The 142,317-nt window shown below is 46.7% G+C and overlaps 3 protein-coding genes and 1 pseudogene across 6 annotated transcripts; 2 read left to right on the forward strand and 2 right to left on the reverse strand.

Annotated features, from left to right (window-relative positions):
• The first annotated feature begins 28,767 nt into the window (after positions 1-28,767).
• DET1 (DET1 partner of COP1 E3 ubiquitin ligase) lies at positions 28,768-88,228 on the forward strand. Of its 4 annotated transcripts, none has more exons than XM_030317422.1 (5): positions 28,768-28,860; positions 35,030-36,122; positions 38,922-39,109; positions 47,983-48,174; positions 51,150-51,832. In XM_030317422.1, exons 2-5 carry the CDS (start codon positions 35,040-35,042, stop codon positions 51,337-51,339), a joined length of 1,653 nt encoding a protein of 550 aa, XP_030173282.1. In that variant the 5' UTR covers positions 28,768-28,860; positions 35,030-35,039; the 3' UTR covers positions 51,340-51,832. The 4 variants fall into 4 exon arrangements, with proteins under 4 accessions (XP_030173282.1, XP_030173280.1, XP_030173281.1 ...); XM_030317420.1 differs by lacking the exon at positions 51,150-51,832 and adding an exon at positions 87,403-88,228 and having other exon boundaries at positions 28,780-28,860; XM_030317421.1 differs by lacking the exon at positions 51,150-51,832 and adding an exon at positions 61,735-62,516 and having other exon boundaries at positions 28,780-28,860.
• MRPS11 (mitochondrial ribosomal protein S11) lies at positions 86,836-98,305 on the reverse strand. The gene is made up of 6 exons (XM_030317424.2): positions 98,005-98,305; positions 97,756-97,878; positions 91,905-92,003; positions 88,993-89,122; positions 87,913-87,978; positions 86,836-87,224 (listed from the first exon to the last, which is right to left on the reverse strand). The coding sequence occupies exons 1-6, from the start codon at positions 98,067-98,069 to the stop codon at positions 87,117-87,119; spliced, it is 591 nt and encodes a 196-aa protein (XP_030173284.1). The 5' UTR covers positions 98,070-98,305; the 3' UTR covers positions 86,836-87,116.
• Positions 98,306-98,402: 97 nt separating this feature from the next.
• MRPL46 (mitochondrial ribosomal protein L46) lies at positions 98,403-107,973 on the forward strand. Its single transcript, XM_030317423.1, has 4 exons — positions 98,403-98,687; positions 99,981-100,170; positions 100,943-101,116; positions 107,591-107,973. Exons 1-4 carry the CDS (start codon positions 98,460-98,462, stop codon positions 107,842-107,844), a joined length of 846 nt encoding a protein of 281 aa, XP_030173283.1. The 5' UTR covers positions 98,403-98,459; the 3' UTR covers positions 107,845-107,973.
• On the reverse strand, positions 101,512-103,199 carry LOC115515961 (annotated as a pseudogene).
• Positions 107,974-142,317: the final 34,344 nt, after the last annotated feature.

Genomic DNA, 142,317 nt, shown 5'->3' on the forward strand with positions numbered 1-142,317 from the left:
ATTAATTTATAAATTTATTGCAATTCTAATAAAAAGCCAGGAGATTTTCTTGTGTGAACTTAACAAACTGATCTTAAATTTTATATGAAGATGGCCAAGAATATGACGATTAAGGAGGGAGACTTCTCTATCAAATATCAAGGTTTATAATGAAGCTATAGTAATGAGTACTGTGCAGAACAGGCACAGAAATGTTAAAATAGGCTAACTGAATAGAATAGAGAGCTCAGAAACAGACCTACGGGTATATGGAAAACTGGTCTATGGGTATTTGGCAGTTGGAACATTTGTATGAAAACATTTATAAGGAAAATAAAATAAAAGTAGTTTCTAACCTCATACCATACCCTAAAATAATTTACATTTGGAAGTAAAAATAAAAATGTGGTAAAATTTTGGAAAAAATAGGAAAATATATAGAAACATATCTTTATGATTTCATGACAGTGAATGATTTCTTTTTCTTTTTTTAAAAAATTTTTTAATGTTTATTTTTGAGAGAGAGGGAGACAGAGCATGAGCAGGGGAGGGGCAGAGACAGAGGGAGATAGAATATGAGGCAGGCTCCAGGCTCCAAACTGTCCCCACAGAGCCGATGCAGAACTCGAATTCATGAGGTGTGAGATCGTGACCTGAGCTGAAGTCGGACGCTTAACCGACTGAGCCACCCAGGCACACAGACAATGAATGATTTCTTAAACAAGACCCAAAAAGCACAAATAAAAAAGAAAAAAATTCAATTATATTTACCTTTGAAATTTTTGTAGAGGCAAAAGATATCAACTAACTTAAAATCAATTTAAAAATTGGGAGAACATATTTGCAAAGTGTATCATCAGTAAGGAATTAATATCTAGAATCCCTCAAGAACTTGTATAAATAAGTAAGAAAGAGATAAAAAAATATTGAAAACTGAGCAAAGTACATAACCAGGCAATTCATAGAAAAGGGCACTCCACAAGCCCCTGGGTGGCTCAGTTGGTTAAGCATCCAACTCTTGATTTCAGTTCAGGTCAAGATCTCACAGTTGTGAGATCAAGCCCCACGTTGGAGCATGGAGCCTGCTTGGGATTCTCTTTCTCCCTCGCTCCCTGCTCCTCTCCCTCATTTTCTCTCTCAAAATAAATAAATAAATAAATAAATAATAAATAAATAAATAAATAAATAAATAAATAAACTTTTTTTTTTTTTTTTGAGGAAAAGGGCACTCCAATGGCCAATAAACTTCTGAAAGATGCCCAAACTGACTAGTCATGAGGGTAATGCAATGAAAACAATTAAAACAACCAATCACACCCATCAAATTGGAAAATTAACCAGAGTAATAATTCCAGGTGTTGGTGAAGATATGGGGAGACAGGAATTTTTAGACACTTGTTGGAGGTATAAATTGCCATAGTCACTTTGGAGAGTAATTTAGCAACATCTAATAAATTTGAAGGTGTGTCTATCCTTCAACCCAACAACTCTCCTTCTAGGTACATACTCTAGAGAAATTCTCATACTTGGTCACAAGGAAGCATGAGAAAAATGGTCACTGCAACACTGTTTGAAGAGTAAGACATAGGGGCGTCTGGCTGGCTCAGTTGGGAGACCATGGAACTCTTGATCTTGGAAACAACTTAAAAATCCATCAGTAGGAGAATGGATAAGTAAGCTGTGGCCTATTTGTGCAATGAAATACTAGTTCAGTTAAAAAAAAAAACAAACATAGATCAATTAATTTATAACTCCATATTTATCATCTCGGATGTCTAGAAAACGTGTTCAGGGAGAAAAGCAAGTTACAAAAAGATTCAGAAGCTATAAAGTGAATATCAGAAGTAAAGCATGCGTAATGCCATAGATTATCATGAGAAAATATAGATGCAGTAAATGTTTAATAACAGACAGAAGGATGGGTTTATTTATTTATTTATTTATTTATTTATTTATATGAAATTTATTGTCAAATTGGTTTCCATACAACACCCAGTGCTCATCCCAACAGGTGCCCTCCTCAGTACCCATCACCCACCCTCCCTGCCTCCCACCCCCCAGGATGGGTTTAATAACACAACTTTAGGATGGCAATCACCTCTAGCAAGGAAGAGAGGAAGTGTATCTGTATCATTTTTTAAAAGATTTTATTTTTTTAAAGTGATCTCTACACCCAATGTGGGGCTTCAACTCATAACCCTGAGGTTAAGAGTGGCATGGTCCACTGCTTGGGCCAGCCAGACGCCCCTGTATCATTTTCTTTCTGATTTAAAAGCATCTGAGGCAAGCAGGTTAAAAGTTGTTAAAACCAGGAAATAGATAAGTGGCTATCTTCTGTATTTTCTGTATTATACATATCTTTGAACTATTTAACAATTTGCTTTTAAAGTAGACACAATCCCTGCACAAGGTTGTTTGATGGTAGAAATTGATGTTTGATTTTGGGGAACCGTTCAATTCCTGGGTCAGAAATTTTCTTTCCTCAGATGAGAATGGTGACCCTTCTTTTGCTACCTGATAGGGTTTTGGTGAGCATCAGATCCACCCACACTCGAGAGAGCACTTGGAAAACTATAAATTCTGCTTAATGCTGATACTATTGTTATCACATAAAATGAAATGGCAAAAACATAATTAGCTAAGAACGGCTCAGTCTGAGATTTACAGTTAGAGCACACACTAATTTTGAATTAGGTTATAGATAAAGAGAAGGTACTCAATTTCCCCTTCATGTTTCCCCAGGGTGTTCTAAGCAGTGCAGATAAAGGCTGCTTTCCCAGGGAGGCAGGTGAGAAGGTCCTGGGCTTAACTGTAAGCATAAATCACTCCTTTGGCAATCTACCAGACCATCTATCAGAGGGGCCTTTTAGTGGAAAATGCCAGAGGCAGCAATCGAAGGCAGCTCTTAGAAGTGATTAGTCACAGAGGGGAGTCATTGGAGAGAGGATACAGGTGCATTCTTGGCATTCTTGGGACAGGAAGGCCATCAACACTTGCCTGTGAGCAGCTCAGTCTCTCCCACCTTTGGGCAAGAAACCAACTGCTTCTGATTCGCATTATTATTGCTAAAATGATCTCAGCCTTTTAGATAGATTGGGAGAAACCAGTTTCCTGGACAAATCTCAGTAAAATCATTGTTTTCCCATCATCAGGTGGAAATCTTGTTAAGCGTTCCACAGCCCCTGGCACCTTAGCTAGGATTTCATTCTAAAATAACATTTCCTCTACAAAGTCTTCTAGCTCCACGCACTTGGGCTCAATGGCCTTCACGAGCTTTTGACTCAAGGAGGCCCAGGGGTGAACTGCAGGACGTTTACATATAATCTCTTAGTTGACCTACAAGATGAAGTGGGGACTCCTTCTGTAACTACCAAGAGCCCCATCCAACCGTTCGGAATTTGTATTAAATGTAAAATTTTTTGAAAATAGATTTTACATTTGAGGGCACTTTTAGGTTCATAGCAAACTTGAGCAGAAGGTACACGGTGTTCACTGATCTCCCCTGCGTCCACGTGCACAGCCTCCTCTCTAGCCACATTCCCCACCCGAGGGGCCGTTTGTTACAACTGATGAACCTACACTGACACGACACGTTACTAACACCCAAAGTTCATAGTTTACATTAGGGTTTATTCTTGGTGTTGTATACTCTGTGTTGTACGTTTTGACAAATGTATAATGACCTGCATTATAGTATCCCAAAGAATAGTTTCACTGCCCCAAAAATCCTCTGTGCTCTGCGTGTTCATTCCTCCCTCCCCGCCAACCGCTAGTCTTTCTACTGTTTCCACAATTCTGCCTTTTCCAGAATGTCAGGTATATGTAGACCTTTCAGGTTGGCTTCTTTATATATGCAATATGCATTTCCGTTTCCTCTGTGTCTTTTTTAAAATATTTATTTATCTATTTTGAGAGAGAGAGAGAGAGAGAAAGAGAGAGAGAGCCAGGGAGGGGAAGGGGGGGAGAGAGAATCCCAAGCAGGCTCCAAGCTGTCAGCACAGAGCCCGATGTGGGGCTGGAACTTATGAACCATGAGATCATGACCTGAGCTGAAATCAAGAGTCTGTTGCTGGGGTGCCTGGGTGGCTCAGTCGGTTGAGCGTCTGACTTGGGCTCAGGTCGTGATCTCACAGCTCTGTGAGTTCGAGCCCCGCATCGGGCTCTGTGCTGATGGCTCAGAGCCTGGAGCCTGCTTCGGATTCTGTGTCTCCCTCTCTTTCTGCCTCTAACCCACTCGCATTCTGTCTCTGTCTCTCTCAAAAATAAATAAACATTACAAAAAAAAATTTAAAAAAAAAGAGTCTGTTGCTTAACCGACTGAGCCACCCAGGTACCCCTCCTCTATGTCTTTTTATGGCTCGATAGCTTGTTTCTTTCTAGGGCTGAATAATACTATTCCACTGTCTGGATGTGCCATAGTTTATCCATTCACCACTGAAGGACATCCTGATTGCTTCCAAGTTTTGGCAACTAGAATAAAACTGCTTTAAATACCTGTATGCAGGTTTGTGTGGATATAAGTTTTCAACTCATGTGGGTAAATAATCAAGGAGCGTGATTGCTAGATCTTATGGTGAGTGTATGTTTCATTTTGTAAAAAACCACCAAACTATTTTCAAACAGTGGCTCCGTCATTTTGCATTCCCACCAGCCACGAATGAGAGTTCCCGTTGCTCCCATATCTTCACCAGCCTTTAGTGTTGTCAGTGTTCCAGATTTTAGCCATTCAAAGAGATGTGTAGTAGTATCTTATTTTTGTTTAAAAAAATTTTTTTTAATGTTTATTTATTTTTGAGACAGAGAGAGAGCATGAACGGGGGAGGGTCAGAGAGAGAGGGAGACACAGAATCTGAAACAGGCTCCAGTCTCTGAGTCCCGACGCGGGACTCAAACTCACGGACCACGAGATCATGACCTGAGCCGAAGTCGGACGCTTAACCGACTGAGCCACCCAGGCATCCCTTATTTTTGTTTTAATTTGCATTTCCCTAATGGCATACGATGGGGACATATTTCCATATGCTTATTGGTCATCTGTGTATCTTCTTTGATAAGGTGTCTGCTCAGGTTTTCCCTTTTCTTATTAAAAAAAGTTTTTTTTTGAAAGAGAGAGTGCAAGCAGGAGAGGGGCAGAGGGAGAGAGAGGGAATGAATCTTAAGCAGCCTCCATGCCCAGCACGGAGCCTGACGCAGGGCTCAATCTCACCACCGTGTGATCATGACCTGAGCCAAAATCAAGAGTCAGGCGGTCCATTGACTGAGTCACTCAGGCGCCCCTCCTTTTCTTATTTTTGAGTCCCAATAGTTCACTTATATTTTGAATATACAGATATTTATCAGACCTTTAGAAAATATTTGTCAGATGTTTCTTTTACAAATATTTTCTTTCAGTCTGTGATTTGTCTTCCCATTCTCTTGACAGTATTTTTGGCACAGGAGAACATTTTAATTTTAATGAAGTCCAGCTGATCAATTATTTCTCCTAGGGATCATGCCTTTGGTGTTGTGAGAAAGTTTTCACCCTGCCCAAGGCCATCTAGGTTTCCCCTGTGTGATCTTCCAGCAGCTTTATAGCTTTGTGTTTTACACTTAGGTCTAGCATTAATTTTTGTGAAGCTTATAAGGTCTGTGTCTAGATTCACTCATGTGAACGTCCAGTTGTTACAGCACCATTTGCTGGGAAAACAAAACAAAACAACAACAACAAAAAAAAACCCTACTTCTATCTTTACAATCAAATGAAACTCCCAGTAGGCTGAGTCATTTTCTGAAATTATAACATTGCTCATCAAACAGAGATACCAAAAGAGCATTTTCAGCTCTTTTCCTTTTCTGTTTATTATGTTTTATCAACCTCCCTTCTGCTCCTTCCCTCCTTCCTTCCTTCCTTCCTTCCTTCCTTCCTTCCTTCCTTCCTTCCTTCCTTCCTATTTTTAAATAATTTTAGACTTACAGAAAAGTTGCAAAAATAAAAGGGAGAATTAATGTATATCTCTTAGCTTCCCCTGATGTCAACTACTTATATAACCACAAGGCAGTTACCAAGGCCAGAAAATTAACATCTTTACAATACTACTAATAAAACTACAGACTTTATTTGAATTTTGCAAGTTTTCCTACAAATGCCCCTTTTTCTTATTCTAGAATCTCACATTGTGTTTGGTTGTCTATCTCCCCAGTCTTCTTGGATCTGTGGTGGTTCCTCATTCTTTCCTTGACTCTCACATCCTTGATACTTTGGAAGAGCATTGGTCAATAACTTTGTGGAATATCTCTCCATCTGACTTTGTGTGGTGTTTTCTCATTGACTGGACTGAGACCATGCATTACTGGGAAGAATACTCCAGAAGAGGTCGTGTGTCCTTCTCAGTGGATTCTATCTGAAGGTACATGACGTTTTCTTATTACTGATGATGTTAACAAAGCAGTGTCTGCCAGATTTCTCCACTATAAATTTATTTTTCCCTTTGTAATTGATAAATATCTTGGGAGAGCTACTTTGAAATGATGCTAATATCTCTTTCTTCTCAAACTTTTGTCCCCTGATTTTAGCCTCTATCTTGTCTGCAACAAGTATTATTACAGACACATTATTTCTTAAAACATTTTAAAAATTATTTATTTATTTTGAGAGAGAAAGAGCAGGGGAGGGGCAGAGAGAGAGAGAGAGAGAGAGAGGGAGAGAGAGAGAGTCCCTAGCAGTCTCTGTGCTGTCAGCACAAAACCTGACACAGGACTTGAACCCACGAACTGTGAGTTCATGACCTGAGCCCAAGTCAGATGCTCAACCAACTGAGCCCCCCAGGTGCCCCCCAGTGAGTCTTCTTTGTATAATTCAGTGTAGTCTCGTTTTGCAATTAAATTTATTTTGTGTGCAATGGAATATCACATCATATGTTTTAACAGCCATTTCTTAAATTCCTTTTCCTGTGAATTCATGGTTCATATCCCTTGGACATTTTTCTCTTGGGCTAATAGTCTTTATTCTTTTTGGTTTATGAAAGATGTTTATATATTAGGAAATTAGCCCTTGGTGATATAAGTTGCAAATATCCTTTCCTAGTTCATAATTTGATTTTGCTGATTGTAGTTTTTGTCATATAGACAAATTTTTAAAAATTTTTTTTAACTTTTAGTAGTTGAATGTATTAGTCTTTGGGGTTTCTGAAGGTTGTGTTATATTTAGAAGACCCTTTCCTATGCCAAGATTATATTTTAATTACTCATAATTTGTCTAGTGTTTGTTTACATTTAAATCTTTAAACCAATTGGTTGTCTTTCATTTCTAAATACATTGTAATTTGATTTTTTCCTTTTTTTTCTTCGTCTGCGTATTTAGGAGAATATTTTAATTATGTTTTTTAAAATTTTTAATGTTTATTTATTTTTGAGAGAGAGACAGAGACAGAGACAGAGACAGAGACAGAGACAGAATCTGAAGCAGGCTCCAGGCTCCGAGCCATCAGCACAGAGCCTGAGATGGGGCTTGAACCCACGAACTGTGAGATCATGACCTGAGCCGAAGTTGGATGGTTAACTGACTGAGCCACCCAGGTGCCCCTATATTTTAATTATTTTTCTAGGCAGATAATGTTTTAATTGTCCTTTTAATATTATTAATCTTGAATATTATTTTACTGTGTTCACAGACTGTGACCTCTTTATGATTTTTCTATTTTTAGAGTTTGTTGAGTTTTCCTTTGTAGCTTAAATAAGGGTCCATTTTTTGAGACTGTTCCCTGCATGATGTGTGTGTGTGTGTGTGTGTGTGTGTGCATACTTTCATTGGATTTTGTGTGTATTTGTGTTTATGTGTATGTATTCACATATGTAATAGAAATTTATATATGATCAAGTTTAATTACATTATCAAATATTTCACTTTTACCTAATATCTGAGAGATGTGGCCAAAATCTTCCACCATGTAGATTTATTAATTTCACCTTGATTTTCTTTATTTTACGTGTTTACTTATTTATTTTGAGAGAGAGAGAGAGTGTGTGAGTGGGGCGGGCAGGGAGCAGAGAAAGAAGGAGAGAGAATCCCAAGCAGGCTCCACTCTGTGAGTACAGAGCCCAAAGTGGGGCTCGATCTCACCAACTGTGAGATCATGACCTGAGCCAAAATCAAGAGTCAGATGCTTAACCAACTGAGCCACCCACGAGCCCCAATTTCACCTTGTTTTTCTATCCATTGTTGCTCTCTGTATTCCAAAGCCATGTTCTTAAGAGCATAAAGGATCATGATTTTTATTTACCGTAATTTTACCACCCGTTGATACATAAATATGTCTCATGGTTAAAAAGCAAACAAACAGAAGCAGAAGTGAAAAATCACTACTCAGCTTTATAACATTAAAGCAACAACAAGATGCCATTTTCCCAATAACAGATCAACATTTTTGAAAGTTTGGTAACATTTCATGATAGCAAGCATGTATGAAAGGTCCTAGAACGTTGTGTTACTTCTTGTTACAAGTGAAATTACTGGGTATGACGTTTATTTATTATATTTTTAAAGTTTTTATTTTTTTTATTTTTATTTTTTTCAATATATGAAATTTATTGTCAAATTGGTTTCCATATAACACCCAGTGCTCATCCCAAAAGGTGCCCTCCTCAATACCCATCGCCCACCCTCCCCTCCCTCCCACCCCCCATCAACCCTCAGTTTGTTCTCAGTTTTTAAGAGTCTCTTATGCTTTGGCTCTCTCCCACTCTAACCTCTTTTTTTTTTCTTCCCCTCCCCCATGGGTTTCTGTTAAGTTTCTCAGGATCCACATAAGAGTGAAACCATATGGTATCTGTCTTTCTCTGTATGGCTTATTTCACTTAGTGAAATAAGTTTTTAAAGGTTATTTATTTTTGAGAGAGACAGAGAGAGTGTGAGTGGGGGAGGAGCAGAGAGAGGGGGAGACAGAGGATCCCAAGCATGCTCTGTGCAGAGCCCCATTCGAGGCTGGAACTCATGGAACCATGAGATCATGACCTGAGCCAAAACCGAGTTGGACGCCTAACCGACTGAGCCACCCAGGTGCCCCACTGGGTGTGACATTTAAAACTTTGGTAGATGTTACCAAGTTGGTCAGCCAAAAAGCTTTTGTTTTTCAAGTTTATTTATTTAAGGAATCACCACACCCGATGTAGTGACCCAGGGATCCCTCATGATCCAGGGATTAAGAGTCGCATGTTCTCCTGACTCTTTAGTAGCCCAGACACCCAATTTTCTGAAAAACCTTTAATGGCTCTCTATCCAACCCACTGGGCTCTGAGTCCCCATGTGTCCTCAGAGACAGGGAAAGGCAGTCTGAGCCATTGTTTCCTTTCCCTCCATCAGGGTCGTGCAAAGGTTCTGGGCTATCGGAGATGCTAAGGCATTGGCTTCTGGCTCCCGTGGGTTTGCCTGGAGCCGTGTGCTGTGCCAGTGGCCCCCCACCCCCCACCCCCCCACCGCACCTGTGTACTTCCTTCCTGCAGGGAGCCCTGTGCCAGGCATAGGTTAAAGAGCCCTTTGACGAGGTTGGGAGTGCAGGTGCTCAGACCCACTGAAATCTTACCATCACCCTAGGTCAGGTCCTTAGGATCATGGACCTCTGTCTCCTTCCCCGACTCCTGGAAACCCCCCTTTCCCAGCACCACACGTCTTCCCTAGCCCCCTCCAAGACTCCTCATCTTATCCCTTGTTCTGTGGTTTAATACTTTATAAAAGGGGAAAGCCTACAGTCTGTGTCTGCTTTCTGTCCTACTCTGAGGTAAGGAATTCCAAGTCCTGCTTGTCTCCCAGAGTTGGGGAGACAGAAAGGAAAATTTAAGGGTAAACAGATAAAGGGTGATATCTCATAAATTATTTTGCCATGGCATCTGTCATTATGATTCCACCTTAAAGACTAAGGCTACTTTATTCTTTCCCAGCTCACTTTGTGTGTGCACCCCCAACACACACACACACACACACACACACACACACACACTCTTGTGCATTCCATTTAAAAAGACAGCTGAACTAATGGGTGCCAGGCCTTTCTTATGCCTCTCCGTGGAGCAGAGAGCCCGGTGCTGAATAGCTGCTAACTAGGCCCTCTGGCTCAGTGTCTCCCGAGTTTGTCTTTCCTGTAGGACCATCAAGGTTGCCTGGCAACCACCAGCAGGTCGGCCTCTCTCACGGTTTCCTTGAAGAAAATGGCAACGCTCTCTTTCCCTCACAGTGCAAGCAAGGCCTAATTAGTGTGAACCAGGGAATCAATCATGGAGGGGTTGGGAGCGGTGGTACAGGATGGTAAAAGGGTGTGAAGAGCACAGGGGAGGGCCCAGTGTGAAAATAGCCATCATTTCTTCATTTTATCTCTTCCTGCCTCCATGACGAACCGAAGGCAGGGCTTATAACAAGCGGGAACTTCTTGGGCTTGAGTCTGAGCTACGGTTGAAGGAATAGGGCACCTTGAATCTGGAGAAGACTCCTTTGAAGAACTGGAGATTGGGAGGCACCTGGGTGGCTCAGTCGGTTGAGTGTCTGACTTCGGCTCAGGGCATGATCTTGTGGTTCATGATTTCGAGCCCCGCGTCGGGCTCTGTGCTGACAGCTCAGAGCCTGGAGCCTGTTCGGATTCTGTGTCTCTCTCTACCTGTACCTCTGCCCCTCCCTGCTCATGCTCTGTCTCTCTCTCTCTCTCAAAAAATAAACATTAAAAAAATTTTAAAGGAACGCACACATCCAGAAAATGATGCCAAATTTATATCACGTGAAGCAAAATTAACAAGAATGTAAAATAACAGGGCACCTGGGTGACTCAGTCAGTTGAGCATCTGACTTCGGCTCAGGGCATGATCTTGTGGTTCGTGAGTTCGAGCCCCGCGTCCTCTGTCTCCCTCTCCCTGCCCCTCCCCGACCTGTGCTCTCCCAAAAATACCTAAATATTAAAAAAAAAGAAGGATTGGAGATATGGAAGTCTTTACATATTTGGAAGCCAAGAGTGCAGAAAAGGGATTAGTCTGGTTCTAGTTGGCATGAGAGGGAAGCACACGTGTGCCCATGAGGATGGAGTGGTTTTGTAAAGCTGTAAGTCATTGATAGAGGAAAGGGTTTGACTTGGGGAGGCAGTGAGCTCCCTGCAGCACAGGGATGCACACTGAGGAGAGGTGGTGCACAGGTGAGCACTGAAGCCTGTGATGTGTCAGTCTCCAGCTATGGCACCCCATTTTCAGTGGGTCTGTGCTCCCGAGTGGACACAGGTGGTTCAGTGTGGGCACTGAGTCTGCCCCACCTGTACCCCGAGTTCCGAGAACCGGCCGTCCTCTGGTCTCCGTTGCCAGGTGTTGGGTATGCTGTTGACATCCTCCTCATACGCCATGGGAATTTCAGCCCAAAATCTCCTGAATCCACAGCTCCGGTTGGGGCCACAGCTTCTGCGGCCGAGGCTGCTGCTGGGGGCACTGAACACAGAGTGAGTTGGGTCAGTCTTGTGGGACGGACGGTGGAAAGGCTTGGCCCACTCTTGCCGAAGCGGGCAGCAGCTGTGTGAGCGGGGGACGGGGCAGGGGTTACGAGTGGGACTTCCACAGTGGGAGTAAGGATGGGAAAATCACGGAGCTCATGACGGGGCAAGGAAGAGGGGGAAGTTGATGCCAAGTGACGTGGAAGCTCATTTCAGATACCGAGCGTGAAGCTGACACAGGGACAAGGAAGCAGGAAAAGGCTCTTGAGGGACCAGCTGTTCCCCGGGGACCAGCACTGCCATTTGGTGTGTGCCTGTGATGCGCCATGTGCTTTCCACTTAATTATCTTTAATCATCAACAATTGCTAAGGCAGGAAATACTATCCCCACTGTACAGGGGAGGAAACTGAGGCACAGAGCGGCCAAGTGACTTGCCCTCAGTGACTTAGGAAAGGGCAGAGATTCAAATACAGCTGTGTCTCCTTCGAATTCTACCTCTTTCCACTTTGCTGCCATCCCCCACCCCCCACCCCTGCCCCACAGTGGGCGGGGATCCAGGCACTAAATCTACAGTTGTGCACACACAGCCTGGGTCCCTTGGTTGTAGGGGTGTTAAACCTGAGAGTTTAGCAACACTCAGTTGTGCATTCCATGAAAAAAATAGATTTTTCTTTTATTTTTTTAAGTTTATTTTAAAAATTTATTTTGAGAGAGAGAGATAGAGAGCAAGTGGGGGGAGGGCAGAGAGAGAGGGAGGCAGAATTCCAAGAAGGTTCCGTACCATCAGCACAGAGTCCCACTCAGGGGTCAAACCCACAAACCGTGAGATCATGACCTGAGCCCAAATCAAGCGTTGGATGCCCAACCGACTCTGCCACCCAGACGCCCCATAGATCTTTTTCTTTTAAATGTATAAGCAGATGAGGTGCCTGGGTGGCTCAGTCGGTTAAGCGTCTGACTCTTGATTTTGGCTCAGGTCATGATCCCAGGGTCATGGGGTCGAGCCCCGTGTCAGGCTCCACGATGAGTGTGGACCTGCTTAAGATTCTCTCTCTCTCTCCTTCTGCCCCTCTCCTCTGCTCACACACTCTCTCTCTAAAAATCAAATATAAATAAATACAGTAAATGTGTAAGTAGAGGGATAATAGAGAGAGAGAGCATGTGCATCAAGGGCACTTAGGCAAAGAGCTGGATGACGTTTTACAAATGCATACACCTGTCCGATCATCACCCAGGCCAGGATACAGAACACTTCCATCAGCCCCTGTGTGTTTTTCTTAACACAACTCAGAACTCTATCGGAACAGCTAAATATATACATTAGTGGGTCATGTGCCACTAGATAGACCCTAACAAGATTTGCTAACATAGGTGCTGTGTTTTCTCTGCAAATGCTATGGTTTCCAGAGCTCAGAAGAGGAGGGGACGAGACAATTGTACAGCAGATAAGATCCTGAAGCCTAGCATTTGAGATGATTAATGGTCCCTGGGCTGCGCTCTTTTTTAGTCTGATATGGAAAGAGGGCAGCCTTGTTTAAATTCTCCCTGTTCCAGCCACTCCCCCGCCCCCCACTAACCAGGCCACTCTGTTATCTCAGCGAAGTCAGAATTAACTCGTGTTTAAACTACCAGGAGCCTTAGAGAAGGTGAGTGATTGATAGAAACCCATCTCTTAACAAAGTCAAATGAGCATTTCCGAAGTGTCACCTGGGAACTGAGAACACTGCCTTATAGCCCTTGAAGCTTGGGGGGTGGAGTTCATTCTCCCTGGCAGGTGTGTGGGGCCCCTGCCGCCCCCTGGCTTTGAAGAGGTGAGCAAGGAGGCCTGGGTGGCCATGTCTGGAGAAGGAAAGTGCCAGATGGCTGGCCAGGTGCTCCAGCTGACTTAACAACCTTATCAGATGTCCCGAGGGGCCCAGCCCTCAGCAGACAGTGATGTTTTGTGAAGGCAGCAAGAGAAGGTGTCCCCACTCCTCCCTTCCCTCTTCCCATCTCTTGAACCTGTCCCACATTGGTCGCAAGGCCATCCGTTGGTTCTTAGCAGCTGACTGTCAGTCTGTCCCCAGAGGCTGCTGGCCAGGTCCCCACGAGGACCTTGGCTGTCTCCCAAACTCACCAGTTATGGACTGGCACGTGTGACAAATCACTCCGTGGCTGGCTGTGAGGTAGGGTTCCTGTTTGAGTGGAAGGGGACGTATCTTACCACGGCCTGACTGCTCTGCCCTCCTGCACTGAGCCCCGAGCCTCCAGCCTTCAGTTTTTATCAGTGGGATGGAGGGGAGAAGAGAGTAACCCTGGGTGGCCTCACCCGTGGAAGAAGTGGCCAAGCTTCACCTCCCAACTACTCTGATTATTGGTTACATATCACGAGTGTCAATCTCCAGTTGCAAATGCCCACCCCAGCCATCTTGGGAAAGAGCCCAGTTCTTTCTGAATATACCTAAAATGATGTCCTTTGCCTATATTCAGCCTTTGGAGACTAGGGAGGCTAGCTGTCCCCAGGATCACAATCCTTCCTGGCACCCCTGCTCCCATAAAAGATAGAAAGGAGCCTCCAGGTCAGGGTGGCCCCCTGCACACATGTGTTTCCCTCCTGCCCACTCCAAATCCTAGGAATATAGAGAAGAACCCATGTACAGAGGGTGCCCATGATGACGAGGGAAACAGGAAGAGGGTCAACCGTGCATTAAGTGACTAACAGTTTCCAGAAGGAAGAAAGTCATGGGTAATACTGAGCAGGAGTAGCTGAACACTCTTCCTGTCCTGCTGCAAGAGGACAGGAAAAGCTCCAAATGCAGAGTCCAAGGAAAGGAGTGGCCAGCTGCTTGACATCTATTCTAGGAGGAGCTGGAAGAGCTCCTCTGGGGACAGACCCCTGGGGCTCCTGTTGTGTCTGATGGTGCTCTGCATCAGCGACCCTCAAATTCCACGACACTCTAGAATCCCCAGAAATACCCCACGCCCAGGCTGTACCCCTGGGCGATGAAATCAGAATACTTGGGGAGGGGACCTGGGACCCAGCTGTCGTAAAGCTCCCTAACTGCATTCATTGGGGGGTCATGGTTGAGAACCGCTGATCAAGGGGACACACTCTGTTCCGACATTGGGGAAGGGGTGATCAGCCCATTTACTGCTTGTTCCCACAGAGAGAAGGCTGCTGGTCAATAAGGGGGCTCTTTGTTTTTTTTTTTTTTTCCCTATTTATTTATTTATTTATTTATTTATTTTAATATATGAAATTTATTGTCAAATTGGATTCCATACAACACCAAGTGCTCATCCTAAAAGATGCCCTCTTCAATACCCATCACCTCCCCTCCCCTCCCTCCCACCCCCCATCAACCCTCAGTTCTGTTTTTTTTTAACGTTTATTTATTTATTTATTTATTTTAATATATGAAATTTATTGTCAAATTGGATTCCACACAACACCCAGTGCTCATCCTAAAAGATGCCCTCTTCAATACCCATCACCTACCCTCCCCTCCCTCCCACCCCCCATCAACCCTCAGTTTGTTCTCAGTTGTTTTTTTTTTTTAATGTTTATTTATTTTTGAGACAGAGAGAGACAGCATGAACAGGGGAGGGGCAGAGAGAGAGGGAGACACAGAATCTGAAACAGGCTCCAGACTCTGAGCTGTCAGCACAGAGCCCGACGCGGGGCTCGAACTCATGGACCGTGAGATCATAACCTGAGCTGAAGTCGGCCGCTTAATCGACTGAGCCACCCAGGCGCCCCTGTTCTCAGTTTTTAAGAGTCTCTTATGCTTTGGCTCTCTCCCACTCTAACCTCTCTCTCTTTTTTTTTTCCTTCCCCTCAATAAGGGGGCTCTTTGGATACACCCCCTGGCCTGGGCCCTCATCACCTGGAAAGGTGGGCCAGTGTCTCCCTCCCTCATGGCCCTGTCTCCACCCTCCCTGCCTGTCCTCCACAGCCCTGAGCTGATCTTCCTAGGGATTGCCTCCAATCCTGTCAGTCCAATCCCTGCCCTCCACTGCAGACCAAGAGCAGCTGTGGAGACTCTCCAACAGATCCCCATGCTTTTCTGTCTAGACGAATTTCCTCTCCTGGCCCTAATACTCTGGTCAAACTGAGGGCAGGAGTTCATCTTATTCTTCCTGCGCCCCCTCTCCACCCCCAGTGCCTGGCCAGGGGACCCGTGCATAGATGCTCACATAAAGGGCTCGTTTTGCTGAACTGAGCGGTGTCTCTGGGCTGTAGAATGAAGGAAACATGATTTGTCTTTGCTGAGCTGTTCTGGCCACAGATGGCCTGTTCTGAGGGGAAAAGGCGGATTATAAGTAGCTTGAAAGCTCAAGCATTTTTCTCAACCTACCCTTTTTGGCTGTTATTTGTGTTTTTTTTTTTTTTTTAAATTTTTTTTTTCAGCGTTTTTTTAAATTTATTTTTGGGACAGACAGAGACAGAGCATGAACGGGGGAGGGGCAGAGAGAGAGGGAGACACAGAATCGGAAACAGGCTCCAGGCCCTGAGCCATCAGCCCAGAGCCTGACGCGGGGCTCGAACTCCCGGACCGCGAGATCGTGACCTGGCTGAAGTCGGACGCTTAACCGACTGCGCCACTCAGGCGCCCCTGTTATTTGTGTTTTATTTTGAATACGTTCAGCGTAAATATCTGTACTGATTTTGCTGATCATTAAAATAAAACATGTTCGTTATAAGTCTTAAAAACCAGAAATATAGGGGCGCCTGGGTAGCTCAGTCAGTTAGGCGTCTGACATCAGCTCAGGTCATGATCTCGTGGTTCGTGCGTTCGAGCCCCGCGTCAGGCTCTGTGCTGTCAGCTCAGAGCCCAGAACCTGCTTCGGATTCTGTGTCTCCCTCTCTCTCTGTCCCTCCCCCGCTTGCGCTCTGTGTCTCTCAAAAATGAATAAACATTAAACAAATTTTTTTAATAAAGTAAACAAACAAACAAACAAACAAACCCAGAGATACATATGAAGTAGAAAGTACATCTCTCTCTGTTACCCTGCCCAGGAATAACCATTGTCAACAGATCCATGTCTAAACTTGCTGACTTTTTGTTATCTGTGTAAACTCTTTTCTCCCTCAAGTGGGTCCACGCTCTGCATACCGCTTGTCATCAGCGAACCATAGTCATGAATGTGCTTTCCAGTTCACACAAAACTCATCTCATGTAACCACTGACAGTCCACCTCCCTTTGTTAAACCAGAGTCCCCTCTTGGTCGACTGTTACGTTGTTCCCAACTCTAGCTGCAAGTATCACTTTTAGTTTGTGAAAAAGTACACTCTAGAAATAATCATGAAAAAAAAATGGGAACGAAAAGCAACAGCACTCACTCACTGTGTCTCACCCAACTATTTGGCCATAGTTACTTCTGGGCATCTCTCTTCCCGTATGTTTTTGCTAAAACATTTTAGACTCAGGGTGTAGGCAATTTGGATCCTCCTTTGACACTCATTTCACCATGAACTTATACCATATTAGGAGTCAGTGGTCCTGACTGTTGGCTTTGGAAGCTGCTTTAGACTCCTTGAGGGGGCTGTACAGAGTTTTCCCAGTCCTTGCCCTGCTGCAGGGCATCTTGGTTGTAATGAACAGTCTGGCGAGGATGGTTCCATTCTCCTAAGAACTGTAATTATAATTCCTGGTCAGGGGCACCTGGGTGGCTCAGTCGGTTAAGCATCCGACTTCCACTCGGGTCACGATCTCACAGTTCATGAGTTTAAGCCCAGTGGTGGTCTCTGTGCTGACAGCTCAGAGCCTGGAGCCTGCTTGGGATTCTGTGTCTCCCTCTCTCTCTGCGCCACTCACGCTCTGTCTCTCTCCCTGCCAAAAATAAATAAGCATTAAAAAAAATAATAATTCCTGGTCAGAGTGATGGTGCTCTCCTCCAAGATGCTTATCACCGGTTCTATGTTTCAGTAATTTCCTTCAATACCTGCCTCCCAAAGGGAAATACGTGCTCCAGAAGGTGTCTCTCACCGTGTTCTTTCTCACCTACTCTCCCTTCTGTTGCTTCCTCCCCCGACAGCTGCTCACCAGACCCAGTTAGAGATTACTTCTTGAAGACCTTCCCTGACAAAGGGGCGCCTGGGCTCGCTGTCATCTGCTGTGTGTAGCCACATGGCCCCGTGCTTCCACACCCCTTCTCTGTTTGACAGTGGGAGTTACTCACCAATGGATCCTCAGTGGCTGAAAGGGAGGGCAATGTGGGGGATGGGAGGAGGTTGGGGGCGAGGGCAAAAAGGAATGCCCGGTCCACCTCCCACAGATTGCCCTCTGGCTCCCTCCAGGCCCTCTGGTGCCTGGTGGAGGTAGACAGGAGGTCCATTCTAGCTCGCCCACCCCATCACACCTGCCCTCAGAACAGGCCCTCCCCCCACTCCACAGTGCTTGGGCTGCCAGACCCCAGGAGTTAGGTGGTGGACGGGGAGGAGGCTTGTGCTTGTGGGTGGCCAGCCCACCCCCCCCTCTTCCAGCCATCCCAGCTGCCCCCATATACAGGGGCCAGGAAGGACTGTTTGTTCAGTCTTCATAACAGAGGGGTGATTACCGGCGCTGGAGGGGAAGACCAGCCAGCCTTGGTCCCCTCACCTGATAGCCTCCCTAGGTTTTATCGAATCTCTGTGTCTCACAATTACCTGTAATTTCATTGCCTTCGTGGGAAGAAGAGTGCTTTTCCCTGCAGCTAAGATTTTTCACCTTCCCTGGACTTTGCCTCCTCGGCCCCCAGCTTCTTCTCCTCATTTCCAGCAAGCATCATGAACAATCCTTCCCCCCACCCCAGCTCTGCCCGCACCCCTACCCTGGCCACTCACTCCTCAGCCATTCTCCCACAGTTGTCCTGCCCCGAGAGAGAGAGGAGGGTGGGACAGGAAGGCCCTCAGGCTTGAGGGACCCCCAGCTTGAGGGACACACTCCATGGGGCTCTGTTCTGTGGCTGAAACAGATACTGAAATAGGAGAGAAGGTGCTGATGGTTTCTTACCTCTCTTTCCTCCCCAGAGACCTTCTTCTGACCCTGGATCTCAAGCACATCTAGAAGGAGGAGAGCAGTGGAGCTCAGGTTTGCCTTTACTCATTCATTCATTCATTCATTCGTTCATTCACCATTTTAACAAATACTCGTTAGGACTCTAATATGTAGTAGGCAGTTGACAATCAAGGACTACTTACTTAACACAGGCTTATTCAGCACAGTTCCCAGGTGAGGCGTGGCCATAGACATAATTTTAGGACATGGTAGCTGCCTTTGAGAAATTTCAAATCTGCCTGGACATAGAGACGGTTGTAGATTGAATAGCTGATCGGATCCAGCACTGTTGGAGGTAATACTGTTATCCTTGTTTCAGAGAGGAGACAAGTGAACCTCGGAGCCTGTAGCCCTCCCTCCTCTCACTGCCTACTTAACCCTTTGTGATTCAGTACTGCCGAACTGCACTGTGTTCTCCGTAGACACCGGGTTCTTTTGCATTTCAGACCTTGGCCCCTGTTGTCCCCACAGCCTGGAACACCATCCCTGCCTCTCCTTCGCCATCTTCTGTAGCATTCGTTTTCAGAGTGCTGAGCTGAGTGCCCATCTAGCCACCTTGCACAGACCTCTACCTGAGTGCTCACCGCATCATACAGAAATTAGCTATGAGCGTGAGTGTCTTTCCAACTAGACGGCAGGCTTCTCCGAGGCAGGACTTGTGGCTCATTCGCCCCAGTCCTGCCACGTGCCACCCAGAGCCTGGTACAGAGCCAGCATTTTAGAAAGATCGGCTGAAAATAACAGATGGGTGAAGTCACTTGTCTAAAGTTGCGCTGCTAGCATGGGGTCAAAATGAGATTGGAACCACGGTTGTTGTTACCGTTAGGCGCCTTTAAGTGAGTTAGGACAAAGCTCCCTCTCTGAGTGGATGGACTGCAAAAAGAGGCAAGCCTTCTGCATGGACCAGTGAGAAAAAGACACTCCATCCCTGGCTGCTGCAGCTCTGTGCCAGGGTCCCAGCTTGGCTGAGCCAGAGCAAGGACAAGATTTCAGCCCCCTTCTTGCTGCCCAGGAGTCCCAGCTCAGACACAGCAAGGGATGGCCTGTTTAAACCCACGGCAGTCCTCCTCCTTTTTTTTATTTTTTAATTTTTTTTTTAACGTTTATTTATTTTTGAGACAGAGAGAGACAGAGCATGAATGGGGGAGGGTCAGAGAGAGAGGGAGACCCAGAATCTGAAACAGGCTCCAGGCTCTGAGCTGTCAGCACAGAGCCCGACACGGGGCTCGAACTCTCATGGACCGTGAGATCATGACCTGAGCCAAAGTCGAACACTTAACCGACTGAGCCACCCAGGTGCCCCAGGGCAGTCCTCCTTCTGAAGCCCATACTCTTCTTCTCTGCCAGTGAACAGGAGCAATTCTCCCTAAACATTTCTAAGTTAAAAGAAAACTCTAGTGTGTGTGTGTGTGTGTGTGTGTGTGTGTGTGTGAGAGAGAGAGAGAGAGAGAGAGATTTTTGGCCAGAGCAACCCTCATCCTGTTGCCTGAGCATAGATACCCAAGACAGTGGGAAGATTGTCCAAGAAACACAGGGCTGCAGGATCACCGAAGATAAAGAAAAACCACTGCTGGGACAGGAAGCATTTTGCCGAGAGCATGGAGGGAAGGTACATCTTCCAACAGTTGATAAGAATTTGGATTTGGAATCTGAAGGCTGAGGAACTATAAGCAGAAACTGAGCATTTCCTGGAATTAGCAATAAAGGACTTAACTATAAAGATGTGAGCCTTGTAGGGCGAGAATAGAGTGGCGGATCTCAACGAGGGGCAAGTGAAACTGAGCCTCAGTTTCTGCATCTGTAAAGTGGGGACGACAATCTCTAAGTCACAGGGGATCAATGACATAATGTAGGTGAAATGATTGGCATAGTAAGTATGTGCTAAATGGCAATGGTGAGATGATCTTCATGAAAAGATTGATGATGATAATGATGGTGATAATAACACGGCGGCCGTGGTATAACACTTAGGGTAAGAAATGTGTGCCACTGAATATAGAGGTGAAAAGAGCGCAGCCAGCCTCTTCTAGAATAGGAGAAAGAACAAGAGCCTCTCATCCTGCTTTTGTTCCCATCTCCTCCTCTCGTGGCTAATGCACATACCGAGCAGAGTTGCTAAAAACCCTGAAAGAAGAGCCACAGGAGGACTGAAGTGACCGGAGAGGAAGCTCTCAGGTCCTCCAGGCCCCCCTCCCTAGCACTCCATCATCCCACTCACTTGGGGACCTTGTGTGCACTAGGACTCCCAAGAGGGACAAAGGAGTACGGGCTGCTGTGGGGGCTCAGGACTCAATGTTCTTCCTCGGCTGGGAGCACAGTGGGAGGGAGCGGTGGGCAATTAGAAGTTCGAACATCTGGGAGAGGCAGGCAGAAGGCTGCGGAAGTATCGCATGTGTCATCCGAGGCACTGCCCTGCATGCACAGAAGGCTGGTATCAGCACTGGACAAATCTTTATTGCATGCCCATATGCCTGCCACTGTGTTAGGCCTCTGGGATCAGTAGGCGCAAAACAAATGGTTCCTGTTTTCACGGTGATGACTTCAAATGTAGCCCAATCCAAATACTCTGTTATTTTCTTTTCTGTTTTTTAATTTTTTCAACACTTATTTATTTTTGAGAGACAGAGAGAGACAGAACGTGAGCGGGGGAGGGGCAGAGAGAGAAGGAGACACAGAATCGGAAGCAGGCTCCAGGCTCTGAAGTGACAGCAGACAGCCTGACGCAGGGCTCAAACCCACGAACTGTGAGGTCATGACCGGAGCCAAAGTTGGACCCTCAACCGACTGAGCCACCCAGGCGCCCCTCTATTACCTTCTGAGTAAAAGCATTCACAACTACTTAGGCCAAATACTTTGGAATATACTTGCCTCTTTTCTGTCTCTCTCTCACACTGCTTATCGAAGCCATTGGCAATGTATCTTCAATATATAGTTCACATTTGACCACTTCATATCTCCTTTCTCACTCAAATCCAGGCGACCATCATCTCTTGCCTGGTCTATTGCCGTAGCCTCCTGGCTGGTCTTTCAATAGTCTCCTCTCCCTGTGACAGCCAGAGTGAATCTTCTTCTTCTTCTTCTTCTTCTTCTTCTTCTTCTTCTTCTTCTTCTTCTTCTTCTTCTTCTTCTTCTTCTTCCTCCTCCTCCTCCTCCCCTTCTTCCTCCCCTTCTTCCTCCCTTCTTCCTCCCCTTCTTCTTCCCTTTTAGTGTTTTATTTATTTTTAAGACAGAGAGAGACCGAGCATGAGTGGGGATGGGGCAGAGAGAGAGGGAGACACGGAATCTGAAGCAGGCTCCAGGCTCCGAGCCGTCAGCACAGAGTCTGACGCAGGGCTCGAACTCACGAACCGTGAGATCATGACCTGAGCCGAATTCGGATGCTCAACCGACTGAGCCACCCAGGCGCCCTCAGAGTGAATCTTCTGAGACACAAATCTGCTTAAGCTGTTCCTCTGCTCAGAGCCCTCCTGTTGCTCTTTATTTCATTCTGCATTGAAGGCAAGTCCTTGCAAAGACTCAGAAGGCAGTCCTAGTCTTGCCCCTGGTTGCCTCTTTAACATCAGACTCTGAGAGCAACAAAACGAAATCCACTTCCTGGAAAAGGTAGGGAGGAAACACAACCTTGGGCCTCCTTTACCCCTGGCAGATTTTCCTGGAAGCACAGTGTGACAGCCTCCCCACGTGGGACTCTGCATTAACTTGACAAAGAGCAAGAATCAGTCATGGGAAGGCAGAGCCTTTTAAAGACATCCCTATAAATAGATATTAAATACAAGTTAAAAATTAAGGACCAGCCAGCCTCACACAGGGAGAAGGTGTTTGCAGTCTTACTAAAGGATCCATCTCCAGAATATATAAATAGTTCCTACAAATCAATAAGGAAAAGTATCCCAGGAGAAAAATGAGCCGAGGGTATGCAAAGGCAGGTCAGCGTAAAAGCATGAATGGCCAATAAACATCTGAAAAAACAAATTAGTCAACCTCATCAGTAATCAAGAAAATCTAAATTAAAACAATAAAATGTCATCTGCTGCTAATGTCATGGGCAAAAATAAGAAAGATTGATGACACATAGTACAGGTGAGGGTGCAGAGTAATGAGAATACAAACCGATAGAACCTTTTTGTAATTAGCACTCTGACTTTTGAAATGCTAACTTTTCAGGGCGCCTGGGTGGCTCAGTCAGTTGAACATCTGACTTCGGCCCATGTCACGATCTCACCGTTCTTGAGTTCCTGGGGCTCTGTACTGACAGCTCAGAGCCTGGAGCCTGCTTCGGATTCTGTGTCTCCCTCTCTCTCTCTGCCCCTCCCTGGCTCATGCTCTGTCTCTCTGTTTTTCTCAAAAAAAAAAAAAAAAAAAAAAAGATATGCTAACTTTTGACCTAGTAATTCTACTGTTTAATATATGTCTTGTATGTTTATGCTTGTGCTCTAAGGTATAGATAAAAGATTATTCATTGAGGCAGCTTATACAGGTGAAAATTGAAAGAACCCTAAACGCCCATAAATAGGAATATAGTTAAATGAAGGGCGTTCATAGTGTGGAAAGAGTTAGATCTCTAGGTGCTGACCTAGAACAATCTCAAAAATATTACTGACAAATGCAAAAGGCAAGTTGCAAAACGATACGCAAGGCAATATCCATTCGTGTTTAAAGAAAAGAGTGAAGCGAAATCCTATTTATAGATCTCTGATTGTTCATACATTTGTACCAATAATGCATAGAAAGGCCTGGAAGGATAGGTGTGTAATTACGAGGTGGAAGGGGTGGGACTGAGGATGTGAAGGCGACCAGTTTTTACTCTCTTTTGACATCATTTGCCAGACTTTTACCAGAGAATTGTGTTTGTGTATTATTTTTGTAATTACAAGTAATTGTGTTTGTGTATTATTTTGTGTATTTTGTTTTGTAATTATTTTGTAATTACAAATGCATTTGTATATTATTGGTTGAATTTACAAATTCATGTAAACATTAAGTCTCTTTTACAAACACAATGGCTTTCCCACATCCAAACCCCCCAGTATACCCATTTCACGGATGGGAAAGCAGGCAGAGAGAAATGACTTGCCAAAACCACACAACAAGCCAGTGGCGGGATTGCAGGATGAAGCTGATACTCGCAGAGAAGTTAGAGCGGTCAGCCTGGGGTAGGCACACGGAAGTAGGAAACAATCTTTATCTTCAAGGGCCTTACAGCCTCACTGATGGTGAAAATTTGCAAGGTTCCAAGAGAAGGTGGCCCAGCATGGTGAGAGCCAAATTACCGCGTTAACATTGATGGAGACTAAATGCAAATGGTCCCGACTTACTATGGTTGGGCTCAAGATTTTTCAGCTTTACGACAGCGGGAAGGCAATATGCATTCGGTGGAAAGCACACGTCCGATTCTACCTTCTTGTTTTTTCCCAGGTCAGCGCCATGCCATACGATGCTCTCTGGTGGTGCTTAGCCATGTGACCACGAGGGTGAACAACCGATATTCTGACAACCATTCTGTGCCCAAATGGCCATTATTCTGTTTTCGACTTTTAGCACAGTGTTCAACAAATGACATGAGGTAGTCAACACTTTATTATAAAGTAGGCTTTGTGTTAGATGATCTTACCCAGCTGTAGGCTAATGTAAGTGTTCTGAGCACGTAAAGTAGGCAAGGCTAAGCTATGCTGTCCAGCGCATTTTTGACTTATCATATTATCTTTTTTTTAAATTTATTTTGAGAGAGAGAGAGAGAGAGATTGGGAGAGAGAGAGTCCCAAGCAGGCTCCATACCCCCAGCCCAGAGGCTGATGCGGGGCTCGATCTCACGAACCATGAGATCACGACCCAAGCCAAAATCAAGAGTCAGATGCTTAACTGACCAAGACACCCAGGTTACCCTCAACTTATATTTTCAACTCATGATGGGTTTATCTGGATGTAACACCACTAAAAGTCGTGGAAGATGTGCCAGGCAGAGTGTTGAGAGCTTTAAATGCAATACTTAATTTTATTTCCTGCTGACCTTATAGTACGGGTACTACAATTACTATCCCCATTTTACAGATGGGAAAACTGAGGTGCAGATAGGTTAAGCCAGGAAGTAGGAAGTACTGGAGGTCAAATGAAACCAGTTTCACTGCAACCTAACACCCCCTTTTTCTCTTGGGGAAAACTTATATGCCAGAGGTCAGCAGAGAAAAGAAGGCAAGGCCCTATTGTCCTGTTGTCCCTATGCAGTGTTATGCTAGGGACAGGGCACTAGGAGTCCACATTCCAGGGGAAGGGAATTTCTTCCATTGCTCTGCCTTCACGTAGGCGAAGCCTGAGAGTAAGCTTATCAGTGAAGAGAGACACAGGCTGCCTGGATGCCCGACAGGGTGGAGGGGACTTTTACTCTCTGCTGTCGTCGCTGTTGTTATGGGAAATTTCCAACATATACAAAAGTGGAGGGAAAACTGTGATGAACTCAATGTCCAAGAATGCTTTTGGTCTAAACTCTGTCCCACAGGGAAGGCTTTCCTGGAAGAAATAAGAGGAGCTCCAGAAAGTCCTGCCTTCTCCATGGTGGGCGGGAATGGATAGGGAGGGCTGGGGGGGGGGGGAGGTTGGGCTGACCCCTGAAGAGGGGCTGAATAGAGAAGGGGAAGGCCTGCAGCCCACTCACAGCTGTCTCTACAGACTACCCCAGCCACGGAGCTGGGGACGACCTGAAGGTTAGAGCTCCTCCCACTTGTTTTTTAACTTGAGATATAATGTGCATGCCATAGAATTCACCATTTAAAAATGTACAGTTCAAGGGCGACTGGGTGGCTCAGTCGGTTAAACGTCTGACTTCAGCCCAGGTGATGATCTCACGGTTTGTGGGTTTGAGCCCTGCGTTCAGCTCTGTGCTGACAGCTCAGACCCCAGAGCCTGTTTTGGATTCTGTGTCTGCCTCTCTCTCTGCCCCTCCCCTACTCATGCTCTGTCTCTCCCTCTCTCAAATATAAATGAACACAAAAAAATAAGAATGTACAGTTCAGTGGTTTTGAGTATATTCACAGAGATGTGCAACCAACACCCCCATCTAATTCCAGTACATTTTCATCACCCTGTAAAGCAACCCTGTATTTATCAGCAAAATTCCCATATTCCCCTCTTTCTTCAGCCCCCAGCAACCACTAATTTACTTTCTATTTTCAGGGATTCTGGATTTTTCATATACGTGGAGTCAGGCAATATGTGGCCTTTTATGTCTGGCTTCTTTCACTTAGTATAATATTTTCAAGGTCCATTGATGTCATAGCACATATCAGCACTCCAATCCTTTCATGACTAATCTTCCATCATATAGATATACCACCTTTGGTTTACCCACCCATCCATTCATGGACCTTTGAGATGTTTCCACTTTGTAGCTATCATGAATAACATTGCTATGAACATTTGTATACAAGTTTTTATGAGGACATGTTTTTATCTCTCTTGATCATATATCTAAAGGAAGTATTTCTAGGTCATACAGGAACTCCGTGTTTAAGTTCTTAAGAAACTGCTGAACTATTTTCCACAATGGCTGTAGCATTTATTTCCACCAGCAGTATAAGAGAATTCCCATTCTCTGCATCTTCATTAATATTTATTTTCCTTTTTGAAAATTATAGCTGTCCTAATGGCTGAGGAATGGTATCTCACTATGGTTTTGATTTGTATTTCCCTGATGACTAATGACGTTGAGCAGCTTTTCATGTGTTTGTTGGCCATTTGTATATTTTCTTTGAAGAAATATCTGTTTGGATCCTTTGCCTGCTTTTCAACTGGTTTGTCTTTTTGTTGTTGAGCGGCAAGGGTTTTTTTTAAGAAATATTTTTGATGCTGTACCCTGATCAGATATATGATTTGCAAATATTTTCTCCCATTCAGCGGATTGTCTTTTCACTTTCTCGTAAGTGTCTTTTGAAGCACAAACATTTTAAAATTTTAATGAAGCTCAATTTATCTATGTTTTTCCTTTGGTTGCTTGTGCTTTTGGTGTTATACTTAAGAAACTGTTGCCTAATCCAAGGTCATAAAGAATTATGCGTATGTTTCCTTGTAAGAGTTTCATAGATTGGCCTTTATATTTAAGTCTTGGTCTATTTGGAATTGGTTTTTGTAGATGGTGTGAGGTGTGAAGCTTCTTTTGAGTTATTCTTCAACACCTGCTGCCAGGGAAGCTCCTAATTTTAATTACCAGGCTCAGCACAGAGGCAGCAGGCCCCAAACATTTCCATCTGGGTAGCACTTGATAGTGTAAACTACATTCTCTTATGTGATCTCTCTAATAATCAAGCCAGATAATTACCCAATTTTATTTTGTTTTTTTTTTTAATGTTTATTTTATTTTTGAGAGAGAGGGAGAGTGAGAGCAAGTAGGGGAGGGATAGAGGCAGAGAATCCCAAGCAGGCTCTGTGCTGTCAGCACAGAGCCCGATGCAGGGCTCGAACCCACAAACCGTGAGATCATGACTGGAGCCAAAGTTGGATGCTTAACTGAGTGGGCTGCCCAGGCGCCCCTCCCCAATTTTAGGTGTAAGAATACAGACTTGGAGAAGGTGAGTGAGTTGCTTAAAATCATGTAGGAACCCGAAAGGCAGAGTCAGAATTTGGTACTAGAGGAGATAACCCTGGAAGAGGGGAGAGGGGCGATGGAAATCCTGGGTCATGGTCTCAGTTCTTCCGTTTGTGTTTGTATGAATTTGTACAAGTCAGGTACCTGTTGGGGTCTCAACTGCATCATGGGTGGGCAAGGGAGTTGATCTTGGGTAATTACAATAATACTTTAATGAGCACCTACCGCATTCCAGGCTCTGTGCAGGCCGCTTTAAGTATACCACCTCTAATCTTTCCAATAACCTTACTAGGCAGGCAACTCTTCCTTTCCCAGAAGAGAAAAAGAAAACTGTGCAGTCAGTACCTGAGAACACAGTCTGGAAATGTCAAGGCTGGACAGAGAACCCAGCCTGTTTCCTCTGTGCTACCTACCCTTCCTGAGTCTGTGTGCTTATCTGTAAAGGTTAATTAACGTTCCTTCCTCCTACGATTGCTGCGAGCAATGTGGGCAGAGCCCTTCATTCGTGGGCTGAATCCTTACTGGGCACTTACAAGACGCTAAACCCAGCTGTAGGTGAGGATAGAACAGAAAACAAGACAAAATCCCTGCTCTCATGGAGTTGACATTCTAGAAGGGGGAAGGGAAACAGAACAGGGAAAGAAATTTACACACACACATCAGGTAATATCAGACAGTGATGAGTGCTAACAGAAAACAGCGGGTGGCAGTGGAGTGAAAGCAGCCAGGAAGCCATCAGGTGACTCATGCACAGAGGACTGAATGATCCAAAGGAGGCAGAGAGGGAAATCTGGGGGCAGACTGTCCAAGTAGAGGTTATGGGACTAGGTTAGTGCAAGAAGCTTCTCTGTACTTCCACTACGTGCCAGCAACTGCTTTGGGCAGAGTGTTCAGAAATGAATACAGTCCAGTGGTCCAAGTGCTCGCTGTGAGGGAGGAGACAACACAGAGCAGATCATTTCCTGGCCGATGAATGGGTGCATCTAATTACGAGGCGAAACATTAATTAAAAAATTTTTTTTTAAGTTTTATTTATTTTTTTAGAAAATTTTAAATGTTTATTTATTTTTGAGAGAGAGAGAGAGAAAGAGTGCAAGCAAGTGGGGGAGGGGCAGCAAGAGAGGGAGACAGAGAATCCCAAGCAGGCTCCAGGCTCTGAGCTGTCAACATAGAGCCCTTTGTGGGGCTCCAACCAAGAGATCATGACCTGAGCCGAAGTTGGACGCTTAAACGACTGAGCCATCCAGGTGCCCCTTAAGTTTTATTTATTTATTTATTGAGAGAGAGAGAGAGAGAGAGAGAGAGAGAGAGAGAGAGAGAGAGAGAAAGAAAGCAGGGAAGGGGCAGAGAGAGGGAGAGGGAGAGATAGAGAATCCCAAGCAGGCAGGCTCCAAGCCCGATGCAGGGCTCAAACTCATGAACCCTGGGATCGTGACCCAAGCCGAAATCAAGAGTAGGACGTCTAACCGACTGAGTCACCCAGGTGCCTCTGAAACATTAATTTTACCCATGTGTTTGCAAACGTGTCCTGCAGGCGCGGAGACCTCACCGTAAGAGATCACCAACGTGACCAGGTTAGGGCTCCCTGTTAATTTTTCCTTCACAGCCACTGGGCCCCTGTGGTTTCGATCCCCCCTCCAGGCACCAGGGTGCGCTGTAACTTCTCTTGGTGCCGGCTGACGACGACGCCGCGCTCTCCCCACTTCTTGCTGAGCCGCACTTCCGGCGGCAAGCGGAAGCGGGGACTCACAGCCGCCGGAGCCGGAGGCATGGCGGGGGCGGGGCTGGGGGAGGCGCGTGCCGAGCAGGCCGGGGGGTCCGTCTCCCCGGCCCTTTGAACCCGGAGCGTACAGGTGAGGACCTCTCCTTTCTTGGCTCAGCCCCCAAGCCCGTCAGACCCTTCCCGAGGCCTCCCCGGCTTCCCCCCGCGGGGCGGCCCCCCTCCCTGCCGGACGCCGAGGCTCCGCGGCCCCCGCCCTCCCTGAGCGGTCTCTTCCCATTGAGGCCCCGCCCCGGGCTTCTCTTTCCGGGGGCGCCCCCTTGGGTGTGTGTGCCCGCCCATCGGTATCCCCTTACCGTTTTTGGAAGCTGTCACGAGGAATTGAGGGGGGGGGGGTGCACCGGCCCCCGTGGGGAAGCCGAGACGCAGCAGAGGAAAAGGACAGGTCTAGTGCCACTCGACGAGCTAGTGGCCCGATCCAGCCAGGCTTTCTTCTCGTTCCATAAAAAACGTGCCGAACGCACACGAGGGGCCAGCCCCATCGCTAGGCTCTGAGAAAACTTCGGTGACTGGTGTGGACGTGGTTGCTTCCTATCCGGGGGGTACCGTTTAGTGGGGGGAGTAAATTATTAAACGCACAACCCTGCAAGTACAAGTGCGTATTCAAGTCGTGGCTGTTACTGTGGAGAAGACAAAAAATAAACGGGGAGCCCTGTGTTGGAGAGAATGGTCAGGGAAGACTTCCTGGAGGAGATGGCAGTTAGGCTGCAACTTGAGAAGTTATGGCAAGGGCCTGGGGAAAGACGTTCTGGGCAGAGGGAACAGCACCTGTGGATACCTGAGTTGGCAAAGAGCTTGGCGTGAGGCAGGTCCAACGTGCAGGAGATGAAGCTTGAGAGGTGTCATGTAGTGTGATGGGCGTGCAGAACACCCACCACCTAGTGCCACAGATAGGAGTAAAATGCAGGGACAGAGTTGCAAGCGTGGTAAGTGCCGTGAAGGAGAGGTGTGGCCAGTAAGTTAGTATTTTAGCTAATGGGGAGTCGAAGGAAGACTCTGAGGAAGTGATTATGAGGCTGATGGCTGAATTGGGAGTTAACTCAGCAAAGGGAGGAGGAGAGCATTTTTAGATTTGGTTAACAGCAGGTGCCAAGCTTCCGAGACAGGAGGTAGGGTCCCTCTTGAAGAAAATAAATGGTTAGAGTTAACGGGAAAAGATGAGGCCAGAGAGGCAGAGCTGAAACCTTTGAGCACCTGGTCGGCATGTTGAGGGCTTGATTCTTCTCTTTAAGAGCAGTGGGGAGATACTGACCTGTATTAGTCCACAGGGGAAAGGACGCGGTCACCAAAGCATTTTGGAAAGGTCACTCTGGCTGTTGAAAGGAGTGGATTTAGGTAGGAAGCTGGTGCAGTAACGCAGACTTGAAGTGTAAAAGTTCGGAGAAGGGTGCCGGCAGCTTGTGATAGGAGTAAGTGGAAGATTAGAGAGGACTGTTTAGAGGGTAAAGTCTCCAGAGTTTGGTGACTGATCAGGGGGCCAAGGGAAAGAGGGATCAAGGAAGACTGTCAGGTTTCTGGTTCCTGCTAGCTGGAGAGTTGCTAGGCCATTCACTGGCCTAAGGGAGCTGGGAGAGGGCCAGATTTTAGGACACTCGTAAGTTCCTCTCTTTTTTCGTCTCACCCTGACTAGAGGGGACTTTCATTACATACTTTTTCTATAGTGTTTGAATTTTTATGAGCGTGTACTTTTATAATCAGAACAGTGAGAGAACAAATTGAAAAAGCCTTGAAAAACTCCATGTCTCTCAAAATCACAATTGTGTGATATAAAATTGTGTGTGTGTGTGTGTGTGTGTGTGTGTGTGTGTGTACGTACAGAGAGGGAGAGAGAGCACGCACGCTGAGGGAAGGAAATTCAGTGACGATTTCCTGTACGATTTGGAGCTGAAGCCAACAGGTCGTCAGCTCCACTCACCCCACCCCTTCACACCCATCACCCCAGTTACTGGTGTCTTTCTGTTAAAAAGACAAATCAGAGAGGGGCGCCTGGGTCGCTCAGTCAAGCATCTGACTTGGGCTGAGGTCATGATCTCGTGGTTTGTGAGTTCAAGCCCCACATCGGGCTGTCTGCTGTCAGCATGGAGCCTGCTTCGGATCATCTGTCCCCCTCTCTCTCTGCCTGTACCCCACTCGTTCTGTCTCTCTCTCAAAAAAAAAATGTATGTATATATATATATATATATATATATATATATATATAAAAGACAAATCAGAGAATTTCAGATGGGACTATGCAAAGTGTATCCCAATTTTCTTAGAATTAAGCATCTGTTTTGCTTAATATGATCAGTGGCTCTTTCTTAGCTGAGCAACTCTAGTATGCACTTTATCCGACTCAGCAGTTCGTCTGTTAGATGGTGTCTGGTCCCTATTCCTCCTGTTCCTGGGCCTCGTCTGCCTTTCTCATCCCGGTCTGGTCTCCCTCTGACTCCAACCCAGTCTTAGGTTGGCAGGATTGCCCTCGGCAGGGATTGAGTGAGGCAGTTTTGTATGCTGTTTGGTATTTTAAAATGCTTCAACCTTAATACTGTGTTTTTAAGGCTGAATCAGAGTAGCCACATCAATAATGTCACTGTTACAAGGAGTAGCTGTGTGTGACTTAATACCGTGTTGTTGTCAGCTGTGGAGGATTTTGCTCACTTGATCATGCCAAGGGTCTTTGAGAAAACTTAGGAGATTGCTTTTAACCTCCCACCGCTTCTTCCAAGCATCTGTTATTAAGTTTGTATCTGATTGGCCGTGCACATTCTGTAACTCATTGTGTTTTCCTTTTTGCTCTGGCTCCTGAGAAAATCAGGGCCAAATGAGACGGTTGGCAGTGCTGCAGGTCCGTGTGGTGTGCCTTTCTGCGTACGTCTGGCTTCGTCTTATTGTCCTACCTTAGTTTTCTCTTCACAATTATTTTCTGATTAAAAATTCTGAGTACAAGTAATACTTTGAATATATGTAATCTTTAAAGAATGACAGTACAGTGAGTGCTGATTTAGGAAAAAAATGTAACCTTGGAGTTGCCAGTGTGTCCCAACCCGTATCCAGTTTCTTACTTTTCTCAGGTAACCACTGTTCTAATTTTATAATACCTTTGCTTTTGATATTTGTGTTCCATATCTATTGATGGCTTTTATTTATTTATTTATTTATTTTTAATTTTTTTTATATCAGACAAAATAGAGTTTATTTTTATTTTTTTTCAATATGTGAAGTTTATTGTCAAATTGGTTTCCATACAACACCCAGTGCTCATCCCAAAAGGTGCCCTCCTCAATACCCATCTTTAAATTTTTTTTAATGTTTATTTTATTTTATTTATTTATTATTTTTTTTAAATTTTTTTTTCAACGTTTATTTATTTTTGGGACAGAGAGAGACAGAGCATGAACGGGGGAGGGGCAGAGAGAGGGAGACACAGAATGGGAAACAGGCTCCAGGCTCTGTGCCATCAGCCCAGAGCCTGACGCGGGGCTCGAACTCACGGACCGCGAGATCGTGACCTGGCTGAAGTCGGACGCTTAACCGACTGCGCCACCCAGGCGCCCCTATTTTTGAGACAGAGAGAGAACATGAATGGGGGAGGGCAGAGAGAGAGGGAGACACAGAATCGGAAGCAGGCTCCAGGCTCTGAGCCATCAGTCCAGAGCCCGACGCGGGGCTTGAACTCACGGACCGTGAGATCGTGACCTGAGCTGAAGTTGGGCGCTTAACCGACTGAGCCACCCAGGCGCCCCTATTGATGGCTTTTAAACTAGAAATTGTTTGAAGCTTATGTGAAGAGAAACAAAATACTCTGCTGCTTGCTGTTTTCATTCATCATTGTGTTCTGAGATTCATTTAGGTTGTTATGTGTAGCTAACATTAATTAGCTAAGCATTAATTTATTGCTTCATGAGATTCCACTGCATGAATATGCCTGGAAGAATTTATCTAGTCTTCTGTTGCTGGGCATTTGGAGTGTCGTCAGTTCGTGCTATTTCTAACGGTCCTGCCGCAGACATTCTTGTTATTTACGTGCAGATATTTCTGTAGATCAGGGTTTCTCATCCTTAGCACTATTGACCTCTTGGTCCAAATGTGGGGGGCCGGCCTGTTTACTTGGTAGCATCCCTGGCTTCTGTTTGGTGGACACTCATAACACCCCTCCTTCCCAAGTTAGGACAACCAACCATTGTCTCCAGATGCTCCAGTTGCTCCAGTTAGGAACCAGTGCCCAAGATCAGTGGTTGGCAGACTTTTTCTGCAAGGGGTCGGATAGTAAGTATTTCAGTCTTGTGGGCCCAGTGGTCTTTGGTCTCAGCCAATCATCTATGCCTGTGTAGGACAAAAGCAGCCATAGGTAACCTGTAAATAAATGGGTATGGCTGTGTCCCAATAAAATTTCACTTACAAAAACAGGCAGGCAGACTAGATTTGGCCTGAGGGCATTATGCGCTCTCTTGCTGTAATCTAGATCAGTAGGGAATATATTTTATATCCTCACCCAGTGCGTGTAACTCATATGTATAATTGAAACAAAAGTTTCATGAAATAGTACTTACCCTTACTGTATGTGATACAGTTCGGTGTTTTCTGTTTTTGTTCCACTTTTTAAAATGTCTGGTATATCCACTGAATTTATTTCAAAGCCTCATCAATGAGTTGTGACTAACAGTTTGAGAAATTTAGTTTGCTCAGTCATAGAGATATGCACATCTTTCACTGGACCAGATAGTATCTATACTTATGTACAGCATTTCAGATCCCTTTTAGAAGGAGGCAGAGTATAAATAAATACCACACTGTGTATATGTTTTTATTTCTAAAATATAGATTAGGTCAGTCACTCCTGGTTAAAACCCACAATAGCTGGTGTGGCATTGGTGTGGCCTGGCGTGACGTGTGAAGTGTTTTCTAGTCTGCCTCCAGTCTGCTTTTCTAAGCTTCTCTTTTATTACTCACTCTGTGCTTCCTGGGCTCTAATCACTTGGAATCTCTATTCCCAAATGTATCACGCCTCTCTCCTTCCAAGTGTATTTCCTCCAAGTGAACGCTCCTCTTTTACTTTGCCTTGTGAATTCTTTACCCTGCAGGGCCCATTTTGAGTGTTGTTCCATGCATTCATTTAACCTACTTGTGAGCACTTGCTGTGCCTCGGGTTCTGCCCCAGGTGGTGGTGGGGATTCAGCAAGGAATTGGGCAGGGTACCTGGGGTCTTGTGTGTGGTGACAGATACTAAAAAGGTAAACAAGATAATTTAAAAAGTGAGAAGGGCTGAAGAAAACAAAATAGGGTGGAATGACAGTTGGTGTGGATGGGAAGGTAGGGAGAATCTGAGAAGTTGCTGTTTTAGCTGAGATTTGAATGGTGACACAGAGGCAGCTTAGCGCTTCAGAAACTTTCTGCTTCCTTCCGGCTTCCACAGTTTCCCAAGGAATCCACAGATGATTGCATTGTTCCCCTCCAGACAATATATCATTTATCTGGTTGCTTGCAAGATTTCTACTTTGTGTTTCCGTTTTTAAGTTTGACTGTGATGGGTCTGGGCATAGATGTCTTTGTGTTTATCACGCTTGGGGTTCTCTGAACTTCTGAATCTTGAGTTTACATCTGTGAGGGTTTGCTTTCGGATTCTCTATTGTATTCCATTGGTGTATTTGTCTGTCTTTATGCTGGTACCACACCTTAAAAAAAAATTACTTTGGCCTTGTAATATGTTTTGAAATCAGGAAGTCTGAGTCTTCCAACTTTGTTCTTTCACAAAATTGTTTTGGCTGTTTGGGGTGCCTTGAGATCACTTGTGCATTTTAGGATGAACTTTTCTATTTTTGCAAAAAACGCCATTGGGATTTTGATAGGGATGCATTGTGTTTATACATTGCTTTGGGTAGTATGGACATCTTAACAGCCCAGTAAATAGATTTCTTTAATGAATGTGCACTGAATGTTGCTGTTAACACTGAACAACTCTGATGTAGTTCTAGGTTTATTCTCTTGAATATTCCCAACATCTAAGCGTGCTTTGCAGGTGTTCCTAGTGAATCGGGTCCTTCCCTCAAACCTGTTTTTAGACTCAGAAATGTCGGGACCACTTTCTGACTCTAATCTGAGAAGGAGAACTGCTGATCACTGTCATCTTGGGAGTTCCTGGGTCCAGGGTATAAGGAGGAAAAGCTTTGACTTTCTATACTTCTATACTTTCTATACCTTTCTATATTTGTACTTCGGCCAATTTTGTTTTGTTTTCGTGACTTCTTCACTTTTCCGTGCAGAGATGTGATAATGGATCATCATGTTTCCACCATCAAACCTCGAAGGATCCAGAACCAAAATGTCATTCACCGCCTGGAACGCCGACGGATCAGCTCGGGCAAGGCAGGCACCCACTGGCATCAGGTCCGAGTATTCCACCAGAATGTCTTCCCCAACTTCACGGTCGTCAATGTTGAAAAGCCTCCTTGTTTCTTGCGTAAATTCTCACCTGATGGACGCTACTTTATTGCTTTCTCTTCAGACCAGACGTCTCTCGAGATCTATGAGTACCAGGGCTGCCAGGCAGCCGAGGACCTACTGCAGGGCTATGAGGGGGAGATCCTGTCCAACGGCAATGACCAGCGGTCGGTCAGCATCCGCGGCCGGCTCTTTGAACGCTTCTTCGTCCTGCTGCACATCACCAACGTGGCCGCCAACGGTGAGCACCTGAACCGGGAGTGCAGCCTCTTCACTGACGACTGTCGCTGCGTCATCGTGGGCTCAGCTGCTTACCTCCCGGATGAGCCGCATCCTCCTTTTTACGAGGTGTATCGCAACAGTGAGTCCGTGACCCCCAACCCCCGGTCCCCTCTGGAGGACTATTCCCTCCACATCATTGACCTTCACACCGGCCGCCTATGTGATACGCGCACCTTCAAGTGTGATAAAGTGGTCCTGTCGCACAACCAAGGGCTGTACCTGTACAAAAACATCCTGGCCATCTTGTCAGTGCAGCAGCAGACCATCCACGTCTTCCAGGTGACCCCTGAAGGCACTTTCATTGACGTGAGGACCATCGGCCGCTTCTGCTACGAGGATGACCTCCTCACCGTGTCAGCTGTCTTCCCTGAGGTGCAGCGGGACAGTCAGACGGGCATGGCCAGTCCTTTCCGAGATCCCTTCATCAACTCCCTCAAACACCGGCTGCTGGTGTACTTGTGGCGCCGGGCGGAGCAGGACGGGAGTGCGATGGCCAAGAGGCGCTTCTTCCAGTACTTTGACCAGCTGCGGCAGCTGCGCATGTGGAAAATGCAGCTTCTGGACGAAAACCATCTGTTTATCAAGTACACTAGTGAGGACGTGGTCACCCTGCGGGTCACGGATCCATCACAGGTATGCGGTGCTCTCCTGCTCTTTGCTCCTCCCATCCCCTTGGGAAGATGGGAACATTTCTGTCTTTGCCTATAGCCAGCCTCTCTGAAATTCGCATTTCATGTAGTCTTGAATTTTTGTTTTCCTAGGCCTCAAACTCAAAACGACTCCATTTTTCTCTGGCCACGTGTATTCATTTGGACAAATGGAAGCTAAATCTCAAGCCATTGGCATGTGGATAGTCAACTCTGTGATTATTACCCTGATTCTTCTGCAGAGCATTTTCAGTACCCCTGAGATAGAAGCCCAAATGCTACAGGGTCGAAGTTTGGACTGCCTGTGGATAATCCTGCCTTGATTTTGTGAGGCTGTGATTAGTGGTCTGACTGCTTTAGTTCTAGGAATGAGAATGAGCCCACCATACCAGAAACATTTTCTAAAAATTTAGCCTCTCTTTCCTGCCCAGATGGTTAATGTCAGTATACTTCTTCATAAAGCCTTCAGAAGGTAACTAATAGGTAAGCTCATCTGGCAGTTAAGTTTTATGACTTTACTCTGACCTTGCCCATGCATAGATTGTAGGGCAGTGAAAAGATTAAAAGGAAGCCAGAGTTTCTTATCCCCCAAGTGAATCATCAGGACTTCAAGTATTAGGGTTTTTCACTTTGGATAAAAGATCTCTTTAGGGGAGATAGCTATTTCTCAGATGGCAATAAAATGGTGTTAAGGGCACAGAAACCTGTAAGACTCTTGGGTTGAAACACCATGTTGAAATTCAGGGTATTTTGGGCATTTCTCTTTGAGAGGCTGTCCACTTTAGTGTTGATCAAGTAAGATACCTACCTTTCTATACCTTTGCCCCCCTGTTCTATTTCCAGAATCTCTCCTTAGATAGGAGTTTGGGAATTGAGAATAGAGAGCAAACCAGTAAACCACAAAGGGGGCTGAGTCTGGTATCTCCCACTGACTTGCAGTTGCTTCTATCGTAGGAGAGACTGTACAGGGCATTGTTTCCTGAGACCTTACCAGGCATCCATGGTAAAATGTTTTCCAGTATTTTTCTTCTGAATCATAGCCTGTGTATTCTTCAAGGTGGCGGGGAGGGGGAGCGGTGAGTAATAACGGTTGGATGTTACTTTTTCTGGATTCTTCTTCTTCCCTATTAATGATGAAGTCACCCGTTGAGCCATCACGAAGGAGCATCTAGTGTATCTTATGTGTCATGGGGGGTTGGCAGTGAAGCCCTTGACTTCTGTACCCTTCTGTCTTGTATTTCCCAGTCTGCCCTGGAGACAAGCCTAGTAAAGGTTTGTGTAATTTTATATTCATATAATTGTGATGGATCCTGGTGAAGTCCTGAAATGATCCAAATGTTGTCCACGTATATAGAAAGGACATGACTCAATCTTTTATTTAGGTTTGAGCTATAATTACCTTTTTCTTTTGGAAGGACTAAGTCATCTGTGGTAGCTGCATTTGAGATTATCCTTCTTCCCTTTGCTAAAAAACATGACCTACTTATTTCCGGTAGCTGTAATAAATTGTAGCTAGAATCAGTACTGGAGCTCGGTGTTTTGCTGACAGAGGTTGTAACTTTAAACCCAGTTTGCCCTAGTTGTCCTCCCACCTCCTTCCCCAGTTTAATTTGATAGGTTTCAATAAAGTTAATGAGTAAAAGGCACATGTACACACAAAGCCTTGCTAATATTATGGGTATTATTCTCAGGTTACCCTCCAACCTCTTTAATTTACAGCCGTATTTAATTTCCAGGTGACCGAAAAAGTCATGTAATGAAAGCTCTGGAAGGACTAATGACTAGTAAAACAGGTGGGCCACGTGGCTCCAGGAATTGGTGATGGAGACTTAAAGTCAGTCATAGGAGGGGGAGTACTAATCCTAACGTTCTGAAAACTTCTAGAGTCCTGTTGGAAGCCTGCAGATTGATTCACACTGCCACATTCATTGTGACAAAACGCAGGGGTTCCTGGAACTTCCTTGTTAGGCAGAGCAGAGAGCGCTGGTTGTTTAAAGGAAGAGGGCCTGTCCCCCAGAGGCCCATTCAGAGAAAGCAGTAACCCTGCCACCTGTGGCATTTGAATGCTTTTCAGATGTCCCCTTCTGATCTTAATTGCTACAGATCTCAAATGTGTCTTACAAATGCTCTTGGCTGAAAGAACACTTGTGAAGGAAGAAATGGAAAACGCGACTCTGATTTTCCATTTGTTCAGTGGCAGTTCCCTGCTTGGTGACAACTTGCCTGGGCAGTTTTAGGACACAGTGTACTTAAGGTGTCTCCCTGCATGTTAGAAATCTTAAGAGGGAAAATAAATGCCCCTGAATTGAACTTTCAACTGTACGTATACAAGAGAAAATAATTTGCCAACAGGCAGCTACAGGCTACCAATTACTTTCTCAGCAGGAGGGAGAATTAAATCTGGCATTTTAAAAAAGTGCTTTTTATTTCAGGGTGGGTTGGAGAGCAAGTCAGGAATAATTACTAGGAAGGAAAAATGTTGAATTTGCAGTCCTAAATGAAAGATTGAAAACCTTTCTACACACATACGTGGGCCAGCTCAGTAATTCTAGCAGCAGATCCAGTGGTAAATCCGGCGACACTGGCCATGACTGATGGCCCTGGACTGATCAAGTCCACCGAGGCCTCCTCCTTTCCCAGAACCACGTGCAGCCACGTTGTGCTAGTGCAGGAGTGGAAGGGTTCGCTTGTTTTCCTTGGGTAGTTTGAATTTTCAGCCAAGTGAGAAGTTTCCAAGGCATGGCCTCATACCCGCTGTCTCAAAGCTCTCTCTGTTCTTCTGCAGGCATCTTTCTTTGTGGTGTACAATATGGTGACAACAGAAGTGATTGCTGTGTTTGAGAATACATCCGATGAGCTTTTAGAGCTCTTTGAGAACTTCTGTGACCTCTTCCGTAACGCCACCCTGCACAGTGAAGTCCAGTTTCCCTGCTCAGCTTCTAGCAACAATTTTGCAAGGCAGATCCAGCGCCGGTAAGCTCTTTCAGGCTTAACAGGCTTAATCTCTCTAGACAATTCACTGGTGTTAGGCCAGTAGTTGCTTCCTCCAAAAAACTCTTCCTGTATTCTCTCCGCCCACCTTGGTTTGGTTAGGTCTGCCTGTGGTAAACCCTTGGGTCACCCTGACCTTTTCCTTTCTATCTCCCAGCACCTGTGGAATTACTAGTACACTGTCCGTGATTCCTCCCAGACTGTACGTGAGCTACGGAAAGATAGAGACTGTGTCTTTACTATTTATTGCTGTGTTCTCATGAATACGTTTATTATATGTATTGCATTTAAGTATTTGTGGAGTGATACGACTTAAGGAAATAATTTTAGAACTTCTGGTTAAACAGGGTACGATGTGTTGAACACATGAATTTATCTCTGCTTCATCCCCAAATCTATTAAAGTGACAAAAAGAAGTAAAAGGTGTAACTTTAACAAAAACAAAGAGAATGGGAAGGAGAGACATTAGAGGCAGGAGATGATTGGCGACGGGATAGGAATCAGTGTTGGGAGCTGAGAAGCTAACTGATGAGTGGTAACTGACTTGACACACTTCAGAGAACAGAAACAAGACTGCAGAGCTTAGCCATCAAGAAACAAGTTGCCTTGCACCAGAGAACTCTGGAAAGGGTCAGAGAATTGGAGGCCCTAGGTACCTCTGAAGATACCTGTAATGTGGGCTTAAACTCAGAGGATTGGGTGAAGTTCTTGCAAGGAGCAATCAGAGGGCTCCTGGTGGCTCAGTCGGGTAAGCGTCCTACTCTTGGCTTAGGCTCAGGTCATGATCTCATGGTGCATGAGATTGAGCCCCACGTTGGGCTCTGTGCTGACAGTGTGGAGCCTGCTTGGGATTCTCTTTCCTTGTTTCTCTGCCCCTCACCTGCTTGTGTGTGCTGTCTCTCCCTCAAAATAAATAAGTAAACTTAAAAAAAATAAAAAAAAAGGAGCAATCAGGCCCTTTAGCCCCTTTCTCTAAGCCTACTTAGCCAATTGACTGTGTCTTCTCCACCTCTGCAGAAGGCTGGAGGTTCAGTCTCCTGAGAAACTGAACCATGTAGGCCCTGGTTTCATGTTCGTGAGGCATAGCTGAGAGTAGGGATGAGATTGTCATGCTAAAAACAAGAATTGAATGAAAGCCAACAAACTGAAAGGTAAGATATGACAGCCAGGCTTATACTCCTTATGCAGGAGAATAGAGATTTTTCACTAGGGAAACTGACCAACCCAAAGAAGAGACCTTCAGATACTGACACAAACACCTAGGTCACCCTAAATTAATACCCCCCCCCCCCCCCATCATCAGACAGGGTTTTCTCTGAACCAGAGCTTCTGATATAATTATCTGAGTACAACATTATTGTGAAATGAATGGTTACTCTGGGCCAAGGGCCCAAGCTGAATCCCACTCTAGTCAGTGCCTCATTGGATGCCACTTTAAATTGCTCCCCCAACCTTGGCCAGTTAGGGAAAAGATCTGCTTTAGGTTTCAAGATAGATCACACTGGAGTGAACAGAAGAATCAGAATAAGCATTACTGCCACTAGGAAAAATGAGCAGAGTAGGTACATTAATGCAGTGGCATCATCTTTATATAAAAGGATAGTAATCAACTAGAAATGGGTATTGGTTTTCAGACAGCTAACTTGCCTTTTCCTTTTTCTCTGGTTCACACAAATTTTCTGCCTTCTAAGCATTTCTGTTCAGTTATGGAAGGATATTTGGAGACAGAATGTGGCTCAGATTGTGGTTTTTTCTTTTTGGAACAAATTTCCTTCTTTTAAAATTAACTTTAAAATTAGGCAGATCATTATCAACTAATTACAAAGCTGGGTACAGCTGGCTGAGTGAAAACATCAAAAGAAGTCACTGGAAAGAAAGTAAACTCCCATGAGGGCAGGGATTTTTGTCTGTTTCATTCACTGCCATATCCATAGTACCTAGGCCAGTGTCTTTCATGTGGGAGAAGCTTATTAGGTATTTGTTGAGTGAATGAAGTCACCCAGTGATTATAGGAAGCTATGTTTTGTTTTGTTTTTTTTTTTAATTATTTCAGAATGCATCTGGAATTAAGTGAAATTTTAAGAAGTCCCAGGAGAAATAAAGTTTGAAGAGAAAGGTGGTGTTCTAGCTTTGTGATTCTCAAAATGTTGGATCATACCACCAAAAGATTTTGAACAACTGTAGTTGTCCTTACATATTAATTTTTAAGTTGATCTTAACATTTTTTTGCTATTAAATTTGAATAATTGCGGAAGATGCAATTTTCAGTGTATATTAAATATTCGTTTTTAAAACTATTATAAGCTTTTTTCCCCCAGCTTTATTGAGATACAATTAGCAAATAACATCGTATACGTTTATGGTGTGTAACGTAACACTTTTGAACATAGCCAGGGAAACCTAGTTGCAATAGTAATTTGGTGTTAGTATTTGATATAAAAAGTAGAGAGCAAATTATTCCCATACTGTTTGAAATTTCACATTGTTTCTTCTTGTCTTCAAATTCGTATTTGTATCCTAATATAACATTTTATATGAATTGTATCCTAATATATCCTAATATATATTCCTAATAGATCCTAATATATTTTGTTAGCCATCTTATCATGCTTTGCTGCATTGAAAGTACAATGTGTATATAAATTGGAATCATTTTTCATTTCGTGTGAACACATGAATCTAAATGCTCAATTTTACAGTCTCCAGTAATCTTTTGGTAAAAAATAAGTGAAAGTGGATCCATTATAGGTTAGAGCAAATGTTCAAGAAAAAAAGGAGGTGGGGCGCCTGGGTGGCTTAGTAGGTTAAACGCTGGACTTCGGCTCAGGTCATGATCTCACAGTTCGTGAGTTTGAGCCCCATGTCGGGCTCTGTGCTGACAGCTCAGAGCCTGGAGTCTGCTTCGGATTCTGCGTCTCCTTCTCTTGCTGTGCCCCTCTCTCATTTATGCTCTGTCTCTCTCTCAATAAAAAAACATTAAAAAAAAAAAAAAAAAAGAAAAAAAGGAGGGGAACACTGAGGGTCATGAGTTACTTAAGGAAAATCTTTAGACCAAAATAAAACAGTAAAGAATAAAGGAGCAGTATTGCAATCACTGAAATCATTGAAGCTATAAAAAAGGAAACATTCCTAAAACAGAAATTTAAACTTTGTTAGGTATAGTTGAGAGAGGAGAATAAACAGATAAAAGTAGGAAAATGGGAGAGAAACGATGAAAAGGAATTACAGAATTTGCCCAGGAGGCCCAACATCTGGTTATTTGCAGAGGGTGGGTGGAGAAAATGAAGAGAGGAAATAGTGTAAGACAGTTTCCCAGTAGTGAAGACAGTTTCCCAACTTCCAGGTTGGCAGGACCTTTCAGTGATGTGCTGGGGCTGGCTTGTACTGGCTCACGAGGGCCAGTTGTTAAACATGGCAGGGAGTTTTTGCAAGCTATTGCTAAAAGTGGTGATTATTAAAAATTAGTTATTTCCTAACTATTTTACTATTATTTATGGTCTTGAGTGTATTTGTGTCTATCTCCTCTGTGTGGTGAAAATACTGTATATTCTCTCTTTCTCTCTCTCTCTCTCTCTCTCTCTCTCTCTCTATATATATATATATATATACACTCTCTACTGAAAATCTGCTGCTGCTCATCTTTCGACAATGCCACATTCAGTGATGTCACGTTGGCACCTTGAAACTGACCACAGCAGTAGGATTTACAGCACAGAAATTGGCAAGCGCTGCAAATCATGGCTTCTTTCCCCAGATAAATACTTCTTAAGTCTTTATTAGTGTATCACCAGCTCCATCAAGTACCCAATGGAAAAAAGACCTGTATGGAGGCATACCATCATGAAAATTTGGAACATTGAGGCCAAAGAGAAAATTGTAAAAACTTTCAGAAAGAACATACGTTTCACATGTTAAAAAATAAGTTAGCAGAGGGGCGCCTGGGTGGCGCAGTCGGTTAAGCGTCCGACTTCAGCCAGGTCACGATCTCGCGGTCCGTGAGTTCGAGCCCCACGTCAGGCTCTGGGCTGATGGCTCGGAGCCTGGAGCCTGGTTCCGATTCTGTGTCTCCCTCTCTCTCTGCCCCTCCCCCGTTCATGCTCTGTCTCTCTCTGTCCCAAAAATAAAAAAAAAAAAAAAAATAGCAGAATGGTATTGTGTTTATCAATAATAACACCAAAAGCTTGAAGCCATTAAAATCATGCCTTCAGAAGTCTGTGGAAAAAAATGATACCGAGTCTAGAATTTTCTATCCAGTAGGGTGGAACAAAGATTTTTTCAGACATGTAAGTTCTTGAAAAATCACTTCTCCTGTACCTTTTCTAAGGAAGCCTCTGGAAGACGTGTTTTCCACATAAAACACAAAAGTATGGTACAGGAAATAGTCTGAAACCAGAGAGAAGCAAAGAGCACTCTGAAGACGATGGTAAAAGGGAAGTTCTGGGGTGGCAGAACACCAGGTGGGCCAGCTGGAGGCAGGAGGGTGGAGGTTTCCAAGAGGCAAGTGTCCAGCGCAAGATTGTAATTGTTAGGAGGTCTGGTGGGTTTGAGTGGATCAAGAAGAGATTGTTAGCTCTGTTCCAGTAGACTTGTCAATGTTGGCCTCACGAGGGTGATAGCTGAGCAGAGCTTTTGAAGGAGGTCAGGGAGCAGGCCATGTGGATACTGGGGGGCACATTTTCCCAAAAAAAGGTAGTGCAGTTCTGAAGGTCCTGAGGTGGGTCTCATGCATTTGAGGAACACCGGGGAGGCCAGAGTGGCTGGGCTGGGGTGAGAAGAAGCCCAGTAGTTGGAGATGTGGTCAGAGGTGGGGCCAGACACCTGAGGCTGTTCTGAGGCTTTGGCTGTAACTGCAGATGAGATTGTGTAGCATTTGAGCAGAGGAGTGACACATTCTCACGTGTTATTTTACCAGGGTCACTGGCTGCTGTGTTGGAATAGACTGTAGGAGGGTGGGGTAGAAGCAGGGACACCAGTTAGGAGACTGGTGCAAGGATTCGCTAAATATGTTTCCTGCCACAGGGAATATATATTTATATATTTACGCACCTAGAAGCATGCCTGGCGTATACTAGGCTGTTGGTAATTATCTGTTGATTGAATAACATTGGCTTGGATCAGGGTGGGAACAGTTAACCCTTGAACAACATGGGTTTGAACTGCATGGGTCCACTTACATGTGGACTGTTTACAGTAAATACAGAACTGTAAATGTATTTTCCTCATGATTTATTTTCTTAACAACATTTTCTTTTCTCTAGCTTATTTTATTGTAAGAATACAGTTTATAACACGTGTAACATACAAAATATGTGTTAATCTCCTGTTTGTTTTCTGCTGGTAAGGCTTCTAGTCAGCGGTAGGCTCTTAAGTTTTTGAGGAGTCAAAGTTGCATGCAGAGTTCTGACTGTGGGAGAGGTTGGTACTCCTGACTCTGTGATGTTCATGGGTCAGCTGTAATTGTGTGCTCAACGTATTTTGAAAATAGAACCCTAAAGATTAGTGGAGGATGGGGTTTGGGCCGTGGAAAGAGCAAAGTCAAAGACGATTGTTAAGTTAACGTTTTTGTCTTGCAAAAGAGAGTTACTCTCAAACTGTGATGGTGAAGCTGTGGGTGAGGTTCAGGGGAGAAGGTTGGAGGTTCTGTAAGTGGAGAGGTCTGGTAGTTTCTCAGGAAGAAGTGTCAGATGCTTCTGCCAGGGCAGGTCTGTATCTCCTGAGAGATAAATCAGCTACTGGAGTTAGCAGCATGGAGGTCGTCGGTGAGCTCCATGAGAGTGGCTTCAGTGGGATGGTGGGGAAAGCCTCTCTGGGGTGGGTTTAAGGAAGAGTGGGAAGAGAAGGCTTGGAGACAGTACCGTAAGAAGTGTTCTGAGAGTTTTGTTGTCAGGGAGGGCTGGAAGATGATGCCTGCACTGGAGGGGGTGAGTGGTGGTGCTTTTATTATTTTGTGACTGAGGGGGGGGGAAGTGGCGTGTTTGTGTGCAGATGAGACTGTGTAGCTGGGGGGAGCTCACGGTTTAGGAAAAGGTGGGGAAGAGTTGATGTCGCATATGAGAGGTGATGGGACCTAGTGCCCAAGCGGGGAGATTGGTCTCACACCGCAGCACAGACAGTAGTATAGTGCAGATCGCCGATGGGGGCCTCACAAGGTTCTCTTCTCCTTGCTTCTATTTGTTGGAACAAAGCAGGAGATGCCATTCGGTGAGGGTGGGCCTGGTGGAGATATGAAATAGGCATCAGAGGGAGTGGGAGGGCTGGCTGGACCAGGGACTGTAGCCTGAGTGCCTGCAGCAGGAGGGCCCCACGACGTTCATGGTTATACATTTAAGTGAGCGTTGTGTGTTTCCCTCCAGCCGTGGAGAACACCGAGCAGATACAGGCATGGAACGGGCAGAGTTGAGCTTAACTAGGGCTGTAGGTTTTCCAGGGAAGTGCCACCAACCAAGAGAAGGCAGCATTGTGGAGGATGAGTGCAGTGGATTAAGTGTGGAATTGAAGCATGGCCTGAGGAAAGAGACAGGACACAGGATATGGTCAAGGTGTAGGGTGACAAAAACTGGTAGAATCAGTGGACTGTAGATCCAGGGAGTAGAGGGAATGGGCTGGAAAGATAGGCGAGGAGGAGGCTGGAGAGAGCGGTGCCTCACCCTGATGTTACAGAGAGGTCGCAGTCATGGGTAATGGTGAGACTGAGGACATAGTACCTCGGAATGAGGGCTGAGGCAGAGAGGAGGTTCAGGAACCAGGGGGCCATGGTGCTGGAAGGATCATCTCTACGAATTTGGAAATCCCCACGAACTGAGAGAGGCATAACTGGACAGAATGACGGTGAGCCAGGATTTAAACGCTGCAAGTTGTCACAGGGATGACGGCTTCATCTTTCTGTCCGTGGGGAGCATGGCGAGTGGAGGTGGTGGTGCCGCTGGAAAAGCACTGCTTTCACCGTGGGCCAGCCCCCGTCACTGGGAGCCAGTGAGCCAGGCAAGGCCGTGGTGCGGGTTGTGAGAGGTCGTACTGGATCTTGGCTGACAAGGAGCTGAAAACGATGATTCCTGCTCCTTCAGAGGGAAAGAAATAAGTTCTCTTTGGCCCAAGATTTAATTTTATGACTTACACTGAGGTGGTGAAAATTACTGTCAAGAAGAGTAACGGAAAAGCAGTATTGATAGCTAGGCTCATAAACGAGGTGTTAATGTCCATCTAGAATCACAGGTTAATGGTGAAGACAAAACACAGAACCCATCTCATCAATCTTTCTGGTCTCCTCAAAGTCAGGAACGTTTAAGTTTTTAAATTTATTTTATTTGGTTTTCATGCCATTAATTTCAGGGATGAGATGTCATATTTCGTCCCTGGACTAAATTATTTTCCCTTTGTATTTTAAACCATATGATATACTTTGATGTAGAGGTTAAAGAAATACATACTGATGGTTGACATTCTTTCTAAGAAACTGTAGGAAAGTGAAAAAGAATAAAAACAAAATGTGATTACACAGGCACAATTATTTTGACGTATTTCTACCAGTCTGATTTTTTTTTTTTAATGTTTATTTTTGATAGAGAGGCAGAAGGTGAGTGGGAGAGGGGCAGAGAGAGAGGGAGACAAAATCCGAAGCAGGCTCCAGGCTCTGAGCTGTCAGCACAGAGCCCGACACGGGGCTCGACCCACGAGATCATGACCTGAGCCGAAGTCGGATACTTAACCGACTGAGCCATCCAGACACCCCCACCACCAGTCTGATTTTTAGGACTAATTTTTTTCTCTGTTTTTTTTTTTTTTTTTTTTTTTTTTTTTTAATCATACTGTGTAGACAGAGTGTAGCCTGTTTCTTTTACTTACCATTATGATAAATGTTTCCACTGTTACTATGCAGTCTTTGAAAATTATGGTTTTCCATTAGGTTCTTAATTTTCTGTCAATTTATTGCTATCATCAGCAGTGCTTTATTAAAGGGGCAGAGAGATTTTTCTAAGTATGGGATTGCTTCCTTAGGGTAAATTTCCACAAGAAGAGAAATGCTTGGTCAAAGGGTATTAAATTTGGTATTCATTACAAGTGTGAGAAATTGCCCCATGGTTGTTGTTATTAAAAATAAGTGAGATGTGTGACTCTGTGTCCGCGTGACAGTTCTTCAGACGCTGGCGTTTGTGCAGGAGCACAGGTAGCTAGCTCGTAAACTTTGAACACAGAATGAGTAGTTCGTCCAAAGTTTTTTTTGTTTTGTTTTAATGTTTATTATTTTTGAGAGAGAGAGAGAGAGAGACAGAGAGCAAGCAGGGCAGGGGCAGAGAGAGAGGGAGACACAGAATGGGAAGCAGGCTCCAGGCTCTGAGCCATCAGCCCAGAGCCTGACGCGGGGCTCGAACTCACGGACCGCGAGATCGTGACCTGAGCTGAAGTCGGCTGCTTAACTGACTGAGCCACCTGGCGCCCCTAGAGTTTTGATGGAAGTTGGCTTATAACTGATCCCAAGGAGAGTCAGAGAGAGGCCACTCTGTTCTACAGGGTTCTTTGCTCTCTAGAACTCTTGATGCAAACCTAGGCTATTATTTGGGGGAAGTAGAATTGAATGGAAGTGCTGTCACAGAGTAGTCACACTCCTTTTAAACTTGTTTGGAAAGTCTTTGTTAACTCTTCTAATGTAATTTAATGTTCCTATTGCGAATTTTTTTCTGTTTCTGAGAATATTTGTAGCCGGGCCGACTTGGGATGTGTGAGAGCTCTGACTTCCTGCATTACCTAGATTTCTGTTTACAGAATGAGTTGTTTTTAGACATGTTTTATCAGCTTAAAATCCAAGACAGCTTGGTGTGTCCACTAACACAGCCTTCCCCGCTGGTGCTTTATTTTAGGTTTAAAGACACTATCGTAAACGCCAAGTATGGAGGGCACACGGAGGCAGTACGCCGGCTGCTGGGGCAGCTCCCCATCAGTGCCCAGTCTTACAGCGGTAGCCCCTACCTTGATTTGTCTCTCTTCAGCTATGACGACAAGTGGGTGTCCGTCATGGAGCGACCCAAGACTTGTGGAGATCACCCTATCAGGTACACCATCACTGTAGCCTCAGGGCTACGGGCGGCCCGCCCTCTCTCTCTTCTTGGACATCATTTCACTGTGACTATGTCCGCTTGTACTCATGGCTTCAGTTGGAGGGACAGGCTGTTTCTGTAATGTGGTGAGTGCTTTTGATCATGTAGGTACTAGTCTCAGTAGTTCTGTCCTTTGCTTCTCCTGAAAACATCCAATTCAGATGAGTTTGTTCCCTTTTAAAGGTATCCAGGGTATAAAACCACATGCCATTTCATAATAGCAGTAGGTTGAGACTTTCTAAATTTATTTCACTCAAATCATTTTATCTCCCGTGTTATCTGGTAGAAAAGCTAGCAGAGATAGTTTGGGGAACAGGCAGGTTTTGGAGAAACTCCCGCTTCCTCACTTGAAGAAATTCTGGAATGTTGATACTGTATTATTGCTAGAAACTTGAGACTGACCTCTTACAGGCAGTCCCTCCCTCACAAATGTCCTCTTCACAGAACCCCCCCCTCCCCCGTTGGGAGCTTGTGTTGTTCTGTGTGATGTATTGGGTACTAGGGAGAGGATTGGGCACCACCGCCACCCGTGAGGTTATTTCGGGGGAGGTATGTTCTGGAACCCTGGGCTGGAGAGTGGAAGCTCTTTTTCACGTAGAAACATAGAAACAGTGGTAGCTGGTATTTCACTGTCCGGCTTCATTGTGTATGAAAGAGGCCTGTGTAACATATTCTGTACGATTAATCACCATTCATGGTGTTTCCTTTGGGAAATTTCAGTCAGTTTCCAAAAAACAGTTAACCTTTTTTTTAATTGCAGAAAGTTTTAAACATATAAAAGCGGAAGAGTGTAATGAACCTGCATGTGCCCACCACCCAGTCTTTTTTTTTTTTTTTTTTCCCACCCCCCAGTCTTAACAGTTGCCATCCCATCCCATGGTCAGTGTTGTTTTGTCTTTCCACCACCACCACTCCCCCTCGCCCCAAATGCCACCCTTGATATGATGAAGCAAATCCCAGATTTCATAGCATTTTGCTCATATATATTTTAGTAATGTCTAAAAGAGAAAGACTTACAAAAATACAACCTCAGTACCATTCTATCTTAAGAAAATTATCAAAAATTTATTAAGACCACCCAATACCTAGTTTTCACATTTCCCTGTTGTCTTGTAAATATTCTTTTGTGGTTCCACGTGTTCCCATCAGGATCTAAACAGGGTTCATACATTGTATTTGGTCGCTTCTCCCTTAAGTCCGTTTTATTCTATACGTTCCGCTTCCTTCCTCTTTTCCTTGCAGTGAAATTGTTGAAGAAACCATGTTGCTTGTCCTGTAGTGTTTTCCACATTCTGAAGTTTGCTCACCGCATCCCTGGAGTAGTATTTACTATTTTTCTCAGTCTCTCATATTTCCTGTAAACTGGTAGTTAGATTTAGAAGCTCAGACAACTCGCTTTGCTTACAGGCCCTTTGTGTGTTGGGGATTATGTGGGTGAGGTGAATGTGGTTTTCACACGTAAAAGCATATCGTGGGCCTCATTTGATATTGTCAAGTAGTGTGAGATACACTCCCCTCCTTTCTGACCTGCCTCTGATTTGAAAAGATTAACCTAAGTGACAAATTTGGAAATGGCTATTGCCCCTGTTTTTCACTTATTTTTAATTTAAAATGAGAAATGTAAGGATATTAGAGGCACTGGAAGAGGAAATGCTGTGACTTGAACACCTGTATTGTGTATTCCAGTCTCGTCTTTGTCGTTCTGCAGGTTTGCACATGCCAAGTTGTCATCCTGGTTAGAGTAATACTTTGTAGTCGGCTTGTATTTTATAAATGTTTTTCTGTGTTGTTACATAGTCCTCCGAATAGCAGTCCTGATGACAGCATATTGTTCCCTCGTTAGACGCACCACAGTTGATTTAACTCTTCCCCTGTTGCTGAGCCTTTATTCTCGGTCTGCATTTTTACATTAGAGCTTTGATAGAGTAGCCGTCTTTATTTACATCACTATTAACTTCATTTGGATTAAATTCTGAGGATAGAAATTCTTGGAAATGGGATTATGAGTATCTTTATGGGTACATATGTTTGTTGTCCAAAAGGGAAATTACAGAGCTCTCTATTTCAGAGCTCTCATTTTTCTGGAACTTACCCTAATTCAGCCCCAACCCCCCTGAACATCTCTAGTTCCTGATTCCAGAGGACACTTACTTTGCATATGGGAAAATGTATTTAAGTATGGGGATGAATGGAATTATTCGATGAAAAATGTCAGACTAGTTAGTATTTTGTTTTTGGGTGTGAAAAAGAAGAACCTTTCAAAAGAATTTGTTCTTAACAACTCAAATATGGGTCTAGATCTACACTGTCCTATATCGGAGCCACTAGCTGCATGTGGCTGTTAAGCATTTAAGATGTGAATAGTCCAAGTTGACATGTGCTCAAGTGTCACACATCAGATTTTAAAGACTTAATACAAAAAAAAGAATGTGAAATATCTCATTAATATTTTTTACATGGATTATAGGTTGAAATGATAGTATTTTGGATGCCAATATTGGGTTAAACAGAATATTTTATTAAAATTAATTTCACCTTTCTCTTTTTACCTTTTTTAAATGTGACTACTTGGAAATTTAAAAGTGTACATGTGGCTTGCATTTCATTTCTAGCTCTGGTCTAGATACTCTTGGGGCAGCGTGTCTGGAAAAGAGGAGGCTGTAGTTAAGGCTGTAACTAAGGGTTATCTTGGGAAAGAGAAAGGAGCCAGTGACTCAGGACAGCACAGTACAATTCACAGTGACCCTGTGCATACCACGAGCAGCTCAGACAAAGGTGGTTTCGCAGTTCTGATACCCTGAGGCTGATGTAAGAGGAGATCCCGTGAGTAAGATTGAATTACGAGTTGCCGCGTTCCCGTGCTGAGCGGATTGCAAAGTGGTGGTGAATATCTCTGTACCATCCTCTCTTTCTCTCCTTGTTCTGTTTAGGTTCTATGCCCGGGACTCTGGTCTGCTCAAGTTTGAGATCCAGGCAGGCTTACTGGGCCGCCCCATCAACCACACAGTGCGGCGCCTTGTTGCATTCACCTTCCACCCTTTTGAGCCTTTTGCTATTTCCGTGCAGAGGACTAATGCCGAGTACGTTGTCAACTTCCACATGCGACACTGCTGCACGTAGGTGCCTCACCAGAGCCCCGTTACCTGGTCTTCCGAAACGTTGCCCCCTTGTTGTCTCAGTGGACTCTGAAGCAAAAGCTCCTGCCTACCGGCTTTGTTGGTTCCAGATGGTTATACCTCAGTTGGGGAGAGCCGGAGAGAGGAGCGAGGGTGGCCCAGCCAAATGGAATTTTTATCGTATCCAACTACTGATTGATTGCAAGTCCTCTGGTCCTTTCCCTGTGGGAATGCCCAGCATTAATTAAGTCCAGTTAGTTTTTGTTCTGTTTTGCATTTTATTGCTATATGAAGATGACAGCATTACACCTTCCCCCCCCCCCCCCCCTTCATGTCCATTCTTTGGCATTATGGTATGCGGTCTGAAGTGGGTACATCTTTGCTCACGGGAACTGTGTCCATCTTTCCACGTAGCCGACAGCAGGGCTATCTTTATATAAAGAGAACACAAATAAAGCCTTGGTATTTTCTTACTTAAATATATCCTGTTTGCTGACCGCCTTCTGTCCCGATCTCACCGAATACTTTTCACATTTGTGGTTCCAGGAGGGACTGTGAAAGGGACTGGAGGCCATGGCTCCAGCAGCTGCCCTGGGGAGAGCGGAGTGGTGTGTGCCAGCACGGAAGACCGTTATCTGTCAGGATTGCCGTCTTCCCTGGGGTTTCGTCCTGGTAGTCGTTACAGCTGGAGGGGCCGGGCATAACTGCACGTTGTCATGTGCAAGCACGCTCCCATCTGCACGGTCTGTGTCATGCAGGTGGGAGGGTGATCCGTTCTCTGGGGCCGTAGCGGATACAGACACCGTGTAGCACGCACAGCAGTTGGGTCGTGAGAGCTGGCAGGCTCCACGTGTCCCTAAAGAGATCAGACTGACTGCTCCTGGATGGCCCGGCCGTCACTGCTCCTCCGAACACCTGCTGGCCCCCAGCCAGCCTCCTTCTGTGCGGTCTCAGCCAGTGTCCTCCGGCGGGCTCGTGAGGCTGCTTCTGTCTCATCCGCATAACGTATCCCCCGCTTACGGAGTCAGCTTGTTTAGTAGCACCTGACTTTGAAAGCAGCTTGAAATGTTGGATTTCAGAGCAGGTTGTGGAAAGAGTCACGGATGCGAACAGATGGATCCCGTATCCCTCTGCCATCCAGATCGACCTCCCTTGGGAGCATAACAAATGTGATAGGAGATACAGAGCCCCACCAAAAACAGTTCAGCTAATTTCATCATCCTCAATATCGAACGGCTGCATTCATTCTCATTCAGCATGCAGTGCAGGATTTGAGCGCCAGCTATGGGTCGGGTAGATGCTGTGCTGAGATCTGGCGGATGAGACAAACAGGCCAATAAAGAGAATTATAATGCAGAATGGCAGAAGCCCCAGTAGTGGTTCTCTGGGAACAGTGGAGAAGGATGAAGGAGAGGTGGAGGAGGAGAGCCATACTGAGGAAGGGACACTGGAGCCGGACAAACGGGAGTCTGTTGTGTGGACCAGGGCAGGGGACGTTTCGAGGAGAGAGCCAGCATGCACAAAGGCGCGGAAGCATGAACAGGGCTGTCAGGGCCATGGAATGGTAACGAATACGGCTGCGGCACAGGCTGTGGGGAGGTGGGGGGAGTGTGGCCGAATCATGGAGAGAAGTCTTGTGTGTGGTGTTAGGGTTTGTGCGGTGGAAGACGTGATCCGAATTTCACAAAGACTGTCTTTAGCAGTCTGGAAGGTGGTTTGGAGGCGGGCCGACAAGCCATTGGTGGTAGTCCAGAGGAGAAGAGGAGGGTTTGAATGACCTCACTGGGCTTCTGGAAGGATGAAATACTGAGGCATTCTCCTAGATTCTTGGCAGGTCATGACAAAATCAGGATCCCAAAGCAGTCACACGTTTGTGGGGACTCAACCAATCTTTCGTGGTTGAAGCCCTTCACCTGCAGCTTTCTTCTGTGCCAGGTTGCTTGACTGTACCTGAGGGACTGGGGAGTGGAGTCACTCGGGCTGCAGTGGGAATCCCCGCCCTTCTGCCCCGTAGGTCTGTGACCCTGGGCGGTGTCCTAGCCCTTCTGAAGCTTAAGGTGTACTTCCTGTCGCCTTACTCCTCCATTCTCCTGGTCGTATCTCCTGTCTTCCATCTCGTCTAACTCCCCAAGCGATTCTCATACACTTTCCTGCTCTGTTTACTCTCCCACTCGCTGAAGTTGCCGTTTGACACCTTCATTCCTCTTCCAAAGCCCACCTTCCTTTTCTCCCTGATCACCTTGCCACCCACTTCCAGACGGGAGTGGAAACAATCACATGGGGAAATTGCCTTATCTTTCTTTTCACCATGTCAACCCCATGATTTGTGTCTATGTTCCTCGCCTGCTTTTCCTCCGGAGTCCAGTAGCCTTGCGTCCCTAAAAGGCCAACCCCTCCCCGTGCTCACTGAATCCTGTCTCTTCTAGACTTCTCAATTTCTTCACTCCTGCAATTATTCTTTACTGTATCTTCCTCTTGATAGGTCATTTCTACTAGCACATTAGATACACTCTAGGATGTTCTTTTTTTCTTTTTTCTTTTTTTAAAGATTTTATTTTTAAGTAATCTCTCCACCCGACAAGGGGCTTGAACGCACAGCCCTGAGATCAAGAGTTGCACGATCTACTGACTGAGCCAGCCAGGCACCCTTACGATCTTCTTTATCTTTTTTTTTTTTTTTAAATATTTATTTATTTTTGAGAGAGAGAGAGAGACAGAGTGCAAGAAAGGGAGGGGCAGAGAGAGGGAGAGAGAGGGAGACACAGGATCTGAAGCAGGTTTCAGGCTCCGAGCTGTCAGCACAGAGTCCAATGTGGGACTCGAACTCACGGACCGTGAGATCATGACCTGAGCCGAAGTCAGACTATCAACCGACTGAGCCACCCAGGTGCCCCAGATCTTTTTTCTTTAAAACCTCCTGCTTTGGCCTCTTCTCCCCCTTCAGTTACTGCCCACCTCTGTTACCCTTCACAGAAAAACTTCTCAAAGGAGTTGTTTAAATTAAATGTTTTCACCCCACCACGTCCTGTTTTTCCTCAGCCCACTCCAGATGGGTTTTAGTCCCCCCTCCACTGACACGGCACTTGTCCCAGTCCCAGGGACTCCATGTTGTCAGTTCAGCACGCACCTCTCATCCCTTTTGTGCTCAGCCGCCTGACATCGGGCATAATTCATTTCTCTCTCTGTCAGGAAGCACTTGCTTTTCTTGGTTTCCGGGACAGTACGAGTTTCTGGTTTTCTTCCTGCCTTGCTGATGGTTGCTCATTGGTCCCCTTTGCTGGCTTCTCGGCTCTACCTTTAGATGCTAGAGTGCCCCAGCCCTTGGCCTTGGATTCTCTCCTCATTTCCTCTGTATACCATTTCTTTAATTGATTTGTCCATTTCCCTGGTTTTATATTCTAGCTATATGCTGATGATTCTCAAAATTATAACCCCAGCCCTGATGCCTTCCTGGACCTCCAGATTCATATATCCCATGGCTTACCTGGCATCTTCATTTGAATATCTAATAGGCATTTCAAAACCAGCATCTCCAAAACTGGGCTCTTGAGTCTCACTCCCCACTTCTAACCCATTGTTTTCCTCCCAGAGTTTCCAGATGGCTTCAGCGTTTACCCATTTACTGCAGGCAATAACTTAGGAACTATTTCCAGTTTTCCTTTTTTCCAGCCCCCACCTCTCCCCCTGGCGCCCACATATCTGCCTTTGCCTTACCAACCGTGGTGATCCCTTACTCCGTGTTAGTGACTAGAACTAGGTCAAGACCAGCTGGCAGAAGGGGTTAGTTTACGAATGTCGTGTGACTTCTGTCAAGTCAATTATACTGTAAGGTAGAGGTTTCTGGAACCGTGGGGGAAACATTTCTCTTTTGAAAATGTCTGTGAGGAACCATGTGGCCCACAGTTCCACAACCCACCACCCAATGATCCTATTCAAAAAGAATCAGCCAGGGGTGCCTGGGAAGTTCAGTCGGTTAAGTGTCCCACTTCGGCTGAGGTCATGATCTTGTGGCCTGTGAGTTCAAGCCCCACATGGGGCTCTGTGCTGACGGCTCGGAGCCTGGAGCCTGCTTTGGATTCTGTATCTCCCTTTGTCTCTGCCCCTCCCCTGCTCATGCTCGCTCGCTCTCTCTCTTTCTCTCTCAAAAATAAACAAATGGTAAAAAAAAAAAAAAAAAAAAAAAAAAAAAAAAAAAAAAAAAAAAAAAAAAAAAAAAAATTGTTTTTAAAAATTCCCTGAGGAGGGAGCTGAACTGGATGGCAGAGTAGAGAGGAAAGAACCCGGATCATAGATAACGTAGTTGGTTGGCTGGATCACTCAACCCTATAACCCATCCTACATCTGGGTTTCTGGTTCTGGGAGACAGTAAGCTTCCATACTGTTTAAGCCACTTTGAATTGATTTGTTGTTGTTGTTTCTTATAATTGAAAGCAAATTAATAGATGCAAAGAGAAAGGCAGGTCCTCCGTGGAAAGAGTCAGGAAGTTCCTGCTGGCTGGGTATCTTATTACGTTGGGTTTGAAAAGGCCCAATTATGACTCCTGTTCTCTGATTTCAGTAAGATTCCTGGCTCTCTGATAGCCCCCTTCAGCCATACCTGTACTGGCCTGGGTGTTTCTTATAGCTAAAAGGATGTAACTAAAATGAGTGATAAAGCACTGAGCTCATTGAGCACTTGAGCCATATGAAGTTCACAACCCCTGTGTGTTTATATTAACTTTGTTTCTAAAGGATTTTAGGCTCCTCTCAGTAAATTCTAGTGCCTTCTTTCTACAGATATCCAGTGAACTTCAAGAATCTTTGGAGAATCAAGCTCTTTGGAACCAAAAATGTTTAAGAAAAGCAGAGACGTCAGGGGATTTATCTTTCAGATCTAAACTCTTGCCTGGAACTCTCTTCTCCTCCCTATTCTGCAGGGGCTGATGTGTCAATGATCAGGGCCAAGCCGTTCTGGGCCTTTGAGAGAAAGGCTCCATTTAAATTTAGTCTCTTTCATTCAGAGTCCTTGTAGAGAAGCACAGTATTAAATCAGTGAAAAGCCTAAATTAGATAATTTTTAAAAGAACGGTAGCTTCATTATTTTTCAAGTACACAGAGTAACTGCATCTCAGCCATGAAGTGTTCCTTTGTAGAAACCCTTGGAGACTTTTCTTAATGAATGGATTATAATTATTGGTAATCAGCATAACGGTTCTCTGCAATACGTGCTTCGAAAGGAATTGAGCATATTAAATGATTTTGATGTTCCAGAGGGCAATTTTGTTTACAACATCAATCTGCTCAGTGTATACCCTTTATAGCTATAACCTCTGTTGTTTAAAAAAGAAAAAAAAGAAAGCAAAGAAAGGAAAAATTCTGAAGACTCTCTCCATCATACAACATTTGATTACCAGAGGCAGAAATAACATGGGAGGATAGAGAGATGCATAGTAGGACTCATTCTTTACCCACGTTGTCCTGACAGAACTATGGGAACAGGTCAGGCTTATGAGTGGGGCCTGTCCCTGTCACCTGCTAGCTCTGTATCCTTGGGCTGGCTTGATAATAAGAATTTTACCGAGTTTCAATTTCTCTGTAAAATGGGGTAACGTCTGCCCGGCAGGGCTGATGTGAGCAGTAAATGAGTATTAGTTGAAGCTCTTCATACAGGAAGTAGCCAATAAATCCTAGCTTCCATTCTCTCCCTAGATTTCCTGGCCTGTGGGGGAGGCTCCCCCCGCCCCCTTAATGTCACAGAGACCGCACCCAGCCCTGGTGGTGCCTCTCTGTTCCTTGCTGATCCAGAAGCACAAGCTTGCCCCTTCTCTAGGCCCAGCCCCTACACAGGACTCCGGTGGCTTTTGAGGGGGTGCCATTCTGCCACCACAGTCTCTGTTCTGAGAAGACCAGAACATCCCTAACCCTCTTTGCGGCCAAATACATTGGATTCAAAGGAGCCTTGTTGCTGACAGTTTGTTGTCGTTGATCGTGAACGTTTACTAAGTGCTCACTCTGGGGTCAGGAGCTAGGTAAGCACCTTATATTGGAAGGTATTTCTTCATTTCCTCGATTCTGAGATGCATTTTTCAAAATTGGAGTGTATCCAATATGGGGATCTCGTCAGTGTCAGTCGGCAACCACAACGTCACCGCTGTCGTCACCTGTGCAGGTTCACACTGAGCATGCTCTTCACGTTGTCCTCCTTGCTGTTGAGTAATGTGCGCTGGGGATACCACATGTGTTAAGTGTCCACGCTCTTTGAAGTGTCTTCAAAAAGATTATCCTAGGATTTGGTGTTGAAAGGTTATTTTATATACAGAAAGGTACGGAAGCCGAGCAGTGTGGTTAATTTTGGTATCAGCGAAGCAAAGGTTTGCCACTGAAGGAATGAACGTGAGGCCACATTTTTTTGCAGAGCAGCCACCGAGTGCTTTTTGGAACTAAGAAAGATAACCACTGGCAAACGAAGTTTTACTGGCATACTGAGTCTCGTGGAAAAGGACCGCCTGTCACACAACCAACAAGGCAAATGAAGGAAGGGGAGACTGTCACAGGCCTCGGAATAAATGGAAGAAGTTGTAATGCAACAAGAGGCCTTGTGTGACCAATTCATGCAAAGCGCAGGACTAATCATTAAGGTGTGAACTGGTCAGAAACTTCCTGCTGACTCTGAACAGAAGCCGATTCACTTCCAGGGGCATGTGATTCAAAATAGGAAGAAAATGAAAACTAGAACCTAAGTCAAATGAGAAATACTAATGACACTGGGTGTTCTTCAGTGTGCCCCTAATACCTCTAAATCCAAAAAAAAAAAAAAAAAAAAAAGGCCGAAAATGCTCTTTGAATATGTATATGTTTTAAGGGTACTAGTAGGGTTTGTTTTAACTCGATACGTAAGACACACAGAGATGGAAATGACTGTCATGAAGGAAGAAGTCTGTTTTACCTACACGTCTCTAGAAACGGGGCAGGCATATCAGGCCCCATGGGGAGGCAGCTGGGTCAATCGGGAGGTCGAGGAGCCAGGGGAAAATGTGGGTGAGAGCCTTTATTGTGGTCTCTACAACAGGCAAGGCAGGCTGAGAAGGCTTGGGGTTGGCTAATCTGAATAATTTCGGTGAGCTCTGCGACATAGGGGCTGGCCCTAGTTGTCTGATACCTGGCTCTGAGGTGATTAGGGCAGCTGGATAGTGGCCCAGAGTATGAGAGCTCCATACAGGAGGTGGTTGGGGCATTGGCTCCGGATTGGTTGGTGTGTGTGTAAGGCACACTCCAGGGAGTTGTTTGCTGTCTCTAGGAGTTAGCTGACCCTGGGAGGAGCAGTCCCTATAAGGTCAGTGAGGTCCTAATAGGTCAAAGCATCGGAAAATAAAAGGTACGGTTAATACGGTACAAAATGTCCTAAGTACTAAGCGTCGTCATGGTACGATCATCTAGGTTTCTTTGTTAGTGCCGCATGGTTGGTAGCCCGCTTCCAGGATGTCCTGCAGTGATCCCACCTCCTCGATTCATGCTCTTGGGTAGTTCCCTCCCACATTGTATCTGGGTTGGTCTGTGTGACCAAAACGACACAAGCAGAAGTGTGAGTGTGTCACTTTCAAGCCTCGGTTTATAAACGGCATCTTGGGGCCAGGCTTCTGCATCCACTCTACCCCCTGCTTCAACCGCTCACTCTGGGGGAGACCAGCTGTCCTGTCGCGAGGACATTCGGACAGCCTTCCGGAGAGACCCGCTTGGCTTCTTGCTAATAGCCATGGGAGAGAGATACCTTGGAAGCGGGTCCTCCGGCCTCAGTCAAGCCTGCGGATGACTGCAGCCTCATGAGAAACCCTGAGCAAGAACCACCCAGCCAAGCCACTTCCAGATTCTTGACTCTCAGAAAGCCTGTGAGATAAATGTGGTTTTAAGCTGCTGAGTTTGGGGGGCAATTTGCTATGTAACAGTATCTGATGAACACACATAAATAATGGCGTGTTTTGCAATATGGCACCTTATATTTGAAAAAGTCCATATTACACTCGTTTTATAAATAAGGAAACTAATCTCTGAGACGCTAAGTGATTTGCCCATCATTACTAGTTAATAGCAGGTAAAACTAATCCAGCCTGTGTCAGAATTCACTTAAATCCTGGATTTATAGAGATCTAGACTGGGGTTTCACTGATTACCAATAACATTCACAGGGAATTCTTACGTTTCAGTGCCTCTGTATCCACTCCCTCCCTTAGAGGGGGATGACCAATAAGGATATTTTTGATTAAGGTTGAAAATCCACATATTTCTCCCTCTTCACATGAGTATGTTGGTTGGCTTATTTGTTCATTTATGTATTAAAAATGTTTTGAGGACCTACTAAGTGCCAGGAACTAGGAATATAAGAATTCGTGTCATAGCCCCAACCGTTTCTGGTCTGAAAATGTTTCTGGATACAGCCGTACCTCAGAGATAGTGCCAGTTTGGTTCCCCAGCACTGCCGTAAAATGGATATCACAATAAAGTGAGTCAAATGAATGCTTTTGTTTCCCTGTGTGTATAAAAGCTGTATTTACACCATGCAATAGTCTGTTAAGTGTGCAGCAGCAGCATTATGTCTAAAAAAACAATTCACATACCTTAATTTTAGAAATGTCGCTAAAAAAATGCTGCCACCTGAGCTTTCAGTGAGCTGTAATCTTTTTGCTGGTGGAGGGTCTTGCCTTCAGTGTCGGACGGTGCTGACTGGTGGCCGCTGAAGGTTGGGGTGGCTGTGGCAATTTCTCAAATAAGACAACGGAGAAGTTTGCTACATCAATGGACTCTTCTGTCACAAACGATTTCTCTGTAGCTGGTTGATGCCACTTGATGACTTTTTCCCACAGCAGAGCTTCTTTCAAAATTGGAGTCTTCTCAAAACCCGCCTCTGTGCCGTTCAGCTGAGTGTAGGTAATATTCCAAATCCTTTGTTGTCATTTCAACAATCTCCTCCGCCAGGAGGAGGCGCTGTCTCAGGGAACCGCTTTCTGTGCTCTTCCCAAGAAGCAACTCTTCATCTGTTACAGTTTGATCATGAGATTTCATCAATTCAATCCCATTTTCAGGCTCCGCTTCCTGTTCTCTTGCTGTTTCCACCACATCTGCAGTGACTTCCTCTCCTGAAGTCTTGAACCCCTCAAAGTCATCCAGGAGGGTTGGGATCAATTTCTTCCAAACTCCTGTTCATGTTGGTATTCTGACCTCTTCTCATGAATCATGAATGTTCTTATTGGCATCCAGAATGGTGAAGCCTTTCCAGAAGGTTTTCAATTTACTTGCCCAGATCCGTCAGAGGAATCCCTATCTGTGGCAGCTATAGCCTTACAAAATGTATTTCTTAAATAATAAGACCTGAAAGTTGAAATTATGTCTGGATCATGGGCTGCAGAATGGATGTTGTGTCAGTAGGTGTGTAAACAACATCAGTCTCGTACATCTCCATCAGAATTCTTGGGTGACCAGATGCATTGTCAACGAGCAGCAATATTTTGAAAGGAATCATTTTTTTTTCTGAGCAGTCGGTCTCAACAGTGTTTGGGTTTGCAGTATTTCGTGTACCATGTTGTAAACAGAAGTACTGTCCGGACTTTGTTACATCACTGACAGAGCACAGGCAGAGTAGGTTGAACATAATTCTTAAAGGCCCTAGGATTTTCAGAGTGGCACATGAGCACAGGCTTCCACTTGAAGCCAGCAGCTGCATTAGCCCCTACCAACAGAGTCAACCTGTCCTTTGAAGCCAGACGTTGACTTCTCTCCAGCTAAGAAAGTCCTAGATGGCATCTTCTTCTGATATAAGGCCGTTGCATCCACACTGAAAATCTGTTGTTTGGTGGAGCCACCTTCATTAACGATCACAGCTGGAGCTTCTGGAGAACTTGCTGGAGCTTCTACATCAGCACTCGCTGCTTCGCCTTGTAGTTTCATGTTATGGAGAAGGTGTCTTGTCTTCCCTTAAACCTTGCGAACCAACCTCTGCTAGCTTCCAACCTGTCTTCTGTGGCTTCCCTACCTCTCTCAGCCTTCACGGAAGTGAAGAGAGTGAGGGCCTTGCTCTGGATTAGGCTTTGCCCCCAGGGAAGGTTGTGGCCGGTTGGATCTCTCTGCAGGCCACGAAGACTTTCTCCTTGTCAGCAGTGAGGCTGTTTCTCTTATGTGTGTGTTCACTGGAGTAGCACTTCTAATGTCCTTCAAGAATTTTTCCTTTATATTCACAACTTGCCTAACTGTTTGGGGCAAGAGGCCTAGCTTTTGGCTTCTCTCAGCTTTCAATATGCCTTCCTCACTGAGGTAATCATTTCCAGCTTCTGATTTCAAGTGAGAGATGTGTGACTCTCCTTTCACACAGACACTTAGAGGCCACTGTAGGGTTACTAATTGGCCTCATTTCAATATTGTTGTGTTTCAGGAATCAGGGAGAGTGAGAAAGAGGGGGACAACTGGTTTGACGGAGCAGTCAGAACACACGACAAAACAATTATGTAACGTCAAAGACACTCATCACAGATTGCCACAACAAATATAATAACAATGGAAAAGTTGGAATATTGCAAGAATTACCAAAACGTGACACGGTGGCTCAAGTGAGCAAAATGTTACTGGAACAATGGAGCCGACAAGCTTGTAGACATGAGGTTGCCGTGTAAAATCTGCGGTGTCCGAGAGATCCCGTAAAATGAGGGGTGTTGTCATGCCATCGGGGAAGCTTCCAGATAACCAGTGTCTGAATGCGGAGGTGGGAGGAAGGAGCCGAGGGGGGGTTGTGCAGTGGGAGCCCAGGCTTCTCTGTGTCCTGTTTTATTAACTCTGATGATGGAGTTCTGTCCCCCCCCAGGGAGCACTTACAGTTCCGTCCCCCCCCAGGGAGCACTTACAGATCCACAGGACAGCTGCCTGAAACTGCTGCCTGGCCCTGCCAACAGAAGCCGAGTTCCCAGGCCCCATGCTGTGCGTCCCATTCATCGTCCTGAGACCAGAGAGAGATCTCCTGGTCTTCAACTACCGTGTGTCTTCCAAACTTAGTATAATTAACCAGGATTAGGAGAGGAGACTGTCACTTCGCTTTAATTAATTGTTGAAAGAACAGAGAGGGGTCTATATTTCTACTAAAAGGAAAATTTAAAAACGGAGGGAATGGAAATATTCTGAATGGGGGAACCCAGAAGTAAATAAAGGTGGTTTTCAAACTCAGTTTCTTCTCCCTCATCTTTAAAGGGTTTTTTGGGGGGCGGGGGGGACATGTGTTATGAGGTTTGAAGTCTGTCCTTAAGGAGGGATATGTTATTGAAATAAATTACCTTTAGATTGTTTTCACAGTCAGTTTATTTGTTTTATTTTATTTTATTTTAGAGAAGAGAGCGTGAATGGGGGAGGGGGCAAAGGGAGAGAGAGAATCTTAAGCAGGTTCCACACTTAGTGCGGAGCCCAATGTGGAACCTGGTCTCACAAACCATGAGATTGTGACCTGAGCCAAAATCAAGAGTCAGACACCCAACCGATTGACTACCCAGGCACCCCTTCCACAGTCAATTATTTTTAAAGAAATGTTTTAATGTCATTTTGGTTAAAATTTTTTAAGAATATAGCTTATCTGAAAAGTGATTATCAACTCAGGGTAGGTTACAGATAAAATTGAGGTCATGGGCATGTTAGAATCTTTTTTTTTTTTTTAATTTTTTTTTTTAAACATTTATTTATTTTTTAGACAGAGAGAGACAGAGCGTGAACGGGGGAGGGTCAGAGAGAGAGGGAGACACAGAATCCGAAACAGGCTCCAGGCTCTGAGCAGTCAGCACAGAGCCCGACGTGGGGCTCAAACCCACGGACAGTGAGATCATGACCTGAGCCGAAGTCGGACGCCCAACCGACTGAGCCACCCAGGTGTCCCTGGGCATGTTAGAATCTTGACAGAAATTTTGAAAAAATTAGTTGACATTTTTATTGGGAGAATGAAAAAGTGTGTAAGTTTTCACATTACAAATTGCAGAAAGTTAAAAAAATCTTATCTGATGAGGTTATGCGGAGATGGATTCATAACTGAGACACATCTCCCCCAAATCTTGGAGGGACATGAGATTTTCCTGCTTATCAAATAGGGGGGATTAGCTTTGAAGGCTGAAAAGCATTGCATTAGATAAATACTGGTTTTCACGGCTTCTGGGTGACTCAGTTAAGCGTCCAACTCTTGATTTCAGCTCAGGTCATGATCTCACAGTTGGTGAGATCGAGCCCTACACTGGGCTCCACACTGAGCATGGAGCCTGCTTGGGATACTTTCTCTCCATCTCGGTCTCTGCCCCTCCCCTGCTCATGCTCGCTCTCTCTCTCTCTCTCTCTCTCTCTCTCTCAAAAATAAATAAACATTAAAACAAATTGAACAGATACAAGTGGAAACTTTTGCATAACAATTATCAAAACAAAGTGACATGACAAATGACAACACATTTACCAAAGGATTGATTTTCTTAGTGTAAAACATTTTTAAAATATAAAAAGATGAATAATCCCCAGTTAAAAATGGGCAAAGAATCTTATTAGCAGAGTGTTCACAGAAAAAATACATACACGTGGTCAACAGCTATATGAAAATGTGACATTTATGGCACAAAAACAAACACTCAGATCAACAGAACAGAATAGAGAACCCAGAAATGGACCCACAAACGTACGGCCAACTAATCTTTGACAAAGCAGGAAAGAATATCCAGTGGGATAAAGACAGTCTCTTCAGCAAGTGGTGCTGGGAAAACTGGACAACGGCATGCAGAAAAATGAACCTGGGCCACTTTGTTACACCATACACGAAAATAAATGCAAAATGGATGAAAGATCTCAATGTGAGACAGGAAGCCATCAAAATCCTCAAGGAGAAAGCAGGCAAAAACCTCTTTGATCTTGGCCGTAGCAAATTCTTACTCAACACGTCTCCGGAGGCAAGGGAAACAAAAGCAAAAATGAACTACTGGGACCTGGGACCTCATCGAAATAAAAAGCTTCTGCACAGCGAAGGAAACAATCAGCAAAACTAAAAGGCAACTGACAGAATGGGAGAAGATATTTGCAAATGACATATCAGATAAAGGGTTAGTATCCAAAATCAATAAAGAACTTATCAAACTCAACACACAATAAATAAATAATCCAGTGAAGACATGGGCAAAAGACATGAATAGACACTTCTCCAAAGAAGACATCCAGATGGCCAACCGACACATGAAAAGATGCTCCACATCACTCATCATCAGGGAAATACAAATCAAAACCACAATGAGATACCACCTTACACCTGTAAGAATGGCTAACATTAACAACTCAGGCAACAACAGATGTTGGCGAGGATGTGGAGAAAGAGGATCTCTTTTGCATTGCTGGTGGGAATGCAAGCTGGTGCAGCCACTCTGGGAAACAGTATGGAGGTTTATCAAAGAACTAAAAATAGAACTACCCTACGACCCAGCAATTGCACTACTAGGCATTTATCCAAGGGATACGGGTGTGCTGTTTTGAAGGGGTACATCACCCCCGCCAATGTTTATAGCAGCAGTATCAACAATAGCCAAAGTATGGAAAGAGCCCAAATGTCCATCGAGGGATGAATGGATAAAGAAGATGTGGTATATATATGTATACAATGGAGTATTACTCAGCAACCAAAAAGAATGAACTATGCATTTCATTTGCATTTGCAACTATGTGGATGGACCTAGAGGGCATTATGCTAAGCAAAATTAGTCCGTGAGAGAAAGACAAATATCATAGGGCTTCACTCATATGAGGACCTTTAAGACACAGAACAGACTGAACATAAGGAAAGGGAAGCAAAAATAATATAAAACAGGGAGGAGGACAAACATAAGAGACTTAAATATGGAGAACAAACAGAGGGTTACTGGAGAGGTTGGGGGGGGGATGGGCCTAAAAGGGTAAGGGCATTAAGGATATCTACTCCTGAAATCATTGCACTATATGCTAACTAATTTGGGTGTAAATTTAAAAAATAAAAAATTTAAAGCAGAAAAAAAAAGAAAAACAAGAAACAATAACCTATAAAGAGAATATATGATAGTGGCATCCTATCAATAAACCATACGATTTACATAAAAAAATGTGACGTTTATTTTTCACCCATCAGATTAGCGAAGGTTAAGTGTTTGATGATGTCATGTTGTCAAGAGCGTAGGGTGCTCTCCCCTACTGTTGGGTGGATGTAAATGATTGAAACTTCTTGAAGGACAAAAGAGCAATGTCTTCGTAAATATTCATATTTGAAAACCCAGTTAAATTCTGTGCATTAGGACAAAACATTTGCATATGTGAGCAAGACCTATGCACAAGGCCATTTCATTGTAACTTTTCCACTGTGAAAAAGTGGAAACTACTAGATGTGCATTGATAGAGGACAGACAAATGAATTACAAGCTCTGTCCATAAAATCGGAGCTGATACAGCTGTGAAAATAATGAGGCAAGTCCATACATATTGATTTGGAAAGCTCTTTGAGCTTGTAGTAATTGAACAACTGTATGTAATGTGAAAACACATTTTTTTTTAATTAAAAAAAAATCTGTGCTGAAATTGAGGTCACTATAGATATTAAATATAGTCATGGAGTCGTAGAACACTTTTGAAAACATACTGAAGATGCTATTAACAATAATTACTTCTGGAGAGCAGACGTGGGGGCAAGGGAATGTGGACATTTACTCTCTAGCTTATTTCTTTTATCTCTGTAATCCTTTAACTGTGAACACGTATTACTTAAAATTTTTAATGAGTTTTGTTCAATTTTTAGTTGGGGTATAAAGCACAAACCATCAAATTTACCAGCTTACTTATTTACGTGCAGTTCAGTATTGCTAAATATATTCACATTGTTGTGCCATCAATCTCGGCAGTTGGTTCATCTTGCAAAACTGAAACTCTGTCCCCATTATGCAATAATTCCCATTTCTCCCTCGCCCAGCCCCTGGCAACCACCGTTGTGCTTTCTTTCTATGAGTATGACTAGTTACGTCCTGTAAGTGGAATCATACGGTATTTGCCCTTGCCTGGTGTCTTTTTGTGACTGGTGAATGTCACTTAGCAAAATGTCCTCAAGGTTTGTCCATGTTGTAGCCTATGTCAGAATTTCCTTCATTGTCAGGGCTCCCGGGTGGCTCAGTTGGTTAAGTGTATGACTCTTGATTTTGGCTCAGGTCACGATCTCACAGTTTGTGGGATTGAGCCTCGCGTCTGGCTCTGCACTGGCAGTAGGGGAGCTTGCTTGGGATTCTCTTGTCTCCCTCTCTCTCTGCCCCTCCCCTGCTCATGCTCGCTCTCTCTCTCTCAAAATAAATAAATAAACATTAAAAAGAAAGAACTTCCTTCATTTTCAAGGCTGAAAAATATTCCATTACATATACGTGTATACCACCCTTTGTTTATCCATTCACCCCTGTGTGGACATGTACATGTTGCTCTCGGCTATCGTGAATAGTGCTTCTGTGACCATGAGTATACAAATATATCTTGGAGATCCTGCTTTCCATTCTTTTGGATATATACCCAGAAGTGGGATTTAAAGAGTTAAAAAAAAAAAAAAGTGTTTAGCCAGTGAATTCACCTGTAGCAGCCGGGATGGTATTAGGTAGGCACTCTGTGGGCTAGTTGAGCCTCATAGTCTGAGGCCACGATTTTCTTTACGGCAATTTCATTGCAGCCCCCTGAGCCTTTTCCCTGTACAGCCAGGAGGGGCCTTAGCAGGATGGTGAACCCGCTGCTCCCTGCCTGCTCCTGCCTGCATTAATTCAGCACATTTCTATAGCTCCCTGAAGAAAGAGGCTGCAGCAGCATTTAATTAGCGGCCAGGAACATGCTTTCCCAAGGACACGACTTATTTTGCAGCCAGCTGTTGCCAGTGGCTCCCTAGCAACATGCAGTGCTCACATCGGATTGCTTCTCTCCAGACAAGTGGGGGGTGGCGGTTGGCCAGTCCACCTGCTGTCACAGCCTGGGGTGGGGGCATGGGGCAAAGGGTCCCTGGGTCCAGGGCTAATTCTCTAAAAGAAGCAAATGATCTGAACCTGTTATTCCTGCAAAGCCAGATGTGGTGCTAAAACCTCATGACCCTTGAACTGCCCACCCCACCCATCCTTCGAGTGCATGATCAGAGCAAACAGCAAGAATATCACCAGCTATAACACAGGTAGAGCAATATGGTCTAGAAAGGTCCATTGGGATTATGAAGTGCAGCTGAGAGACTTTGGGAAAGAGAGATGATCTCACCCCATAGTAAGCAGAGCCTGCCTATTAGAATGGACTTGGGGGTGCCCTGGGAGCACCCCATCTTGGACAAGGGCAAAAGGAAAGCTTCACTCCAACTGGCCCACTAACTGCTCTGGGTTTCCTGGGGCTTTGGGAAGAGGGCATGGGAAGATAGAGGTCAGTGGCAGCCACCACCCTGAACCTGAACTTGCCATTCCTTAAGGGGTCTGAGAGGTGGCTGCTCAGCAGCCTGACTTGAGGCCCTGGTTCCTCCCAGATGCTTCTTCCACAGAGGCCACAGACTGGACGTTTTTGAGATGAGGTGCTGCTCAGTGACACGCTTTATGTAGCATACGTGGTGTTTTTACAGTTTTGAGGATTTGTAAAATAGCCATGTTGCCATCAGGAGGCCCACAGTCTGGCTTGTGTAACCCCACTTTGCCCATCCATCGGCCCGTTGTGTGTGTGTCCCGCGCCCTTCTGCACCCATAGTGGTGAGGGAGGCTGCACCTGCAGGGCCCCCCTTGTATTTACTCATCGTTCCACAGACATTTCTTGAGCTGCTTCTGAGTGTCAGAGCTGAGCTGGGTGCTGGGCTGAACAGACCCAAGGAGACAGGCTGCGGGATTCCTTGAAAGCAGCTGGGAGACAGACGGGTGCGCCAGGGGCCTGGGGGCAGACACCCTGGGTGCCTGACCCACACGGGGCCAGCTTCTGGCAGAGATGCTGCCTGAGCCCAATTCCGAAGGAAGACGGGGGTTAGGCTGGTGAGGAAAGGGGAGAGGAGGGGAGAGGGAAGAGGAGGGGACCCCGCCAGAGGCTGGAGTCACAGAGCTTGGCCTGCCTGGGGACTGGCACAGCAGACCTTCAATTCCCCAAGGCCAAGAGCACCTGAGGGGGTGGTTCTGCTGAGGGCTTGCACTTGGCCCTGAGGAATGTCATCGTGAAACCATGTGTCAGATTTGTGTTTCCTGACCACTCCGGCTGCAGAGTGGATTTGACCTGGTGAGGGCAGTCAGGAGATAGGGAGGGGCTGGGGAACAGGCTGTTGAGGTGACAGAGGAAGTGAAATATCTGTGTAAGGGCTCTTTGGGGTCCTCCCTGTCACACCCCAGGCGGGGAACAGAACTGCCTTCATAGGTGCAGAAACACTGCAGGGTGGGCCTCCCGTCCTCTGCGTCCAGCCTGCTTCTCACGGCTTCTCCTGCCCACCTGGTTCCTGCCTTCTCCCACCTGACTAGCTCCGTACATCTGGCGGCTGACCCTGGAACGTCAGGTGGAGGCTCGGCGCCGTGTGGCCCAGAGTCAGCGCTCAGGCCGTGACAGCTCCTGTTGGATGGCAAAGCCGGTTGAAAACTTGGCTTCTCTCCGAGTTGCTGCCTCTCAGATGAGGACCATCTCTGTGCTTGATCCGGCCCCGGTCCTGGGCCCACCCAGCACACTTGACCAGGCCTCTGTGCCCTGTGGCCTGTGGAGGGGAGGTCAGGAGCACTGGAGGTCTGGCAGTGACCCAGGGGTGGGGAGGGGGTGAGCAGTTGTACGTGGGGGCTGGGGGAAGAACAGGTAGGGATGAGTTAGGCAGGTGGGACGGGGCAGTGCCCGACCAAGACCAGGGACCCAGGAAGAGGCTGTTGTGGAAGGGAAAGTACCAGACACAGTTGGCAGGCTGTGGGACGCCCAGTGAGGCATCCACCGGAGGGTGCGTGATGAGTCTGGAGAACCAGAGCTCTAGCCTGCAGGTCAGGATCGAAGGGCCAAGATCACCCAGGGGAGTGTTCTTGTTGAGAAGAAAATACAACAACAATAGCTAGACTCAGTTGATGGGTCACTGTGTGCCCAGCATGGTATTTAAACTACATGTTCATTAACTCCTTAAATCCTCACGACAACCTCACAAGGCAGAAACTGTTGTGGTTGGCACTTGGAAGACCAGGAAGGAGAGATTAGGAGGCATTTCCGGATCACTCGGCCCCTGGCCCTTGGTCACTGGGTGGGAGAGTGGAGATGGGAGCCTGAGTGGCCTGGTTCCAAAGCTCGTGTTGAGAACTGACTGTCCTGGGCTCCACCCGTGACTGCCCTGCTGTGCAATCCCACCTCTCTAAACAGCAGCGCCGTGTGGGAAGTAACATTACTCCTGTTTTCACAGGAGCCCGTCGAGGCCCAGAGACTTAACTTGCTCCAAATAACACACGCAGTGCGTGGGAAAGTCAGGGTGTGAATCCAGTTCTCTCGAAGTCTGATGCCTGAGCTACTCTCCTGCACTGCCGGGCCAGACAGCGAAGGAGGCGAGGACCCCGGGAAAGACTGAGGCGGGAGTGGGTGTTCAGATGGCCTGAGTGTAGGGGAGAGTGAGGGAGGGACAGGGCTGGAGGGCAGACTCACCCGGCACTCCCGAGGGAGGGAGTCTAGTGAGGGCTGAGAGTGTGGCGTCTAGGATTCTGACTCCACCCCTTCTCAGCCTCAGTTTGTCCACCTATAAATATGCACAAGAATACTGATGTAAGGGTCAGGAGGATGAAGGAGGAGACCGCACGCCCGACACGGTGCCCAACACCCTCTCGGAGTGGTGGGTGCGAGGGAGGGTTGGAAGGGTTGACCGGGCATTTTCACGTCCTTCTGCCCATGAGAGGGAAGGCTTCGCTTTTCCCATTTCTAGAGAGACCATGGGGGACGACGACCCTTGGTTCTGGCTTCCCTTCCAGCTGCTTCTTATTGATGAAGTGAGAATAGGAAGCCATCACCTCAGGGTCCCCCCACTGTGGAGGCAAAGGCCGGCTTGTCCCAGCCCGCAGGCACCTTCTAGGTGCACGCTTGGTGTTGTGTGAGCCACAGAACAGCAGGAAGCCTGGCTCGGGGGTGGCCGTGCAGAGGGAGGCTGTGGAAGATGGAGTCTTTCTTCTCCAGGAAAAACAAAGCTGTGACTGGACTTGGTGTCACAGAACTGAGGGCAATGTCGCACAGCACTGAATTCAGAGCCTCCTTCCGTTCACTCTTTTTTTTTAATTTTTTTTTTTTTTTCAACGTTTATTTATTTTTGGGACAGAGAGAGACAGAGCATAAACGGGGGAGGGGCAGAGAGAGAGGGAGACACAGAATCGGAAACAGGCTCCAGGCTCTGAGCCATCAGCCCAGAGCCCGACGCGGGGCTCGAACTCGTGGACCGCGAGATCGTGACCTGGCTGAAGTCGGACGCTTAACCGACTGCGCCACCCAGGCGCCCCTCCTTCCGTTCACTCTTGAGTGAGGTCGTGGGCTCACTCCCACGGCTCAGCTTTTCATGCCATCGAGTGACATTGTCATTTCTTTGGCTCCCGCAGCATTTGGACCTCTTCTTGGGTTTGCGGGATCCTGCACTGCACGAGTCCCAATCGGGAGCCAAGACCAGCCCCCTGGCAGGGGTGTCACGGCTGAGGCTCTGCCCGCCCCCTGGCCCTGCCACACTTGTGGGGCAGCGACTCAAGTTTACTATCAAAACTGCCTGTTCCAAATACAGTGCACACTGTGAGTAGCATACGATTATGGAGAATCTGGATAATTACTGCTGGAGTAACGAGGATTAGGTAAAATAATTCCCATTTTATAGAATGGGAAAGTAACTAAGAATAACATGCGGGGGGGGGGTGCTGGGTGGCTCAGTCGATTGAGCATCCAACTCTTCATTTCGGCTTAGGTCATGATCTCATGATTTGGTGGGTTTGGGACCTGCATTGGGCTCCAGGCTGGCAGTGCAGAGCCTGTTTGAGATTCTCTCTCTCCCTCTCTGTCTCTCCCCCTCCCTGCTCACGCTGTCTCTGTCTCTCTCAAAATAAATAGATACACTTAAAAAAAAAAAAAAAAAGAATAGCATGGGGGTCTCTGTGCAGACCTTTCATGTTATAGTCTTTCTCTAGATTCTTAAGTTCCCTCCGTGGGTGTCAGGACACTTCCTGAAGAGGGTTATAAAGCCGTTGCTTTGGCCATCAGTATTAGCATGCGCACGAACGGAGCTGACAGCCCTGCTTGAGTTAAAGGGGATATCTGCCGCCCAGCGGGCCTTCTGGAAAGTCAGAGGGAATGCAGGTGAGCTAAAAACAGCTGCCATTTTCTTGGGCGCTTCAGCCAGATGAAATGCTTTCTGTGTGTTAACTTAGCGAGTCCTCTCGGCTAATCCTCTGAGCTTCCCGAAGTGCCTACTGTTGTTGTCTCCATCTTATAGATGAGGGACTCAGGCACAGAGAGACTGAGCAAGTTGCTGAAGGTCACAAAGCTGGAGCCGGAATTCAAATTGGACTTCAGAGTCTGCAGCTAAGTCCCTCCCTAGCCCCTGCGTGTGGCGAGGGGCCCCGGGGAAGGACGTGGGGTAGAGGAGGGCACGTGGCGTGTCTGAGACTCCCACTGCCGGCAGGCGACTCTGAGGGAAGGATGGAAAATCCCCAACAGGGCCATAGATCCAAGGCAGGGGGACAAGGAGAGATGCTCCAAGGGATAAGGGCCTTTAAAGAGAGCCATGAATCTCTGGCCAGGGAGGGCGGGTGGCAGATGGGCAGCCGTGGGGCCCAGCCCTGACCAGCTGTTGTTTGCAGAGTAGGGAGAGTGCGTGGTGACAGCTGGATTAGGTGTACCCAGCAACCTCAGGGACCGTCAGGTGGAGAGGCACAGAGCGCGTGCGGCACGCGGAGTGCGCCCTTCTGGCTGGCTCTTCTAGTGCCTCCCAGCCCTTGGGGCTTAGTGCTTGCTAATCTCTGTCCTCACAGCAGCAGGAGGTGACAGGGCCACGCTCAGGCCGTGGCATCTCCCGGCTCTTGACGGCCAGGGAACCTTGGATCAGAGAACCTTCTCCGTTCTAGAAAGCAAGATGTGAATCTCCAGTGATGGACCCAGAGTCCGTAACTGGAGTGAACCATCTCTGCTGGCCTGCTCTCAGCTCTTCTCTCTTCCCCGGCCTCTGTGCCGCCTCCAACTTGGGTCTGCTGATTTCATTTGTTTTGTCTGCCCTTGTGTTTCCTGCCTCATGTCACAGAGGGGTTGAAGCAGCTGTCAAAAACGCTTTCAAAACAATAGGACAATAAATATTTGCATAACTCGGGGCCAGAAGAATGCGAGGGGGAAGCCACCAGAGCTGTGTGTGGAATGCTAGGACCCCTTAGGGACCCCTTTCCAGATCACTGCTTCTTACACTGTAAAGCTTAGAATGAATGACATGCTGGGCATAAGTTCTAGTATTACATTAGCAGTCGATTCGTTCAGTAAATATCTGTTAAGTACCTACTTAAAAAACCACCCCCCACCTTCTGAATTCTTTTGCCACATTTTGGAAACATTGCTGTGGTGCCCTTTCCGAACCAGACACTGGCGAGTGTTTTGAATCCCAGGTAGCACTGTGGAATCCACTCCTGAGTATTATTGTTCATCTAGTTGGTAATCCAGAGTCTTTCTACTTCTTGTTTGGAAATGTTTCTCCAGAAACATTCTAGAAAACCACTTTTTTTTTTAAATTTTTTTTTTTTTAATGTTTATTTATTTTGAGACAGAGAGAGACAGAGCATGAACGGGGGAAGGGCAGGGAAAGAGGGAGACACAGAATCAGAAGCAGGCTCCGCCATCAGCCCAGAGCCTGATGCGGGGCTCAAACTCACGGACCGTGAGATCGTGACCCGGGTGAAGTCGGATGCTTAACCGACTGCGCCACCCAGGCGCCCCGAAAACCACTTTTTTAAAAAAACCCACTTTATGTGATGCTCTCCAACGATTCTCATGGCATCTTTCTGGAAAACAGCTCAGTCAGCATCCGGGTAGTACTGCTCAGCAGTGTGGAGCCGGTCGGGGCAGCCCCCCGGGAACTGAGGTAGAGGCCAGCCCCCCACCCAGATGCTGGCTTAGTGGCCTTTGTTCAGTGAGTGGTTGTTGAGTACTCCTTACGTGCGCGCTCTCTCTTCCACCCTGGGTCCCCCCCAAATCCACAAACCCTTACGTTCACGGAGTTACATTCCCACCCATGAAGCAGAATCTAAACAGGAAAACTAAAACCAGAGACATCATCTGGTTTAAGGTTTAAAAAGATGACTCTGGCTGGGGTGGCACATGGGTTATGCTTGAGGGAAGGGGTGATGGGAAACAGGGAGGCCAATCGGGAGGCCAAGACAGCGGGCCGGGCAAGAGCAGGGTGGTAGCAGACATGGGGAGAAGCGGTCAGAATGGGGTCTGTTTCGGAGGTAAGGCCACCGGGACCAGCTGATGGATTTGGCGTGGGCGTGAGGAAAAGGAAGCAAGGATGCGCCCAAAGATTTTTGGCCTGAAGTGGGCCCGCGGTGCATCAGGTACCTTAGGTAAGACAAGGAGAGGGAAAGAGTTTTATTTTGGCCATGTGAGGTCAAGAGGTCATTTCAGTGAAAAGAAAAAAAAAAGATCTATAATTTTCTGAGTGGTCTGGACATGCAGGAACAGAGGGGATGGTCCCAAAGGGATAGGCTGTCCCACGCGGTGCTGCCTCGATCAGGGCAGCCCGGACTCTTCTGGAACACCCCCCGCCCACGGCAGCTCGTCTTGTACATTCATTCATTCACTTGGCACATGCAACACATGTTTATTGAGTGCTGTGCTGTGTGTTTTCCACTTGCCCCTCAAAGCCACATGTTTATGACAATCTAAACGGACAACATGTCCACTTCTGTTGTTCCATTTAGTATTTTAACTTTGTCTTTTTAATGTTTGTTTATTCTTGAGAGAGAGAAACAGAGCGCTAGCGGGGGCGGGGGGCAGAGAGGGAGACACAGAATCCGAGCAGGTCGATGCTCCCAGCTGTCAGCACAAGACCCCGACATGAAACTTGAACTTATGAACCACGAGATCGTGACCTGAGCCGAAGTTGGACGCTTAACTGACTGAGCCACCCAGGCGCCCCTTAGTATTCTAACTTTTGAAGAAACAGGAAAGCCAGATGAATGAATGGATCTGTTTATAAAATATAATTAATAAGGCCCACGAGGCCAGGCCCCTGTGACCCGGGCTGGTGGGAGGCCACTCAGGCTGCCACCTTCCTCTGCTCCGGGATGTTGTCATGCCTCTGACAGAGCCCTGCTCAGAACCATCAGGTGCACCCCAAACTCCTCTGCATGGCTTTCCTCTGGGTGGCCTCATCTCCCTTTCAGTCCTTCCTGTCAGCATTCCCAGCCTGCCCCTGCCCCAGCACCCCACCCTGTGCCATCCTCTCTCAGGGGGCGCCTGGCTGGCCAGCGCCCTTTTCCTGTTTCTCATCAGTTACTCTGCTGTTCTTTGTCCCCCCCCGCCCAGTGATGCTCTCCACCGTCACAGCTGCAGAGGTCCAGCTCAGAGCCACCTCTGAGCCTTCCTTCCCCGGTCACTGCCTGCTCCTCCTCCCAGCCCCAGCCGGCAGGCCCACTTTCTCCCCTGTGCTTCTGCAGTGCCTGTCCTTTGACGACCGGAAACCCCAGTCCCACCAGGAAGCACCACTGACCTGTGCCTGGGAAGCTAGACTCCTTCGGTCACAAGGTATGGAGGAGGCAGGCGGCTGTGTCCCCATCACTCACGAGGCTCTGTGCACAGTAGAGACTGCTGGCTGTGGTCCTCGAGGTTCCTGAGTGTGTCTGACTCACCTTTGTGGCCCCCACTCACCTGGCCTGGTCCCACTTGTGCAGGACAGTAAGGGGGCTACTTCCTGCTGCCTTGGAATTGCGATAAGGGCCCGCAGCTGAGCACAGTAGATGCCAGGTTCCCTCACAGTCTGCAGCTGTGCCCTTCAGCAGGCCAGGGGTCTGGTTACTGCAAAGGCATTGCTACCAGGAACTTGCTCGAAAGGCAGACTCTTGGGCCTTATCCAAGACCGACAGAATCAGAACCTACATTTTTTTATTTATTTATTTTTTTTTTAAATTTTTTTTTTCAACGTTTATTTATTTTTGGGACAGAGAGAGACAGAGCATGAACGGTGGAGGGGCAGAGAGAGAGGGAGACACAGAATCGGAAACAGGCTCCAGGCTCTGAGCCATCAGCCCAGAGCCTGACGCGGGGCTCGAACTCACGGACCGCGAGATCGTGACCTGGCTGAAGTCGGACGCTTAACCGACTGCGCCACCCAGGTGCCCCTTTTTTTTTAAAATTTGTTTTTTTCAACGTTTATTTATTTTTGGGAGAACCTACATTTTAACAAGGGTCTCCTGGAGAGTCACGCGCACGGTCCTGGAGGAGGACCAGTCACGTCCACGTGGGATGTAATAAAAGATAGCAGAACCAACCCAATAACTGTCCCCCCCATCCAGGCAAAGGAAGAGATTAGAAATTTGAAAAAGTACAGTCACGGGAAACAGAAACTATTCTGGCTGCTCTAAGTTGAAAAGGATTTGTTACTGGAAATTAGGTGTTTACAGTGCCTTTGGAAGCGCCCAGGCGTGGGTGACCTCAGACCACTGTCTCTCCTTGACTTAAGGATGGGGACCCCGCCCCTGCCACACCACCCCTCAACACCTGCAGAACTGGAAAACGTCTAGTATCTCCCTAACCAAAGCAGCGGGGAGGGGATGGCCTCATCTTCCTTCCATATCTTCTACTTGGTGACACCTTATCTAGGACCTGGACTGGGCTTTGAAGTCAAGTGATGGGGGGAGCTGCAGAGTTCAGGGTGCCTATCGGAATAGGAGGGTGCGGTCTCGTGCCTTGGCGGGAAGCGTGCCCAGCTGCGGGAACCCTGTGAACCTGCTCCACGCCACCTCCAAGGCAGGGTCTTACAAGAAGGTTCTTGGGAGCAACCTACTGATGTGTCTCCAGGAGCTCAGGTGGAACATATATGTGGACGTAGAGAACAGTGTGCAGTCTTGCTTCCTGCCAGAGAAGCCGGGCGGTGGGAGGCTGGCGGAGCAGGGTGGGGGCAGGGGGTGGTGGCTGGGTAAGCCACGCTGCTGGCATCTGGTAGGGCTGGGCTAAATGGGGCATCCCCAAGGTTCCTGCAGCTCAGTGGGCACTGGGGACAGAGCTGGGCCTGAGCCACCGTTGCTGGTACCCCATTCATCCGCCAGGGCCCAGGGGGGTCCCTGCCATAGGAGGCTGGGTGCTCATGCTTGTCGCTGAAGCAGTCATGTTGGGGTTCCCTGGGGAGCAGACTCTGTGACAGCCCTGGGTACAAACCGTTCATTAGGGAGTGGCCCAGCATCGAGGCCTGTGGAAGGGAGGGGAGGAGCAGGGTCGAACAGAGGTGGTGCAGGCCCCACAGCCTGGAGCTGAGGGGGCCAGGTGCACACTCGCTCACTCGTGTCAGATGGGTCGTTGTGGGTGGGTGTGCCTTTGGAAGGGCGTGACTGGTTCAAGGCAGCTCTCTGCAGGCGACCCTGAGGCTGATGGAGCTCCTGGCAGCTGGGCAACCCCCTTCCTTGAAAGGGTCTGGACAGCACAACTCCACGCCCACCACGGGCCCAGGGCTGAGGTCCCTGCATCGGTGGCTGGGTGGATGGGACTGGTCTCCAGAGAGCCCCCATGGACCTGTACAAGTGCCAGCCTGTCCTATGGAGGTGTGAATGCTAGCGTCGGCCAAGAGAACCCCAGACAGGAGGACAAGGCACTCTCCAAGCCCCTCGCCCCCACGTTGCATTCCCCTCAACCCTGTGCTCGGGGGAGTGGAGACAGGCTGCAGACACAGGGTGGAGAGTGGGGGAGAAGCTCTGGGCTGCCATGAGGTTGAAGTTTGGTTATGGGTTGGGCTGGACTTTGAGTCTCTGAAAGGGAGTGGTAACTATCCAAATGGAACTTACTCTTTTTTTGTTTTTCAGTTTTATTTTTATTTATGTTTTAGAGACAGCGAGCAAGCAGGGGAGGGGCAGAGAGCAAGAGACAGAGAAAATCCCAAGCCGGCTCAGCACTGTCAGCACAGAGCCCAATGTGGGGCTCGAACCCATGACCGTGAGATGATGACCCAAACCCAAGTCAAGAGTTGGATGCCTGACTGAGCCACCCAGGTGCCCCCAAATGGGACTTATTCTTTTTTTTTTTTGTTAACGTTTATTTATTTTTGAGACAGAGAGACAGAGCATGAACGGGGAGGGTCATAGAGAGAGGGAGACACAGAATCCGAAACAGGCTCCAGGCTCTGAGCTGTCAGCACAAAGCCTGACGTGGGGCTCGAACTCATGGACCGTGATATCGTGACATGAGCCGAAGTCAGACGCTTAACCAACTGAGCCACCCAGGCGCCCCTGGGACTTATTCTTACAATTAAATAGGGGATGGGGACTAAGGAGGGCACTTGTCGTGATGAGCACCGGCTGATGTATGGAAGTGCCGAATCTCCATATTGTACACCTGAACTAATATTACTGTATGCCAACTAAAAAAAAAAAAAAAAAAGTAACCAGGAAGCCATGGAATCTTCCTGCGATGGGGTTCAGGGCTATAGAAAAGGAGATCTGACATAGTCGATTTGAGGCAGTGATGGGAGAAAAAGGAAACCGGACCCTGTTAGACTCCATCCAAGTCCAGCCCGTTCCTGAACCTGTCCCTCACCCAGGGCCTGCACAGAGCTGGCCATGTCCTTGGGGGGTCTGGAGGGTGGGTGGGCCTGCACTCTGTGGGTATTGCATCCTGGGAGGTCCTGGAGCCCACTTGGTGACCCAGTTTCCTGCCTCTGCCAGAGCGACTGAGCTCTGATTATGGGGGTGTGAGGGCTCTAAATGACCGCAAAGTACTTTTCAATCAGACAGGAAATAGGCGAGAAATGCATTTCTGTTAGTGCCCCAATTATCCCAATCCCAGCAGGACAAAAACATGTGCCTGCTCCCAGGGACAGTTGTCAGGATCCCCTGACTGTCCTTCCTCCCCCAGAAGCAGCTTTGTCTTCAGCTCGCGCGACCGAGGGGCTAGAGATGGGTCATCCCAATGGCTGAGGCTCATTTTCAGAGGGCCCGGGAAGTAGAGCCGGAGAAGGGAGCCCCTTCTGCCCCCCAGTGCAGGGCCCTCTTGGGGCCCATCTGTTCCTGGGTGCCTGCGAGGAGCTGGGGCCACTGCCACCCTCCAGGTCCCTTCCGTGAGACATTACCGGTGACAGCTTGGTGCTTCTCGGCCCTCTTTCACCTGGAAATAGCAGTTTTGCCTCCTGGACCTCTGTTGGATGAGCCCTGCCCGACAGTCTCAACTGCTGTTGTTTTCTGCCAGATTCTCATCTCATTTCTAGGGTGAGAGTCCGCTCCTTGCCTCTACGAGCTTCTGGTGACCCCAGGTGCTCCTTGGCTGTGGCCGCATCTCTGCCAATCTCTGTCTGTGTGGCCACCCGGCCTCCCCTCTTCTGTCTGTGCAATCAGACGCTGCCTCCATTTTATTTGTTTAATGTTTATTTATTTTTGAGAGAGAGAGTCAGAGTTGGAGAGAGGAATATTGCTTTTATTTCAGAACAATCGTATGGAATATGGGGGCTGTAGTGGTGGTGAGAGACAGAACTCAATCAGGGGAGGGGCAGAGAGAGAGGGAGACACAGAATCTGAAGCAGGCTCCAGGCTCTGAGCTGTCAGCACAGAGCCCGACGCGGGGCTCGAACTCACGGACCGTGAAATCGTGACCTGAGCTAAAGTTGGTCTCTTTTTTTTTTTTTTTTTAATTTTTTTTTCCTCCGTTTTTATTTATTCTTGGGACAGAGAGAGACAGAGCATGAACGGGGGAGGGGCAGAGAGAGAGGGAGACACAGAATCGGAAACAGGCTCCAGGCTCCGAGCCATCAGCCCAGAGCCTGACGCGGGGCTCGAACTCACGGACCGCGAGATCGTGACCTGGCTGAAGTCGGACGCTTAACCGACTGCGCCACCCAGGCGCCCCTAAAGTTGGTCTCTTAACTGACTGAGCTGCCCAGGCGCCCCAACGCTGCCTCCATTTTATAAGGATACATGTGATCTCATTAGGGTCCATCCAGATAGGGTCATCTTCCCATGTTAAGATCCTTTGGCACATCTGTAAAGACCCTATTTGCATATAGGGTGACAAGTGCGGGTTCCAGGGTTGAGATCTGATACCTCTGGGGACCATGATGCAGCCCCCTGCAGCCTCCCTCTCTCACATTATGCTCTGAACAGTGTGCAGTTTATTGCAGGCTGTCATCTCCGCACTCTGCCCTTTGTTCATGCCATCCTCTGCTCGACACGTCCCCCTCACCCTCACCCCCAACATTTGCCTTCTCTTACTCTTCTTTTTTTCAACGTTTTTATTTTTATTTTTGAGATAGGGAGACACAGAGCATGAACAGGGGAGGGTCAGAGAGAGGGAGACACAGAATCTGAAACAGGCTGCAGGCTCTGAGCTGTCAGCACAGAGCCCGACGCGGGGCTCGAACTTACGGACTGTGAGATCATGACCTGAGCCGAAGTCAGACGCTTAACTGAGCCACCCAGGCACCCCATGCCTTCTCTTACTCTTACCTTCAGCTCAGATGTCACCTCCTCTAGGAAGTGTTCCTTGATACCTACTGTCACACATGTGCTCCCGCATGCAGGTGCTTACACACACACACACACACACATACACACACACACACACACACACACACACACACACAGGTGCCCCTGTTCTGTGGTAGCACCAGTGGTATTACAATGGTCTTTTCCAGAATTTGTCTCTCTCACTAGCCTCAAAGCTGCTTAGGGCAGGTACCAGGTTTCAGGCATATTGTGTCTGAGTGTTGATAGATTTTCAAGGAAGGAAGGAGGGAAGAAAAACCCTTGAGGGATAGACTCTTGAGTCATTTGGCTTTTTAATTTAATTTTTGGCTGCAAATTTTTAACAATCTGGCTTAATCTACAGTTGAGTGGATTTAAGGGAGCAGGAGGACAGGTGATTGGCTCCTACAGAACATTTTCTGATTAAAAAATCACAGGAAAAAAAAAAAGCTTTTAAAAAGTAATAATGATGATGGCAGCAAGCTGGACCCACACCTGTGTTCACCACTGTGTTCCCAGCCGGTGCCCACACTGCCCAGAGCCCACAGGAGGTGTGAGAGGGACACAGGCACCCTGGATGAGCACCTGCTGTATACAGTGGAGTACACGGTGGTCTTAGCAAATGCCCCTGACAGCCCTGGGAGGTGGAGAGGCTGAGGTTCAGACTGAGGCAGGGCTGGTCTCCAACGACCAAGCCCTTCCCACCTCAGCAGGCTGGAAGGGACGGGCACCTGGAGGAGCCTGAAGGCCCCTGGGAGACGGGATTAGGGGGAGAAGGGCTAACTGCATTTCTGGGACACACAGTCAGGCCTCTGTCACACCCCAGAGGCTCTCCCCCAGTGTGGCCACCAGTGTGTCAGGACCTGGGCCTTCCATGAATGAGCTGTGGGCTCCTGGGATGCCGGAGCTGCGTCCCACTCACCCCCTCTTTGACCTGAGGGGGACCCTGAGGTCTGGAGGGGGTGGGGTGGGGAGTGTGGCCTGACAGCCTGTGTGCCGAGTCTGTGCTCATCTGGGTCTAGATGACATTTGTTCTGCCGGCCAGGGCCCCCTGGACACTAGGCTGCCCCTTCGTTGACATTTCGTTTCCGTTCAAGGGGATTACGCAAATCCATGGTGGTTAAGCCGCCACGGGGCACTATGGAAACAGAGCACTTCGCTCTGTCTGCCCCCTCCTTCCAGCCCAGCAATAATGACACCGAGGCCGGCTTCTCTGGCAAGACTTGTTATGCTAAATCGCAGAGCGTGTGCACAATTTAATTTGAACCCAGGCAGGCAGAGGGGAGAAGCCAGATTAATTACCACAACACATTTTTGAGCCAAGTCAGATGTCTTCCCTCAAATACCGGACCACCTGCAGGATGGGGGTGGGGTGCGTTACAGGGTCCGAGTGGGTCAAAATATCCATTAATGATGTTGTGTGCATACTTTAGCGGATAATTTATATATAATGTCTAACTTCGCAGCTTTTATACATTTTTTTTTTTTTTACAAACCAGTCCTTTATTTCTATTTTATTGTAGTTGGTTCATTAATTAATCTGAACAAGCACCAGTGTTTACAAGGCACCCTATCCTAAGGGTGAAAAAGATAAAAAGTGAAGACTCCTCTCCGCCTGTGTCCCAGTTACCGTTTCTCTCCCTACAGAGACACTGCCATTTTGGGGTCTGTCTTCTCAGGTTCTTAATGCATATACATTTACGTACACCTAGCCTGCCCTTTAAAAAAACTTTTTTTTAATGTTTATTCACTTTTGAGAGACAGAGACAGACAGGCACGAGCAGGGGAGGGGCAGAGAGAAAGGGAGACACAGAATCCAAGACAGGCTCCAAGCTGTCAGCACAGAGCCCGACACAGGGCTCGAACCCGTGAACCGTGCGATCATGACCTGAGCCGAAGTCAGGTGCTCAACCGACTGAGCCACGCAGGAGCCCCATATCCTGCCCTTTTGTACAAAAATTAGTGACTATCCTATGCACACTGTCCCCTGGACCCTTTTATCTTTCACTCAGCGATACATGTTGGCTTGTTTCAGGGTTAATGCTCCATTATAATGGATGCACCGTGATGTCTTTTACTGGCCCGCTATCGATGCACATCTTGGTTGCAGTTTTTGGCCTTTACTCACAGTGCTTCAGGAAATCTGTATCTTTGCATATACTTGCCACACCCATGAACAGGATCTAAACTGCACTGTCCAAGGTAGTAGGTACCACCAGCATGTTTCTATTCACGTGTCCGTTAATCCGAACTGAATAAAACCCCAAATTCAGCTCCTTGGTCATGCTACCCACATCTCAGGTTCTCAAGAGCCACATGGGGCCAGTAGCCAACAAGCCAGCGGGGAGGTGGAGCATTTGTATTGCACAGGGACAATGTTCTCTGGGACAGCACCGCTCGCTCCCCAGGATGTTATTCCTCGAAGGGAATTCTGAAGCCAAAGGTCTGTACATCCTAAGTGTTGACAGATACTGCCAAACTTCCTTCTGAAGAGGCTCTAGCTATTTCTAGTCCCCCCAGTAAGGGCTCAGAGAGGAATAGCGCTTTTATTTCACTTCAGAACAATTGTATGGCGTGTGGGGGCAGTGGTGGTGGGGTAGGTGGGGAGAAACGTTACCTGTGTGCTGATTGCAAGGATATTCTGTTTCAGTTGCTGGTGACCAGTCAAGCATTGCTGTCCCCAACTTACAGTGGGCACGCCTGTCACAGGGAGCCCCACGCGGGCTGCCTCTCCCCTGAGGCCTGGCTTCCTGCCACCTTGCTGAGGGCTGCCTCTCCCCAGCTCCGAGCCACTTCCCTCTCCTCCCCCCCGAGGTCCGGGGCGCCTCCACACCCCGACTCCTGGCCCGCCACTTCTCAGGGGAGAGTGCGGGTGTTCTGGCACGCTCCCTGTAGCCACGACACAGACGTTACCATGATCCTCTGCCTCTCTCCTCACCTCCCACGCTCCCCCAGCCACTCTCCCTTTGGCGGACGGTGACCTCTGCGTTGCCAAATCCAGGTGGCTGTTGCCCGGCCCTCACCTGGCTAGAGCTCTGAGCCACAGCCTGCACTTTGTCCCTTGGCTCCCGAGACACCACACCTGCTGCCTCTCTGACCGCTTCCCCTCCCCCCCGGTTTGCAGCCTTGTCCTCCTGGAGCGTTTACAACTCTTACAACTCAGCCTCCTGCTTTCCTCATTCTCTACTTTTTTCCTGGGCAGTCTCTGCCCCACCATGGCTTTGATTAGCATCATTTGGGGAAGGAAGGTCATGCATTTTAACTCCCGTTTCCTGCTTGCTCGTAAGACTGAGCATCTCTTCATGCTTTCTGACCTTTTATATTCCATATAAAAGCAGGTTAGAAGCAGAGCAGACCTTGGACCCAGATTCTGTCCGTGCAGACCGGGGCTATGGTGGGTCCCTGTCCCTGCCTCCTCCAGGCATGACGGGCCCCTTCCATTTGCACCCCTCCCCCCCCACCCGCACCCCAATCCCAGCGCGCAGCCTGCTTTCTGCTTCGGGACTCCCGCCACCCCTCCCTTTCCTCCCTGGCCCCCAGAGCTCCGCTCCCCCAACCCTGCACCTCACACACACAGCGGTGGCCACGGAGGGGGTTGCTCTTCCTCTTCTCTGGGCCACTGGGCTTCGTTTAGGGACCTTTGCTCTCACAGCCTTCTTCTCTGTCCCCTTCCGACTTCCCTTTGTGGCTTCAGCATTAAGACGGACAACTCTGTCTGCAGCTCATAGTTTCCTGCCTTAAACCTCTGGGATTCTTATTTCCAGTTGATCTTAGACGATACCTACCTACCCAATTTCATCGCCTGTAAACAGCGAGCGTTAAAGTTCCTAATGTTGGAGTTCCTTCTTGTCTCCTGCCTTCTCCATACCCACCTCCCCTTCTCCGCATCTGCTGGACCTACCCTTTATTCTTGGTGTAGCCACAAGGTATTTGACTCCTTCCGTAAGCTTCTCCCTCCGTTTGTCCTCCTATCCGGTCTGAACCCCGGGACCACCCCCTCCATGCCAACCAAGCTACACCCAGTAACCCGATGATCTCTGACCCCTCCACCTGGGCTGTGTTGCCTTGCCAGCTTTCCATCCTAAGGACACAGTCCGGTCCGGTGGCTTCTCTTGCTTGCCATCTCCCCCATAAAGCCCTCCCTTCCGTCCCTGAAACTGAGGGGGCCATTCTTACACTCAAACACCGAGGCCATTCATGCCTCTTTTCTGGAACTTCTTTCTGATTTGGCCCCGTGTCTGTCTAGCTTCCCCAGACTGTGAGCTTCATGCAGGACGGTCACGGCATTTCTGTTCCCCCGGTGCCCAACCTGTTTGTGCAAAAAAAAATAACCTATGTTTGCTTAATTCGGTTGAATGGGTAATTTCTGCTTGGGGCTGATACTACTCAGATTTAAAAAGCAGTGTGTCTATCCACTAGAGGAAAAACAAGTAGAGAAAAATAATAAGGGAGCCCAGGGGGAAGGTATATACGCATGTTTTGTGGGTTTTTTTGAATGGACGTGTCAGGGCAAGGTTGCAGGCAGAGGTAATTGGAGAATGGTTTCCCTTAACGTGCAGGGATGTTCTGCCAGCGTCCAGGTGCTCTAGCGTGAAGCAGGCTTATTTCGGCGGTGACGGTACATGTCAGTGTCAGGTGATGACCTCGGCTGGAAAAAGGGAAAACACTGGGTCTCTGCGGAAAGGAGAGAAGTCGTATTTGCCCTTCTGCCTGCGTGGGAGCAGAGAGGCTTCCGTGACGGAGCCAGTCCTGTGCCACCGGCTCGGAGGCGGTTGGGGCAAAACTGCAGGTGCCTCATAGAGAGTCCGGGGCCCTGCTGCCCGGAAACGAGGAAGTCGTCACACAAGCTGATGCCGACACTCTGCTGGTGCAGAGTGGGGACCCCCCGCCCAGCTCTGCCTGTTCTCTGCCCCTGGGAAGGTGCGAGCACACGGCCCACCTGTGTTCTCAGGACCGTGGGGCCCGATGCTCGGAAGGGTTTGCAGCCGCAGGGGACGGGGCGGCCAGCAGTTCAGGTCAATGGTTAACTGCCTTACTAAGTCAGACTTGGGTGCACGCGCTTTAGTCTTCTCGGGGGTGGGGGGAGGGAGGGGTGGGGAGCAGGTCTTTGAGAGGTCAAGACCATACTACAGTTTAAGAGAGCACCGGAGCCTGGCCTGGCCTCACAGAGCCTACACACCACGGCGTGCACGGAGCGCTCACACCAACGCGGCGTGCACCCTCCAGCATACCCTGACCGTGGGCTCTGGAGGCAGTGCCAGGCATCTGTTTCTGGACCCAAAACCACCGATCCTTTAGGGCCCCGGTGTCCTGTCTGTGCTTGCAGGCTCCCCTGGGCGTGATCTTCCTGTTCAAAGCCCCGCTGTGATTAAGAGAACGTTTTCTAAAACTAGCGTACAGAGGACCGCTCTTCAGGAAGGATGGGGACCACCACTGTGGCCTGTGAGGCTGAGCCTCCGGGACCGAGGCTGCGTTCCCCGCGGCCAGGTTCTGGGAGCCGTGCTTCCCCCTGCCCCTGGCAGCTGCGGGTGGGAGGGCTTCCGGCTCTTGCTAGAAGGGGAATGCGGCCGTGTTCGTTCCCTCAACCCCGCCCACACCTCTGTAGAGAACCTTCGTTAAACTTCTCTCTTAAACCTTTGGAACCATTTGTTTCTTGCTTGGGCCCTGCCTGATAAACCGTCTGATGGTCCTCTGCCCACCTGAATAAAGGCTAAACCCCAACAAATCACAGAGCCGTTCTCAAGGGCTGTGTGAGCGCTCGTGTTTTTTTCATGAATCCTGTTTACGTGCTTTTGCTGAGACAACAGAACACTTTCCAGCAACGGCCTTAACCCGACAAGCCTCCGGTTGGGTTTCTTCAGTCAAGGGTCACAAGTCAGTCTCAGGTCCTTCCGAGGACAGAAGAGAAGGCAGTAGGGAGACATTTTTTCCTTCTAAACTCACGCCCAGCCTGTGGTCTTTCTCCCCTCTAACCCTGCATATCACAGGTGCTTTCCTGTTTGAGACAGCGCCTGTGGATGAAGTCCCAGGAGTTCAGGCAGATGACATTGCTTGGCCGGCTGGGCCCAGATGTGGGACTGCACGGCACCCACCTCTCTGTGCTCGGCAGGCCCTTCCTGCAGCCTTGTTCACGTGGGAGAAACGGCACGTGTGGACGCTCTGGATGCTGGCCGGCTGTCCAGGGAGGCCGGGTCCCTCCTGCCGGGTCTCCAGACCCCTCACCCTCGGCTCCCGTGTGGTATTCCGGGGGGTCCAGAGCCCCAGGGTCTCCAGACCCCTCACCCTCAGCTCCCGCGTGGTATCCGGGGAGCCCAGAACCCATCAGCGAGCAGCCAGTCCTGCCTGGGGTTCCCAGGCTGAGCCCACTGGTGTCCACACCTTCTGGGCTCCCCACCAATTCCTGCTCCTGCCCACCCCTCCAACCACCCGATTTTCTAGAGAATCCCATCTTACACCCCTCTATCTCTTCCCTTTAGGGTCCCCCAATCTTGGGTGCTGGGGATGCTGAAGGGCTTGGGTGGGCGTCAGGTGACTTCGCCGTGGGGAAGCTCTGACCGTCCACACTTACGGAACCTGAGCTCAGGCAGGGTCCTCCTCCACCACGGGTGCGAACTTTAGACGTGTCTGCTAACAGTGGGATCTTCTACTCCCATGATACTCCAGAGGTAGGAGGCAAAAAGCCCTCGGTTTGGGGCCCGAAAGGAAATACCTGAAACCAATGAGGAGGCTATCTGATAAACAACAGCTCAGACTTCCCTTTTCAGCTTCTGTCTAGGCTCTCACCTCGACCCACGATCACTTTCTCACTGTCTGAAGGCAGCGGGGAACGCTGTCTGCAACTCTGGAAGAGAGCACGCACGAACCACTGCAAGTGTAGAGACATTTTTATTTTTCCAGAGCAGAGGCAGCATTTCCTGGTTGGAGTCTGGGCATCAGCCACCCTGGGGCTCCTCTTGAGTCACTTCTGGGTACCGGTCTCCAGTCGAAGGAACAAGTGAGAAGACCACATAAGGGGGCAAAGCTCTGTCTTACTCCCTGAGGGTCTCCGGCAAGCCCTCCTCTGGAGAGAGCTCTGACAGTGTGCTTTCTACGAGGTCCAGCTGGAGGCGGGACTTGAGGTCACGTTCAGGGGCAGGCTTCCTTTCCGTCACAGCCTCCGAGCCTTCCTGGGGCGGCAGCCGTTGTGCGGGATGGGGGTGTTGTCTGTGATTGAGATCACTTCCAGGCCCCCCATGGTCAGTCCCTTGATGGCAGACTAGAAGGGGCAGAACAGTAGAATGGCATGGTCCCAGAGACGGTGATCCAGCATGTCCAGACGGGCCTTGGAGAGGGCCGGGGTGGGGCTTTCATACCTACAATCCTGACTCTGATCTCTCCCAAAGGACTCCCGACCAAACCCCTTAACCACGTCCTCGATGCTTCCATTTCTCTAGGTGCACCGACCACTTCCCACCGTGTGCTTTGGAATCTGACAACTAAGAGTTGTCAAACCCCAACACCCTGTAAGCATTACGCTTTTGTTGCTTCCTCTGCCTGGAATGTCCTCTCTCTCCCCCCACACCTGGCTAATACCTTGCTATTCTTGAAAAGTCAGTAAAGATGTCACCTTTAGGGAAATACCCCATGGGCACCCAACACGCTGGGCACAAGCTTTACCACCGCACCTGCTGTCTGTGCCGAGGGGTCCGTCTGTGACAGCCCCCAGGGAGCACCTTTCTATTCCCAGTGCCTGGCACACAGCAGGCACTCAATAAGTGTCTGATGAGTTAAACTAAGTGATCTGGGCATGCTTTTGAGAAGCTTAGTAGGTTCGAAGACCAGAAAGAAACTGAAGCCCTCATGGAAATCCACCACAGGGTTTTCCCAGTCTCCTGACTCTGCGCTCAAGCCCCGTTTCTCTCAGGAAGGAAGCGCACACCCTGCGGAGACCCCGGCTCACTTACCAAGCGCCCTGGCCCCAGGCCTTTCACGACCACTCGGATGTGGGTCACGCCCTTCCCGGCAGCTTTCTGGAGAGGAGGAAAGAGTGTCAGTGCTCCAGGGAGAGAACTGCTCCATCAGATCTGTTGCTACTGCTACCGGGACCAAGAGGGTTATGAGCTGCAGGGAAGAGGCATCCCCGTCCTTAGGCAGAACACAGGGAAGGCAGCAAAGGCCACAGTGCAGGGCAGACACCGGCAGAGAGCATGGAACTTGTCAAACCCTAGGTCAGCACTGCCACCTGATGGAGATTTCTAAATATCGCTTCCGTGTTCTCAGGGGAGCGAATGCAGATTTTTAAGGTTGAGCCTAAATACTAAGTAACCCACTTAAAAAGTGTTATTTTAAATTTTAAGGGTTATCATTGAAAAGTTTCTTTCCTGATTATAAAGGCTGTTCATTATAGAAAGTCTGGAAAACACAAAGAAGTCCACTCAACCTGCCACGCAGAGGTCACTGTTAATGGTGGCATATTTTAGTGTATACAGTCTGTCCAGTGGTGGACACTTAACACATTCTGATGGTCATTTATACATAGCAAATACTATTTTGGGGCATCCAGCTTTGTTTGCAGGCTGAAGTTTTCCTTCAGGAAATACTTCCAATTTGGCAGAGTGTGAACCTTTGTAAGACCCGTGCTACCGCAGCCCAGGCATAGGCCGTGGTCCTAGACCAATTACTCTGAGCGAGGCCCACACTCCGGATCTTAACTGGCTCTTAAAAACGTGGGTAATACTGAGCATCCTCTGAGGAAAGATCACGAAAGCAGAGTGCCTGCTGTACAGCAGATGGTCAATAAATATACAAATAGGCGCACACTGCCAATTTGCTTCTAGAAAGGTCTGCAGCAGTTCACAATCAGATTGGTACTTCATGAGAGAAAAGAGGTCCCTTCAAACTGCCCCCGATGGTAGGGTATCGAACAACAGTTGGCAAACACCACTGCTCCTGGGGGACTAGTTCAAGGAGAAGCTCCCTCCCAGGGATCAGGCCTGCACAAACCAGCACACACCGCAGGGGGCGCCAGAGAGACACACGCTTACCGCGGCCGCAGCTATGCCTGCTGTTTGTGCGGCGATGCCGGTGCCCTTCTTGGCATTCCGGAATCCCTCGGTGCCACAGGACGCGCGGGCGAGGGGCTGGTGGGCGGCAGAGACCACCTGGATCTGCGTGCTGGGAAAGCAGGGAGGCACACAGGACACAGCACTGGTCAGGGAAATAACACTAAGCCGGGCCCTTGCCCGCCTGGCTGAGAAAGAGAAAGGCACTCAACTAGCAGTTGAGTGCCCTCTGAACTTGTCAGATGAATGTTCTGAACTCCTACAGGAGGCGTCAGGAAGGGTCCCAATCACCCCCTGAACCCCGTCAAAATCTGACACGTCACAGAATCTAAGGACAGCTCAGGTATGGACTGCATGTGTGTGTCCTCCCCAAACTCATGTTCAAATCCTAATCCCAAATGTGACGGTATTTGGAGGAGGGGACTTTGAGAGGTGAGTAGGTCACGAGGGTAGAGCCCCCGCGAGCAGGGTCAGTGCTCTGTTTTATAAAAGGGACCCCGGAGAGCTCCCTCACCCCTTCCATCGTGTGAGGACACAACGCGAAGCCGGCCACCTGTGACTCAGAGGAACTCTCACCGGAACCCCACCGCGCTGGCTCCCTGATGCCCGACTCCAGCCTCTGGAACTGTGAGGCATCCACGTCTGCCGTCTAAGCCCCTGTTTGTGGTGGTTTTAGTAGGCCGAGCTAACACAGGCTGCACAGTCTGGAGTGGGCAAGTGTCATCCAGAAGGGTGGCACGTTTCCCTCCTAGTGTCTTCCCTGTGGCCAGTGTCTAGACTTGATATCCCTGTTTGGCTTTTTTCCCTAAGAAGTTAGATGTTTTATATCAGGTAACTTAAAAAAAAACCAAAAAAGGCTTTTGTTAGGGGACGTTTTAAATAAATACAAAAACAATAGAAAAGTATATGAACACCCATGGGCCCAGCACCCAGCTTCAGGAATTATTAACTCATATCTAATTTAGTCTCATCTATAAATCCTGTTTCCACTCTGGTCTTCCCCCACGATGGGTTATTTTGAAACAAATCCGAGACCCAACATCTCATCGGTAAATATTTCAGTATTTAGTTCTAAAAGATAATGACTTTGAAAAAATCCCACAAAACCACGATCATACCTAAAAAAGTGAGCAATACTACCATATTGGATAATTTTTTTTAAGTAGGCTTCATGCCCAGTGCAGAGCCCAACATAGGTCTTGAACCCATGACCCTGAGATCAAGACCTGAGCTGAGATCAAGAGTCAGACGTTTAACCAACTGAGCCACCCAGGCGACCCTCCTGTTGGACAATTTTAATGCTAATGACACTCTGTTCCAAGACCAAAAAACTTTTTTTTAGAGAAGTGAAACTTTTTTTATAGTCATCTCTAACTGACTTCAAGAAATAGTTAGCCATGGGTGCCCGGGTGGCTCAGTTGGTTAAGTGTCTGACTTTGGCTCAGGTCATGATCTCGTGGTTCATGAGTTCGAGCCCTTGTCAGGCTCTCTGCTGTGAGTGCAGAGCCGACCTCCCTCTCTCTCTGCCCCTCCCCTGCACACGCGCGTGCTTTCTCTCTCTCAAAAATAAACATAAAAAAAAAAAAAAAAGAAATACTTAGAAATACTTATTTCCCCTCGGTCAACACTGCTCTGCTTTCTGGCCTGAAGGGGCTCAGGGGACCCTAGGCGGCCCCGGGCAGTCTGCTTGCTGGCCTGGCTGTGACCTTGTTGGCCCGGCTACGAACTGCCATTTCCCCTGGCAGGGCTTCCTGTGTTTTCTGTACTGAACAGAGTGCAAGAGAGCTGCCTGTCCCCGACACAACTTCAGCAGACGGACAGGGTGGGCCACAGAGGCTCGAACAAGCACAGCTAACCCACGTCCTTATTAGCCGGAGAGGCGGAGCCAGAAATCCGGCTGCTCTCATTTTGAGCTTATCAGACGAATGCTGGGTGAATCCTGCAGCGTCTCACGTGTGCCCCACGCCCCATCCCTGACCACCAACAGTCTCCCGTGTGGTTCTCTGAATCGCGTCGTGGGCAGGCTGAGACCAAACAGTGACCCCACCTCCATGTGGGGGCCTGGCCTGCAAAGCTGTCCTCAACGTCAGCAAGGCTTCTGTTGCCAATACACAGCCGGGAAGTCCCTGGGCACCCACCCGTCAGCCACTCAGAATACTAGTCTTGTCACATTAAATCACTGTTCTTGTTTAGCCCTACAAGGTGAGAGGTCAACGCACAGTGGCCCAAGGCGAGTACTTCAAAGGGACAATGCTTATTTGGAGATTGACATTTTGGTTAGTTTGTAAATAAATTGCATACTCTTCAACCGCCTCTCTCATTTATGTATCACCCATTCGCTGTTCCCCATTACACAGTAACACCAAACAAACACCTCAATAAACACTCTCTCCGGCTCTGGAGCAGAACCAGGAAATACTACTCCCAAGAAAGGCAAAGAAAGCTTATCAATGTAGTATGCCCAACCTAGTTCACACTCTCGTGAAATCTGAATAAACTTTTTTTGAGAGAGAGAGGGTGCAAGTGAGTGAGGGGCAGAGAGAGGGAGGGAGAGAGAGAGAATCCCAAGAGGGGCACAGAGAGAGAGAGAGAGAGAGAGAGAGAGAGACGCTCAATCTCACCCGATATGGGACTCGAACCATGAGACCAAGAGATCATGACCTGAGCAGAAGTCAGAGCTTAATGACTGAGCCACCCAGGCACCCTGAATAAACTTTATAAAGACAGAGGTGGATTCCCCCCAAAAAAGGAGGGAGGAGTGCCGGGGGGGGGGGTGTGTGTGTGCATCAACACTGCCCTGTGGAACTCGGCCCTCCCTCCCCGCCAGGGTTGCCCTCCCCCACGAAGGGGACAGAAGCCCCCACGAGACCTGCCCAGGCGCTCCTACCACTTACTTGTTGTAGGATGCTTTAATGTGTGCGATCGGGATCTCCTCGAATTTCTTTCCTGCCCACCTCAGAGGGCTCTCCTGTCCTGGAACTGGAGGGTAAATGCTGCAATTAAAGAAACACTTTAGGTGAATCCTGATTTTTTTGTTTTAAGACAACAAAAAACAGCAGTCTGCCACCCGGACCTACTCCTGTGGCAGCTGTCCCCAATCCGTCCGGTGCCACTGCCATTATGGGTGAACACCATGCTTCAGTGGTCTTTTCTTGTGTGCCGACTCTGGACACTCCTAGTGAGTTTCTTCTAGGAGAAGAGGATTTCATCCACGCTCTCGACCCTCCCCTGTCCCTTGTACGATCAGATCACTATTTTCTTTTTTTTTTTTTTTTTTTTATGTTTATTTATTTTTGAGACAGAGAGAGACAGAGCGTGAACAGGGGAGGGGCAGAGAGAGAGGGAGACACAGAATCGGAAGCAGGCTCCAGGCTCCGGGCCATCAGCCCAGAGCCCGACGCGGGGCTCGAACTCACGGACCGCGAGATCGTGACCTGAGCTGAAGTCGGACGCTCAACCGACTGAGCCACCCAGGCGCCCCCAGATCACTATTTTCAATTCTCTATGGGCCACTCTCTGCAATTAAAAAAAATAAGGTCAAATCTCTATTTCTGGTTTTAGGTGGCATCTTGACTCTCTATTTTATAAAAAAAAGACAAAATAATATATCATTACTATTAAAAAAAAAAAAAAAACCAAGCCAGTATCCCCTATGAGAGACGTCAGCATGCCTTTTCTGTAAAGGGCCAGAATAATAGACAATTTAGGGTTTGCTGGCCATGAAGTTTCTGTTGCAACTACTCGGCTTTGCCGCTGGGAGTACAAAAGCAGCCACAGACCACGGTAAATTAATGGGTGGGACAATGTTCCAGTAAAATGTTATTTATGAAAAACCAGGAAACTGGCCAGATTTGAGCAGGGGCCCAGTTTTCCAAGCTGGTTGAACGGCAGAATCACATGGTTGTGATGCTTAGGCCCCACGCCTGACTTCTGGAAGGGGCTGAGAATCTATTTCTAAAATATCCCTGGTGAAGCAGATGTGAACTCCAGCTGAGAGCAGTGACCTAGGCGTTGTGTGGGGCTCAAGTTCTTTCTCTAGCTCAGTCGAATCTGTCCTCTGGCCATCTCTAGGTCAGTACTCTTATTTGCAGGTGGGACACGGAGGTACAAATAGGGGAGCAGGGTGAGCAAGGGAAGCCAGGCTTCGGGCTTAGGAGACCTGCCTCAGTTCAAAGCTCTGTTCACCACGCTGTGCTTTCTTTATTCAAACACACACAGCTGTGACTCAACATTCCAGACCTGAGTAAACCTACTGCTGTATCCCGCCTACACGCAGGAATCAGACGGTGTTTGCACCTCCCACAGCCTCCTGAAACTCAGTGGATGCTGGGTTAGAAAATACTCTACTAGAGGATCACGGTCCTGCCCCGGAGCCCCACCTGCTTTCCTAGATAGTTACAAAAAACAAAACAGAAAATAACACAACGGTATTCAAGAGTTACAAGTGTGCTCCCTCCTGCTAGGGCAGATTGTGGAGGTGATTCAGCCCCTCAGCAGGTCACTGGCTTTTCAACCTACAAGCCAAGACGGACTGGATGAGGCTCTGCGATGACATCAATGTTTAAAACATCATCATTTCCCCTACTGACTTGGGGTCCAAAAACTTAAGGGCTACCCAAGATTGAACGTACCAGTGCACTGCCTTTTATACACAGCAAGGGTTCTAAGCTAGGGAGGGTTTGGAATGTGAACCATTTTAATCGAAGGCACGGACAAGATAGGGCCTCTAAGCCAGCCAGGTCCACTGTACAGATGAATGAGTGGTTCACCGCAGGGAAGCCCAGACAAAGGAAAGACAAAGCCTCCGGGCGCCGGTCTGCAGCCTCTTCACACCCGTCCTCATACCAGGGAGGGAGAGAGGCCTGCATACACGGCGTCTCTTTGGAAGGGTGAGGACTGGAAACAGCTGCTGCTCTCTTTGCTGAAGGGCTGGAAAGTGGGGGTGGGGGGGGTCTGACTTCCACTGCAAGCACCTGAGGCATGGGTGTGTGCTGGGCCCTGCATGCCACCAACCCAAACTGACCCTGACAGCCTGGCAGGTGCTGGAACCTGGGCAGGGGAGTCTGCAGTTCCGCTCCCAGATAAAGAAGGCCTGGCCTCCCGCTCTTCAGCCCACTTTCTCATTGCGGCTGGAGAGGATTTTTTTTTTAAATGTAAATAAATGTGGAAAAACGCAGAGGTCATAGCTCCTGGCTCACCACTCCTATCATAATTGTATATATGGTATATACGGCTTCTGTTTCTTGACCTCCTTTTCTCCAGTGACCCTGTGTCCTCTATCCTAGCCTGGCTACTTACTCCTGTGGTCATACCTGGCCTTTGTCATTACCACGTCTGCAGCCTCATCACCTCGGTTTCGAGCACCACTCAGGCCACCGGCTGCAGGCGCACCCACAGAACCTCACGCCGGGAACCCTTCAAGCCCACTGATTCTCCCCACTCATATGCTTCCCCCCACCAAGGCCTTCACTTCTCTCCTGGCCTCCAGTAAATTCCACCACCGGCCAATCATTACAATCACTCCCTCGCATACCCCTTCAATCCTCTGCCTCCTCTCCATCGTACCCTCCTGGCAAACCCTAACCCTGGCCGACCCATCTCTGCAGCCATTCTGAGCCTGGGCGTGCATCTGCACAGCTGACTAGGGAAAAATACACACCAGTGTCGACTGGCCTTTCCACGTATCATGGTTTCTCAACTTTAGCACTAGTGACATTTTGGGCAGGACAATTCTTTGTTGTGAGGGGCTGGCCTGCACGCTGTGGCGTGTACAGCAGCATCCTCGGCCTCTACCCGCTGTCCCTCCAGCGTCCTGAGTTGTGACAATCAACAATGTCTTCAGATACTGCTAAAAGTCCTTTTGGAGGCCCAATCGCCCCAGTTGAGAGCCGCCGCTTTATTTTAATGACTTCTGACATCAAGTGGGCCCTCAGCACTGCCTGGCGACCGGCTCTGTATGCATGTCCCCAGTTCAATTATCCTTCTTCCGCTCTCCTGGATGATGCTTTATACCTTCCTTTGTCTCCTTCAACCTCCGCCTGCTTTCTGTTTCCTCACAGCCAGCTGATGACCTTGACAGGGAAATACAGGCAATCAGAATTTCTGCCAGCTTCCTCTGCCAAACATCTGTGCCCACGATCTTTGCCTTCTCTTCTGTTTGGATGCTCCACTTGTGTTAGCCTCTCAAGGACACCACTCTAGCAACGTTTCCACCCCGTATCCTTCCCGTCGGTAAAGCATGCTGTCATTTCCCCAACCTGAAAACAGACAAGAACCTCTTGATCCCAAAGCCTCCTGGAGCTACTGCCCATCTCTTGATTCCCTCTTAAAAGAACTGACTGTACTTGCCGTTTTTTTCCATCTCCTGCTCTCCTTGAACCCACTCCATTCAGACTTTAGCCCTATGACTCCACCAAAAATGCTCTAGGCAAGGTCACTAACCAACTCATGATGTTAAATCCCATAAGCAGATCTGCCATCAACACAGTGACTTACCCTATCGACAACATCTGACACAGCTGATCTCTCTGCCCCTGAACTACATTAAAAAAAAAAAAAAAAATCCCTCTAGGTTTTCTCACTACTTCTGTGGAGTGTCCTTCTTTGTCTCTTTTGCTGGTTCTTCGTCATCTCCTAAATTTCTAAACATAAGAAGACTCCAGGTTTCAGTCCTTGGACCTCTTCTCTTTACCTACACTTATACTCTTTTTTTAAATTTTTTTTTTTTTTTTCAACGTTTATTTATTTTTGGGACAGAGAGAGACAGAGCATGAACGGGGGAGGGGCAGAGAGAGAGGGAGACACAGAATCGGAAACAGGCTCCAGGCTCTGAGCCATCAGCCCAGAGCCCGACGCGGGGCTCGAACTCCCGGACCGCGAGATCGTGACCTGGCTGAAGTCGGACGCTCAACCGACTGCGCCACCCAGGCGCCCCTACCTACACTTATACTCTTGATGACCTTGTACAGTCTTGTGGTTTTAAACACCATCTATACGATGAATCTCCTAAATGTGTGTCTCTAGCTCCAGCAGTCCCCTGAACTCCATTTCTAAAAGCCTACACTGTATCTCCACTGGATGTTAATTAAGCACCTCAAACATAACCACCCAAAACCAAACTCTTACAATCTTCCTGTCTTAGGTACAATTCCACCTTTCCTGCCGTTTAGGCCAAAAATTTTACAGCGTTCCTCATTCCTCTCCTTTTCTCACACCTTACACGGGCACATCCTGTTGGCGTCACTTTCTGTGTGTTCCACCCAGACAGTTGTCACCCTGGTCCAAGCCACCATCATTTCCTGCCTGGATTATTTCAATAATCTTCTAATAGCTTACAGGACTCCTCCCAGTTTCCATCCTTGCTTCCCTATAGTTCAATATCAACACAGCAGCCAAAGGGACTCTTTGAAATGAAGAAACATCATGTCAACCCTGTACTCAAAGTTCTCCAGCGGCTTCCCAACTCATTCAGTGTCAAGACTGAAGTCCTCACGAAGTCCTACAAGGCCATACAGATGCAGCCCTGCATGCCTGCTGCACCACTCACCCCCTTCCCCCATCTCTTGCATTATTCCTCACTCCACACTGACCTTCCTACTCTTCCTCCTGGACAACAGACACACTCTCGCCATGTCATATCCTCATATTGTACGTATTTCTTATTTAGTGGTCCCCTATCCATTAGAACTTAAGTTCTATGGGGGCAGGGTTTTGGGGTGTTTGGTCACTGATGTGTCCCAACACCTCAAACAATGCCTGATGTTGCTGAAAGACTCCAGCAGGATCCTGGCTTAAATTCTTTCAGCAGCTCAGGGTGAAAGCCCCACTGTTACAGAGAAGACCTCAGCATTCTTACTCCTTCTTTTGCTGCCCTCCTCTGCCATCACTCTCCCCCGCCCCCGAACATACCACGTTCTTTCATACCGATGCCTTTACCCAGAATATTAGCTTTGCCTAAAATGATCCTTTTCACATTGTCCAGCTGAACTCCCGTTCAATTCAGTTCTTAGCTCCATATTCTCTTCCTGGCAGTACTTGCCTGATTTCCTCAGGAGTGGGACATCTCTTCCTTCACACTTCCAAGCAACCATTTCTTACCTCCAGTACACTACTGACCACATTACGCTGAAAATTCTTGCACATCTGTCTTCCCTAGTACTCTGGGAACTGCTTGTGCGGAAGAATGATCTTTTGTATTTGTGTTCTTAGCACCTAGCACAGTGCCTGGCACCAAATAGGTTTTCAGTAAACGTGTGTTAAATGCATGTGATGGCACACAGGGGTGGTGGCACTGATGGAAAGCAAGGTGCCAATCCCTAGGGCTCAGCACAAAAGCCACCCTGCACCAACCCAATAATCTACACCACAGCCTAGAGCCTCCTGTCCCCCCAACCCCCCGCCCCGCTCCCCCGCTTTCTATTTTGTATCCGAGCCCAGGGAAAATTGTTAGTCTGCCGGGATACCCCTCAAAGGGAAACAAGGTGACATCTACTCTACACCTCCGACATTCACTCATTCATTCATCAGACTGTTAACAGAGCATCCACTTTGTGCCCAGGCGCATCTCATGTGATCCTCACAGCGTCTCTCGGTATCCTTTCCATTCGTAGGCGAGAAAGCTGAGTCTGAGAGATTAATTTGCATAAGGTCCCAAAGATGGCAAGTGGCAGAGTAGGGGATTGACTGGTTCTCTGACTTTGGTCGGTGGAACGGGTCTTCCGTGGGCTAGACTTAAGTGGCTCTCACCTGAAGCTGCTGCGGCTCGGAGTCGGGGCGGCCGCCTTCTCCTCAACTTCCTGCTTGGCCGCCGCATCTTGTAGCTGCCGGGCGCCGGTGCGGATGGTGGAGGCTGGCGCCCCAGCCACGACCCTGCGGGGAAGGAAATCTCGGTGAGGTCCAGGCCTAACGGCTACTGCAGTCCGGGCGGCTCAGGGACACAGGCAGCAGCGCAGTCGCGGGGGTAGAGGTGGGTTCGGAGGGGGTGATCATTCTTACCCGGGCGTCGGTGACCGAGCCCAAGACCACAAGAGCCAAGAGCCCGTCTTTCGAACCACCTGCATGACTTGAATTGACCCCTGTCAGCTCCCGTCCGCGCGACCCCGGAACCTGGCGAAGCTGGAGCGGCGCCAGCACCACGAGCGCTTGTGGGGGGGGCTTAGAAGGAAAGTCATCTCATTCCTCTTCAGAGGGTTCATTAAAGATTTTTTTGTTCCAGTTTAAATAGTCCGCAATAACTTCAGTTTATAGTACCAATTGGGAGTGTCTTCCCTTTTCTCTAATCGTCTAACATGCTATCTTCGCTCACCTCCCCCCCATATTGGAATGGTTCGTTCTAGTAGTTCCCGGGACGGAGCTCTTTCCGTCTTGCCGCTGCCGCGCTGCCTTGTGGGAGCATGGGATTGGCCTAGGATGCCGCGGGGAGCCGCGGTACCTTGTGGGAGAGCAGAAGAATGGCGGCGCCCGTAAGGCGGACTCTGTTAGAGGCGGCGAAGGGCTGGCGGCGGTTCGAGGGGCACTGGGCCGGTAGCCTTGGCTCCCGCAGCCTGGCCCCTGCGGCCGCACCCTTGAGCAGCGGGTCTCCATGGCGCTTGGTGGGCGCGTTGTGCCTGCAGCGGCCACCGTTGGTCTCGAAGCCGCTGACCCCATTGCAGGAAGAGATGGCGGCTCTACTACAGCAGGTAGGATTGAGGTGCAGCTCACAGCTTCTAGGAGGCTCTTGGGGGAACCAATAGAGACACGTGGGCCTGGGTTCCATCACGACTCCGGCACCAGTTAGTCCGAGTGTCCTTGAGCAAGTCTTATCTCCTCTCTGAACTTCAGGGTATTTACCTGCGCTCTGGTATCTACCTTCCTGGGTTGTTTTGGTGCATAGAAGGCGTTCATTAAAAGATAGTTTGTTTTCCTTATTCTTTATTGTCACGTTAGGCAGCTCTTTGGAAAATGGTTTCCCTTTTCATTGCACACGCTAGGTATGCGGTGGTGAAGAAGACGGACGTCTCTCTCCTAGGTCGTCAATAATGTAGAGAGGAGAAAGTCTGATGTGATGTTTTAGGAGAAGGCAGTGGGCACATCGATAAAATGGTGCGATCAAGGCTGTCTGAGGGCCAAGTGAGAAAACAAGGGCAAGTATTCAGTGTAGTGGCTGTGAGGGGCTTAAATCACCTCAGATACTGACTGAAGGTTGTTTTCCCAGAGTCTGAGATGTTTTGTGTCTTGGCTACTGAGAGTTCGAAACTTCAGTTTGTGCTTTTTACTTGGTTTATTAGTTTATTCTGCAAACACTTTATTAATCATTTTCTAGATAATCCATTACCACCTGCTTTGTACAGACACTGTGCTAAGTGGTAGGCACGCAGTAGTGAGTAAGACAGACATGCCTTTGGTTTTCAGACTATTCAGTCTAGTGGAGGTGGACCAAGTCAGTAACCAAATAATCACATGACTGTATAACTGCAGATCTTGTTAAGTGTCATAAAGGAAGATACAGGATACTGTAAAAGGTTTAACAGGGGTATCTAATTTGATTTTATGGGCGGTGTCAAGGAATATCTCCCCAAGAAAGTGATATTTAAATTGAAATCTGAAGGATAAGCAGGAATTTCTTAGAAAAACATGAGGGACAACATTCTAGGAAGAAGGGACAGCGCCTGTACAAATTCTGTGGGGCAGGAAAATCCATGATGAGATTTTGATAGAAGACTGATAGGATGGGAGCATAGTAAGTGGGCAGGAAATGCCTGTCCCAGTTTTCTGTTCTTTGAAGCAGCTTGACCTTCAATCACCTTCTAACATTTTAGCAAATGTAGCCCAAGCCCAAAGTGCAGGTGACCTTTCTTCTTTGGTTCTTTTTCCATGGTGTTTTGATTGTATGTCTGGTTATGATGAGTGGTAAAGTTCTTTGTCAAGCGTGCTATAGCTCTGTTTTCTACTCTGCCTGTGGCTTTCTTTTTTTGTCCTTTTAATTTTCCCAGATTGAGGTAGAGAGAAGTATGTATTCAGACCATGAGCTTCGTGCTTTGGATGAAGCCCAGCGACTGGCAAAGAGGAAAGCTGACTTGTATGATGAAGAAGAAGACGGACAGAATGTACTGTTGGTGCAGGATTTGGAAGATGTATGGGAGCAGAAATTCCTACAGTTCAAACCTGGAGCTCGCATAACAGGTTTGTGGTCTTTTCAGGCCAGCAAGAGACAAGGGAAGGGGTGGTTAGGTATTTTGGTTCCCAGACAGAGAACATTTGCTTAGCCGTTACTTTGTGTTGTAAGTAACAAGTAATTGCAAAACTTCTTTCAGGTTGGTGAAGAATAAATTATTTTCCCTGTTCCTCACATCTACGCTAATATCATTTTTAAAGGCCTTTGTTATTTTTGAGCGGGAGGTAAGGGTGCTGGTGGGATAGCCTCTTCTCTCTCAGTTGAACTTCATGAATGTTACCTGAGTTTAACTCCAGTTTGGGAGTGAGAACGGGAGGGAGATTAAACCTTTCCCATTAGTTTCCTGTGTTTTATCTGAAATCCTTCCTAAAGCAGAGGATTGAGCTCTCTTATCTTAGTTCATACGTGAAGACTGAAGAACAGAGAAAGTCGGGCCTAGTGAAGTCAGTAATAGTGTCAAACCCAGCGAAGTTGTGGTGTTTGAAGTAGTGTGGGTGTAGCTTCTTTTCCAAAGGCTCAAAGAACTTTGTGTTGTGCTCCTCAAAGGAGAAGTTCAGCTTTTGGTCTTCTCTTCTTACATTGTAGTTTTCTCAAGATTGTGAGACCCTGCCCTGAAAGAGGTACGAATTAGATGCGTCAGGGTTGTAATTTGATTATAAGAGGACAGAGGTTGTGGCTTCGAGGTACAGTCTGCCTCAAAGGAAGATTGTAAAATTCTTTTCTCCTTGGTTCTGGCAGATCACAGACTTCTTGTCTTTTTTGACCCCCTTTTCTTCACAGAAGCTGATGAAAAGAACGACAGAACCTCGCTGCACCGGAAGCTAGACAGGAATCTTGTTCTATTGGTCAAAGAGAAGCTTGGAGACAAGGATGTGTGGATACTTCCCCAGGCCGAGTGGCAGCCTGGGGAGACCCTCCGAGGAACAGCTGAGCGAACCCTGGCCACACTGTCAGGTGAGTTCTCTGCCCTCCTCTGAACTTCACAAGACTCCCTTCCGACTCAGTCCCAGGCTGACTTACGAGGATGGCTTTAAGGGTTGGAGGTGGGTCATTGATGGAAACTTTGATGTCTCTAAACATTTCAGCTAGAAAGAATTCTTATGTCTTCTTTTCTTTCTTTATATTATAGCACATCGGTCTTATTGATGGCAGAAGAAACAATTCTTTCTTTCACTTGTAAAATGTATTCGCTTTATTGAACTCTATATATTTTTTTTCTACTCTTTGTGTGGGTTGAATTTTTTCCCCCCTAAAATCTACATTTTCATTCTCTAACTACTAACATCCACATGGCAGTTGCTTCTGAAGGGAAAGGAAGAGGTCCATCTACAGGTTTGGATCTTGAAGTTTCAGTCAGTGGCCCTTTTCTTTATAAAGACTCTGAGGGTCTTAGTGCCAAGCCAGAAAGGTTGGAGAAACTGCTGGCTTGGCTGAGTGGCTCTTGTTGTTTGGCCTTCACCTCGTCTGCGGAACTCAGGAGTTTGGTTGTATGTCCTTCCTCCCCGCATGTCTCTGTTTCCGCGGGCCGGTTGCAAAGTGGTGCTTCTTCGTGGTTGCCCTTCATCAGTAAATTTAACAACTGCTTTCGTAGCTGAAGAGCGGAGAGCTTCAACTTCTCAGTAAGACTTGTTGTCTTCCCAACAGAGTATAAAACATTCATCTTCAGGTTTCCACGCTTTTACGTATTCCACAGGGATGGATTGTTGTAGTACTTTTCCTGGTTTCGTTGGCCCAGATCTTCTCTTGAGCCCACTGTTGTGAAATACCTTATCATAGTGGGTAGCTACGACGGATCCTGCCGTCTTGGTGGGTCCTACTCGTTGCCTTCGGTGGGATTTCTGTCTCCGTTTGGAACACCAGTGAAACTAACAGTGCAGACAGTATTTGCAGGATCAATATCTATAGTAAAATGGTTTTCAGTTTTTACACCACTGAAAGCTTCATTATTTATTGTTCATAAAACAGATCAGAAGTTGCTGTTTGGCTTTCTCTTTTCCCACGTTTTTGATTATTTTAATCTGGATTTCTTGAGGAAGTGGATTTCCTTTAATCTCCACATAGGATGGATCTTTTCCTGATCTGCTTTGTGTAGAGTTATCTTTTCCTCTTTTTTTTTTTTAAGCTACAGCATTGTGCTGAGAGGCTAAATGACATGAAGTGTCTTTAGCTCTTTCATATTTAGAATATGGTCTGTCACAGATTCACTCTTTAGCCCATACTTCAGATCTTGAAGAAGTACTCAGTCTTCTAGAACCTCTGTTTCTAAGTCACTGTGTTCTAAAATTAGCTTTGAAGTTTGAGTGTCTCTTTGAAAATGAGGACATTTTTCATTTCCTTGGCTGTCTGCTGTCATTTTGAGGAAGATATTTTGGTGGCTCAGTATTTGACAGACTGTATTATCCTTGATGAAGCTGTTTCCCCTCAGATTTAGGTTCTGCCTCAGGGCCCAGCACAGAGGCAGCCAGTTGAAAAGTACCCAGACTTTCTATGAAAGAGGCTTATTTGCTTCTCTTCAAATAGTTGGCTTGAGGGGCAAGCATTCAATTCAACACAAATCTAGGGGGCTGCTCAAATACCCTCTGGGGACGCTGGCAGGCGCCATCCCTGTTCCTTCTCTGCTTCCCCCCCCCCCCCCCCCCCATTTAAAACTTTAGTGTGTACTTTCAAAAGTGAGAATCCTGCCACGCTCAGCTTGCACCTCTTCTTATCCTGGCAGCCTTGCTTGCTGGCCCGACACTTAACTCAGTTACCCAGCTAGAAACCTCAGAGTTCTCTTTGGCTTCGGTCTGACCTCCAGAGCTTCTTGAGTCCTGTCTGGTCTGAATATTCCTCTCTCTATTCTCACAGCTTTAGCTGTCACCCCTTTTGCTCCTCACCAGGTCAGGGGTTCTCAGCCTTGGCACTGTTGACATTGGGGCTGGGTAATTCTTTGTGGGGGCTGTTCTGAGCGTTGTAGGATTCAGTAGCATCCCTGACCTCTACCTGCTAGATGCCAGTACACTCGCCCATCCCCCACTCCCCCTAGTGTGACAGCCATGACAACCAAAAATGTCCCTAGATGTTGCCACGTATTACCTGGGGACTCAAGTCATGGTGGTTGAGAACCACTGCACTGGACCTTTGAAATAGTTGCCCAAAAAGCTCCCCCTTGCTTTCATGTCATGCTCTTCAGTGTTGCCAGAATGAGCGTTCAGACACAGGTCCCTTGTCCCTTCTCTGCCTGGGTTTCCCATAAAGGTTCAGACTTTGGAGCATGGCCCACAAATCCGTTCGCTCTGGTCCTGAGGTTGCCGGTCTTCCATCTGGCCGCACATCGCCGTATATTCTGAATTCCAACCCAGCAGACCTTCTGCGTTCCTCGAATAACGTGGTCATGTGTGCGTCTCTGTTTTGTGGCATGCTGGTCTCTGACCGGAGCGGTTTACTCCTCCCTGGTCTGACTGCTCAATTTTGAAGACTCAGCTTGTACATTGTACCTTCCGTGGTAGAACCTTCTCCAAGCCCCTTGGTAGACAGCTACTCCTCCTTCTAGGCTTCCATAGAATTTGTGTGTGCCTTTATTCGTTTTATGCAACAAACGTTTACTCTGAGCCTGCCGTTTGCCAGATGCTCTTCAGGCCGTGGGGTCACAGCGACAAACGGGACACTACCCCAGCTCTGTGCGAGCTTGTGTTCTAGTGAAGAATACGCCCTGTCACTTCCTCCATCGCCTGGCAATTGTTTATTGACACATATCTCTCCCCAGCCAGAATTATGACTCCCTTGGAGGGACGGACAGTATCTGTTCTTCCCCATCATCCCAGCTCCCATCAGGTACCTGGCTCACTGCTCGCGTGTTTACCGAGGATGTAGATTTGGCAGGATCGGTTCCCAGTCACCTTACTTGCCCTGCCACTGGCACAAGCACGTGCTAACGAAGCAGCAGCCCCGTCGGTCCTTCCCCAATCTGCGAGAGAGGGGGTGAGACAGAATGGAGTGGGTGGGGACCTTAGCTGTGCTCCCATGTCCTCAGCTGTCACCTAGGAGGTGGCATCTGGGTTTCTCGCCAGGATCACTGTGTTCAGATCCTCTGCTTCTCTCACACAGTCATGACTGATGCTGGCTCAGCTCTGCCTCCTGTGAGCCACGTGGACAGGCTTCCATCTCGGCACCCACTTTCCTCCTTTTAATATTCCCGTTGCAATAATTAAATGTGAGGGGAAATGTATAAAAGAGGTATTGACATTAAATGGGTGCATAACAAACAAAACGTGTTGATTGCGAAGTTATTAAAATGGTAAATAATATAAAATGATTAAAGTGGCGAAGAAAAGCTCACGAAATATAAAAGTATATGTACGTGTAAAAGTCGGAGTCCATTTATTTCCTGCTTGTTGGAACCTCCCTTCCCAAGTCCTTCTGCAAGATGGAATTCCTAGAGGTGGGCTAAATGCTCAAGGATGGCCACTTAACTATTTGATAAGTACGACCCAGTTGTCCTGCAGAGTGTCCGTAACATTTGACCTTTTCAGGAGTGGTGTAGTGGAGCGTCTGTTTGTCTAGACCCCACCAACATATATAATCATCTCTTTTTAATTTTTGCCTATCTTAGTAAAACGTCTCTTCTGGATTAGGGTTTTCCTGATTGCTAGTGAGATTGACCATGTTTTCAAGTGTTTATTGGCATTTGTACTTACTTGTGAGTGCCTATTTAAATTTTTTTAATGTTTATTTTTTAATTTTTCTTTTTAAAAAATTTTTAAAATGTTTATTTGTTATTTTTGAGAGAGAGCGAGAGAGAGACAGAGCACGAGCAAGGCACAGCAGAGAGAGAGGGAGACAGAATCTGAAGCAGGCTCCAGGCTCGGCTCTGTCAGCACAGAGCCCATTGCAGGGCTCAGATGTCATGAACTACTAAATCATGACTTGAGCTGAAGTTGGATGTCCAACCGACTGAGCCACCCAAGCGCCCCTGTTTATTTATTTTTGGAAGAGGGAGCGAGACAGCTTGAGTCGGGGAGAGGCAGAGAGAGAGGGAGACACAAAAGCCAAAGCAGGCTCCAGGCTCTGAGCTGTCAGCACAGAGCCTGATGTGGGGATTGAACTCACTAACCAACTGCAAGATTGTGACCTGAGCCGAAGTCGTATGCTTAACCTACTGAGCACCACGGCTCCACTGTGAGTGCCTATTTAGATTCTTCGCTCATTTTATAATGAACCATTTCTTTTTTCATATTGTTTGGCTTATATTTTTAATCTGTTTTTCCAGATTATAGAAAAATAATACATATTCATTGAAATAAGTGAAAAATTCAGGAAAGTATAAAGAAACTTTCTAATAACTCCATCACTGGTAGATACCCACTGCTGACATTGTGTGTGTGTGTGTGTGTTGCAGGTGAGCTCACCTCATACATAAATTCCTCATGTGATGCTAATAGTGTTTTTTGTTTGTTTTGGTTTTAGTATTGAGAGAAGCAATTCATTATATATGGTGCCTAGTAAATGTAGTAATATAGGATAAGAAATAATTTTCTGTCTCAGAGCAGTTACACCATTAACACTTTTCGGTGTATCCTGTTAGAAATCACAAGCACAGGGGTGCCTGGGTGGCTCAGTCGGTTGAGCGTGCAACTTTGGCTCCAGTCATGATCTCTCAGTTTGTGGGTTCGAGCCCCACGTCAGGCTCTGTGCTGAAAGCTCGGAGTCTGGAGCCCGCTTCAGATTCTGTGCCTCCCTCTCTCTCTGTCCCTCCCCTGCTCACACTCTGTCTCTCTCTCAAAAATAAATAAACATTAAAAAAAAATTAGAAAACGAAAAAGAAATCACAAGCACATACATATCCCCTCCGGTTTTTGTTCTCCACGTAGTAGGAACATGGTTACATGCCTCCGTTTTCTCAGCTCGTAAGCATCTCTGTGTATCAGCACGGGAAGCCATAGCTTAGGCTTTCTGACACCAGCCAGCGGTTTCATAATAGGCATGTACCGCAGTTCTCCTTACCAGTCTGTTGCTTTTTACAAATAAGCTGTAGTGAACATCCACTAATACTCGCCTTTGCTCACATGCGCAGAGAAACCATCTGGGGGGATCAAGTTCTAGGAGCAGAGTCTCTGGATGAAAGGGTACGCCTACTTGAAATTGATAACTCTCATCAAAGGTGACGGTTAATACTAATTTCTACCCTGGCAACATACATGAGAGTGCTGGTTTTTCTCTTATCCTTGACAGGCGGCGTATAGCTCAAAGTTTTGGGACTTGGGTAATAATGACACGTTGTTGTTTGAATTTACGTTTCTTTAATTGAATAAGACTGAGCATCTTTCAAAGAGTTTATAGGTCAGTGATATTTATTTTTGTGTGGAAGGTCCTGCTTATATGCTTAGTTCATTTTTCTTTTAGATTTGTTGGCTTCTTCCTCATTGATCTCTAAGTACTTCTTATACCTGAAGATATTCTATTGTGGAGCGTGTCAAAAATATTTTTCTCAGTGTGTCATTTTTGCCTTTCACTTTTATGCTTTGTTTTTCCTGGTAGAAATTTTATGTAAATACATAGTTTTCTGTTTTACGGATTTTTTGAATTTTGTGTCTTGGTTAGGGTTTTCCCTCTCGAAAATGGTACGGAAAGTATCCCACAGTTTTTTCTAGTACCCTTTTGGCTTCTTTTTTCATTAATGAAAAATTTGAAGAGACAGAACAATTCAGGAAGTATTAAACATCCATGATCCAGAATGAACAATCCTTTTATGAAAGTTAAATGTCTGTTGTTAAATCTTGGATCTGTATGGTGTCAATTTTGATGTGAGGACTGAGATTGGTGGAATCCAGCTTTATTTTTCCTCTTCAGCCAGTTCTCCAGATGCCATTTAGTAATTAATCTATCCTTTCCCTGTCCTCTGAAGTGCTTGGTTGGGGTTAACCCTCGTTATAGGTTGCAGATAATATCTATCCATCTGTCTTTGTCTTTTAACTTTGGTTATGTTTTCACCCTACGGAAGTCAAATTGGGTCTTTTTCATGCTTTTCAAGTAACCCTCCCTTTAAGAGGCTAATGAGCTTTGCTTTACAGATACCAAGTGTCTTGGTCCTTCATCAGCAGACTGTGGCCGGGCTGAGTCTAGAAGCTTGGTGCTGTGACTCCAGGTAGTGGCATTTGAACTGCATTGCTGACTTCAGTTTGAAGGCAGTATCCTGGCAAGTGTGATAGACCCAGCGAATCTGGAGCCGGAGCCCGAGGCCACGGGCCAGGAGCATTTGGATGGAGACGGGAAGAGGCTCTTCAGGAATGACCCTCATCCTCACTCCTCACTCCTCACTCCCAGGGATTGCTTTTACCTCTCGCGGGAAATGGCTCTCACAGAGACCCCCTGTGACTTGGGGAGCCAGAGTGAACAGGTGGGTGTGTCCTTATCTTCCAATTCTGTTTCTTCCCCATCCCCCCCCTTCAGAAAAAAAAGTGGAAGCCAAGTTCCTGGGAAACGCCCCCTGTGGCCACTACAAGTTCAAGTTCCCTCAGGCAATGCGGACAGAGAGTAGCCTCGGGGCCAGAGTATTCTTCTTCAAAGCACTGCTCCTAACCAGAGGAGACTTCTCCCAGGCCTGGAAGAAGGGCCAGCATGTCTGGGTCTGTAAGGAAGAGCTGGGCGACTATTTGAAACCGAAGTACCTGGCCCAGGTTAGGAGATTTCTCTTGGACCTCTGACGAACAGTGCTGCTGTGGACAGTGCTCGAACAGGCCTGCGACCGGGGCCTCAAGGACACTATGTGCTGGCTCCGTCTTTGCAGGGAACATCGTGCAACAAACTCAGAGAAATAAACGAGTTTATTCTTGTGTGGGTCTTGGCTGATTTCTCCTTTGAGAACGACTGGCTTTTCCCTGTGAAGAGAGGGCCGTCTCTTAGGGCGCCTTTCGCTTGTGTCCAAGCTGATAATTGAGTGTTGCGTTACTTCATAGTGAATCAGCTGGCTCCCTGGGCCCAGAAAGAGAACCCAAGGAAGGAAACTGAACTTCTAAAAGCCTTGAGGTCTGTGAAAGCTTCTAGGCTCAGGCAAAAAAAGAAAAAAAACCGAGTTCTGTGCAGTGTCTTAGCCTCTATCCATTTTGTGTTTTTCTCCCTTTGTACTTGATATGAAAGTCTAGCCTAGGAAATAATTTCTTCCTTTGTTTTTTTCTTTTGGTTTTTATTTTCTTTTTTCATTTTTTTTAAACATTTTATATTTAAGCAGAATTTAATCATATCTGTTCTGAGACAGTCATGTGAATAAGCAGGTCGGACTGTTATCTCCCTTTTATCAATGGTGGAATCTTGGCCGCACAGGACTTGGCCCCACGTCTTAACGGCACTGAGGGTGCAGGAGGAGAATGCTGATCTCTTGCCTCTGCGTCGGGGCTCCTGATCCCTCCCTGTGTTGCTTGAGTCCTCACTGGTTGCTGGCACACAGAGGGCACCCAGGGAACATTTGCTAAATGAGTGGAAGAGAGGGAGCGTCTCAGGCCTGCCTGTGTCTGCACGGGATGGTGGTTCCACTAGCAAGGCTCCCTGGCTCCCAGTCCTGGCTCCCAGCTCCCTGGTTTCCTCTCACACAGCCTTCTGGGTTGAACAGACGGGCCCGTGTGATGTAAGCTAGTGGACTGGGATTTCTGTTTCTGCTTCAGACATAGCCTTGTGTTCTTCCCCGGGGTCAGGTAGATTGCTTTCCAAGGTCAAAGTTGAGGTGTCTCCTCCTGACAATGCCCTCCTTCCCATGTACCTCCTGCACGTGCTCTTTCCCCTCATTGCAGATGGAGATGTCCCCTAGCTGAGGCTTGCTGATCTCATGGGCAGTAGTACCACCCTGGGAGTGAAACCTGGCCACCAGGAGAGGGTAAGTCCAGACATAGGACCAGGAGTGCATTTCTCTTTCTGGGATTTGGAGTGAGTTGTAGAGGTGAACATATTTGCTACCTCAGGGAACTCCAGCCTAGAAGGGAAGGGATCCCCAGGGTGAGGTGGAGACTGTGATATCATGATTTATATATGTGTGTGTGTGTGTATAAGAATGTATGTTTTTGTTCTCTGTACCTATTCCTTGCACAGAACTCCTATGCAATTAGTGGTTTTGAGAGCAATCAAGTTGTCTTATGTTAACGAGGTGAAGTTTAGAAAGCCCCTTGGTAACCTAAGGATGGGAGCTGATTGCTGGGGAAGCCAACCTTGTGACAGAGAGTTGGAACTTTCAGTCCAACCCCGTGACCTGGGAGGGAGAAGGGCAGGAGTTGGAGTTCAATCACCAGTGGCCAGTGATGTAGTCAGTCTTGCCTGTGAAATGAACCCTTCACAAAATTCCAAAAGGATAGTGGATGGTCTTCTGACAGCTTCTGGGGTTGGCGAGCACGTGGGAATTTGGGGAGGGTGGTGCACTCCCAAGACAGCATGGTGTTTCTGTACCCTTTCCCGTAGCTTGCCCAGCGCATCTCTTCTATCTGGCCGCTCCTGAGTTAGGTCCTTTTGTAATAAACCAGTATTCTAGTAAGTAACGTATTTCTTGGAGTTCTGTGAGCCAATCTAGCAGATTAAGGGAACCCAAGATGGGAGGTCCTTGGAACATCTGATTGAACCAGTTGTCTGGAAGCACAAATACCTGGACAGGAGATTGGCATCTCAGGGATTGGAGGGGGTGGGGTGGGGTGGGGGAATCTGGTGGGATGGAGCCCTTAACCTGTGAGATCTCATGCTCGCTCCAGGTAGATGGTATCAGAATTGAGCTGAATTGTAGGACGTGCAGCTGGTGTCTGAGGAATTGCTTTGTGTTGGGGAAAAACTCACACGTTGGAATTGGTACCAGAATCTTAATGACTGTTCTTAAGATGCTCCGTTTTGTTATAAAGTTGCTTCTTTAATGGGAAGTAACATATATACAATTGGTAAATAGAGAAATGGTGTCAGGATAACCCAAAATTAGGTTAGCTCCTATAACATTTTCCCCAAAGCATTAATATTTTGAAGTGTTCAGGGACAGGATTGAATTACCTTAAGAAAAAAGCCACGAATTATATAGAAGTGCCTTCTTTTATTACGAATAGTGGCTGGTTTAGTAGCTTCAAAAAGCACTATTAGCGTTTCCACCGTGTTAGGCTGTCTGGGGAAATGGCGCGGAAAGAAAGATGCTGGGAAGGCATCCCCTTTGTTTTACAAAACTGATGAGAAAGCCCTTTCCTGGATCATGCTTTTTATTTTGATGGAAGTAGCTTCTGCACGTCAGGAAGAAGCATGAGGCCCGGGAGTAAAGGTGCGAGGAACCAGTGCACATGCCAGTGGGAGTTTAACTGCAGCGGTATCACTGGGTTTGGTTTTGTTTTATTTGTGCTCTGGCTGCAAAATCCCATAGCTTCTGCGTGGTCTGCCCTAACCCCCTTTCCCCAGAAGCCTTGTTATTTTTGGAGTGTGATTTTACAAAATGCAAGCTTTTTTGGCATTAGAGTTGAAATGACTGTGTATGCTGAATGCCAGCCTGAATCTTCCATTGGCTGCCAGACATGACCAGAAAATTGTTCCTAGTGTATCCTTAGGGACAAGATCTCCAGGGAGCCAAGAGGTGGTGTTCTCTGTGTTTTAGGGGATGAGCACCTTCCAGGAGAATGGTAGGAGGAAGTTTAAGCTGTGGGTTTTGGGGGTTAGGAGTTGCAGTTTGAGGTATGTTTGTGCACCCTTCGAAGAAAATGCCACTTAGAAGTGAGAACGCCCTTAGAAGCCCCTCTGGAAGTTGAGCCCCGACCTGGTCATTGCTCCCCAAGTGACTTCCAGTCACTTCATTTTTGTTTACCTTTGCTCGTTCTATGGAGGAAATATTACCACTCTTATAAACTTGTTTTCCTGGTAATTTATCGTCACGAGTAAGTTCCTCCTGTGCCTTTCCTGCTTCTGTACTTAGCACTTTATAGGACAAGGAGTTGTATGTCTGGCTCCAACACCTAACTGAACTTCCAAATCCCAGGACAGAGACTGCCTCATGGCCACACTTAAAAAAATATATTTTAAGTGAATCAGCCTCCTTCCCCTTAAGTGTTGAACTTCCTCCTGGGGGTCAGGAAACCTGGGTTTGGATTTGTCCTTTGACCTGAGGCAAGTGTCAGCCAAGAAGGAATTCATTGAAAATTTAAGCAAACAGGCATTTTATTTCGGCAATTAGCCTGCAACTTGGGATACACAGTCTCAGGTCAGAAACCTGACTGTGTCCTGAGGAAGACAGAGGGGCAGAGTGAAAAAGGGGAAAGGTCACAAGTACAGCTCTCCTTCAGGTCCTTTATGCAAAACAGGGATTAATGCTAGGTTAGCTGGGATTACTTGGGTTAATATGCAAATGAGGGATTGAATTGGTTCTTTTCAAAGTGAAGAATGGTGTGATGAGTAAGTGAAGTCCCTGCTGAGGGCTTGTAGCTGGCAGAAAGTTCCCAGTTCCTCCCATGAGGACGGGCCTGCACCTCGACCCTATTTCATTTTTAAAATGTTTATTTTGTGAGAGAGAGCGAGCGTTGCACACAAGAGCAGGAGAGGGACAGAGAGAGAGGGAGAGAATCCCAATCAGGCTGCGTATCACAACCATGAGATCACAGCTCAGCCTGAGCCAATATCAGGAGTCGGACACCCAGGCGCCCCCCCCCCCCCCCCCGACCCTATTTGAAAGGACGTTGTCTCAGCTAGGCTGGCTTGCTCCCTCCTGAAGTCTACACAAGTCTCTGTTGACAGAATGGAGAAACTGAACTAGTGTCAGTACCCACAGCATCTGTTTCTGTCTAAACCAGTAGGGCAGGCGTCATTATCCCTGGTTTATAGATGAGGAAGGAGACTCCAAGGGGCTGGTTAATGTGTGTAGCGTGACTCACTAGTGCATCGTGGGATCAGAGTCTGAACTCCAATCTATGCACCAAGCTAGTTCTTAAGTTCTCTTGACTTTACCTTTCTCATCTGTCAGAGGAAGACGGTATTATTTCTCAGGTAATGTGATACTTCACGTGAAAATACTTAGCACTGCGCACGGCTCGTAAACACTAAGTAAGAATGTTTCCCCTTTCCAGTGTATTTAGGCTCCTGAATTCTCCAGAGCCCCCTGTGTCCTCTTTAGCTTTTGTAGCTCCCATTTCCCACCTTGTCCAGGTGCTACCTTGTGGCAACCAAGCGTTTCTGACCGGTTTGGAAAGGGACATGGGAAATTGGAGATTAATGGATTCCAGTAGCCCTTTTCAAATTGGGTGGGTCGCACATGTGACTGGTTGGGCATGCCAGCACTGTCCCACCCTGGCCAGGAAATCCGGAGCTATTGCTAGGCGCTGGCCTGTGGGGCACCAACAACAGAGTGGACTTGGGGGCCCATCCTCTTACCCCAGCAGGGAGAAAACACAGCTTAAAAGGTCAGCAACCCAGTTATTAAGAGCTCACGGGTCACTAAGCTGCAAGCACACACAGCAAGATAGAGGCCGTTTGCCTAAAATCTTGGGGTGGCCTTGTACCCCCCTTCGCTGCGTTTCCTGGAAGCCTGGGGGATAACCCGTCACTGCAGGCTGGCAGTCACCCCCCCCCACCCCCCACCCCACCTTGGAATGTCAGTGCTTCAGACCACAGGAAGTGAAGGGGGGGGGAATTGCTCTTGTTTCCAGGAGAGGTGCCCCGGATACACAGGCACAGGGATAGGTCCAGACAGCTGAATCACTGCCACAGCCCAGGGCCTGAAGCTGGAGGTGCCCTGTGAGTCGGGCTGGGAACAGCCAGGGAGGCACTAGTCCAGAGCAGGGGATAGGTGTGCGTGCATACACACACACACACACACACACACACACACACACACACACACACCAGCTACCTTGTCTCAAGTCACCCTCAGATGGGCTGAAGGAGACAGCAGCAGGTTTTGTTTGGGGGATCCGGCAGTACAGACACACCACTGGTTGCTGAGGAATCAGATACCCAGGCCCCAAGTAGCTGCTGTGCGGTTGAAGAAGGGACTGAGGGGAGGGGAGGGGGGAGAGACCCCCGGGTTCTCCTTTGGCCCAGAAGGGGGAAAATGGCCCTAGTACAGTCAGATGAGGACCATTGAGGACAACAGGACTGGTGGACGAAATTGGGAACATCCTGGAAGTACAGGGTTTGGGAGGACACCTCCAGGTCAGGAAGTCTTGGGGTAGACGGGGCTGAGGAGAGGTGGAGTGGGTGGAGGGGAAGAGGAGTAAGGCAGGGCTTTGGGATTCAGCTGGGGTTGGATCTTCTGCACGAGCACCACAAGGTGGCAGAATTTGCTTGACAACCACTTTGTCCCTCAATCTCCCTGCGCCTGGCCTTAGGCTAATACCTGGGAGAGGCTCCTTGCCCAGGCTCTGCAGAACCGCCAGTGCCATGTCCCCTGGGATCAGGGGGGTAGCCTCAAGCTGACATGCAATCGGCCAGCACAGATGTGGGGCATGTTCTCCCACTCTGCCTCACTGGATTCTCCTGTCACCCACCCCTACGTGGCAACTTGTATTCTCACCACGTTTTGATCAGCAGAAAAGCTTGGGGAGGTGAAGGGACTCTGTGAAGGTCTCGTAGCCAATGTGTGGTGGAGCCATGATTGAACCCACAGCCGTGCTGCCTAGACAGTTACCTTTGCGTCATCTAGTTCCCGCATCTGTGGCCCAGGGGCAGTCTGCTGCAGACCCGTGGAGCCCTGGAAAGGCCTGAACTGGTGTAGTTTGGGAGAATATGGAAAGGATTTGGAGTTGAGAACAATGAGACTGCAGAGGTTGAAGCCACTGAACTCGGAGAATGACAAGAGTCACGGTCCTCAAGTTTGCATGCTACTTGTACAAGGGAAGGTGATCAGTCTCCTTTGGATTGGAGGTGGTGAGCTTGAAATGCAGGAGGAGGAATTTTAGGAAGACTACAACACGAGAAGAGTTCCTTCACATTTAGCCTTATTAAACATCAAAGTGAATTCCTGAAACATTCCAGTGACCGTTCAACAAATATTTCTGGAGGAGGTGGTGTGACTGCCAAGCACCGGGAATAAAATGTTGATCAAAATACTCTTGGCCAACGTTTTCTTGATGGTTTAGTGCTGCGGGTGGGGTTCAGGAAGCTGACTCATCCACCAGCGAAGGGAAACTGCCATGGGACCACAAGTCGTTTTTACCCAGCCTGGTCTGGGGCAGGGAGGGCATCTGGGCCACATGCGATGAAGCTGAGGCCTGAAGAATAAAGGCATGTGAGCTGGGGTGGGGGAGGGAGTAGCGAGCAGGTGCCCACAGAGGCCCTAAAGTTCTGTGGGGCTGGAGGGCAGTACATGTGGGTGTTATCTTATAGTGTCTTAAAGACAGCGTAAGAGTTGCATTGTTGGAAGGACGTTCATTACTTCCATCCTGCCAGGCAGGAGAATGGGTTCCATGATCTCTTATTACAGTGAAGCCACATCCATCCTGGGGGCTGGAACTGTAAAGTCAGTGCACAAATCATGGACAAAGTTCCTGTTGAACTATCCTTTAGAAAGAGGTCACATTAGGGGAATCCAACACGGCTAGTGTTTCTTCCAGTGATGGAATCAATTATGGTTGATTTGGTTGAGCTTAAGATTGCCCAATGGCTTGTGTTTAGGGGCTAGGTCAAATAAAATACTAGGACTCCTGTACCTGTTGCCAACGGGAAATTGAGTCAAGTGTATGTCTCCTGAGGAGAGGCCCAAATTGGGGCAATTTGGAAGAACACAAAAGGGATTTAGACTCACATTCAGTCATCAGGAGGTGCTCCCACAAAGCTAGGCATTCAGGATCCAAGGTGGTGTTTCCTCACCCATCTCAGGCTCACTCCAGAGCTGTCAGCACAGAGCCTGACGTGGGGCTCGAACCCACGAGCTGTGAGATTATGACCTGAGCTGAAGTTGGACACTCAACTGACTGAGCCCCAGTAATTTTAATTTTCAAAAGTCAAAGGTGCATATGGTGCCGTTCCATCGTATTTATTTGGTTCCCAATTGTTTCCGTAGCTCCCTGCGCAATCTCCTGGGCAGTGACTCATTATTAAACAACAAAACTTGTGTTTTAACTCATACCCCAAAGAGGCTTGGCCTTAAAGGTGACAAATTAGCACTTTATTTTTTCCTTTTTCTTTTCTTTTCGTTTCGTTTCGTTTCGTTTCTTTTTTAAGAAGAGAGATTTGCATTTTGGAAAAGTTCTTAAGCCAGCAATGGGAGTGCTTAAGTGATTAAGGTAATTCTGGCCTCAGCCTCTAAGACTATGGGGCGACTGTAGCGATGATTGTAGATTTTATGTGTGGCACACAAACTGGCAGAAAGCAGGTCCCAAAGCTTCACTGAGCTGTGTGGTTTCATCAATAAATTAAGAATTATTTTTTGCTAAAAAATAATTACGTGTTCTCTAGTCCCACCTCATATACATCCTTCTCCGAACACTGTCCTCCTAGCCTTTTTGTGTGCATACAAGACAATGAAAATTTTTACATGCATATCCATCCCCGACAAAGACACACGGCCACCTTTCCTCCCATGTCCATTGAGAACATTTCTGTACACTTCCTTCCTCCTTCCTGTCCCCACTTCTCACCAGTCTCTCACACAGCCACACACACCACACCCTTGAACATCATGCCACACAGCTTTCAGGATTCACATCACACATACACACAGCTTTGAGTGTTCACAGCACACACACACACACACACACACACACACACACCCAAGAGCTTTAAATATTCTTATCACACATACACATACTCTTGAATGTTCACATCACACACAAACCCTTGGATGCTTGCTTCTATCACACATTATACAAAACCTTGAAATCCATCTGATGCACACACACCCTCGAACAGTCACACTAAAACACACACACACACACACACTCTACACACATGCACACACGCACCTTTGAAACTGATAATGACATGCACATTTTTGAGCATTCACATCACACACAGACTTGAGTATTCACCTCACATGCTTGTTCGGGTCATTTGCCTGTTGCTCTCAGATCTGCTCCTCACCCTTTCCCTGCTGTGCTCTACAGTGTGTGTGTGTGTTTGTGTGTGTGTGTGTGTTTGCATGCGTGCGCGCGCCTGCACACATGCATGCGCTCATGTGCATCGAGGCAGGTGCTGCCCCCTGAAAATTGCATCTTCCAAGCCTTCTTGCCTCTGGGTTCCAGTTGGGTTTGTCCAGTAGGAGGTACTGGTGAGAGATGGGAGGGTAAAGGGGAGGGCCACGTATTTCTCCATATTCTTTGCCTTGGTGGTATTCCCAGCATCACTTCTGTGGACTCCTTCCCACTAGCAGCCTCCTTGTTGATCCCAGTTCCTGCAGGAAGGCCAAGACTCCAGACAGCACCCCCTCCTTCCCGTGTCCCTCCACTCATCTCTGGGTGGCTTCACCCTCCCCTGTTTTTGTTCAGTCTTTCCAACACTTGTGTCAGTAGTCACCTGTATTACAGTCCCTCTTCTGAACTACCTGGCATGGGCGACTTTTCCCTACCTGGACCCGACGGCTACTCGGCTGGTGTCCACATGTTAGGATTTTCTCTGCTGTGGCCAACAGATTTTCTTCTAACTGTGCTCAGATCTTTGTTGGATCAAATCCTGGCACGGAGTAGGTGTTCAGTATTTGTTGAATGAATGAGCATGGTGGCCCCTCCTCCCTGTTCCAGGATTTTTTGTGGGACAGAGCATGTTGTATCCCTGAACTAAGTGGCTCAGGGGCATCTTCAGCCCTCTCTGGGTGATCACAAATGACAGCAGTGAGCCTGGTCTCATGGGATCCGGGATATCTCAGCCAGGGCCCCTTTGGAGAGTGGAGTCATGGAAACTTTCAAGGAGCCTAATGTGTAACCAGATTTTGCATCAGCAGGCTAGACATGGTTTCAGAAACAAGGGGACTCTCAGTGCCTGTGATAAATAGAGAGGATGGAGGTGTCTCTCTTTCTCTAATGGTTTGGGTGCACCGACCCCCAAATCTAAATTCCTAGTTCTGAAACTGGGGCAAGGTGTTCTTTGTTTTAGCTTCCTTGCTTATGGAATCATGAGGAACTGTCACCCATCACTTAACTCCTGTCTACAACTTGTCAAAAGAGCTGCCTGACCTTGAACAAGTAATATGCCTCCGTGCAAACCTCGGCTTTCCCATCTGCAACGTAAGGAAGTTGGATTCACGATGCTGCTCGGGTTGCCACGGGCTGGTGGTTAGGTGTTGGTGATTGGGGTGGGTCCCAGGCAGTACATGCGTTGTCCACAGGGAGGCTCTACACGCAAATGCATACACAGCCCCGGACTCTGGGGGCCAAAAGCCCGTGGTGTCCTTCCGCCGAGCCTCCCTGCGTGTGAGTGCCTCTGAGTAGCCATCTGCCTGTTGCAAATTGACTTAAAGCACTGAAGGCCAAGGCAAACATGCAATGATATGGTGAGGCAGAAGTCACCAACTAAGGCATTAACACATTCGAGTGAGCTCATGAGGATTAGGCAGAATTACGAAGAGTTTGTGGGAGCCCAGGGGAGGGAAAATTTGAAAGGGAAGACAGAGCCAAGGAAAAAAGTAATAATGTCAGCATCCAAACACCTTCACAGGTATTTGATTCAATTTAACATGTTTTTGCTTTGAGCCAACTGTTACTCTACATCCTCTGTTGCCCAGTGGCCTACAATTATGTGGGCTTTACATTGTGCCTGAGGAAGGCAGGGCCATGTCAATATTCCTAATTGACAGACGAGGGGAGCTGAGAGCTGGGGACGCAAAGTGGCACGACCCTTGTCACACACCTGGGAAGTGGCAGAGCTGGGGCTCCAATCCAAGTCCTTAGGAGCTGCGAGGGCCACCCCTGGGAACTGGGCACAGTTAATAGGGTGGTCGCGTGCCTCAGGGCAGCCTCGAGTGGTTCTAGCTGGTGAGCAGCTCCTGACATGTGACAGGAGGTAACGCTGGCCGGACTCTCACATGGCAGTGGGCGAAGCCGGTGAGCTCTTTGACGCTTAGAGTCGTGAGGCCCAGAGGAGGAGTCTCTTGTCTTGAGCCTCACACAGGGCCAGAGGCAAAGGCCAGAGACCCCTGGGGCTTTTGTTTAGACACCATGTGGAGTCTGCCAGACCTCAGCATGAAATCCAGGACCTCCTGGCAGCCTCTGAGAACCTAGGTCCTCCCCTCTTGTCCTCAAATTACAGGCTCAGAAGAGCCAGCATGACCATGGTGATGGGCTTTCCTCAGCCCCCTGGCAGGGCTCTTTGGCCTTCATGACCCCCTCCCAGGAGAGCAGGGATTACCCAGCACACCACGGCCTGTGGAGGTAGAGAGGAGCCAGACTCATGGCTCTGCACAGCTTTCCCTGGGATTACAAGATAAGGCATATGAAGGAACATTAGCTCATCCAAGTTTATGGATTTTGTGGAAATCAAATTGTAGTAATCTCCCTGGCCATCTGGTCTTGGCGCCATTAGCCAGAATTCCCAGAAACCTTCTCAGGTCCCCACGCAGGGCTGGGGCCAGGGCTGGACAAGATCGTAGTGCCCAAGGCCAGGCCAGGATTTTCCAACCCAGTACCTGAGTTGGTGGGGGGGAAGGCAGGAACGGGGCAGCTGGAGCTCAGGCAGGGATGTGGATACCCATTCATTGCCTGTAATACTGCGTGTGGATGGTCCACCTGTGTGTGCAGTGGAAACTCATTTTAGAAGGGATCATTGGGCACATTTCTGGGGTTGGGGAGGCCGGAGGGGGATTTTTCTCAATTGGATGCAAATATCTCCCAGCCTCCTTAAGGGGTGCAGCTTGAGGAATGGAGTGTGCTTCCGGAGGCCTGGGCTTTCCCCGCCTGTGAGGAATGGGAAGTCAGATTTTCTAGAGCTAGTAATTTGGGCTCTGCTTCCATGGCTGACCGAAAGCCCAGAGCCCACTTAAGCTTTTGAGGGAAGAAGAAGTGAAGGAGGGCGTGTCACGTACAGGTGAGGCCTATAGACTCTGGCTCCAAACGGTCAGGTTTGAACTCAGCTGTGTTTCAGTCAGTAGCTGAGCGGCCTTGGGCAATTCGTTTGACTTCTCTGCACCTCCGTTCTTCATCTGCACAATGGGAATCTAAATAGGACATACCCGTGGGGTTGCTGTGAGGTAAGTGAAAGTATGTATTTAAAGCACTTGGAAGATTGCCTGGCACCAGGGTCCGTGAGTCCAGAGACTGTCCCGAGTGTGGGGTTGTAGCTGATACTTAGTCCCAGCGATGTGCTGGCCAACAGGTGTTTGGAGGTGTGGGCAGTCGGTGGGTACTACTCGCCGATTTCCGTGGTGTAAACACTCCCACTGTGGCCGGTGTTGAGCCGCCACTGTGGTGTCACTGAATGGGGAATTGGGAAGAGGTGCCCACTTCTGGCTCTCCGGAGGTGACGGGAGCTAGTCACAGCACAGCCCTGGCCCGGCACCACTGGTGTGATAAGCTTGGTTAATAAATACTAGAAAATTTTCATACCGGCTGGTAAATAGACCCTGCCTTAAGAGACCTCCTGATCTGTTAGCTCTGGCCTCTCCCTCAGGCTCCTCCCAGACCTCCCACAGGCCCATTAACTAAAAGAGTTCCCATCACTTGGCCAAAATCTGTTCTGATAGGTCAAGCCTGGGCCAGACCAGTCGGAGAATCAGTCAAATATCACAAGTCTGCAACCAAGAGGTGCCCGGCCAACGGGCTGAGTGACTCTGGCTTGTGGACTTGATGCCCGGGCCCACCACTGTCTTCCTCGTCCGACTTCCTGCCAGTAGTGTTCCCCAGCACACCCACTAGACAAAGACGGAGCTCTGTGTCTGGAGGTTGAACTGGGCTACAGGGAGTGCGCATTTCTCTTAAAACAGAGTTTGCGCATGATTTGCTGAAATGACTGAAAAATGCAGTCCATACGAACTGCTTCACGAGGTTGGAATGAAAATACTGTCACATTTCTTTAATTTCTCCAATTAATTGCTTGAGCAGTCTTTATTATTCAGAAGTTCAGGTTCTCCCTTTAGAGGCTTCCTGCCCCCATTGAATTGTTGGCTCCGTATGAAGGAAGGAGACCTACTTCCAAATACCAGGCAGAACAACAACTACAGTCTGAGTAGCCTGCTCGCTGGCAGTCTGGGTGGGTGGTGGCTGTGGTGTCCTCATCCAGGCTCCCCTCCTGAACTTGTGTGCTAAGGTGCCTGGATCTGGGCCCAGTGGGTAGTGGAAGTGAGTGTGATGTGTTGGGGGTGTGCAATAGAGAGTGGTGGGGTCTGTGGTGAAGCGGCATGTGCACTCCCTCAACCAACTGTGGCCAAGTGTGGGCTCCGTGTTGCCAGATTTTCACATGCTTTCAAAAGAAACAAGATGTATGCTGGGTTTTGCTTTTGAGACATAGTTTATATACAATAAAGTGAACAATTTTTATGATTAATTTTGTACTTTTTAATTTTAATTTTTTCGTCATGATAAGTGTGCTCTTTTATCCCCATCATCTATTTCAGCCATCCCCCTGCTCACCTCCCCTCTGGTGACTATCCATTTGTTCCCTGATAAGATGCATTTCTTGGTCTGTCTCTTATTTTTTTCTTTGCTCATTTCATTTGTTTCTTAAATTCCACATATGACCTGTTTTGCTTAGCATCATACTCTGTAGCCCCATTCATGTTGCTGCAAATGGCAAGATTTCATTCTTATTTATGGCTGCGTAGTATTCCATTGTATATAGAAACCACATCTTCTTTATCCATTTATCAGGGGACACTTGGGCAGCTTCCTTAGTTTGGCTCTTGTAAATAATGCTGCAATAAACATTGGGGTGCATGTAACCCTCTGAATGAGCGTTTTTGTATTTTTTGTGTAAAAAATCATACCCAGTAATGTGATTACTGGATCATAGGGTAGTTCTATTTTTAATGTTTTGAGGAACCTCCATACTGTTCTCCTGAGTGGCTGTACCAGTTTGCATTCCCACCAACAGTGCACAAGGGTTCCTTTCTCTCCACATCCTCGCCAACACCTGTTGTTTCTTGTGTTGTAGATTTTAGCCATTATGATAGGTGTGAGGTGATATCTCGTTTTGATTTGCACTTCCCTGATGATGAGTCATGCTGAGCATATTTTCAGGTGTCTATTGACTATCTGGATGTCTTCTTTGGAGAAATGTCTGTTCATGTCTTCTGCCAATTTTTAAATTGGATTATTTAGATTTTTTTGGTGCTGAGTTTCAGGTCTCACCTTAGGTCTTTAATCCATTTTGGATTTATTTTTGTGTATGGTGAAAGAAAGTGGTCTCGTTTCATTCTTTTGCATGTGGCTGTCCAGTTTTCCCAATGCCATTTGTCGAAGAGACTGTTTTTTTCCCGAAAATGCACAAATTTTAATGAATTCTTACATATGTATACATTTTACATTTGTAACCACCATCCATATAAAGATAGGGAACATTTCCATCTCTCAGAAAGTTCTCTTATGCTCCTTTCCAAGTCAATAGTTTCCTATTTCCCACCAAAGGTAACCACTGACTTCTATATCCATAAGTTACTTTTATCTTATATTGAACTTCCTATGAATAAAATCTTAACAGTATGTGGCTTCTCAATATAATACTTTTGAGATTGTCCATCTTGCATGTGATCAGTAGTTCATTCCTTTTATTGCTGGGTAGTACCAAATGTCATATTTTATTTATTCATGCTCTTATTGAGGGATATTTGGATTGTTTTTACTTCTTGCCTGTTGTGAATACAACTGCTTATGAACCTTCATGTATAAGTCTTTTTTCTGGACATATGTACTCTGTATATGGACATTTGTACATATGTATATATGTACATATATTAATATATATATATATATTAATATGTATCTACATAGAGGAATTGCTAGGACATTAAATAGGTCTATGAAACTTTGTTAGAAATGGACAGTTTTCCATAAAATTTATATCAACTTACATTCTCATTAGCAGTGTATGAAAGTTCTAGTGGCTCGACATCCTCACCAGCACTTTTGGCTGTTCCAATGGGTGTAGAGTGGTACCTCGTTATGGTTTTAATTTGCATTTCCATGATGAATAACGATATTGAGCACCTTTACATGTATCTATTGGCCACTCAGTGTTTTCTTTTATGAAGTTCCTTTTCAATTCCCTTTTCTCTTTTTTAAATCGGGATGAGTTATTATTATGTTATATATACATTTATGTATTATATATATTTGTTCTCTATTCTTCATATATTTTGAGTACAAGCCTTTCGTCAGATATGTGTGCTGCGAATATTTTCTCCCAGTCTGTTGCTTACCTTTTCACATTCTTCATAGTGTTATTATTTCATTCCTTAAATGTTTGGTAGAATCTATCAGTGAAGGGGCGCCTGGGTGGCTCAATTGGTTGAGTGACCGACTCTTGATTTCAGCTCAGGTCATGTTCCCATATTATAGAGCCCTGCGTCGAGCCCTCCATTGAGCCTAGTGTCAGGCTTCATGCTGAGTGTGGAGCCTACTTGAGATTCTCTGTCTCTGTCTCTCTCTCTCCCTCTGCTCCCCCTCTCAACTTGCACTCTTTCTCTCCCCCCACTCCCCAAAAAAAGGAAGAAAGAAAAGAATCCCTCAGTGAAGCCATCTGGGCCTGAAGTTTAATTTGTATAAGGGTTTTAACTACAAATTCATCTAACAAATATGGGATTTTCTGTTTCTTTTTGGATGAGTTTCATAACATAGTGTTTTCAAAGGATATTTTTTATTTCTTCTAAGTTGTCAAATTTATTAAGATAAAGTTCTTAATTGTATCCTCCTATTATCTTTTCAACATCTTAAGGATCTATCATAATACTCTCCTTTTTATACCTAATACTGGTATTGTGTTTTTATCTCCTTCTTGGTAAACATTAACCAATTTTATTAATTTCAAATAACATACATTTTTGCTTTGTTGGACTTCTCTGTTATTTTCCTCTTTTCTATTTCATTGAATTTTTGCTCGTTTATTTTCTTCTTTCTATTTGGGTTGATTTTTTTTTTTAAAGCTTTTTGAGGTAGAATCATTGACCATTGATCTATACATCTTCATTCTTTCCTAATAGATGCCTTTAAAGCTATACATTTTCCTCTAAATGTTGCTTTACCTGCATCCCACAGATTTTAGTATGCTGTATTTTCAGTTCAAAATATTTTCTCATTTCCTTGAAAATTTATTCTTTGATTCTTGGAGTTGTTATTATTGTGGTTTTAAAGAGTGCTACTTAATTCCTACATATTTATATATTTTAGGTTTTGTTTTGTTAATGATTTCTATTTTAATCCACTGTGGTCATAAAACATACTCTGTATGATTTTAACCCTTTGAGGCTTATCAAAACTTGATTTATGTCCCAGCATATAGTTATTTTGGTGACTGTTCCATATGAATTTAACAAAAGTTATATTCTGTAGTGTTGAATATTGTTTTCTGTGATATTAATTAGGTCAAGTAGTTGATAATATTTTCAAATCTTTATACTTTTTTTTTAGAATTTTTTTAATGTTTATTTTTTTTTGAGAGAGGGGCGGGGAGGGGCAGAGTGAGGGAGACACAGAATCTGAAGCAGGCTCCAGGCTCTGAGCTGTCTGCACAGAGCCCAAGATGGGGCTTGAACCCATGAACTGTGAGATCATGACCTGAGCCGAAGTCAGATGCTTAACCGACTGAGCCACCCAGGTGCCCCAAATCTTTATACTTCTTGACTTTTTGACTAGTTATTCTATGAAAATATTCATCTATGATTGTGGATTGTTTATTTCTCCTTTTATATATGTGAGGTTTTGCTTCATATAATTTGAAGCTCTCTTATTAAGTGCACATGCATTAATGATTGTTAAGTCTAACTGATAAGTGGACATTTTTATCATTATAACATGTTCCTATTACTCCTAGCGATACTCCATGTTTTGAAATCTATTGGTCTGATATGAATACAACTATACCAGCTAGCTTTCTTCTGATTAACCTCTATATGGCATGTCTTTTTTCATCCTTTTACATTCAAACTATGTCCTTATATTTAAAGTTTGTCTCTTGTAAATGGAATAATTTGAGCTTGATTCTTTATCTAGACATTCTTTTTTTTAAAATTGAAGTGTTTCATGTATTTACATTTTGTATAATTAAGGCTATACCTAGCTTTAAGTTTGCCCTTTTAATATGTGTGCCGTTTCTTTCTTATATATTTGTTCCTCATTTCCAGCCTTCTTTTGAATTAACCAAGCATTTTTAACTATTCCATTTTATTCTTTTTTTGAATTTTAAACTGTACTTTCTCATATTCATTTTATTATTTTTTAAATTTAACTTTATTTTTTATTTTTTAAAATTTACATCCAAATTAGTATATAGTGAAGCAATGATTTCAGGAGTAGATTACTTAATGCCCCTTACCCATTTAGCCCATCCCCCCTCCCACAACACCTCCAGGAACCCTCAGTTTGTTCTCCATATTTATGAGTCTCTTCTGTTTTGTCCTCCTCCCTGTTTTTATATTATTTTTGTTTCCCTTCCCTTATGTTCATCTGTTTTGTCTCTTCAAGTCCTCATATGAGTGAAGTCATATGATTTTTGTCTTTCTCTGACTGACTAATTTCACTTAGCATAATACCCTCCAGTTCATCCACGGAGTTGCAGATGGCAAGATTTCATTCTTTTTGATTGCTGAGTAATACTCCATTGTATGTATATACCACATCTTCTTTATCCATTCATGCATCGATGGACATTTGGGCTCTTTCCATACTTTGGCTATTGTTGATAGTGCTGCTATCAACATGAGGGTGCATGTGTCCCTTCGAAACAGCACACCTGTATCCCTTGGATAAATGCCTAGTAGTGCAATTGCTGGGTTGTAGGGTAGTTCTATTTTTAGTTTTTTGAGGAACCTCCATACTGTTTTCCAGAGTGGCTGCACCAGTTTGCATTCCCACCAACAATGCAAAAGAGATCCTCTTTCTCTGCATCCTCACCAACATCTGTTGTTGCCTGTCTCATATTCATTTTAAATGTCTGTTGTAGAAATTATAATAATCATCTTTAATTTTTCATATTTAATAAGTAATATATATAATCAGTATTATTACATTTAATAATGCAAGAATCTTAGAAAGTATGATTCTTTTTACTTTACCTCCCACCATTTGTGGTATTTTTTCTTTTTTTTTTAATGTTTATTTTATTTTTGAGAAAGAAACAGACAGTATGAGCCAGGGAATGGGCAGAGAGAGAGAGGGAGTCACAGAATCAGAAGCAGGCTCCAGGCTCTGAGCTGTCAGCACAGAGCCTGATGTGGGCCTCGAACTCATGAACCATGAGATCACAACCTGAGCCAAAATCAGATGCTTAACCCACTGAGCCACCCAGGTGCCCCTGTGCTATTTTTCATGTATTTCACATCTGTACATGATATAAACCCCACAGTTCAGTGCTATTATTTCTTTGCTTTCAATAGGCATATATGTAGTATATGACTGCCAATATTTACCCTTTTTTTGTACTCTTTATTCCTTCCTGAAGATCTGGGCCTCCATCTGTTTCTCAGCCTGAAGAGCGTCCTTTAGTATTTTTTTTTAGTGCAATCTGCTGGTGATGAATATTCTCTTTTGTTTTTCTGAAAATGGCTTTATTTTGCTTTCATTTTTGAATAATGTTTTCACAGCATATAGAATTATAGATTGACCATTTTTTCTTGTGTCTAAACAATGTCATCCTATTATTTTTGCATTCCATTGTTTGCTGTAAACAGTATTTACATTGTTGAGACATTTGCTGTAAATCTTATGGTTATTCCTTTAAACTTAATGTCCCTTTTTTCTATGGCTACTTTAAAATTTTCTCTCATCTTTATTTTTCACTGGTTTTACTATAACTTGCTTAATGGTACTATTTGTATTTACTCTCTTTGGGATTCACTGAGCTTCCTGGATTTGTAGGTTGGTATATATCACAAAATTTGGAAAATTCTGGCCATTATTTCTTCAAATACTTCTTTTGCTCCAATTCTCTCTTTCTACTTCTTTTTGTATAATTGTATTTATATACACTGTCTTTTTCTTCTTTCCCTGTAGAACTTTGATGCTATATTCTGTTTTTAAAATTCTTTTTCTTTGTGCTTCAGTTTTGTAATTTTTCTCATTGACCTATTTTTGAGTTTACTGATCCTTTCCTCTACTTTATTCAGTCCATTATGAAGTGATTTCATTTCAGATATATATATCTTTTTTAGGTCTGAAATTTCCACTTGATTCTTATTTAGAGTTTCTGTTTGTCTCATGAAATTCTTCATCTTATTACCCATGATGTTTATACTTTACACTTATTTCTTAAAATGTTTATAAAAATTCTTATCTGTTAATTTCATTATCTAGGTCATCTATAGGTCTGCTTCTATTGACCATTTTTCTGTTGCTGAGAGTTGTCATTCTTTTGTGTTCACTGTAATTTTGGATCACAAACTAGATATTGTGTGTAAAAAGACAGTAGAAACTGAGGTGAGTAAGGTTTATCCCCAGAAACACGATGTCCTTTCTTCCTTCAGCGGTAAAATAATGGTTTAATCACCGTTGGTTTCAAATGCCTTGAGAATGGGATGATGCTTCTCCTTGGGATCTAAATAGTAAATGATCATAAGCTCTCTCTCTGATTTCCTTTCCTGCCTTCACATTTTCATTCTGTGGGAGATTCTTGCTCTGCTCTCCAGCCCAGATCACATGCTGCTGTGCATGTGACAAACATCCTGTGGGGGAGAATTGGTGGGCAGCAAGTGCCATCTCTACGTGAGGGCTCAGTCAGAATCCAATCCATCATGCCAGGCTTTATGGTCATTATGAGCTAATCCGATTTCCTCTTAATTCAGCAAAGTACCCCTATCTATTGCAGATTTGCTTCTCTGCCTGCCCATGTCCCCAAGAATAAAAGCAGCCACTAGTCTCTGTTCACTTATTAAAGGCTTGTCTCTCTTTAGAATTTAGTTCATTTAGATTTCTTTGCATCCTTAGCTCTTTGTTTTACAAGATACGATTTTATGGTTTACCTGATGTTTTCTCATTGTTATGGTAAGAGTGATGGTATTTCTTGACCTTCTCCATCTTAACTGGAAGCCCAGATGATTGTTCCTTTAGTGTGAAATCATCTCATTTTCAAGGTAGAAAAAATTCCTTGAAAACATTTCAAGGAAAGAAAAAATTCTGTGAGCTAGACCCCTTCTAGCCTACATTTATAGCTCTGATCTAAAATTATATATTGATTAAAAAATCATTGATGGAATAATTATAAATTACTATAATATCCTACTTATTTCCCTGAAAAATAGTTTGAGGGTTTTGTTAAACTCTATCATGCTTAAGTTCTTCACATTGTTCACAAGTGTTATGATGGTGAAAATGGTAAGAATTGGCTTGATAAATCTGCTTGTGCTGTTGGTGCTTGTGGTTGATAGTGCTTCAATCACTTAAATCCTTGGATCACAGCAAGCATTACCTTGAATACAAACAGGATGGGATCTCCTGGAGTGAAGAGGAGAAGGAACTGAGGTTGCTAGGGGTGTGTGTGTGTGTGTGTGTGTGTGTGTGTGTATGTTGTGTGTTGGTGGGGAGCACTTGGAGAAACTAAATTAGCTGGGTAGGGCTATCCAAATCACCAAGTCCAATGTGTTGTATAATCCCACAGACCTGGACAGAATGCAAGGCCATCCTTTCTACAAGTCTAGTGAAGTCAGGAAGTCTGTCAGAAGGACCCAAAGGGTAGAGAATGGCTCTAGGGGCAGGGACTGATGGGAAGTGAGCCATACCCAGTATAACAAACATACTTCATTCTAGCAGATCTCACCTGCTATTAATAAAACCATGTTATTTTTATCTTCCTCATTGTGAAGGTTAATCTTATTCTTCTCAAATATAACTTTTTTTTTTAAATAGACTCCACACCCAACATGGGGCTTGAACTCATGACCCTGAGATCAAGAATCACATGTTCTACCAAGTGAGCCAGCCAGGCATCCCTCAAATATAACTCTTAATGAGCTCAATGACCGAGGTCTTGAAAGAGCATATTATTCTCCATGATTTGAAATTCTACGAAAAGTTTTTTTCTTTTGGGTTTGTGATCATTGAGAAAAACCCAGGAACCTGTCCTTTTGAATATGGAGGGCAACAGGGGGAGTCAGAGGTGAATAGTGTCTGAGTTCACTGTGACACTCATTATTTGTTACACACTTCCTATCTTGGGCCCAACCATGCTTATTATAGCTCAGGCCGCTATAACAAAATAGCATAGACTGGGAGCTTAAACAATAGACGTTGATTTCTCACAGTTCTGGAGGCTGGGAAGTACAAGTTCAATGTGCTGGCAGATTTGGTTCTTGGTGAGGGGCCCTCTTTCTCACTTGCAGATGGCGGCCTTCTCGCTGTGTCCTCATAGGGTGGAGAGAAGATGCTCTGGTGTGTGTTTGTCCTCTGATCAGGGCACCAATGCCATCATGGTGGCTCCATCCTCATGGCCCCATCTACACCTAATTACCTCCCAAAGGTCTCACCTCCTCATACCATCACACTGGGGGTGCCACTTCAACACATGAATTTGGAGAGGACATAAGTGCTTTTTGTTTAGCCCGTAACACTTACTGATACTTATCAATGGAACATCTCGTTGTCTAGCAGTTCTGCAGTGTCTTCTCTACTGTTTCTCGTTTTCTCCCCTCCACCCCCAGGCCTCTGCTCACCTTCACTTCCCCCGCCTCGCCTCGTGTCAGCGTTAGCATTTATTTCGCTGCTCCAAGGTTGTAGAAGCAGTTACTCTGTGGTTGCTCAGAGTTCTTACATTTGGCTAGCCATCTTTACCCTCCTTGAGAATTAAAAACCTTCAATTAGTTAAATGAATGCGCCAACACACAAATTTTGATTAAGCAGATAAATGCTCAAAAACAATGCAATTCTTGTGCATATTTTTATGTACTACATTAAGAGGAAAAAAAGTGACTTGCTTGGTGAGGCACTTTGCAGAAATTCAAAGGTTAATTTAGGAGATTAAGTAAATACTCGGAAATGCGTACAGTTCTTATCAACACTTTTATATACAGTTCAAAATAGGTGACGCATATTTAATATCAATGCTGTAAAAATTCTAAATTTAATTTGTAAGTATTAAGTCAACAAATGCTCAGAAGCATATCAGTCCTTTCAAAGGCAGTCACCAAATGGAGAGACATGTTTTCCAGTGGCTGGAGTCATTATTTTAAAAATGTGTGCTCAGCGGAATCTTGAGGAAACAAACCTTTGGATTTTGTATGTCACTAAATGGGCTTTATAACTCAACCTTGCCCTGGCCCCAGCCTCAGTAGAGGCCTGAAGGGTGGCAGGAGGTGGGGGCACTAAGAGAGGATGCATTAGGTCACTTGGCATTACAGAGTTCAGCTGAGTATTTATTGCTGTCCCCAGGCCACATGACATGGCAGCAGGACCATCCCTAGGGAAGGAGGCCCTGTTGGCCAGCTTGGTGGGGGGAAGTGGTTTATCGTGTCTGAATCTGTCCGGGCTGGGGCGGCAGGGACCCAAACTCTGGCCCTTGTGTCCTGTCTTTGGTCCTCTGGCTGACCACACAGTGGAGGGGAAAGAGCCCATACTTTGGGCTGAGAAATCCTGGGGTGAGATCCTGCTCCAATACTCACTAGCTGGGCGAGTCACTTAGAGTTGACAAGTTTCTTAGCTTCACTGATCTTCAGTTTTCTCATCTATAAAACAAGGCCAGTAATGCCTATTTTTACTGGGTTTTTAGATAACGGATACAAGAGAGCTTGGGAAATTATTTAAAGGCTGCAGACAGTGCTAATGGTACTACGTCCACTGCAGATAGTCAGTTCGATTCAAGAAGCAGGTGGTAAGCACTACTGTTTACCAGGCGGATCCTGTAGTATGCACTTCAGGTGTTAGAATGATGAGTAAGAATCAGCTCTTGGGAGGAGGCTACGACGTGTCAAAAGTAGCGGTGATGGAATTCTTTTCCACGTGGATTTATGTCTGCAGTGGAAATGCACTGTTAGCAGTATGTCCAGTTTGGGTTACTTGCTCTAGTGGCCACAAGTCACTTGCTTCTCAAGCATCCATTCCCCGTTTTTCTTGTAATGGCATTTTCCCATTTTCCTCTGAGGGTGTACTTCTCTCTCTCTAGGCTGTGGCTTAAATAATGGGTACATTTCATTCCCCTGCTGACAGGAATCGCTTCAGGAACTGGCACATAACTGAAGGCAGGCTAGTCGGATTGAACTCTAGGATTTTTATTTGTTTCAGTACTGGGGAAGTAGCCTCACACTTTCTTGTAGGCCTTGAACCTAGAAGTATGTGGTGCTGGAGGCACCGCAGTCATCTTGTGGTAACTGTCAGAAGAGCCCTTCTGAGAATGGATCTTATCCAGAGAAAGCAGAGATGGAAGGCCAAATTTTGGTGATACTCTGAGCACCTGTATCCAGCCATGCCTGAAGCTAGCACTAGCCCTGAACTTTTGAACTTTCAGTTACATGTGTTGCTAAATTCTCTCTGCGGCTTAAGACAATTTGGGTGGGGTTTCTGTGCCTTGTGACAGAAATGCCCCTAACTCACACCAGAATACCATGAAGACTTGCCAGTAGGCTCCCTGGAGACCCTACAGAGAAGACCACACAAAGCAAATATTTCACTTCATGTGTGCTTTCTACTACTCTAGCTCCTCTCTGTACATACCCATACCTGCGACCCAAGGTAGCATCAGGACCTTTTGTTCTAGCTTTATTGAGATATAACTGATGTAAAACACTGTGTAAGTTTAAGGTATACAATGTGATGATTGGATCACCACAATAAGGTTAGTTAACCCATCCTTCACCTCACATACTTCCCTTTTTTGTTGTGGTGGTGGTGAGAGCACTTAAGATCACTCACTCTCGCTCACTTACTCTTTCAACTTTCAAGCATACGATACAGTATTGTCAACTATAGTCACCAGGCTGTACGTTAGACCCCAGAACTTACTCATCTTATGATAGGCAATATGTACCCTCTGACCAACATCTCCCATTTCCCCCACTCTGTAGCCTCTGGCAACGGCCATTCTACTCTGTTTCTATGGGCTTGGCTTTTTTTAGATTCCACATATAAGTGAGATTATGCAGTATTTGTCTTTCTCTGTCTGACCTATTTCACTTATCAGGACACCCCCCAAGATCACCATGTTGTCATAAATGGTAGGATTTCCTTCTTTTTCACGACTGGTCATACCTTAAAAAAAATTTTTTTTTAATGTTTATGTATTTTTGACAGAGAGAGAGAGAGAGAGAGAGAGAGAGAGAGAGACAGAGCATGAGAGGGGAGGGGCAGAGAGAGGGAGACACAGAATCTGAAGCAGGCTCCAGGCTCTGAGCCATCATCACAGAGCCCGACGTGGGGCTCGAACTCACAGACCGTGAGATTATGACCTGAGCCAAAGTCGGATACTCAACCGACTGAGCCACCCAGGTGCCCCCAACAACTGACCATATCGTTCAACAGCAGGATACCAGGCCGCTATTCAGCCACATGTACATGACAGTGATGCAGCTCCTTGCTCCCAGATGGCACCAGGCCTGAAAACTCTGTCCAGTTTACTGCCCTCTTCCCTCTCTCTTGTAACCAATTCTTGGACCCGACCTCATGCAGGGACGCTTTTCTAAGCAGGGGAAAGCATGAACCATCTTCCTTTTTACACACCACCCCTCTAACCCTGTCCAAGATGACCCTCCACCAAAGAAGCTGCAAGGGCAGGCCATAGAGGTCATCTAGGTACAAAGTGAAGAAGGACCTTGTCCACCTTCACTTTGTGAGCTAGTTGCAGGGTCAGGACAGGCAACCAGGTCTCTGCATTTCTAGTTCAGCCCTCCTGCCACCACTGTTAATAGCTTTTCTTCCTTTACATTCTGTATTTTTACATCGTGACATCTTAGATGCTTTTAGATCCGTGTGGTGTGTACTGACATTTATGCCCCTAGGGAGTGAGCATGGTATTGTTTGGTTGGGTCAGAAGGCCACCTCTAATTTGGCATTCTGCTCACGTAAGAGTACAGCAGGGGTTTCTGACGATAGACTGAGGATGGGGAGGGGGTTATTTTTGGGCTACAGGTCCAGGTGGACCAAACGTCAGGCTGTCACTGGGGGACAAAGATTAGGTCTGTGTGAAGTGTGGGTAGATGGCTCCAATAAGGAGCCAGTAAGGGTCCAGCTGAATTCCTCACCTGCCGTAGGGACTTCCTGCTTTGGACTCATTGCTCCTCTCTGGGAAATGGGACTGATGCCTCGCTCTCATTTCCTTGATGGAGAATCTACTTGAGCTCAAGCTCTCCCAGGAGATGGTGAGGATTTTGAGAGCTGGAGCCAGTCTGTAGTGGACATGTGAGTAGGTTTGTGTCTCTGCCTCTGTAATCTACTTATTCATCTCATGGGGCTCCTAGTCGCTGGAAGGGGCACCTCGTTTGTTCCATGCAGTCTCTCTCCCTTGACCTTAACTGATTAGACCAAGGGTGGACACGTGACCTAAGGTGATCGCATCTGATCTCAAGAATTTGAAATGAGGACTCTGAGGGGCTGAGTCGATGAGCTCTGGGGCATTGAGCCGGGGAGTCCTGCAGAGTCCAAGCTTGAGTGGGCCCGGCACATGGATGCCCATGGAAAACCCGTGTTGGGGGTGAGTCTGGACCATGGTGGCTAGACGAAGCTGTAATACAGCGAGAACTGGACACACAGTCATGACACTAGAAACAGGAGAGAGGGAGGGAGTGAGAAGCTCTGAATGGGAGGAACGATTTTCCAGCTCCTGTGAAAAAGACTTTCACTTCCTGCTCGGTACTTCCTTGAGTTTTCTTGATCATCCTTCAATAGAACCCTCTAGTAGCTGTGCTCAGTTGAGGCACTTCTGTTCCTTGCGGCCAAATGCTCCCCGATTAGGACAGCATCTCACACCTCCTGCACCCCCAGCTCCTTGCAGCAGACCCTGCCTGTTTGCCAAAGGCAAATGTGCGCCTCTGAGTGCCGTGTGGCTGCGACGGAGGAGCCTCGGTAGTCCGGTGGGCCCCAGGCGGAGACCCAGGGTGAAGACACAAATGCTTCTTAACTGGACAGGGGAGGAGGCCAGGGAGGGCTGAGCTGTGGATGCTTCCAGGATTTCCTAAGGAAGGCTTGGTTTCAGTGACAGAAAGCAAACAGCTCTAGCATCCTCTTCAGAACCACATGGGACTGGAATGTTGCTGGTCTGCACTGTTCTTACTTATGCTTTTAGAGCCCCTACGGCCCCCTTTTCCTGGGATTGGAGTTCTTCATGTTGTTCCCCAGCCCCCCTTAGCTCCTTCTTGGTCTTATCTCTATTCTTTGAGTCTCAATCACTTGCACTGCTGCTCTTTCCTCCTCTTCTTCCTCCTCCTTCTCCTTTTCTTTTGATGTTGAGATCTGCACAGCTAGCAATCAAAGAGTCTATAATACAGGGTGGCAGATACTCTCTGCTTCAGCCCTGTGTCCTCGGGGCACATCCTACCTCCTGATCTCCAGGAGCTGATAGCCAGCCCTCTCATAGGACTGTGACATTGGTCTCATGTCTTGTTCTGTGCCCAGCATGTGATAGGTACTTAGGCAGCATTTGTGAAGCTGAACTTGGGGGAACATACTTGATATAATTGGATGCTCTTCTAGGGAGACTTAGACAGTCTGAGGGGAGCTGAGGAGCTTCAAGGCCTTGGGGGAATAGGGAGGAGGGAGCAGAGGTTTGAGAAGCCGGGATGTGGTAGGAGGTGGAAGCAACATATTTTGTCGGGATGGTCCAGCTCCTGTAGTAGAGAAGGTCAAGGTTGCAGTGTCTTAACACAATAGAGGTTTAGTTTTTGCTTAGATCGCAGTATTGATGTGTGTCTGACAGGCGGCCTCCCATGTGGTAATTCAGGTAATGCAAACACCTTCCATTTTGCAGCCCCACCGTCCCCTAGGGCCTCAAAGTACTCTCTGCTGGGTTGGGATGCTCTATATCCAGCAATAGACAGGGGAAGCGAATGAGAGGGAGGCAGGGAGGAGAGACAGAGAGAGACAGAGAGAGGGAGAGAGACTTATAAGGGGGGCTCCGGTGGATCAGCCCTGGAAGTGTGTTATCTTATACTGCTGATCACATCTCATCGGCGAGGCCAAGAGATAAGGGGTAAAGGAGCAGGCTGCCATTGAAAAGAGTTTGTTGCCCATAGCTGTCAAGTTTGTTATGCCGCACCATGGGGACCACACGGGGAAGCAGCAGGGTCAGTGAGGAGGCAGAGGGAGAGTGAAAAGCCTTAACTGTATTTTTCATGGGGAGGGGGATGGGTGAGGCAGGGTAAGCTGCTTTAGGATTGGCTACTTTGAATAACTTTAGGGGTTCAAGGTATAGGGGCTGACCCTAGTTGTCTAATACCTGGCCCTGGTGTGATTCGGGCAGAGAAATAATGTCCTGCGGTGTTAGAGCGGAGAAAGTAGGGGCTTGGGTTGGGCTGGTTAATTTTCAGGTGACAGACATACTCTTGGAAGAGTTGCCTGTCTCTAGAAATCTGGTAACTCTGGGAGGGCAGTTTCCCCGGCATCTTAAAACTCCAGATGTGGAAACATCAGGCTAAGGAGACATGTTTAATTCAATGGCACAGTTAATCGTAAGAAAGGCAGGGAAATGTAATCTAGCTGTTTGCCCAGGGAAAAGAGATCAATTTTGGGGAGCACACTGAGTGTTTATACCACAGCAACTTAATGAAGTGGAGAGAGCTTCTGGTTTGGAATCCAAGACTTGGACTGAACTCCTAACCCCAGGACACGATGCTGTGTGAGCCTGGACCAGTTACTTTCTCTGGAAGAACAGCGGTTTCACCAGCTTTCGAAAGGGGGAAATAATCAGAGCTGCATTTCACTGCAGTTGTGAGAATCAAGTAAGATGTCATATAAGATGCTTTTGGCAAACTCCGGGGCACTGTTCAGATGTTAACTGCTATTTCGTGGTCTTTCCAAATTTGGGGGACCCACGGTGGCTCTTGGACCTGGAACTCTGTTGTCTTTCATGCACAGGGCCCGCCCCCAGCCTGCTTGGGGTGGGACCAGAAAAGCAGCTGGGTGACCTGTTTCCCCAAAGCCACATGCAGAGGCTCAGAGGGTCTTTACAAGGATGGCTCAGGATTAACAGATGTGGCTGGGGGATTTCGTGCCACATCCAGCTGGGAACACATGCAGCTCAACAGGAAAGATGGTGATTAGTGACTCTGCCAATGCTTTTTAAAAACGATTCTTTTCCCCATTTTAAATCAGTACATGCTCATTAAAGAAACAGGGTTAAATATAGAAAAATACAAAGAGTAAGTAAAAGGCATTCCCTGTACCACCACACAATCACTGGTAACATCTTGTTTCTGCTTTTTCCCCGCCTTTTGGTATTTTTCTACTGTGAAATGGCTTTTAATTCATTTATTCTTAATCAAAAATTCATTTTGATACATTGTATATACAAAATTCAAAAGTTACAGAGGGTATGCAGGGAAGCGGATGTCCCCCGCCCAGTTCCCTTCCTGGAAGGCAACCTCAGTTACCAGCCCTTGTGTTTCCTTCCAGAGTTAATCAGTGTATATGTAAGTATATGCACGCCTCGCATTTTATTTTTAAAACACATTCTTGCACGGTCTACATACACCCTCTTCAATAGCTTGCTTTTCCACGTAATAGTAATATGTCTTAGAGAAGGCTCCACATCCGTTCAGGGGAGCGGCCCGCCTCATTCATTTGAAAGGCTATATACTATTCATTATATGGATCGTTTCATGATTTATTTAACTAGTCTGATATTGAAGGGTACTTAGTTTGTTTTTAGTCTTTTACATTTTTAACGATGCTGCAGCGAATACATATGTCATTTCACACATGTGTAAGAATATCCGTAGGATAATTTTCTGCAATTGCAATTGCTGGGTTAGTGACTCCGCACATTTTAAATATTATGGTTTACTGCCTCTAGAAAGGTCACAGGCAGAGAATGAGCGTGTTAGTTTCTTCACACCTTTGCTAATAGTCTGTTATTAAGCTTTGTCAGCTTGGCCAACCTGATAGGTAAAAATGGTATCTCATTTAAAATTTCACATCTTGTTATGTTTAAAATCCATTCCACTTTGGTTATTGGTAGCTTTTATCTTGTCCACATTTTCCTGTTGGAGTGTTGATCTTATTGATATGTAGAAGCTCTTTGTATATTGAGGGATTGGCCTTTTGTCTGTGATACACGTTGCAAATGTTTCCCTCAGTTTTTACTCTTCTAATGACTCTTTTTCTCATAAAGAAAATATTTATTTTTGTGAAGTTAGTGTAATAGTCTTTCCTATCATAGTTTCTGGGTTTGTATCATACTTTGAAAAAGGCCTTTCTCCCTCCAAGAATGTAAAAGTTTTTCTTTGTGATTTTGTTTTATGTATATGAACTTTTCTTCTATCAGGGATATATTTTGGTGTAAGGAATAGGTTGAGATCAAACTTTTCTTTTCCAGGCAGAGACACAGTTTATCCCAACATCAATTGTTAAATACTATATCCTTTGTTCTACTGATTCAAAATGTTATGTTGACCTTGTGCTATATTTTTACCTGTATTTGGGTATGTTTCTGGAATCTGAAATCTGTTTCACTGATGGATTCTCTAAAATAATAGACTGAGGGAGGAGTGATCAGGGAAGGTCTATGCAAGAGTATGACATTTCAGGAAAGGCCGGCAGGGCTGTTCTGGTGGAGGAAGCAGCATGTGCAAGGGCCCTGAGGCAGGAAAAGAGTGCACTGGAAGAACCAAAAGAGAGAAGCCTGGTGCGGCTGGTCCTCAAGAGAAGAAGCACATGGAACAGGACAAGGCTGGAGAGATGGGGAGGGGCCTGATTAGTCCTCATGGGCCATGTGAAAGCTTTTGTACCTATCTTATGCAATTGGGAGGCTTTGAAGGGTCTTAAGCAAAGGGGTGACATAATCTGGTTTATGCAGGAACTTAAAATCTCTTTTTAAAAAAGGCTTGGGGCCCCTGGGTGGCTCAATCAGTTAAGCATCTGACTTTGTTTGACTCAGGTCACTCTCATGGTTCTTGAGTTCAAGGCCTGCATCGGGCTCTGTGCTGACAGCACAGAGGATCTGTGCTTTAGATCCTCTGATCCCTCTCTCTTTCTGCCTTCCCCTGCTCCTTCTGTCTCTCTCTCTCTCTCTCTCTCCTTCAAAATAAACAAATAAACTTTAAAAAAAAAGGCTTAAGACATTTGTTGAATGAATAAAGACAAGTGGTGTAGGTTTGTTTTGCAAGACCTCTGAGGCATGGGGGAGGAGTGCCCATCTTTCTTTACTCTTGGCGTTTCTCACATCGCCCCCAGGCCCTCTCCCTCCTCTGCTTCATTGTGCTGAACACAGTGAGACCAGCATATTAGCCAGTAATTAGCTTTTAATTAGAAAAGCATGTCTTTGCCTCTACGAAGGGACAAATACCTTTAAAAATGGAATCACTTTAATTGAATAAATCTTTTACCAGATAGTTTTGAAAATTCTAGTCCTTTCATTAGAAGCCCCATCGAGCAAAGCCATTTGAAAATGCTCGCTTAATGTAGCAGTCACTGGAGCATCATTTTGAATATATTGTTTTATCACAAAGGGGAATCCAACTCTTGGCCAGAACAATGCTCTTGCCCTGATGCTCAGGGCCTCCCTTGCAGGTTCCCTGGAGTAATGCTGCTCCAATATAGTCCCGGACCAGCAGCAGCACCACCGGGGAGCTCGCTGGAAATGCAGAATCCCAGGCCTCACTGCAGACATCTCGAATCAGAATCTCTGGGATTGGGGCCAGGAAATTGGTGTTTGAAAAAACTGCCCCGGAAATTCCTAGGTATGCTCAAGTCTACATACGGAGCTCCAGCCTATTGGATAGATGGCCACAGGCAAAGGCATTCTTACTGAGCACTGGTGATCATGTGTGCACTCCACAAACAAGTGTGGAGGAAGCCCGGAATGCCAGGCACTTCCTAGGGACTGGGAATACAAGAAAGTCTCTGTCCTTTAGGAATTCAGTCCAAGAGAGAGGGCTTTTTTGCTTATTTGTTTTTTGTTTTTAAGAGTGTGAATTGAGTCACTTACGAGGCAAGTCCAGGATTCTGTGGAAGTGTAGAGAGGTGTGGCTGAGGTGGGTATCTGTTGTTTTCTCACTCGACATCAGACCTCACTTTTGGGGGATAGCTTCTTATGTTTTGGGAGAACCACCTCCTTCTCATCATCAATGTTTATGTTTCAGAAAAAGCTGAGCCCATGCTGGGCCCCCAGGATGGTCAAAGCTCACAAGCCAGGTCACAGGATTGCTGTAGTGATGGACAAGTCTCCCCTCCAGAGCCCGCGAGAGGCAGCGAGCCTTCGACGGACTTCCTGGAAGGAGGCTTCTCTCCGCTGGATGTGAAGGTGAGTGGGTCGGACGTCTAGAGCTGCTACAGCCCCCTAGTGACTCCGAAGAGGAGACTGTCTGAGTATTAAGACAACCATGGAGGAGAACAGAGAGAGCCAGGTGAAAGGAAGGATTCACCCAAGGTCTGGTGACATTGCTCAGGCCCTTGCAACCCAGCTGGGCCTGGAGCCATCAGACTGGGGAAGCCAGTTTGGGCTGGGTTCTTACTGCCTCCAATTAAAAGAATGCTAATTTTCAATATTGGGACAAAATGATAGTACTGTGGCTTAGTATTTATTTCACGGGATGCTGAAATGCTAGTGTGAATACTGGTACTTTAAAATCAAGTATTTAAAATTTATTTCTACATAATCAGTGACACTAAAACCTTAATACCTTTCAAATATAAACTGTGTATAAACAGATTACAAAACATCAACCAAAAGTATTAATTAAAGTATGAACACAGAGAATACATTATTATTCTGCTATCATTCTGATATGCGCAGTTGCCCCCCACGAGCCCCCGCTGCTTCCTCTCTGCCCTCCTGTCCTGGTCCTGCTCACCACTCCCCACTGGTCTCCTGTCACCCCTGTGTGTAGTTCAGGCTGCCCTCGGCCACTAGTCCTATGTGTGGGCTCTGTCTCTCTTTGTTCTCTCTGAACCCTGTCTATACCTTTGTAGACAGTTCCTTTATTGAACTCTTCTCAATTAGCTAGTTTGAGTGTGCCATCTGCTTCCCGATACATGTCTCAACACCGAAGCCAAAGCAGTCACTGAAGAACGCTACCTGATGGGCAACTAACTACCTGGAGGGGGGGTTGGTCAGAGAGGGCTTCCTGGGGGAGGAGCTATGTGCGCTGCTTTGAGGGAACGAATGGGAATTAGGCAGGTAAATGGTGATGCAGCTCATCCCTCCAGACTGATCCCTGGACTCACTGCCTCCGGGAAGCCTTCCCTGATCTGGAGGAGCTGGGGAATGACAGGGAGGACATTCCAAACAGAGAGAGCAATACATGAAGCCTAGGGAGACTGTACAGGGCTGAAGGCAGAGGGTTTCAGCAAGCTCTGAACGTAGATCATGAGAATGAGTGGAGGTGAATAGAAGGTGGAAGAGGTAGGCAGAGTCCAGGATCCCACTTTGCCCAGGATATGATGCTTCTCTAATATCTGGCCAGATCAAGGATGATAATGAGCCACCCACGGGATATGGACCACATCTTCTGTTTGGGTGTTTGAAATGGTGCTCATACAAGATGGGAGTGGATCAGGTTGTGGTTGGCCCATGGACTTCCCCAAAGCTCAGGAAGATCCTGGGGGGACACTTAATCCAGAAGATTTTTCTCACCAGGAGGAGAGGACAGGGAGTCCTTTTGGTTCTGACCCGAGGGCTTGGCCAATGAGCTCAGGAGATGTTTCTTGATGGCATAATGTGCCACTGAATATACACATGGGGGGGATCAGCTAAGTCTGGGGGATACTCTTATCAGCAAACCATGCCAGAAAAAAACAGAGTCATCCTGAACAACAGTGGTTAGTCAATGGCCTTGAAAGGTGGCTTCTGGCTGTATGCTCAGACACAGTGCTGACCTTGGTTGCTGACGGCTTCCCAGGACAACCAGTGACTCCCTGCCCTCAGCTGTGCAAAGAGGTGGAGGCCCAGTTGACCTGAGAATTGGAGGGGCCCTGACCCCTCCAGGACACCCACTCCCATGACACCCTAAACCCAAAGACAAACAGTGTGAATGCTCAGGTGTGCTCACCTGAGAGACTCAGGGACACCCCAGGAGACTTCTCTTTGACGTGTGCGAGGCAGCCAGCCGCATTAAAACTTGTGATGGGGCCAATGGGGCCAGAAGAGGAGAGGGAAAGAAGATCACCATTTATTGAGTCCTTACTATGTGACAGACATAAGCTAGGTTCTCATAAACACCTCACAGAAACATTGAGAGGTAGGCATTATTCATGCCTGTTTTACAGATGAGAGTAGAGAACAAAGAGATTAAGACAATCTTCTATGGTCACCCAGCTAGTAAAGGTGAAGCTGGGATTTGAACCCAAGTCCCCCTGGCTTCAAAGGGCATACATATCTGTTCTACGGAAGGTATTGAAAATTGATATTAAGTGGTCCCTCTATGATTTAAGAGCTGGACAGTGTGTGCAGAGACTGAGGCTGGTCCTGGTCTCACTGGCTGGGGATGCCGGGCAAGGCCTTGAAACGTCCCGTTCTTCAGTCCAGCCACTACAGCCAGTGATGGATCCTTGTGGGCACCTTCTCGCTGGACCAGTAGCAGAAAAGCATCCATTTGGAGGTTCTAGTGCAAAAGCCTCCAGAACAGATTTTAAGGAATGGCAAGCTTTTCTGTGTCTTCTGTGCTTGTTTCCTCATTCCCTGGGTGCGGACAGAGTTGCTCCTGGGCGAAGTGCAGTGTCGATTCTCCCTTGCGAATGTCTTAGGAAAGGCCGAGAAGTGGACAGGCCTGTAGACCATTGTCATTCCCTCGTCTCTGCCTTCCCCTTCCAGCCTCGCTCTGCACGCATTGGCCCTAGTGATTTCCAGGGCCATGGCCAAGCGTTTGCCGACCTCTCTGTGGTTTGGGGCTTGCCCTGTGCCGTAAACTGGCACCGCCTAAAACTGGTCTGGAGCCGTTTTCTCTTGCCACTTTACGTGCCGCGTGCCAGCTCGCTCCAGATCGTCCTCGCTCCTGAGGTTCCACTTCTGACTTTGCAAACTCAACCTTCCTTCCTTCCTCAGCTCCATTTTGGAGCGTGGCTTGACCGGTTCTAGAAGCCCCTGGCTGCCCGTCCCACCCTGCTCCCAGGACCCTCCAACTCAGTGCAGTCCGCATGCCCCTCACTCCCACCAGGCTCACCGTGGCTCAGCAGGCAGGACTGGAAAGGATACAGTGGAAAGTATACAGTGTCCCCTACCGGGACAGAGGCGTGGTTGTGCTCAGGGGCTGGAAGTGGGGACAGGATCAGGTACGCCTGCTCTCAGGTCTAGTTTACCAACTTCACCGGGCCAGTCTGGGAAAGTCGGTGTGCACTTTGGGTAAGAGAGTTAGTTGCCTCTGAGAAGAGTTCTAGAACACTGACTCTGAAGAGGGCCTGAGGGATTTACTCCAATGTACCCCTTTCCTAGATAGGAAAACTGAGGTTGAGTGTGTTTGATGCCCTGGCGATTGCACACAACTCGTTTTTGGAAGAACTGGAGCCAGCATTCAGGCATTAGATTTCCATTTTGATGCTCTTTGCCCCATATTACAGGGAGGAGCAAATTTTTCTTCGAATTTAAAACATTTTTGCTCTGAGAGGGATTGTCGTTTCTTAATGTCGGTCCCAAGCAGAGGAACAAATCGAAAAGAGCATCCTATTTTTTTTTTATTTTTTTTAACGTTTTATTTATTTTTGAGACAGGGAGAGACAGAGCATGAATGGGGGACGGTCAGAGAGAGAGGGAGACACAGAATCTGAAATAGGCTCCAGGTTCCGAGCAGTAAGCACAGAGCCCGACGCGGGGCTCGAACTCACGGACAGTGAGATCGTGACCTGAGCCAAAGTCAGACGCTTAACCGACTGAGCCACCCAGGCGCCCCGAAAAGAGCATCCTATATAGCAAAGAAATGACATGCCAGGCAGTTTGCTACGTGCTTTTAGAAACATCTCGGGGAGGGGCGCCTGGGTGGCTCAGTCGGTTAAGCGTCCGACTTCAGCTCAGGTCACGATCTCGCGGTCCGGGAGTTCGAGCCCCGCGTCGGG

The sequence above is a fragment of the Lynx canadensis genome, chromosome B3 (assembly GCF_007474595.2).
Source record: "Lynx canadensis isolate LIC74 chromosome B3, mLynCan4.pri.v2, whole genome shotgun sequence".
NCBI lineage: Eukaryota > Metazoa > Chordata > Mammalia > Carnivora > Felidae > Lynx > Lynx canadensis.

What these genes read in the sequence shown, in the direction of transcription:
- DET1 (XM_030317422.1), top strand. Translation starts at nt 35,040, where the DNA reads ATGGATCATCATGTTTCCACCATCAAACCTCGAAGGATCCAGAACCAA. An exon ending in GGGTCACGGATCCATCACAG is followed by an intron (nt 36,123 to 38,921) that starts GTATGCGGTGCT and finishes GTTCTTCTGCAG; the next exon opens with GCATCTTTCTTTGTGGTGTA. An exon ending in GCAAGGCAGATCCAGCGCCG is followed by an intron (nt 39,110 to 47,982) that starts GTAAGCTCTTTC and finishes GCTTTATTTTAG; the next exon opens with GTTTAAAGACACTATCGTAA.
- MRPS11 (XM_030317424.2), bottom strand. Translation starts at nt 98,069, where the DNA reads ATGCAGGTGGTTCGAAAGACGGGCTCTTGGCTCTTGTGGTCTTGGGCT. An exon ending in CAGGCATAGCTGCGGCCGCG is followed by an intron (nt 87,979 to 88,992) that starts GTAAGCGTGTGT and finishes CCTCCTCTCCAG; the next exon opens with AAAGCTGCCGGGAAGGGCGT. An exon ending in GCCTGGGGCCAGGGCGCTTG is followed by an intron (nt 87,225 to 87,912) that starts GTAAGTGAGCCG and finishes TGCCCCTTCTAG; the next exon opens with TCTGCCATCAAGGGACTGAC.
- MRPL46 (XM_030317423.1), top strand. Translation starts at nt 98,460, where the DNA reads ATGGCGGCGCCCGTAAGGCGGACTCTGTTAGAGGCGGCGAAGGGCTGG. An exon ending in TGGCGGCTCTACTACAGCAG is followed by an intron (nt 98,688 to 99,980) that starts GTAGGATTGAGG and finishes TAATTTTCCCAG; the next exon opens with ATTGAGGTAGAGAGAAGTAT. An exon ending in ACCTGGAGCTCGCATAACAG is followed by an intron (nt 100,171 to 100,942) that starts GTTTGTGGTCTT and finishes TTTTCTTCACAG; the next exon opens with AAGCTGATGAAAAGAACGAC.